Below are 144,179 nucleotides of genomic sequence, written 5' to 3' on the forward strand. Positions count from 1 at the left end.
TTGCAAAGTTAGCATTGCAACTATCCTCTGATGCATCTAATGCATCAGTGCCAACCAAAGTCCAGTGTGAACAGCTGTTGGCTGTCTTGGCTTTCCGGATCGCACTTCCCTAGTGCAATGGGCTTCTTGTGTACCGGCGCCAATGAGAATATCTACTTCTGCATCAGGTAACTTTGGAAAGTCCAATCCTCTCAGATGAGAATAATGCTTTACATCTTCCATTGTAGGTATACTGTTCTTCAGTGTTGGTAGAGCATCTACCGTCAGTACATGCTCGATATGGATTGAATCTGTTTCTTGGATCCCCTGCAGGGACAGTCCAACCTCATATCCTTGCAGATCCTTACTGCCACTTATGCCATTGAGTGTTCTGGAAACTTGTTTTCCTTCCAGCTTGAGTCTCTGTTTTAGATTTGTCGTGCAGAATGTTGTGTCAGATCCCTCATCCAGAAATGCATAAGTTTTCACTACATGATTGGGGTCCTTTCCCCACACATGCACTGGCACCACTTTTAGTCTAACCCTGTCCCTTTCTACAGGGGGTGTAGTAACAGTTACGGCATATGTCTGTGAGTTTTCCTCGGGGCTGTCAGCATTATTTTCTTCCTCAGTTGATGTACATGTTTTTCCTACCCTTCCCTGTTTATCATGTAGAAGAGTATGATGTGGTTTTCCACAAGACTTGCACTTTGTGGAGCAGACACACTCATTTGCCATGTGGTCCGGTGAAAAGCAATTAAAGCATAAGTTGTAATCCTGGACTGTTGTCCAACGGTCAAACTGTTTCTTTTGTTGGAACTCATCACATACCCATAATGGATGAGGTTTCCCAGCTAACAATTTTACGTTCACAAAACGTTATTGTTTGGGCATTTAAATGTTGGGTTGACGTTTTTTAGAAATGTTGTAAAAATGTGTAAAGTTGGACTCTTTTTTTCTCGATATTTACGTCCAAAAAAACGTTGTAAATTAGGTTTTATTTACTACGTATTAACGTTTTTCTCACGTCCTTGTAACTGATTTTTGCACCTCCTAATTCAACGATTTTGGAACGTTGTAGCATAATGTTATGTGCAGGTGTAAAGTTGGACTCTTTTTTTTCTCGATATTTACGTCCGAAAAAACGTTGTAAATTAGGTTTTTTTTACTACGTATTAACGTTTTTCTCACGTCCTTGTAACTGATTTTTGCACCTCCTAATTCAACGATTTTGGATAGTTGTAGCATAACGTTATGTGCAGGTGTAAAGTTGGACTCTTTTTTCTCTATATTTACGTCCAAAAAAACGTTGCAAATTAGTTTTTTTTACTACGAACACTTTTTAGCCTGTACAAAATCATCACAAATGCATTTTGTTTCACTAAAACTTAACGTTTTGCCTATGTTAAATCGATACGTAAGTATTCGCTAAAGATTGAACTATCAAGTATGACAAGACAAATGTCAGTTCAGTTTAATTAAAAACAACCTAAATGAAAAAAAAAACGAAATAATCACTCATAAGTAGTTAGGAGTCTTCACTCGAATCCGTGAAGAGATACATGGTATCTGTTGATGTATCACTGGATGAGGTCTAAAAAAAAGTTCGCATTAGTTAAGTGTTTAACTAGCAAAATTAGGATGCAATACACATAAACCAAAAGTTTACATTGCTAGGAGCTTATTTTATCCAGTTAAAACCATACCTCATTACACAAAAGTGTGCAGAAATTAATAAACAACTTTGGGCAATACTGGCCTAAACAAAAGTGTTCTATTTGTGGCATTTTAACAAACATGGATCACCTTGCACTTTGGTCCTCCTCGTTGGTATGGGGCATGTTTCAATACCTCACTTAATTCTTTTTCTATGTCTTTTGCAGTAGTGCTATGCATTTTTGTCACGGCACCTAAACAAAGATAATAAAAACAATGAGTTCATACTACCATGTATCGATTCTAACACAATTTTCCAGCAATAAACAAAATAGCACATATATTACCATGTAACAAGGCACACAGCCGAAGTTTGCAAAATGCTTTTTTGCCCTTCCTTCCCTTTAGGCAATATTCGGACCACAGAGACAGGGTACCAATGTGCCTCATAATTCTTCTTATTGAATCTCCAACATTCGACCCACCAATACATCGCATATATTTGATCTGCAAAGAGTTTATTAGTTTTGCAATTTTACCTCAGTCCCTATTCGATTCTTACCATTGACTTCTTTTCTCCGAAAAAAAAACTTTTTTCTCCACATTTAATGTCCAAGTTTTCCAGTTGTTGTTGGGAACTTAGAGGTGCTTCCAAAACAACATCCTCAACATCATCATTTGATCAGGGTAAGTGCAGAAGTGCCTTTTTATAAAGTTAATCATTTCTGTTTGCTCATCCCGCAAACGATTAACTTCAACTGAAAAACAAAACAGTATTTTTGAATATTTTTGGTACTCTAAATTAAAATTACACTAGTGACAAAAAATACCTAGGAGAAGCTTTCCAACATCTTGTGTTGGCCTTTGGAGAAAAGATGTAGGCGAGTTGTTTTCTGAAGCAACAACAAAATAAAATATGCATGACGTATTTACAATGGATTAATTTGTGGCCAAATATCACAACATTTTGGTGCAAGGTCTTCTGCAACTGTTCCTTTTGTTGGTGTTGGCATTGGATGTATTAGACCATGTTCTCCTGCATTACTTTAAAAATAAAAATAAGGTTGATGGACATGCTTTCATGAAAACTGGGTTTTGCTACATTAAGCTTTTAAAAACAAACCGTTGCTTCAATACTTCACTAAACACTGTGTGAGCCCCTGCAGACCAGAAAATACATATAACACTTTTGTTAAATTGGTAAACAACCATGTATTTCAACATAATATATTTAAACCCTTTCTACAAGTCGTTTTCCCTTTTAGTGCGACCAGTGCTTATATAAGTAATTATTGTTCCCATATTTTTGTACCTTCAAACTTTGATGTATCTGGTGTAGATTGTCTAAAGCACTGTTTTTTTGCTTCTGGTTGATCTAGCACAGTGGTTCTCAACCTTTTTTCTTTCGTGGCCCACTTCCATTGCAAAAAAATTCTGTGGCCCAGTAAATTTTTAAGATAGAAAGAAATCAACTATAAAATAGGTTCAGAACAAAAAACAAAACAAAAGCATTCCTTCTCAATTCCTCCCCAAGCCATTATTCTTGTAAAATTGGTGTTGTGACACAAATGAAAGTAAATTCTTAAAAAAAGCTTTCTATTTGGTTGGTCTGTGGCCCAATCAAAATGCTTCCATGGTCCACTGGTTGAGAACCACTGATCTAGCAAGTGATAATGTTTTTATTGCATAAATAATAGTTGTTTTGTTAGAGTACATAACAAATTAGTGAAAACATTTTAAAATTGAATTAAAATTTAAAACATTCAAGCATTACAAATGAAACAAATAAATAAACAAAAACATTTCATTACATAACTTTACCATTATCTGAGTTTGAAAAAGCATAACGCTGTGGTCTTTTTAGTTGGTGGGGACTTAATTCCTCACTAGACTCCAGACTGGAAGTTAGCTCTGCTCTTTTGCATTTTTTCATGGCATTTTCAAAATCGTCTAAAACAAAAACAATCATGACAAAATTTATTGTTATTAAATGCAATTATAGAAAAATATATGGTTGACCACTTACCCACATAAGTTAATATCCGTACTTTGAAAGTAGACCACTCATTTTGAACTGGATCCTCTTCCTTTCTGGCCCTTTTTCTTGCATTGGAGTCCGGCCAGTAACAACATATTTCCTTCAACAGACATAAATTTGATCAAAACCGACCACATCAAAGCATTTTTGATTGCTATGTTTGGTTGAATCACTATTTTATTATATTAATACTTATATATTTGTTGAACAATTGTATTTCTTAATATCAAGCCAAACACAGAGTGAAATTCACCACCCTCCAAAATATATGGGAATTTTTGCACTATAACCCAATTCCACAACTATTTATTTTCATACATCACTGGTTTTAGTGATCCATGTGTGAAATACCACCTCCACACTTCCTTCATCAATGAACTCTACAACAGCGTATTTCTGAAAAAATGTAAAAGATTGCAGTGTAAGTGCTAAATGTTTTTGAAGTTTTAAAAATGCCTACCTTTTGTTCCACTACTGCAGTGGGAATATTATTACTTGTCATACTTGTTATGTTATGATTAATCGAAAAACCTGTTAAACAGTACACAAAATGCAAAATATGTAGACATGTGACATGTAGAACACACCTTCTATCAAAGCAAGTGCAGTATTGATAGAAACACAACCGTAATTTTCAACTTTATTGCAATTGCCTTGGCTGTTAAACTTTCTGATGGAACAAGCTTAACACAATCATATTTTTTGCTTGTTTTGTAACAACCCAAAATAAGGAAACTACATGGATTATTAGAAATTGGGGACGTTTTCATACACTTTACATGGATTATTAAAAATTGGGGAAGTTTTCATACACTTTACAAACACAGTAGCCTAAATTTTCATTTTTCCCCTGCTCAATAACCTCCATACACTTTGCTGTTGAAGTATTACAGTTCATGACATATGTATTATCCGGAGAAGAACAGTAGATGATGTTTGTGTTAATTTTGGGACTGGGTTCAAAAGAAGTCATTTCTTGCAATCTCTTTGCCACTTGAGCGACTGGATGGTTTCCTGAACGCACAAAGGTTTTTAACTTTTGCATGTAATTTTCAAAGGGAAAGGCAGCACAATTGTCCAGGCAACCGAATTCCTCTGCTATGAATGAGACTGTGAACATTGTACACCAAGAACTCATCACCATAAACTTGCACACATTCTTTGACAAACTTAGCGAGCATATTATGTGCCAAACTGGTATTATCTTTTGTAAGTTTTGGACTAACAAGTATACCAACAGAAATATTCAACAATAAAAAACGATCATACAGTCTTTTAGGCAAGAATTTTTTCATTACAATTTTTCCAGTGTAAAGAAGAAACTGGCGTAATTCTGTAGCCTTCCAGTGGTCAATTTCATCCAAACCTCTTGGTTTACGAGCAAAGCATCTTGGGACAAACGGTTTTAAACCAATAAGCCTGGAGTTGATTTGGTCTATGTAACTTGCAGATAATCTGACACTTTTAGCGCCGCGCATCCAAGTTAATATGATTTTTTTCATAACCCCTAGGCAAACTTGGTGCATATAGTCCACTGGAAATCGTTTAACCATGTCTATATTTAAACCACCAAATGGAGATATACCACGGTGATGTTCAGAATTTACTTGCTGTCCAAAGTTACCATCTGTACGCAAGGTAGAACAAATTCAGGATATGTAAAGGCCGGTTCACACATCGTCCGGTTTGCGTGTAACGGTTGCGTGCACCGGCTGACCGCAAACGGTTGACATGTCACACATCTTGCGACGCTTGCGGCTGGCTTCAATAGCGGCAAATTTTCCTGCTTTTTGCGGCTGGCGACAAAGTTGAAAATATTCAACTTTTGTATTGCGGCTAACGGCTGTTTCGTGTGTGCAATTGATATTAACATGTTTGTTTTTTCGTATTATTTGCACAGGTTGGAATATATTCACATGAAACCATTTCAACCTTAATTTCAAAGTGTTTGATGTAATTTTGGACTCTGTGAGTGTAGTTGTTTCGAGAATTTTTACGTTATTTTTGCAACTGTAACAATATTTGATTAAATTTGTTTTCCAAAATGCAGGTGAGTAACATGGATTCGTTTAATGAAAAACTCATATATTGTGTTAGGGAACATCCAGTTTTGTATGATTCAAAACATCATCAATATAAAGACAACATAAAAAAAGAAAATGATTGGAAAACAATTGGAGCAGGGTTAGGACAATCAGGTAAGTTGTCACAAGTAAAATGCTTTTGTTTTCTATACAAAAATTTATACTGTGAAACAATATTTAGTGGAAGCCTGTACAAAAAGGTGGAGAAGTCTAAGAGATAAGTACACTAAAGAAAAAAAGGCGAAAGATCAAAGAAGTGGATCAGGTGCAGGCAGCAAACGTCCATGGGAATACTTTGAGAATATGGCATTTTTAGATGACCATCTTCAACATAGATTGTATGTGTGACCCTAATGTTAAGTACAGTTTACTAGCGACATTCAAAGTTTAACTGGCTTGAAGTTAAATTAGTTTAAGTCAAATGTAAAATGGGAGTCACAGAATGGTCTGCAATTTGTAGCAGTGTTTTCCATGTCCCAGGTGTACATACAAATTGATTTGTGTAGTTTTGAGAATAGGGTTACAAACACTTATACATACAAAAGTAAAGTAGTTTTTACCAGCTTACACTAGTATAGGCTTAGGTTGCAGTCACATTAGCTGATGACCTAAAAACAAGTTGAAATAAACCATTTGTTTTTAGAACTGTACACAACATGCCTACATCCATTCTGGATTTAACAAGCTCCAGCAGTGAAGATGCCCAATTAGACTCTTGTGGTGAGAAAAAGTTGTTTTGTATTTATTAGATAAACCTTGTTTAGTAAACCATTCAAATTTTGATGAAGGAACTGAAAAGCATATGCATTTACTTCCATATGTGATATTGTAGTTCTGTATTTGATATATTTCATCAGTGTATAAAATCCCTACAACAAGTCAAACCTAGTATGATTATAGATGCTGAATTTGTTGCATTAGATTGTGAAGATACAGCTGAACCTGTGCAGACTAAAAAACTGAAAAAAGAGCAACACTTTGAAGTAAGTTATTTTGTGGTGTGATAAACTAAAAGTGTAGTTTCTACAAATTGCAACAAGCACATTTCAAACTACTGGGCATCATATGGTTTATTTATCAAATGTAAATGTTTCAGAAACAACTGTTGACACTACTTAAAGAAAACAATGAGGCCATTTTCAAAGTGACCACCACTAGCAGTGAAGGTGAGAGCGAAGCAACTCAATTTGGAAAGTTGGTTGGAATCAAATTAGGTCAGCTACCTGAAGATAAAGCTGATCAAGCCATGGCCCAAATTTTTCAATATTTAATCGAAATAAAACAAGCATAAGCAACAAAGGTGTTTTTGTCATTTTTTATTATAAATAAGAAATACAACTGTATAAACATGTAAGTTCAGGTAGGGATAGCAAGTTATCTATTTACAACACTGTTTTGCCATTCAAGCTTTCCCTGGGATGACTGGAAGTAATCTTTAAATCTATCGCGTATTTGGGAGGCATATTGAGTGTAATTATTTGAACCAAGTTGACCCATCGGCAGCAAGCTGCTTCCCTCGTTATCATGGCGCCAACCTCCAGGTATCATATTACCGTCGACTTCACGATCCACGTAAGATGGTGAACAATAAGAAAGCTCAGTTTCATTCTCATTTTTGCGCTCTTGGAGATAATTGTGAAGACAACAAGCGGCCTTAGTTATCATTACGTTGGCAACAATCGGGCGTTTGAAAATCCTCCACCTTAATGTTAGAATTCCGAATGTATTTTCTATAACTCGCCTAGCCCGGGACAGTCGGTAGTTGAATACGCGTTTGTCATTCGGCAACAAGCGACCTGGGTAAGGCCGCATCATGTTATTTTTAAGTGGAAATGCAACGTCTGCAACAAAACAGTACGGAACCTTTGTTGTGGTATGAGATATACATTCTGGTGGCGGAAATGGAAGTGCGTTGTTTAAAAATTTTCTTCCAAATTTAGAGTTAGCAAACACTCCTCCATCACTGTGTCTGCCCGAATCCCCAATATCGATGACAGAAAATCTGTAATCTGCAGTGCAAATCGCCAACAACACAATGCCAAAGTATCCCTTATAATTGTAGAACTCCGACCCTGACATTGGAGGGGCTTGTATCATGACATGCTTGCCATCTATGGCACCTAAGCACATGGGAAAGTTCCATTGTTGATGAAATTTTTGTGTAATGCTGACCCAGTCGTCCTGTGTGTTGGGCATTTTTAAATACGTCGGCTCAAGTACTTTGCAAAGCACTTCGCACGTTTCTTTTACAATGGCGCACAAGGTTGACCGTCCAACGCGGTAATTAAAAGCAATGGTCTGCTGTGAATCCCCAGTAGCTAAAAATCTGCGTTACAAAAACTCTTAGTTTAATAATGAGAACAATCAACTGAAATTACCTGTGGGTCTAACTCTTACCTTAAGGTCATTGCTAATCTCGCATTTGCGGATATGGAACTTCGCCAACCCGTATTCTGTTTTGAAATTAACGGTTTTACCAACGAAAGTAAGTGGTCATACGTCCTGACGTCCATCCTGAAATAACGGTGAAAGCTTTCGGGGTCACTACGCATTTCCGCTACAAGGACTAGTTCTCCACGAATATCCCTGTGTCTATTAATTAGCCTTACCCACCACCTAAAAAACAACAAAGGGTTTATTATAAACATAAACTAGGTCCAATTATCAGCAATAAAATTGTAACCTACCTCCGTTTACGACGACGGCGTAACTTTATCAATGCAGACAGAATTAGGCGACGGTTTTGTAAAAGCAGGAGCAACTTTGTTTTACAATGGGACGACATTTTGCCTGTTGATGCTACAGATTGCCAGTTTAAGGCTGGTTTTTGCCATGGCAACTAAAAACCGCAAGCTGTAACCATAGTATACTAACATGGTAGTCCAGCTCCTCTTTTCCTCTCGTTTCTTTTGTTATCCTGCGCATTTCGGTTACGCATGACGAACACTGCACGTCGCCTGAAGTTTTGTATGAGGTACGTGGTAAATAGCTAGTTTTTAAAAGCCGCTGGCGACAAATCTGTGTCTGTTTTGAAGTTTTTTAGTTATCGGGTTTATTGTTTAATGTATGTAGAGGCATTAAAACGTTTTTAGCTTTCAATTGTGAGTACTCTTTGTAGTGTATTTTTAAAAACTTATCAACAGGCATTTTTTGTAGGAATTGCGGCAATGAACCGAAATGGCGAGGCAAGGTTTTTCAGTCTGTTACATAACTAGCCAACATGGCCTGTGTCTTGTCAGACCTTACAGGTTAAAACAGTGTGCAGTATTTGCAGCATATCTATCTATTGGCTTATTAATCATATTGCCATCACTTTGGTTCCCCAGCATTTGCTTGGACATTTAAAAGTCAGTTTTTTTCTGTGGTTTATCCCGTTTACACTATGCTTAGCGGCGCCTAACCAAACCTTACCTTGCGACCCCTTCCGTTTACACTGCGATTATCGGTGCGTACCTAAAGCGTACTAAATAATATACTATACGTCTTTTTAGCTCACACCAACTGTCGATGACCATTAACCAGCACATAAATTTATTGTTCCCTATTTTAGATCGAAAAAGCTTTGTTTCAATCTAAATTAAACCATGATTTGTTAGTAAACATGATTTTGCATCTTGGTAATCGTACAAGATTGTTCTGGATGTTGTTGCAAAGATCTATGGCATGTTTATCTCACTTCCATGTTTCTATAACATGTAGTCCGCTGTGCTAGGGTAAATGTACATTTTAAATGCAATTAATTACAATATTAAACATAATAAAACACCACATGCAATCATAACCATGTAATAAACACTTAAACTGAAGGCAAATAGCGTGCCATAATTTATTTCACAGTACCCTTTTGCATAGTCTCTCATCTAATCCGGTCTTTTATTAAAAATCTACCCTTTGTTAACGGTTTAAAATGATTAGGCTAACTTTGGAAAAATAGGGTCTTCGTTTAAGCTTGACTTTTCGTCTGTCCGGAAATCCTGGTCGGGGTCAATGTCGTTAAACATCTGTTCATTAAAAATGCAGTCAGAAAGTTCCATTTTCACCAGACTTTAATTAAATCAGTAATCCTTGAATGTGTTAAGTAAAACCACGCTGAAATCACTTCAACGCGTTGGAGAGAAGGACTGAAAAGGCAACAAAAACTCTCCAACAGCACAATTTCAACCAAACGTAGTAATATTACACATGGTAGATGCATAAAACCGACCACACACGCTTAGTTTTGTCATTTTCCTGCTCTTCAAGCACCCAACTCAATGCAAGTATCCGACAAGCGTGCAGTGTTAATCAAGCGTGACGGTAACAATAGCTGGACTACCATGTTAGTATACTATGCTGTAACACAGTGTGAACCGGACGCGGCTAACGGCATACGTTTTGCCGTTGCGTACAACTGAAACCGCTCAGCCGTTAACCGGCAACGCAAGACGGACGATGTGTGAACCGGCCTTAACTCTTCCCTTCCAAGCTCCTTTTTGACAACACTTGTCACATCCAAAGTAACCCGAGTATTGTTTGGTTACTTTAACCATAGCTCTAGCTGGTGCATCACAAACTATAGCTGTAAGTGTAACTGGTAGAATGGTTTCATTCCATGTAACACCCTGATCCAAAACCTGCTTAACGTCGGAAATAGTTTCCTTTAAAAAAATCCAGATTGGTGGGTTTTGAACAGCCAAATGAAATGCAGATTGGGAACACTACATTCAAATTGCCAATGTAACACAACACAGGCCAGAAACATGACTTTGATCTTTTGAATAGAGGTAGGCCATCTATAACGAAATGTCAAGAAAACTGGGACATAGTTCTCTTTTTATGTGCACATGCTTGTGCAATATTTCTGCAATTTGGCACCCTAAACCCATATAAACATAATCCATCCCAGAAAGTTTTGAAACAGCAATGTTTTTTTTGAGTAGAAAGCAATGTTCGGGCAGTAAAGGGTAAAGAGGGGATTTGAGACTGCAAAATTTTAAGTTAAGCTGTCCACAGCATTGTGCTTTACCTGAAATGTAGTCACCCAAACAGCTAATTTTTGGGCAACTGTGTCTAAATCTGGGTTGTTAGAACATTGAATATAGTCCACTAGTTTACCATTCAAGGTTTCATCAGCACATGGTACTTCAGGTTGAGAATTGTCACAACAAGTTTTACTGATATCAGAATTACTATTTTGTACAGCAAGATTTGCAGCTGGTGTCTTAACATGTCGATCAGTGCTATGCAACTCTTCAACTTCTTCTTCTTCAGAAGAGGAAGTGTCAATAAATCTAATTTCATTATGTTTCTGATTTTTCCTTGTTTTGCTAAATTTTGCTCAGTGACGCTTGTACAGCACCCGGTTTCTTTTCATAATATTTTTGAATAGAAATATCTATTAAAATACAGAACAATTGCTGTCTGCAAAGGGAAAAATCATGTAGTACAATTTTTGCTTCTCTGCTAGACTAACAAAACGTTGCACACAAAAACATATTCGAGGCCTGAAACTACACAACACATGTCTATTTTCTCTGTCACACGATATCAAACCGGCACCACAACACAAACCTAAATTGAACACTGCTTACATACCAGCATTGACTCCGTACGCAGAAACAACCTCCTTTAAACAGGTACTTACTGGTTTGTGGAAAACTAACTGAAAAACAGCACATTAGCAACAAAAATAAACACATATAAATTAATTAATTTTTATAACATTTTCAAAAACATATGCCAATAAAACAATGTTGGCAAAACTTATTTAAACGACTCACTACATTCGGAAAAGAATACATACATCATTGCTACACCTTTTTAAATGCCACGTGTTGTCAACTGATTCCAGCAGCGCACAATCTTTCATCAGCGTCATTCTGGCAGAATAGTTTCCCTCTACAAAACTCAACCACAATATTTTAGGTAGCATGTCAAATTTAAATCAACAGAAAACACGGCTGAAAGCGAAAATAGTATTTTGGTGATATCCCACGTAAAAATTAAAGCTATGTCAAATCCTGTGCAAAAACTTTGACACATATTAATAATTTTATGATTATTAGTAGAAAGTATACCTATCAGTAATAAAAAACGCCCATGATTTGTTAATTTGTTTACATGCGAAACCTCCAGCAGCAAAAAAACTCAATTTCTTTACACCAGAAGTGTACTGTGTTGTAACCCATAGCTTACTTTTTTATGTTTCGTTGACCTTACGACACATCCTTTGCGCGTTTTTACAACAAAATGTTTTTTTGCGAGACACCTTTTTTAATCTTTTTACTTAATTCTGCTGTTTGCAGTGTGTGTGCCACGCGCGACAAGTGTCTTTGACAAGCAACAACAATAGGCATTATTCTACAAAAAGTGAGTTTAAGGTTTGGCTTTTATAACACGTTATAAGGTTCGGCTTTTTGAAAGTAAGCTTTTAATGTCGACATTCAGGCCCAAATTAAACCAAAGTCCAACCAAAGCATACTTAATTGACTCGCGATGGAAAAGCACATCACTGTTACAAACATTCCACGATATTGATTTTTTTCAGATTTTTTTGCATATAAACACTCGACATTACTACACGATGACGTATATGACAGCGGTTTTTCTTATATTTTGCAACTGGTTGCAATTTCGAGATGGTCCGTAAAAAACTGACTATTATATATGTGTTATACCGCTTGTATTTCAAAGTCAGCAGGTCTTTCCCGTTGTGATGGTGCGAATTTATTATTATAGCGGGTCGTGCCTTCGATCGATGAAGATTATCATTTTCGATTGACTGATTGCAACAAAATATAAATTTGCACGTTAGTACTTGAGGCAATTTGAAGTTGGACTGCAAAACACCAATAAGTATGTGACTTCCACAGAATGAATTTCGGTTATAAAACACGAACAGTTTGACATAAATTCAAACGGTTTTCACTGGCCATCTCCAAATTTCACTCAGACACAGCATGCAAAGTTTCATGTCATTCCAATTTGCGAATCGAAAATGAGAAGCGCACATGGTCATTTTGGGCAGATCACGACCGTTAAAATTGGGGCGCGCTGACTTCCACAGAATGAATTTCGGTCACAAAACACGAACGGTTTGACATAAATTCAAACGGTTTTCACTGGCCATCTCCAAATTGCTGTCAGATACAGCATGCAAAGTTTCATGTGATTCCAATTTTCGAATCGGAAATGAGAAGCGCACATGGTCATTTTGGGCAGGTCACGACCGTTAAATTTAAGGCGCTCTGACATACAAACAGAGACCTTTCGGTTATAAAACACGAACGGTTTGACATAAATTCAAACGGTTTTCACTGGCCGTCTCCAAATTTCACTGAGATACAGCATGCAAAGTTTCAGGTCATTCCAATTTGTGAATCGGACAAGAGTAGCGCACATGGTCATTTTGGGCAGGTCACGACCGTTAAATTTAAGGCGCTCTGACATACAAACAGAGACCTTTCGGTTATAAAACACGAACGGTTTGACATAAATTCAAACGGTTTTCACTGGCCAACTCCAAATTGCTGTCAGATACAGCATGCAAAGTTTCATGTCATTCCCATCAGCAAATCGAAAATAAAAAGCGCACATCGTCATTATTCGCAGGACACGACCGTTAAAAATAAAAACGGTAGAACACACATATTATATTTCAGGTGTGAAGGACCAATTTGAATTTGCACCCAGTGTCTGGTTGCGAAATGTGAGAAAAGCCGCTATCATGTACGTTATCGTGTTGTAATGTCAAGTGTTTATATGCAAAAAAGTTCTAAAAACATATCGTGGAATGTTTGTAACAGTGATGTGCTTTTCCATCGCAAATCAATTAAGTATGCATTTGTTTGACTTTCGTTTAATTTAGCCCTGAATGATGAAAGGAAATTCTTACTCTAAGAAAGCAAATCTTCTCGTGTTATAAAATCACTTTCCGAAAGGATAATGTCTATTGTTGCTGGTACTTTTCTTAAAGGATAATGCCTATTGTTGCTAAGTCATTTTCGCGCGTGGCACACACACATTGCAAGCAGCAGATTAAAATATTTAACAAACTTGATGAAGGTGCCTCCTGCTGTAAAAGCCAATTTTTCCGCATGTAAACGAATTGACTGGGTGTGCTCTGACACTGCTACCATAAAATTATGTAATTGTCTTAAGGTTGTGGCACAAGATTTGGGATAGCTTTATTATTACTATTTTTTTTATAAGGCTAGGTATTAATAAAATACTATTTATATTGTTATTTGTGCAGTACGGTTTTTATTTTTAAACGTCTAGCACTAATTTTTATTTTGTCATGTTACCTTAAATATTGTGATAAATTTTTGTATTTGGAGGAAATTGTTTTTTCGCGCCATTTTCCTGACTAAGTGAAGCAATTGCACCATCCTTTCTTAACTATTGCATCATCTTTTTTCGTTGTTATGTTGTCTTGGCCAGCGTGGTGAGTGATCTCGTTGTTAAGACAGGTTGGAAATTTATACACTTTTTCCGAAGTAGGCCCTATGCTGTTTTTTCTCTGTTACCAATGCACATTTTTTCCTATTTTGGCGTTAATTGATTTTTTTGCTTTACAAAAATCAAAAAGCTTTTTCTGAACGAATATATGTTAGTCTATACAACGTATACAAGTATATGTACTAGCTACAGTAGGATTAGACTACGAAATAAACTTAACACCGTTTTAGTATGTTATTCGGCAATGTTAAAAAAACTTTAAATATGTACGTTGCTTAAATGACGCTTCTAAAACAAATTTAATGTTACAATATAAAAACATAAATCTACAGCGTTGTAGTTTATGATTCGATACGTTTTTGATTCGTTACTTAGGAGGGGTACTAAAACGTTTGATTTGATTCGTTACTTTATTACCTTGTTTGCATCAGTTCAATGTAATCAGGAAAAAACGTTGATTTGAAACGTTTTTAATTTGTTATTTCTAAGGTTGCTGAAACGTTTGATTTGATTCGTTACTTTATTAACGTTGTTCCAGCAGTTTGATGTAATCAGGGCAAAACGTTGATTCAAAACGTTTTTAATTTGTTACTTTCTAAGGTTGCTAAAACGTTTGTTTTAATCTGTTAATTTATTAACGTTTTTGCAACAGTTCAACGTAATCACAGAAAAACGTTAATGTAAAACGTTTTTGATTCGTTACTTAGTAAGGTTACGAAAACGTTCCCAGATAGCAAGACTTTGTTGGCAGACCGTTGGCCAACATATTTTTCGTTGGCGTTGGCTCTTGGTGTTTGGCCCATCATTGGCGCATTGATTTTTCAGTAAATACAGCCTGGTTTCTTTATATTTATTAGCAAGACGTTTGGTTAGACAAATGCATAATCGTTTTGTTTGTTTTGAATCTTAACCAATTATTTATATTTTCATCACCTATGTTGGCGTTCGGTCCGAAGCCCAACCGTTGTTTTAAAAAAGCAACGCCAACGTAGGCGCAAAGGGGCTGGTTCGCAGTTATAAGGAAGTGAGCTATATGGGACGTACGTTTGTTTACAATAATATCATTCGATTTATCCCATGTCAGTTTACAACAACTTACTTTGGCAACCTTACAACCCATACCTTTCCAATTACTCTGGCGTCTAGGTTTTGGCGGGAAAACCTTAAAATTGCCTGCCCGAATGTTTGTGATGACGTATCAGAGTCACATGACCAAAAGCCCGCCAAAAAAGACAGAGACTGGTAGTGTCGTCGGTGGCCTTCACGTAAAAATGTTTTTACAGATTCGCGTTTATTAGAACGCTGTAGTGTTAAAAATGCCGCGTAAGTTAAAAGTAAAATCACAGTGGACAATTCGACGTCAAGTAAAACGGAACGTCAGGAAGTTGGTGTCGGAACTTGACTCCCAGAAAGAGCAACCAGTTATCAAGGAACACAGCAGTTATGAGACGGTGAACATTGATGTTTTGGATTTAAATTGTGTTACAAGTAATGATGTAACTTTTTGTGAAACACAAGACAACTGTTTTAGTATTGACAGTAGTGATGATGAGGATGACAATTCTTCTGAAAGCTGTTTAAATATGAAAGCTGAATTAGCAACATGGGCTACTTCTAATAGAATTTCTCATGCTTCCTTGTCTTCTCTTTTGTGTATTTTAAGGGTTGCTCATCCATTTTTGCCAAAGGATCCCCGCACATTGCTTCAAACAGCCACAACTTGTGATGTGAAGGCAATTTGCGGTGGCGAGTACTATCATTTTGGTGTGGAGAATTGTATTTTAAAGGAATTGAGTAAGCTTTCAACTTTCCCAGAAAAAATATTTTTGATACAAATAAACATTGATGGCTTGCCTTTGTTCAAAAGCACAAACAGTCAATTTTGGCCAATTTTGGGAATGATTACTAATCTTTCATATGCAAGTCCTTTTCTAATAGGTCTTTTTTATGGACCTTGTAAGCCAAAGCCGGTTCAGCAATATCTGGAAGAATTTATTGCTGAAATGAAATCCATTGAAAAAAAGGGTTTGACTCATGACAAACAGAATTTTAGTGTCAAACTATCTTCTGTTATCTGTGATTCTCCTGCTCGATCTTTAATAAAGTGCATCAAGCAACACAATGGCTATGCAGGTTGTGACAAATGCACCCAACATGGACATTGGAATAATCATCGAATGACTTATCCTGATTTTAATGCTCCCTTGCGTACTGACAAGTCCTTTGCTGATATGGAAGATGATGAGCATCATTTATCTGTATCTCCTTTTTTATCACTTAATGTTGGACTAGTGTCTAACTTTCCTCTTGATTACATGCATTTAATATGCTTGGGTGTGACAAGACGCCTAATTGGCCTTTGGTGTCATGGACCTTTAACAACTCGCATTAGTTGTTCACAGGTAAAGGCCATCTCAGCTTCATTGCTTGGTTTGCGAAGTTTTATACCATCTGAGTTTGCTCGAAAACCTAGGGGTTTAAATGAATGTGACAGATGGAAAGCTACTGAGTTTCGCCAATTTCTGTTGTATACTGGACCAATTGTTTTAAAAAGTGTTTTGGATAATAATGTTTACAAAAATTTTATGCTTTTGCATGTAGCGATATTTATTTTGCGAAGTCCTGTTTTGTGTAAAAGTTGGTGTGATTATGCCAACAACTTGTTAAATTTATTTGTAAAACATTTTACTCAGTTATATGGATGTGAAAATTTGGTGTTTAATGTTCATGGTTTGTTGCATATTTGTAATGATGTTAAAACCTATGGTGCACTGGACAATTTTGCATCTTTTCCTTTTGAAAATTATTTGCAAAAATTGAAACGCATGGTGCGAAAGCCCAAGTATCCTTTGCAACAAGTGTTAAGAAGGTTGTCAGAAGATTTTATGTCTGTTTCTGACAGAAGTAAAAAATGGATTTCTTTTCATCACTTACATAAATCTGGGCCTTTGCCACAATCTTTTGGCAATGGATTTCTGCAGTACCGGAAGTTGCAATTGCCAATTCTTGCAATTTCTGTGAGTAATGGCAACAATTGCTTTAAACTTAAAGGGACAGATTATAAAAATATTCAACATTTTGGTTTCCTTGGATGCAATTTTGTTAGTATACAAAAAGTTTGAACATGATGTTGAGTTTTATTCCTATCCTACCAGCTCTAAAACATTTGGCACATATTTTGTATGTGATCTTCATGAAAAGCTATATGTGTGTATGTTGTCAGAAGTTGAAAGCAAATGTGTATTGTTGCCACATAAGCATGGCTTTGTTGTATTTGAAGAACATTGTTAAACTTATTTCATCTACAGGTTATTTATAGTCATGTATGCTGTAGTAGAGTTTTCTGGAGAAAATGATGAGAGTGGTTGTTCAATGATTGAAATAATACCTTTGGGGTGGCTGAGGGAAAATGAGAAGCTCTGTTACTGGCCGCCATATAGGAACAGTTTAAAAATTGCAAAGTGTGTCAAAAACCATGTAGATGCTGATTCAACTTGGACTTCATGCACTGTAAAAAGGGTAATGTACAAAACAGGTATTTCATTTGTGCTTGCATGCTTGTTGTTTTGTATGTATACTTACAAAACTGCAATGACTAGATTCATACTTGAAGGCCCGAGAAAAATTGCGCCAAGCAGAAGAAGTCTGAGATCTTCAAACATCAGATATTTCTGATTCTGAAGTGTCAAAGAAGCGGATCAAAAGGTTTGTTAGTTATCTTGAATGTTAACCTATGAAAAAATTGAAAAAGTATCACAGATCATTTTAATGAAAGTTTTTCATACAGTCCATGTTTATCATTAGTTTTATTTTTAGACCAGTGGCTCGTTATGCTGATTTTGACTCTGATAGTGATGACTCATCTCCCCCTTCTAAAAAAAGAACTCAATCTACACCTTTACCACCACCCTTGATACGTACCTCAAGTGCTCAGAATCCAGAAGAATTGAAGCGTAAACTTTTGGAAAGTGATCAGGTGTGTCATGTTTTCAAACATATTTACAAAATCTGGTGTGGTTAAAACTGAATTTCCATGTACAGTTATTGGGTAATATTATATGTTGCCAAAATAATTAATCTCCTTCCAAGTACAGTGAAAGAATGAATAATTAAAGGCTATAAATTTGTCACTGCAGGAAGTACCAGAGCAACATCATTTTTAAATATCAGGTTGCTTGTTAGAAATGCATTAATTTTGTTAAATGATAATATACAGCGACTGATTTAAAGGTCTTTCTATGGTACTTACTAAAGTTTGTATATATATATATATATATTTCTTGACACATTTTTGATTATTTTTGTTTTTTTAGCGAATTGATGATTCATTTGAATTTTTCAATGATGACTCCTTTTCTGAAAAAACTTGTGCGTCCCAAAATACTTCCACATGTATGTATTTTTGTTTATGCAGTTGTATTTTGTACTTAAAGTTTTTCCATTATTAGCTGTTCAAAAACAAATTCTATGTGGCATTGAACATGTGAAACTGCAACTGGCAAATGTGTTGGCTGTACTTCAAAACAACTCCCAGAACCCTTCTAACCCGATAAAGTTGCCATCAAATGTGTCGTTTCCACTAAATGACATGGAATCTTTGCAACACTTCGAAGATGTTTTAAAAGACAAAGACAAAACAGTTCAAAATAACCTGGTAAGAATAAATTTAATTCCAAAAGGCTTTAAACTTGTTAGGTTAATTTATGAAGTATAGGAGTGAGTCAGCTTTTTTGTGTGAAAAAGGTGGGTGTTGTGTACAATAATTTCTATAATGAAAATGGGTGATTGACTTTTTTTGGTAATGATTTCTTATTGTTGTATCTAACAGGTACAATATTTGGGCAGTATTGGTGGAAAGGACATCAGCACAACTGTAAGACATATCTTGGTGCATTGTATAAGCAAAAAACTTGCTTTGCAGTTCAACATGAAAGGCAAAGGAAAAAAACATGCATTTACCCTTCTTGGACTCAATGAAATAATTCAAAGTAAGTTTGACACTTACCTCACATATCAGTGGTTCCCACCCTAGGATTGGAAAACCTCCAAAAGTTAGGATTTCGTTTCTAGCACAGGGTAATTGTACAAGGGGGTCCACAGAAATGATTACATTACAGAAAGGGTAAATATGCTTTAGCTGGTAATATTTGTAGTGACTACAAAATGCCCTGGCTCATACTTTGCAAGGCCTGCTGCTAGAAGAGTGTAGTAAACCATTTCGAATATCTTTAAACTTTAATGCCACATATTCTATTGTCACAATAATACATTTATAGAACAAACTTCAGTGAAAAATTTTATTTTTTCGGGAGGTAACCCACCTGGAGGTTGCATAATAACATAAATATTTTTACAGGAGCGGTGCGTCGAAATCACATCACCGCCAGTGCAACGGATGCCGATATCAACGCAGTTACTGCAGACTGGCTACGTTTCGCAAAAGACCGCGACGGAGGCCGCAAAGAGAGGGAAAGAAAGAAATGGGAAGCCCAGTTACTCTCAAAATAACAATTTCCATCTTCCTACATTCGTTACTTCGTTTTAATACAGAAATTGTTATTGTGCGAAGTGTGTGGTGCTGTTTGTAAGCAGAAAACCGTGTGCAGAACAAACGTTGAACCATTGTAGAAAGGACGTTGGTGAAAGCATTGGGCCAACGATGGGTAAAAATTGGCCCGATGAGTAATACGGTTGGGGATTACGTAGGGGACTGGTTGGCCTGACAGTTTCGCCGTCCAGAAGCCAACGAGGAACCAACGAGCATTTAGACCAGGGGCGGGCAACTTCTCCAGTCGGCGGGCCTGATATGGGAAAATGAAGTACTTGGCGGGCCGGATTCCTGAATCGATATATTAATCGCGTATTTATCCAGTGATTTAAAACGGATTTTTGACCACCTAAACTAAATACAATCAAGAACGCAATTACAATACAGTCCAAACAATCTAACTGATATAACATAAAATTATTCACCACAGCAAATTTAATGCATACACCACAGACTTAGGTACTGCTGAAACACTAACTAGGCTACACGTGTGGAAAGAAAGAAAACCGAGAAATCAGGCCACCCACAAGGTTGGCAGTTATGTCGTAACAATGGACGTATGGTGCGATGGTTACAACGGCGGGAAAGTTTTTTGGTAGTGGGGAGCGTTACTGTCCGTTACAACTACAATTTGACGCAGTAAGCAAGTAGTAGGGGATTGCGGAAGACTGTGGCCGTGGGCCACATTATCATGCAAGACCAGAAACTGTCTGCGGGCCGCTCAAAATCCCGTCGCGGGCCGGATCCGGCCCGCGGGCCGTATGTTGCCCACCCCTGATTTAGACGTTTACCCAACGGTAACCCGACTAGTTGGCCCGATTAAAATTTGATGTTCACCCAACGTTTTGCCAACAAATATATGTTATCTGGGTTAGATTTAACTCTTTACTTTATTAACGTTTCTACAACAGTATAAAGTACACTCAGAAAAACATTCATTCAAAACGTTTTTGATTCGTTACCAAGTAAGGTTACTAAAACGTTAGATTTAATTCGTTACTTTATTAACGTTTTTGCAACAGTTTAATGTAATCACAGAAAAACGTTGATTTAAAACGTTTTTGATTCGTTACTTAGTAAGGTTACTAAAACGTTAGATTTAATTCGTTACTTTATTAACATTTTTTCAACAGTATAATGTAGCCTACAATCAGAAAAACATTCATTCAAAACGTTTTTGATTCGCTACTTAGTAAGGTTACTAAAACGTTAGATTTAATTCGTTACTTTATTAACGTTTTTGCAACAGTTCAACGTAATCACAGAAAAACGTCGATTTGAAACGTTTTTGATTCGCTACTTAGTAAGGTTACTAAAACGTTAGATTTAATTCGTTACTTTATTAACGTTTTTGCAACAGTTCACCGTAATCACAGAAAAACGTCGATTTAAAACGTTTTTGATTCGTTACTTAGTAAGGTTACTAAAACGTTAGATTTGATTCGTTACTTTATTAACGTTTTTGCAACAGTTCAACGTAATCACAGAAAAACGTCGATTTAAAACGTTTTTGATTCGTTACTTAGTAAGGTTACTAAAACGTTAGATTTAATTCGTTACTTTATTAACGTTTTTGCAACAGTATAATGTACAATCAGAAAAACATTCATTCAAAACGTTTTTGATTCGTTACTTAGTAAGGTTACTAAAACGTTAGATTTAATTCGTTACTTTATTAACGTTTTTGCAACAGTTCAACGTAATCACAGAAAAACGTTGATGTAAAACGTTTTTGATTCGTTACTTAGTAAGGTTACTAAAACGTTAGATTTAATTTGTTACTTTATTAACGTTTTTTCAACAGTATAATGTACAATCAGAAAAACATTCATTCAAAACGTTTTTGATTCGCTACTTAGTAAGGTTACTAAAACGTTAGATTTAATTCGTTACTTTATTAACGTTTTTGCAACAGTTCAACGTAATCACAGAAAAACGTCGATTTGAAACGTTTTTGATTCGGTACTTAGTAAGGTTACTAAAACGTTAGATTTAATTCGTTACTTTATTAACGTTTTTGCAACAGTTCAACGTAATCACAGAAAAACGTCGATTTAAAACGTTTTTGATTCGTTACTTAGTAAGGTTACTAAAACGTTAGATTTAATTCGTTACTTTATTAACGTTTTTTCAACAGTATAATGTACAATCAGAAAAACATTCATTCAAAACGTTTTTGATTCGTTACTTAGTAAGGTTACTAAAACGTTAGATTTAATTCGTTACTTTATTAACGTTTTTACAACAGTATAATGTACAATCAGAAAAACATTCATTCAAAACGTTTTTGAGTCGTTACTTAGTAAGGTTACTAAATCGTTAGATTTAATTCGTTACTTTATTAACGTTTTTGCAACAGTATAATGTACAATCAGAAAAACGTTGTTTCAAAACGTTTTTGATTCGGTACCTAGTAAGGTTACTAAAACGTTAGATTTGATTCGTTACTTTATTAACGTTTTTGCAACAGTTCAACGTAATCACAGAAAACCGTTGATGTAAATCGTTTTTGATTCGTTACTTAGTAAGGTTACTAAAACGTTAGATTTAATTCGTTACTTTATTAACGTTTTTGCAACAGTTTAATGTAATCACAGAAAAACGTTGATTTGAAACGTTTTTGATTCGTTACTTAGCAAGGTTACCAAAACGTTTGATTTGATTCGTTACTCTATTAACGTTTTTGCAACATAAAATATGACCACACACAAACGTTAATACACTACGTTTTAATTATGTCGTAAATGAATGTAAAAAAAAACGTTCAAACAGTACCGTATGTCCAATCACGTTATTAACACATTGTATAAACTCCACGCAAAATGGTTTTTAATAAGCGTTTATAATAAAACATCATATGAACGTTCAAATACCGATTAAGCATAACGTTTTACCATACAACCTCAATGTAACATTTACTCTAAAAATAAAAATGTTTCAAACCATTTGACAACCTTTAAACAACATTTTGAAAGTTGTCCTAACGTTTTGTGTTACCTGGGTTGTTACAAACCACACATGGTTGTGGCTTCTTCTTTTTTGTTTCATCTGGAGGTTTAGGTTTTTCAACATATTCATGTAATGAAGACCTCTGTGTTGTTTGTGCAGAAAACACAGCATGTTCTTTCTTCTTCTGAGGCTTGTCCTTCCTTGGTTCCCACTCCTTAACTGTATTCAATGCATCTGCAAACATGTTGTTGGAATCCATCACCTTCTGGTTAAGGTACGATGCCAGATTGCTGAATGTCACATTCCCATTCTTTTGGTATAGGGAACTCGCCTCAGTAACAAATCCATACAGAATGGACTTGGGTAGTCGTTGAAAGATGTTAACTAGGAATTGGGAGTAGTCCAGCTGGGACTCACAGCCCAAAGATTGAAAAACCATCAAAGCATTTGACATGCTTGTAGCAAGAGAACGAAGACCCTCATTGTCCCCAGTCCTAATTGGTGGACCCTTGGTTAACTCTTTTACATGTGCGTTTACTACCAAGACCATGCGCCCAAAGTTATCTCTTAGCAACTCTCGGGCAGTGGCAAGACCCAATTCAGGTGGGCTCTTGGCACAACACCCATGAACAACATCATAGGCTTTATCTTTACACATGTCTACAAGGTACTGAAGTTGTACAGCAGGATCAGGAAAATGCTTTGTGATCGTCTCATCAAATCTCTTCACAAAGTTGTGGTAATGCATTGGATTCCCATAGAACTTTGGGAGCTCCCTTTTGGGCAGTGTGAATCCATGCAGCATGATTTTAGTACTCTCCACCAAATCCATTATGGCCTTTCCATAATGAATGTCATCCTTGGTGAAACTCTCGTCTGAGTGACAAGGTTTGTAGTTGGAGACCGGCCCCATAGAAGGACTGTGAGCCTCATGCTTTATGTCAGTCTGTGGACATACAGGTAGGTATGGGCTGGCAGAAACATTTGGCCGTGCTGCTGGATGAGCGACAAAATATTCAGGCTGTGACAGCTTTGCTGTGGCTAGAGGGGTAAAACCAGAAATGGTCTGCATTTCACCAGGCATGGGACTGTCCATCGTAGCTAGGTCATTGGCAGTCTGCTGTAGATGAGCAGACCTTTCCATCCTGGTAGCATCTATCTGATTTAGTGGGGGCATATCCAACCTGTATTCATGACTAGAATCACAGGATCCCACTGGTTCAGCCTCGAGTACAACCAGGTCAACGTCATGCTTCTTGCGCTGCACTTTCAACTGTGCATTGTAAGATTTTTGTCGATGGTCCCTTTTTGCCTTGGCCAAGATTGCCTCAGCCCTTTCCTCTTCCCGTTTTCTTCGAGCTGCTGCCTGTTCCAATTTTCTTCGAATCGCCCTATTCTCCGCATCAGCTTGTTCCCTTCTTCTTTTGGCTATGACCTCTTCCTCTGCCCTTTTACGCTGGGCATTTGCCTCTTCTTCTGCCCTTTTACGCTGGGCATTTTCTTCCTTTTCATCTTCAAGCATCATCTTTAAGGCCTCCTCGTCTTCTCTGGCCTTACGTTTTATCTCCTCAGCTTTCATCAGTGCATCATTAACAGCATCAGCCGATGCTTGGAGAGTTAATTGTGCCTCTGACTCTGTCAGCTTGTTTTCTAGCTGAGCACGCCGCACCTCCCTTATTGAGTATGTAGCGCTTCTGCTTGATATTGAAGAAGTGCGGAATGATTTCAAACTAGGAGCCTTGGAATGGTGTGAGTGGTGTAAAGATCTTGAGCTTGTTCTACTAGAACGATGTGAACTGGATTTAGAAGACAATCTTGACCCAGTTGAGTGATGTGAGCTTTTTGAATGCCCACCAGTAGAACCCAACTCCACAGCAGCATTTTGTAGAAATGTTTGATACATAGAATTTATGTTGTCCCCTCTTTCCTCCAGGGACTTGATCTTATCCACTGCCTCTTGTTTCTGAGAGTACAGTGAATCTGAAATCACAGAATGGTATTCCTTGCAACAGTCCAAGCACTTTGTCAGTGCACTATCAAACGCTTCCTTTGCACTTGATACTTCCTTGACATTGGAAACATCTAGCATCAAGTTACAAATATTGTTTTCGGCTTTGGTAACAGCACCCAAATGCCCACTCCGAGATGATTTCAAGCAATGCAACTTTTCTTGAAGTACTCCGTCCACATCCTCATGAGAGGATGTGCTAGAATTTGATCCAGGCATTGTATTTGCAACACCACTAATGCCAGACAACATATTTCAGACACCTTTTCTTGCTGGAAAGGGGTCTGGCTTCTTCGGAAATGATGTGACGTCCAAAAAATTGAGGACTAGTCACGGCCTAAGCTCACTTTAGGCAAACCTAGGCTAATGTCTTCGTTGGTACGATCATCAGGTACAATGAGTCAGTAATTCACAATTGCCCTCTAGAGTCTAGACTGCACAAACTGTGGTTTTCAGTGTTATATTATGGCGATGAAGGTGCAAGAACAGTGCACGAATGACAACAAATACAGTTCGTATTCAAGGTCCAAAACAGTTCAATTGTGCCACAGTAGATGTCAAGACTGTACAGAATAGAAGAAACTGAGACAGTTGAAACAGTTAAGCAGTTGAGATTTCTGAAGTTCACAGTACCTAGGTGTTTGACATTATGGTGTTGGCTTTATCGTCTAAACATTCAAACAATAATAAGAAACGATAAGTTACTAGAAACACTTCACATGGCTAGTGTCACAACCAGTAAACCCAAGGTTGGGCAATGCTATATGACGTCATAAGTGTCAGCGTAACAATGCGTTTGTGTGGTATTGCAACATGTTTTGGGTGTGGTCGCCATTTTATTGAATACAGTTGAACTGGAAAGGCCTATTTTTTGGTTATCTCTAAACGCTGACCTTGAGAAAAGTTACGCACGTCGCACTTGTGTGTCTAACTGCATACTAGTACGCGACAATTCTGGGGGCTCGTCCGGGATCTACAAATTAAATAAAAGTTTAGTTTGGATCCAATTTATGTGCGTATCAGCAGACCTCTTGTAAGCAGCATGGAGAAACTATTAGAGATGGGAAAGCAAATGGAACTTTCTGGCGAAAGTTTGATGAAGTTCGTAGCTGATCAGCAGGCTCAAGAACGCGAAGAAAGGCGTTTGGTCAGAGAAGCTGAAACCGATAAGGAAGCAAAGGTTCTTGCACAGAAAGAATGTGAACTTGAATTAAAGAAACTCGAGGTGCAGCTTGCACAAGTAAACAGCGACAGACAGGAAGTAGCTGTTGGAAGCAGAGCAAAAGTGCCCAAGTTACCGGTATTTGTTGACGGTAAAGATGAGCTTGATAGCTATTTGTTACGGTTTGAAAGGTTCGCCACAAATAGCAGTTGGAAGCAAGAAGAGTGGGCTACAGCGTTAAGCGCGCTACTCACGGGGAGAGCTCTAGAAGTCTACTCACGACTTTCGGATACTGACGCGGTTGATTATCGCCGGTTAAAGCATGCCTTACTAAATCGGTACGATCTTACGGAAGAAGGCTACCGTATGAAATTCAGAATGGCAAAGCCCGAGGAACATGAGAGTCCGGAGCAATTTGCCGTGAGGATTCAGAGTTATCTAAACAAATGGGTAAAGCTTTCTGGCCATAACACAGATTGGAGCGAATTGAGTGATTTGTTTGTCAAGGAGCAATTCCTGAAATCTTGTCGGGAGGACTTGTCTGTGTACATTAGAGAACAAGCGCCTAAAACGCTAAACAATCTGACGACAGTCGCCGAACAATTTTTAACAGCGCACAACCGAAAGTTGGCTGGAGATAAGGAAAAGAAAGTTGTCGAGAGAGCGAGAAAGTGCTTTATTTGCGATAAAGTGGGGCACCTTGCGAAGGACTGCAGGTCACGTGCATACCCACCAAATCCGCCAAAAGTGTCTTGCGCAAAAGCACAAGGTAAAATGACGTTTGGTCGACGGAATACCACACGTTTGCCGCTTGTTGAAGGTCGAGTTGGTCGACATAAAGTAACGGCACTTAGAGACACTGGATGCACTGGAATCTTGGTCAACAAAAAGTTTGTGGATGACGATCAGATTCTGGATAAGCACGGGTCTATCGAGTTAGCCGACGGCAAGTTGGTCAAAGCCAAGGTGGCTAAAATTACAGTAAGTACTCCATATTACAGCGGTGAAGTGGAGGCATGGTGTCTGCCCAACACGGCACACGATTTGTGCATCGGAAATGTTGCTGGTGCAAGAGAAGCCGACGATCCAGATGTGGCGTGGGGAAAAGTATGTGCAGTTACTACGAGGGCCCAGAAGGAAAAGAGTAAAAGAAAGGACAAACCTCTCGTAGTACCGGTTTGCGAAGAGTGGCCGGTTACGGACAGTGATGGATTTAAAAGCGCACAGCGATGTGACAAGTCTCTTGACGATTTGCGGGGCCGTGATGAGGAAATGGTAAGAGGGCAGCAAATAACAAAGTTTGTGACCACAGACGGACTGCTTTATCGGGCGTATTTGCACCCCAACGTAAATGAAGGAAATTGGTTAAGACAGCTGGTTGTACCCGTTTCTCTGCGAAGTAGAATTATGCAAGTTGCTCATGACTCGATCATGGGGGGACATTTGGGAATAAAAAAGACATGTGACAAGATTATGCAGAGCTTTTACTGGCCGGGCATACGAGACGACGTCCGACGTTTTTGTCGGTCATGTGACATTTGCCAAAGGACAATTAGTAAAGGAAGCGTACACAAGGTGCCCCTACAGAGTCAACCTCTAATTGATGTTCCATTTAAGAGGGTGGCGGTGGACCTCGTCGGACCTATTTATCCAACGAGTGCGGAAGGACACCGTTACATTTTAACACTGGTCGATTACGCAACACGTTATCCGGAGGCAGTGGCGCTTAAGAAAATCACGGCAGAATCGGTTGCTGAGGCTTTGGTGGATATGTACAGCAGGCTAGGGATTCCGGATGAAATTTTGAGTGATTTGGGGACTCAATTTATATCGGAATGCATGAAAGAGACCGAACGGCTCCTCATGATCAAACACCTAACAACTACACCGTACCATCCCATGTGTAATGGCCTCGTTGAAAAATTCAATGGCACGCTAAAGCGAATGCTGAAGAGGTTGTGTAGCGACCAGCCTGAGCAATGGAATAGGTATATAAACGCGTTGTTGTTCGCATATCGCGAGGTCCCACAGGAGGCTACAGGTTTCTCGCCGTTTGAGCTTGTTTATGGAAGGACAATTCGTGGTCCAATGGCAATTTTGCGCGAGATGTGGACCAACTCAGCCACTATTCCTGAAGTGAAAACAAGTTATCAGTACGTCATTGATTTAAAGAAACGGATAGAGACGACAATAGTGCTGGCGAGGGAAGAGTTGGACAAGTCACATGTGAGATACAAAAGGCACTTCGACAAGAAAACAAAGCCGCGAAAGCTTACAGTAGGACAACAAGTGTTGTTACTTCTGCCAACCGATAACAACAAGCTCCTAATGCAGTGGAAAGGACCATTCACGGTGATTGACAAAGTCTCCGTTAATGATTACGTACTAGACGTCAATGGAAAGCGTAGGACCTTTCACATCAACATGTTGAAGGTGTATGTGTCTCGGAATGACACGCCTGTTGCACGTACAGAAGATGTCCCAATAGATACTCAACAGGGGCAAGTGGGTAGCTGCAAATGTCCTGAAGATCCTTCATTCAAATTTGGGGAAAGGCTGACAAGAGATCAAAAGACCGAGGTTAGGGACCTCGTGAGAAGCTACGAAGAGATATTTAGTGACGTTCCTGGTGAAATGGATTTTACCGAACACCGTATTCAGCTGACTGACAATAAGCCAATTCGTTCAAAACCATACGCAGTACCTTACAAACTGCGGGATGGTCTCCAAAAGGATATTGAAGATATGCTGGATAAGGGTATTATTCAGAGATCGCAATCAGCATACGCTTCACCCGTGGTCATCGTCAAAAAGAAAGATGGTTCAAATCGAATCTGCATCGACTACCGGAAGTTAAATAGGGTGACTGTGTTGGATAACGAACCAATGCCAACTGTGGATGAAGTGTTTCATGAGTTATCGACCAGCAGGTACTTTACAAAGATTGACCTGACAAAGGGTTATTGGCAAATCCCCGTTGCCGAACAGGATATCTACAAAACAGCATTCGTAACTCACTGTGGAACATACGAATTTCTAAAAATGCCATTTGGCATGGTAAATTCTGGTGCAACGTTTGTTCGCGCCATGCGAATCCTCTTGGACGGGTTGGACAATACGGAATGCTACATCGATGATGTGTTGGTTCATACAGAGACGTGGGGAGATCACGTGGCCGCGTTGAAAAGGCTGTTTGCTCGTTTAAAGTCAGGAAACGTTACAGTAAAACCTGAAAAGTGTATCGTTGGTGCAGACGGGGTCGACTTTCTGGGTCACTACGTGCACGCAGGGACCATTGGATTGAACGACGAGAATGTTGAGAAAATTCGAAATGCAAACCGTCCTACTACCAAGAAACAGGTCCGCTCATTCTTAGGTTTGGCTGGATATTATCGGGACTTTATCCCAGGTTTCTCGGAAATAGCTGCGCCTCTGACGGACCTTACAAGAAAAGGTTCACCTAACGATGTTATTCTGGGGCCACTGGAAAAGACGGCATTCGAGAAATTAAAGGAAAAGCTGGTCAACAAGCCCATCTTACACCTGGCAGATAAGAAGAAGATGTACATACTTCGCACCGACGCTTCAAATGTCGGCCTCGGATGCGTTTTGTTGCAACGGCATGGAAACGAAGTGTTCCCAGTGAGCTATGCCAGCAGGCGGCTGACTAAAGCCGAGGAGTCATATTCCACAATAGAGAGAGAATGTCTCGCTATAGTGTGGGCCATTAAGAAATTTAAAGTGTATATTTACGGAGGCGAATTTATTTTGCAAACTAATCACCAGCCTCTTGTGTATTTAACGTCGGCACGATATACAAATGACCGAGTAATGCGGTGGGCGATGTCGCTTCAAAATTATCGTATTACGTATGAAAGTATAAAAGGATGTGACAATGTTGGCGCCGACTATTTAAGTCGCATTTACTAAGTTGTGTTTTGTCGTTATATTTCGTTCTCTTGGCGTTGTGATTTCTTTGTTGCAAAAATCATAGATTTTGCTTAAATGGGGGGTAATGTCACAACCAGTAAACCCAAGGTTGGGCAATGCTATATGACGTCATAAGTGTCAGCGTAACAATGCGTTTGTGTGGTATTGCAACATGTTTTGGGTGTGGTCGCCATTTTATTGAATACAGTTGAACTGGAAAGGCCTATTTTTTGGTTATCTCTAAACGCTGACCTTGAGAAAAGTTACGCACGTCGCACTTGTGTGTCTAACTGCATACTAGTACGCGACAGCTAGACATTAACATGGTTGTAAACTTGCTGACATTTGGTTAACACACAAACATTTAAACTAAGCCGATTCTAACAGATTACTGCACTAACACATAGAAACTGCACTTTTAGAACAAGGTGTGGCTAAGTCCAAGCACATTTTAGTCACATGACACATTTAGAAGTTAGGATTGGCCCAAGACTAACAAAGACAATGCACTTGGGAATAGACGTAACGCATGTTTGCACTTGGGAAAGGAAGTATAGAAATCATATTTAAATATTGTGAATTTGTCCGTAACAATGACCATAATAATGACTGAATAGCAAGTGTGTTAGTTAGTGGTTATTGTTATAATCAGTTATTCTTAAATGTTGTCCAACTGAAATTTACCGTATTTACAACCGTTTTGTTTCGAGTCTGTGTCACGTGCGTTTTTGTGCCACATTATTACCGCATGTTATTGAGTTTGGCCCGTTGCTATGCAAGTAAACAAAATACACAAATGATACCCTCTGTTGTTTAGGCTACACTCGTGTACATAAATGCGTAACGAAAATTACATCACAATGGAATTGCTAATTAAGATTTGTATTAGTTGTTTTTTTACACAAAACAATAGCTGGGAATCTAGAAATGTTGCTTTTCTATATATTGCCAACTTAAATATGTTTAATAAAAGCCAACATTTTGAGCAGCACCCCCAGAAATTTTAGGCACGAGCCGCCGCTGATCATCTACTAAGCCAAATAATATTTAGTATTTGTGAAATTAACTAAACAACCTTTTGCACTTACACCAATGTTTGAATTTGTGACTTATGCTGCCGCCCCTGGCTTTCGTTGAAAATGCCGCCCTAAGTAGACTGCAGCAAATTTTGAAATAGTTTCATGTTCAAGCAATCTTTTCAATAAAAATAATTACAAATAATGTGCCGCGTCTCAGAAGTTCTATATTGCTCGAGAAAGAAGCCTCACTGTCTCAGCGTTAAGGCCAAAAATAAAAGACAAAAGTGGAGAACAAGTGTATTAGGCAAATAAAAGATCAATAGCCGCCTCAAAATTGAACTTTTCGAGCTTTTGCCGAAGCAAAATCAGCGATAATATCTTCGAAATCAAGTTATTGAACGTAGTCTCTTTTTGTAGAAAGAATCGATAGAGCTGCTAGCCGATTATCATTCATGGTAGAACGTAAATAGAACTAATTGGGAGTGGCTGCCAATTATGCAACAAAAACTAGCCAAAGCTCAGACATTGGATATGATGGCCTGCGGTTCACATCATGAGCTCTGCTGCCACCAATCCTCTTGCTAGTTTTCATCGATGTTTTCTTTCCGAACTTTGTGCGCATAAATGCAAGTGTTGAACATAAGCCATCATAATTTTGCTCGTCAATGACAGAGTAGAAACACAAAACATGCAAAGCTATTCATGTGCACAAGTGTCTAGGAATACTTGACTAGGTTATGGTTGATAAAATTGATCAGTGTGTAATTTAGTCCATACTAGCATATACTGATAATTTTCTTACCATTAACACACTTGTGAGCACTTTTCAAACTTTCGTTCAAGCACTCGAAATCTATCAAGCGGTATCCTTTTGACATTACAACTGGCATCATAACAGTTTCATCTTGCAACGAGTTGTACCGTACCAGTAGATTTCTTCTGCAGTTTAGCTAGTGGTTTTGTGAGGACATTTTCCTCTAAATGGACCCTTGTGGTACTAAGGCTAGTACTTGGGGATACAGCACTACATGTAGGAGTAACAGCACTGTCATCAGCTCTTTCTCTTTTCCAAGATGGAACTCCAAGAAAGTGCAAATCTTTTACTTTTTTGGCATTTTATTTTTGCAGTTATTCATAACAGTATTGGTAAGCTATGCTATAGTAATAGAGTCAAAAGTATCTGTTAATGAGCAATTATACTACTGGTTCACTAAGCCAAGTGTTTGCCTAGAAAAATATAATCATGAGTAAAGCTTTTTCTAGCTCGAAAAATTCTTACCACAAAGAGCAACACCTTCTTATACCACAACCTCACTGACACTGAGTTCACCAGAAAAACAAAGATCAGTTTCTCGCTCCAGCGAAAACCTGTTGGAAATGGTTGAATCTAGCTGTTTGAGTTATTTTTTTTCGTCAAGGGACTTGTGTTTGTAGGTAGAGCTACTAACACGATAACGAGGATCTACCCCCCAAAAGGACCTAATTTCCGGTAGGTGGCGCAATAGAGCATTTCGCGCCAAAAAGGCGTATTATTGAAAGTGTAATTACATTATTTGGTCGTGGTGTGTAGTTTAATTATGTTGTGTTTGTTTCATAAAATGGACATTAAATTTATTAATTTTCATGTAGAGCAATGGATATAAAGTTCATTAATTGCAAAAACTGTCACGTGGAGCTGCGGCAGGTTGCTGACAGCAAAGTGAGTTGTTTTAAATTGTCAAGTAGTCGTTCAAAATTTAGCAAGACAACTTAATTCATTCTGTTTATTATACAGACACAAAGGGAAAATCGGCAACGAAGGTAATACAGTTGATTGCTAATTAAGAAATCTGTGTGGCAGATGATTTAACATAAATAGAAATGCTGTATATATGTTCAATTTTACAGATTTATGCCTTACCGGCAATTCAGGGCCCTACAACAGTAAGTGACCTGTTTATAATCATTACCATACAATGTGTTACTATTATATGTCTTATATTTTACAGACAAAATAAAATATTCCCTAATGCAAAGTAAGCAAAGTGGTGTAACTGAAATTTGGTGTAATTAATCCATCTATTGCATTATTATTTACAGATGGCTTCCCAGAAACAAATTTAATCATAGAAGTAAGACCATTTTTTAAATATGCCTGTTTATAAAATAGATGACAACATTGTGTTTTTAGACCTAAGAAGAGTCCCATTTAAAAATAAAGTAAGTATGTGACATAACAGTGGATTTCAGTAAGGCGTTTGTGCCAATTGATTATGTCTATGATAGAGATAATGACATCACCATTTTTGTAGGCACCAAAACAGGACACCCCGGCAGAAAATGTAAGTATGTGGAATATTAATAACAGTGGGTTTCAGTAAGGTGTTTGTGCCAATTGATTATGTCTATGATAGAGATAATGACATCACCATTTTTGTAGGCACCAATACAGGACACCCCGGCGGAAGATGTAAGTATGTGGAATTATTAATAACAGTGGGTTACAGTAAGGTGTTTTTACCAATTGATTATGACTATGATAGAGATAATGACATCACCATTTTTGTAGGCACCAAAACAGGACACCCCGGCGGAAAATGTAAGTATGGTAAAAGCCCTTAAGTGTAAAGTTTTTTGAAACTGTTGCTGTGCTTTGCAGAAAGAAGAGAAATAAAATGAAAAAGTTGTTTATGGTGTCGTTTTTGAAAGTTTTAAAGTAAAGATAACAATGCACAGAGTCTGCATAATGCGTTCCATATACACAATTTCTTTGGCAGTTATGTTTATGATAAAAAGATAACAATATTTAGGATTGTATTTACTAATATGAGAACTTATGTAAACTATCATGAGAATTCCAACCACACCCATGGGGCTCTCATTTGTGGTCGTTGGCATTTTTGATAACCCAGACGCCTCGCCAGTAGCCCTATGAAACTGGGGGTTTGTAGTACAACCACACCTTTAAGCGTTCAAGACTGCAGGGTTTAAATCTGCAGACTTAAGGCTAACCACACCTGTTGAAGTGTTCAAAACTTCTTGCCGTAATAGTAAAATACTATTGCAGTGAGTCAATCACACTCAGGCGTTCAAGCTAAATACTTAAGGGTTAACCACACTCAGGCGTTCAAGCTAAAAAGCTTAGGGGTTGACCACAATAATGTGTTTCAGGAAAAATGCTTGTTAGGTAATAACACTTTTAAAGCATTTGTACTGATACTGATAAACTTTTCAAACAATGCCTTACAAAAAAGTGATATTTTGTCTATTTCATGCACAACTAGATATTGCAGCATTTAAGGGCATATAAACCTATTGTCCACAATGGAACATTGTGAAATTGTGTAAAGACAGCTGGTGTGAAAACCTTGTTTACATCTCACACACTTAACCCATTCCCCTTTCATAATGCTGGTATTGTCTAACATAGTGCCAGTTTGACATATTTTACACTGGTCTCTCTTCAGACTTCCTTGAAGACAGTTACCAGAAATACAGTGGAACATATTTTTTCGATATACAACTGTGAAAGCGGGTTGCATAAGGTTTGTGCCTGCTGCTAGCCATTTTGCGTACATGCAAATAAAAACACCACAACTAGAAGAATCGTTTTGTGGGGTTCGCATTGGAACTTCCACTGATTCTAGTTGGAAATGGAATTTTTCAGCCAACAGGTAGTTAGCCAACTCCTTCTTGAATCTTTGTACTTGTCCTAATACAAGGCATATCAATAGGATCCAAGTAAATAAGTTTTTTGTTTTCAATATCAATTGTCAAAAGAATCCAGTGGCTCTGCGATGGGTTCCATGGAATGAAAATAAGCTTTTTGTCTGTAAGGGACATGCCACGCCAAAGATTTTCAATGGGACCCTTTTTTTCAAGGTGTTGTGCCACCATAGAACAGACATACAAAGTATGGTTGTTAGCAGAAACTATCTGCCGCAAAAAACTGTTAATTACTTCGCCATAAAGCCATCCAGCTACAAAGTGTTCATCAACTCTTTTTAATAGTTGCTCTTCATGTTTTGGTAAAGTTGGTTCCAGTGACTTTAACTCCACAATTGAAAGGTAATGTGTTCCATTTACCAAAATTTGTTCATTAAGTTTGTAACCTCTAAGGCTTTCTACACTTGGTGTAAAACTGTTCAAAATTGGCTTGACAATGGGAGCTTTTGAAGTTACCTTGTGTGAAGGGGAAGGCATAGTAGTCACTTGGTACAATGGCTGCAGAGTATTTGCAGAAGCTCCCACTCTTGATGTAAATGGGTTCACCTTTGGTCGTTTACGGGGAAGCTCATCACCACTTTCAGACCAAAGCACCTTTCTTTTTGTTTTAACAGATTTGTGTTTTGGAATTTTTGAAATTCTAAGTCCATCATCATAACAACAGGCTTCCATCAGGTTGTCTTTGATAGATTGAAGGTCTTGGATACCTTGCTCCAAAGCTTTTTGGGATGTTACATCATAAGACATATTTTTTATGTCAACCAACAAATCGTTAAATTTCCGGATGGTTTGCTGTCTTGGAGTGTCTTCATTTGCAACAGTGGGTGAATTCACAGTTGTGTTTGAACACAATGAATAAGTTGAAATGATATTACTTGTATCAGCTTCTTCATTCGGTTTTGATGCACTTATAGCGTTCACAACATTTGGATCCAACACCATGTGAACAGAATTGTGGTACCATTCAGGTAAGCTGGACCAATCAACATCATCATACTTGTTAAACACAGCAAACATGTGCTTACATGGCAAGAAGTGTCGGGTAAAATCTGCACATGTGCCTTTGGGAAATTCATCCTTTGATCCCAATTGCACAGTGTACATTTGGCCAGTAGATTCACTTTTAACTGAGCATACATTTCCATTCCTTGCAATTGTGTTTGATTGCAAATTTGCAGACTCCCCAATTCTTTGAATACAATGTTTTACCAATTTTCTTGGTCTGTTTTGTAAAAAGTCAGGAACAGAACTGTTGTAACTTCTGTAGTTGCTTGAAGATCTTAAGTTTTCTTGCTCATACCTAGATTACATACTTTTTTTCATACACCGACAGTCAACTATAATTAAATAAAAAAGTATAAGACACATGTGAATATTCCTTAACAAGTTGAGTACTTTGACAAATGTTGTACAAACAGGGATCCAACAAATTATATTTTTGTTGCAGCTTACTTGGTTTTTCCTTCTGGGAGAAAATCTTTGTGTAAAATTGTAATCAGTCCAGATAAAGATTTATCTGTTCTGAAACGTGTATGGCATTCTTTTAAAACTCGATTTTGTCTTTCCACACCATTGTTGGTGCGAACAAGTACTTTTAATTGATCTGCTCGATACAGCCACAACCAACGCTAAAAACATACCTGTCATAAATACCTAGCTTGTATCTTTTATTTAACAACCTTCCTTACCTCTTTTTGTGATAGCCAAGTTTTAATAAAATAGTTTTGAAGTTTATCATTATCAATCCATTGAACACATGACTGAAAATCGTGTAATGCTGTTTGGTAAGTTTCCTCACTTTCAGCTCTGGCAATAGCTCTCATAAATGCTAATACTTCATCTTTGCTATCCCGAACACCGTTTTCAGACTTTTTCACCCAACGCTCCCATGCTTGCTCACGATGAAAGTCGCATATTAAAACATGGCAATCTGCAAAAGTATAGTTTATATATTAGTCTTTTCATTAAACATATACATAACTCAAAATTAAAAACAAGCTTACCTGAAAAAACAGTTTCAATGGCATGTATTTCAGCATCACATTTGTCTGTCATAAAAAAAGTTGGTTTCCAGCCAGGTGTCCATTTCTTCAAAAGCGAAAGAGCTTCTTCAATATCAATTTGCCTCTCATTTTGTGTGATAAAACTAGCCACAACCTGGTAGTTCATGTTTGTTTTAACACACACAAAAAAACAAAGGCAGGGCATATTTAGAAGTCTTATATGTAGCATCTAGTAGGCAAATGTCCTGCCCGTAACGAAGAAGAAGTTTTTGCTGCCAATGAAGTTGATGGACAAACAACATAGTTTGCTCTGATGCAATTACAGGAGGTGTTTTTTCATCTGTAAGGTCTAAATTAGTGGTGTTTACCACATTAGGAATATATGGTCTAAAAAAAATGTTGTCCTGTGGATCTCCAGACTTGACCCACTCGTCAACCAAACATTGGACATTTGTTTGATCTATTTTAGCCAGTTTACGTTTGGAAAATGCCCTGTAGAAGTGGCTCTCGACATCCTTTCTTGTCGGAAAAATCTTCTATTTGTGTTTGATGGCACATTATCATTTTTAAACAGTTCATGCACCACAAATAATTGTAGGCCTCTCATGATCTCCCCAATATTGCATATGCCTTCATTTACCATTTCATCAATTTTAGCAATGATCCGCTTATCAACCATTTGAAGAAATCCTGCCGCCTACAATACAAACAAACACTTATATGTATGTCAAATTATTATATTAGGTGAAACAATGATCACTTATGGAGATATTTGGTAGAAAGAATAAAAGGTAAAGATTTAAAAAATCAAAAAAAAATCATTTATATGTTCGAATCAATAATGGTGTTTATAACATACTTCTCCAATAACATGGCCAGAATGATCACCACTGCTTGGGAAAGAAACGCTACAAGCACATTCCTTTAACATAGACTCCCTTGAAGCTTCGTCTTTCAAAGCCTTGTGAATAAGCACAGCTGACTTATTCCTAGGATTTCGAGATCTTGCCATAACCTGATATTAACAACAGCAAACATCAGTAAATATGAAATTATTTTTTATTCGAGTATTAACATGAAAAAAATACTCACTTGAAATTGGGGAAACCTTAGTATTTCTTGTATTAGTATTTTTGCTTTGCAGTTGCACTTTTTTGAACCTTGAATACACATCTTTTTTTTGGCAGGATTTGGATGGTCAAGCAACTGCACATAACAACAAAATACAATTTTTGCCTTTAAGTCAATGTAATGAGTAACACACAACCATACCTGTTTGGGAATGCATGGTTTACGTTTTTCATTTCTTTTCTTATTTTGATCTTTGGCATGTTGGCACTCCAGCCACACACTTTTTACAATAACATATGGGATTAAATCTTTGTCCCATCGAATACCACCTTTTGAGATATCTTTGTCAACATAACATGATCAGCAATAAATATGCGACCGTTGATTTTACAAAATAGTATACAATAGAAATGTTTCACATACCATAACACTTTTTTTGGTACACAATAAATTTGGTTAAAGTGGTAATTTCAAACTCCTCAACTGCCCTTTCGGCTTGTTTAAACGTAGAAAACCACTGAAATGTATTAGAATGATAGTTTATTAAACCACATAAAAAAGTATAGGACAAACCACACCTTCAAATTTGTTTCATCTACTTGGTTGGGTTGCTTGCATATTTTTTCTGTAGGCAATGTCTCCGTTAACTGTTACAAATATAATAAAATGACTTTAGGGGAGCTGAAAAATATATAATGTAAGAAGGACACGTTTCTTTTATAACAACTATAGGTTCACAAAAGGAAAACTTAGTACATTTAGTTCTATACAAACCATGTCAATGGGAATTTTTAAAAAGTTTACATAAAATGCTGTTTGTTGAGACAGCTGCTTTCCAGTTGAAAGTGCTTCTTTGATGTGTTTGCCTACTACCCACCGTCTAAACTGTGACTTGTTCTACATATAAAGCAGAAAATTGTGTGACCAAGTATCTGAAATATTTGTTTATCACAACACAAAGAACATGTATAAAGGACAGGTTGTTAATAAACCTTATCTCTTTTTAAAATAAATTACATTTTTAAAATAATTAAACTTTCAACTTTGATACCTTAAAGCAGAGGTGGGCAACATACGGCCCGCGACGGGATTTTGAGCGGCCCGCGGACAGTTTCCGGTCTTACACGATAATGTGGCCCGCGGCCACAGTCTGCCGCAATCCCCCATTACTTGCTTACTACGTCAAATTACAGTTGTAACGCTCCCCAATAGCAAAAAAAATTCCCGCCGTTGTTACCATTGCACCATACGTCCATTGTTACGACATAACTACCAACCTTGTGTGTGTCCCACTTAACGGTTTCCTTTGTTTCCACACGTATAGCCTAGTTCAGGGATGGGGAACCTGCGGCCTAAAGGCCACATGCGGCATTTTAGGGCACTAAGTGCGGCTTTCGATGACAAAATACATTTTTAAGATGTTGATATAACCGACTGCACCAGGCGCTGAAAAAAAATAGACAGAAACGTATTTTTGACTTTATTGCAGATTATTTTTTGATTAGTTCCAGGCAGCGGTTTTCAAACAAGACCCGTGTGGTCCCATAGTGGTACATAAAGCGATTTCCATAGTTAGGACTACCAAAAACTCCAGGTTCAGCAATTTCTAGGTTAAATAAATCTTGAATGTTGTAGTGAAGATGAAAATGTAGTGAGGAATTTTAATTAGCTGGGACCGTAAGTCCTACAAACTACGAGGAAATAGCAAAACGACCATTCTGTAAGTCAAAAAGTTTGAACATCACTGCCCTTGGCCTGGAAAATAGTCTATGCGGCCTACACGAGTGTCGATAAATCGTTTGGTAGCCTTTATAAACAAAAAGGTTCCCCACCCCTGGCTTAGGTGGTCAAAAATCCGTTTTAAATCACTGGATAAATACGCGATTAATGTATCGATTCAGGAATCCGGCCCGCCAAGCACTGCATTTTCCCATATCAGGCCCGCCAACTGGAGAAGTTGCCCGCCCCTGCCTTAAAGGTTGGAAACATAGTAACTTCAAACATTGTTATCGTGTAAGCATGCTGGAAAACCATCTCCTCATTTTGCTGAAATGATTTCCAGCAATTACTTTGAACAGTAATGTATGGAGTGTCATTGTTCCAACACACTTTGGTTTTTTTAAGTTTATGTGTTTAAATATATGTGTACATATACAAATATGTTATTAAAATGTTACATATATGCAGATGAATAAATTTCTTTAAACTAAGGTTAAAATGTAGACCCACCATATGTCTTTGATTTATGCAAATGCAGCTTTAAATCCGTCACAGTTTGGAATTGCAGAAATGATTTCTCTGCATTTTCTTTACATTGAAACCACTGCAGCCAAAAAATATACTTTAAGACAAACCAAATTCGGAATTTTCACGCAATTACCAACCTTTTGAATTTGGTTTGATGTTGCAAAATCAAATTCATGCAAGGTTCTTGCATTTTCAACTCTGCAAAAAAATAACTATCCTTTTGTTCTCAATTTATTAACAAAACAACCTACGTGGCTTCTTTAGCATTGCATGGAGTCATATCTTGTGCATTTGAGTCCTCCACCGTGTTTGCTTGCGAAAATTAATTGTTTTAAATTTAGCTTAATTTCACTTAACGCTTAATTTCACTAAACTAAGCTACACTAAATTAAATTCAGCTTAATTTAATTAAACTGGTTGCAAACGTGGCGCAAAACTTAATTAAATGGCGCAAACGCCTTTTTGGCGCGGAATGCTCTATTGCGCCACCTACCGGAAATTAGGTCCTTTTGGGGGGTAGATCCTCGTTATCGTGTTAGTAGCTCTACCGTGTTTGTAAGGGACAACCACTGATCTCTATAAACCCTGGATTGCGCTACTCCGTTGAACGGTTGGGTGATTTTTGAAGCAAATTGAACCGTAATGGCGGCTGAAAAGGAAGCCCCAAAAATGCATTGCGGGCAATGGGGAGAGAGTGGAAAAATGTCGATAAATTTTGTTTTAGGCATTTTTGTGGCGATTTTTTCCGATATGTTCAGTAGTTTAATAGGACGCATGTATTCCAGTGTGTAATAACCTATAAATATGCGTAGATTGACTGTGAGGTGTAAGTATGTGTACTGGGAATTAAAACGTTTTTAAGTTAGTGTTGAAATAAATCTTTACTGAGTTGTAATAAATGTTTTTTGGTTCAATATGAGTAGTTTACATGCGTTCCTCTATATTTAAGACATAAATCCAGCAAGAATGGCTCTTTCCTTCACACATGATGATGTGATACTTCATTTAACATCATCTTGTGCTGATCCAAACTGCTGTTTTTGATCGTCACCAAAGTCTTGGAACTAAAATGTGACTTTAAAGTTTTTTAAAGTTTGTTGCAGTAGGTTTAACATTTTTACTTGTATGCTACAAACTGTAAACCTAGTATGCTCAATTTTTTTAGCTTATTTAATGTAACCTTTTCAGTTTGCAACCAACATGTGTAGAATAAATTTTTGGTAAAATGTTTCGAATTCTCAAACTTAACTAAACTCCAATATCTCAAAGAGATACATGTACATAAATGCATTTAAGACCTCACACCCAAATGAGATGCCTATTTATGTACTATTGTAGTCAGAATCATGACATATTGTTTTATTTCCATTTCATTTCCAAAAAAAAAAAAAAAAAAAAAAACATGCCTACACAACACTCCAACACTTAACTTCTTTCTTGCAAAACAGGAATGAAGGCAACGATTACAAATGCACTATATAGGCAAGTTCATACAGATATTCTGCATTTATTGTCAGATGCATCACTATTATTGGTGATCCCATTATAACAGACGGTGCATTCATCAGATAAAAAACCCTCAAAGTTGTTAATTAAGTTCAAAATGTGCAGCATATCATGTTACAGGAAAAACATAAACCCGATTGTGTCTGAAATGTTTAGAAACAACTTCATGAGAATTTTTAAATTTTATAATAACACCAATTTTATAATAGATAATAAACACCCAAATCAAATGCACTCAATCAAGAAAAAAAGTCAAATACTGTTAAAAATATTTTGAGCAAAATAGTTGAAATATTGTATTATTATTTTGTGTTTTTAATTAAAACGTTCAAACCACTTCCTCAAAATTTCCTGGATTGTGATGACAGTCAAAAACAGCAGTTTGGATAAGCAAGGTAATGTCACACAAAGTATCACATCACCTTGTGTGAAAAAAATTGCCATCTTGTTGGATTTAAGTCCTAAATACTAAAAAGGCACGGAAATTACTTATATTGCACAAAATACATTGATTACCAAAGATTTATTTCAACACTAACTTAAAAACGTTTTAATTTCCAGTACACATACATACACCTCACAGCATAGGCGCCCACTTGAAAAAATATGCGGGGAGGCTGAAGCAAAACTTTCTAACCTAACATAGTACAAAAAACGCCGGCTCCCAGCTTTTTACACGTAAACGCCCATACACGACTCGGTCAACATTAACTGATGACGTAATAATTTCCGCACGTGGTGGTAACGCAATTTAAAAGTACTTTGGCAAGTATTTTTAACTTGCAAAACTACTACTCACAAGTTAATGCTAAACGCTGGTAACGCACACGACATGACTTCTGGAACTGGAAGGTTAAACTTACTGTTACGTCGTTTTAACCAAGCGGCGTAAATTTAGTTTTATCAGTTAAACGTAACAATCGTCATGTGACGCAACAGTCCTTAAGACAATTAGTATTCTATTGGGTGACGTCAACTGCCTGCTTGCTGAATGCTTTGTATTATGTTGCAATTAGTTTATATCTTACGTCGTGCCGCGTGCGTGTAGTTTATTTACACACTGCTTTTTTCATATAGAAACTAGTAAATTGTGAAATGTTGATTTTATTTACAAGGAAAGAACAGATATGCCTTATTGCTCATTGACAAAATGTGTTTTGTCTAATTGGATTCTGTGCAGCAAACTCAGTGACAAGTTGATCCACATCAAGAGAGTCAACAATTTCCTTGTGGGTGCTTAAAATGCAGGTGCTGTTGAGACGTTCCTGTGACATGGTGGAACGCAAGTACGTTTTAATTCGACGTAGAGTGCTAAAAGATCTTTCTGCCTCGCAAGAAGTGGATGGCAAACACATATACAAACGAAGAAGAGTTGTCATGTTTGGATGGGCGTATTTAAAGGTCGGTTCTTTGCGAAATATTTCAATAATGTTTCCAATTGTTGGTTTCGAAATGTGGAGATGCTGAAGGTAATTTTGGAAATACTGGACTTCCAAGGAAAGGCGATTGCAGTTGACGTCGGGAAAGTTTTCAATTAACTGTGCCTGGTCAACTTGTTTGCAAAGAAGTGTGTCCTCCATCAACCGAACTTTTGCCAAATTTTCTCTAGAAAATGGGTTAACAAGTGCACAGTTTGCCAAGCGATACATTTCTGTGTAAATATTTTTGTAATAATGAAGGGGAGTCAAATTGATGCAACAACTGGTTCAGATATTTTAAGTTGACTCGCTGAATCCACTACAGATTGTACAAAGGCTTCCGCATTTTTGTCGGAAGCACTCTCCTCTGAAAACGTGTTTACCAGTCTCCAATCATTTCCTGAACTTCGGCCACAGTTGTATTTCTAAGTTGCATTTTAGTGTGAACTGGATGAACGGGAATCAAAAATCTTTCCACTAGACGCAGCATAAAGTAAGTCGAAAACTTTTCCAGGGAACCAAGATGAGAGCGCGCATTTGAACGTGTAACCACATCTATCGAAGTTTCGGATTGCAAACTTTCAAGCCAATCTAGAATTTTTTCATAAATCTGCAAAAATGATTCCAGAGCAGGCAGGCGAAGAACCCACCTGGTGGGGCACAATGGACGAAGACTCTTTGACAAACACTCATTTTCATTGCCAACGTTGAAATTGGAAAACATTGCCAATCTTTTAGGAGAAGACTTAATAAACTTAACCACACTGCTAAGAACAGATATCGCAGTAATTGCTTCTGTGTGCAAATTCAGAGCTTCTTGTACAACAAGATTCAACTGGTGACCGGCACAGTAAATAAATGTGGCTAGCGGGTTTATTCGCCGAATTCGTGCCTGCACGCCACTTATGTTCCCTCGCATGTTTGCTGCACCATCATATGACTGTCCACGGCAATTATTGATGTCAATATGATGTTCATTCGGAGCACCAATAATTACTGCAACTAGACTTTCAGCGCTGGTTGATGCTGTTGAATACAGCCCGAGCAAACTTTCTTTTATTTCAAGTTGCTCAGTCACGAAGCGTATGCACACAGAAACTTGTTCCTTGCATGAAATGTCCGTCGTCTCGTCGCTTATAATACTGAAAAACTTAGCATCGTTCACTTCAGAAACAATTTTTTTGGTAACAGCAAATGCACAAATTTGTATTATTTCATTTTGTATGTGATGACTCAGCCATCTGTATTTTTTATCGCCTTGCAACCAATCCTTCAACTCTGTGTTGTTGTTTTTCTAAAAATCTAATTAGTTGCATCATGTTGGAATTGACATCTGTATGGCCACGTAATGCTAGGCCTTGCCGTGTTAAAAAAATCACGCTATCAAAAATAGCATGCAGAGCTTTTCTGTTACTGGCAATACTTTTTTTCCTTCGATCCATCAGTGCCTCATCACCTGCATCGCCGGCTTGAACCGAGGCAAGGTCCTTGTGGTGCTTGCTTTCGTGATGTTTTAGCAGACCAGGCTTTCCTTTTTTCCAATTGTTAAATCCCTTAACCCAAACAATACCTTGGCCTTCCAAAAAATTTCGTGAAGCTGGTCCAACTCGGTTGTTTTCATAGGCCCATTTACAGACCTTGCACGTCAAACTGTCATTGACTGAATCATAATCAATCCAATGGAACTCTTCAATCCACGACTGTTGGAATTTGCGACCATGCTGTGAAGTTGCTGGCTCTGTCTCAACTACGATTTCTTGCGCGGCTACTACCACTCTGTCACTGCATACGGGCGCCACTGTAACATTTACCTCGGAAGTTTGACGGAAAAAGCTTTTTATTGTCGGCTGCTTACTCATGATTCTGTTGGCTTGATTTTAAAGAATAAACTTTGGAACATCAACGTCTGATCATTGACTTACCTTGCGTCTATGACGTAACACTATGCATTCGGGTAAATAATATATTGTAGAGAGGGCAGTAAAAGAACAAAATATATTTAATTTGCAAATCTTGCTTGTGACGTGGTTGGGGATGCAAATACGCGGGGAGGCGGCGCCTCCCCGCCTCCCCGTAAGTGGGCGCCAGTGCCTCACAGTCAATCTACGCATATTTATTGGTTATTACACACTGGAAGACATGCGTCCTATTAAACTACTGATCATATCTGAAAAAATCGCTATAAAAATGCCTAAAATAAAATTTATCGACATTTTTCCACTCTCTCCCCATTGCCCGCAATGCATTTTTGGGGCTTCCTTTTCAGCCGCCATTACGCTTCAATTTGCTTCAACCGTGACGGCCAGTAGCGCAATCCAGGGTTTATAGAGATCAGTGAGGACAACCATGTTCTGTGTGCTTTACAACTGGGGGTGCCCCTGAAGGTCTTAGGTGCCTCACTTTGAAGTAATTTTTGACAAATAAATAATTTGACTTATGAAAAAAGGCATACAGATTGAGAATCCTGATAAAAGTTCCTTTTTTATAAGAACAAAAAACGTTTTTTTGAAAAATATTGACTTTCATCCAGAAGTGTCCCCTTAAGTCATTTTGCCGCCCCTGGCGCAGAGCCAGAACCGCCAAGCTGCTACGCCACTGCAAACAACACATCCTAAGTTTTATATCACCTGGGCTCTTGGTCTTGAACCTAGTATAACCTCCAAAGGTTTTTCCACTTTTATCTTACCTGTTCACTGCACAACGAAAACTTACATAGGTAGTTATATATAAGTGTTATTCAATAAATTTATACACTAATAAACCCTTCACTAGACGCTAAAACTCTTTACTTGCATAAATCACATACATAGCAAATAAACCTTTTATTCTCCTCCACACCTGCACATGAGCAGTGTGCCCACTTGTTGCTGGAACAACAACATTTCCATTCCTCTGTTGAAGTGGAATACAATTCCTCGCAGAACAAACGTACTGTATCTTCATCTTGATTTGCTTTAAACTTGAAGGATATTTTGCAGGTCTTTTTAACACCTCGTTGCTGCCTGTTATTTGAGATTTTAATTTTAAGATGTATGGAGAACTACTCAAAATTTTAGTTGATCATCTTTTTCTCTTGGCTCGACTGATTTTTGTTAAACTTTTGGGATTGGCATTATATCTTGAATTGAATCAAAAGATGCAGCCAATACATCTGGCTCATTGTCACCCTCTGACAGAGGGCCTCTGTGTTGTGTGCGGTTTGACTGACATTTTGATTGAATGTCAATATCAGTAATTGCAGATGGGGCATAATCTTTGTCACTGAAGACACTTTCATTCACTGGATATATGCATTTAAAAAAAGTCATTTAATGCAGTACGCATTGTAGCTGCTTGCATGAAAGCTTCACTAATTAGCTTAGCTATCTGAAAAACAGATACCACTCTACCAGGGTTGGTGCGTAACCATTGCTCGACTTATTGTGCATAGTAAGTGCTCGATGGCTTCATGAAACTTACATCAAGCGGCTGTAGCCTATGTGTGCAGTGTGGAGGGAAACCGAGCATTATGATTTTTGTTTTGCCAGGTCAAGGACTTCTATATTCATGGTATGTGTTGCATGGACAACAAGCAGCAACAAAACTGTTGAGCTCAGGGATGCATGGTTGAAATCAACGAACTTTTTCATCCATGCAAGAACAATTTCCGACTGCATCCAACCTGATGGGTGGCATTCTGCCCAAGCACCATCTATTAGCTCAGGCTTCATGCGTTGGGAAATATATATGGGTGGCATATATTTCCCATCTGCACATACACATATTTCTAAAGAAATAGTTTGGCCTCTTTCTGCTGATGTGAGCGAACCTACTTGGCGTTTTCCCTTTAATCTTCGAAAAGTGACTTAGGCACTGTTGTTACTCCAGTCTCATCACAGTTGTAAATGGAACTAGCTGTTTATTATTTTTTGTCAATTACTTTAGTTAGCAAAGAGAACAACTTTGTTAAAACCAGCAGCAGATGTTGCTTCAGGTTTGCGAACAGATAAGGTCCTGTTTCTTCTAAGAAACCCTCTAAGAGTCTAAGCCAATCTTTTCCGGCTAAGCAAATATTCTTGTTGAAGTTATTTTCTATGCTATTTCTTAGGGCCCGACTCCTTTTCCTGATCGTCTTCCTCGCTGCTGCTGCATTGATGAAACCTGTCCGTCGTTGCCTTTATTCGGTTGTAATGTACTGTTTGCCGATTTCCATCTCTATCTTCTATCACAGGGGTGGGCAAACTTTTCAGTGCAAGGGCCGCATTCAAAAGTTATAAATCTTATCGGGCCGCATAGCGGCATAGTATTTCACCAACGGCCGCCAATTGCTTGCTTGTTTTTGTTTTAAAATAACTGGTGTAAAGAATTAGGTTTATATTATATATATATACCATTTGAAGCCACCTAAAATGCTTAGATTAATAGTTGCTAACATGGTGCATAAGTTTAGCTAAACGAAGCTGATTGTTTATGACATCATAATCTGTATTGTGACGATTGCTGTGCCTGTTTTTTTCGGATTCTTTGCACACAATAAGCGGATAAACAGGCACCGCATATAGTTAATAGGCTGGTAATCTTTTTTCCAGTCACACGAAATTTGTTTTTGGCAGTTTAAAATAGTTTTAGTTACGTCACGGCCTTCAGTGCATGTATTTTAATAAACATGGTCACAGCCGCACAAACCCGTCTCCGCGGCCGCATGTGGTCGTACGGCCGCAGGTTGTACGCGCCTGATTTAGCCCAAAATATCAACATAGCATATTTTCAGCTATAAGCATAAATTTGTTGTCACTTGATTGGACAAACATTGGTTGAAACGCTACAATTGTAATTGTTTCAAAATAAACAAGCACGTTGTTTTGTTAATAAATTCCTTGCGCCAACATTAAACAATGCGAGCCGCATTTAGTATCCATCTTTAGGTGTTGTGCGGGTCTGTGTTAACGATACTGAAGCTATTTTTTGTCTGTTTGCAAAGTACTGCAAAGACGTAAACTTGATCCAAAGTGACCAAAATTTTCGCGTCAACAGTGCAAAGTGGGCTGTATTTAAAAACGTGAATCGCTTTTACTTTTATCGAACGAAGAAATTATGTCAAGTGACGATTTGTGTAAGAACGTGGCAGAAGCAATAGGCTAAAGCACGAAAAAAATTGTCTGTGTTTAGTTCCAAAGTATGGTACGGTTACAGATACTGCACATGGTATAGGTATCGGCAAGTCGCACCCGCGGTATTTATTTTTATTTTTTAAAACTGTACGCCTGTGTTATAATACTATTCAGCGTTGCTCGGTAACTATCTTTTTAAAATTTACTAACATTTGGCGGGCCGCATGAACTCCTTTGCCGGGCCGCATGCGGCCCGCGGGCCGTAGTTTGCCCACCCCTGTTCTATCACATAATTTACCGGACCCTGGGTTTCTACTACGCGATATGGTCCCTTCTATGGGGGTTGCAACTTCTTACATTTGCCCTGTGGGATTGCTGGATTTGTAAGTAAAATATACTTTCCCACCTCATGCGGCCGGCCGTACTGTCGCTTGTTGTCTTTCTGCCATCCTTTGTCGCTGCACCGAAAGGGCCTCTCGGACAACTTCCTCAGCGAGCAATAGGCAATCCTTCACTCGGTCAACTTCTACTTCATAGGAGCACCGATCATCGGCATGGTCCGGCCCAGACAGATCAGCAGGAAGGCGAAGATGGCGTCCGGTAAGCAGGGTATGTGGTGCAAAGCCGGTGCTTTCATGTGCGCATGCGTTGTAAGCAGTAACGACTGCGGGGAGTGCCTCATCCCACCGACGATTGTCCTTTTGAATATAATTACGCAACATTGTAACGATTGTTTTGTTATTTCTTTCAACCCCGCCTTTACCTGATGGGTGGTACGACGTGGTTCTACCCTTTTTGCATCCCATTAACTTAAGTAACTCAGCGAAAAGTTTACTTTCAAAGTTTGTACCCCGGTCTGTGTGTAATGTCTCTGGGACTCCATGCACTGTAAACCAACAGCGAAATAGCAAACTGGCGGTCTCACTTGCTGTTTGATGCCGCATTGGCCACGCCCGTACGTACTTTGTGTACAGGTCGCAAGCAATTAAAATGAATTGAAATCCAGAACGCGTTAACGGTAAAGGGCCTAAAACATCCACTTCTACTCTCTGCATCGGGCGTTCCTCTCTTGAGGGTACAAGTGGGGCTTGAGGTTTTTGTTGTGGCTTTTTGTTATACTGACAACTTATGCATTGTCTACAAAAACGCTCCACTTCTTCACGCCATTGGTACCAGTAATATCGCTCTGATACTTTAGATAGGGTTTTGGCGATACCTAGGTGACCGCCTCGGTGAGCCATGCTGTGCACGTTCTCTAAAGCAGGGGTGTCAAACGTGCGGCCCTTAAACACTCAACAACAATTATAGTATTTTGCCAGATTTTTATTTGAAAATAATAATTTTTTCTCACTTTTTCAATTAAAAGCTGTTATTTAAACAGACATTTACAGAAATTTAATTTATAAATAAAAACTCATATGTTACGGATAAAAACGTTAAAAACCGTTCTTCTACTTAAAAATAAGCGTTAAATTTCATCCAGGGGTGCACAACCTTCGGCCGTACGGCCACAGGGACGGGTTTTGCGACCGTAAACATATTTATAAAAATATATGTACTGGCGGCCGTGATGTAATTAAAATCCATTGCCAAATATTTTGATTTTTATACTGCTCTAAACAGATTTTTGTGAAACAGAAAACAGTATTACCAGCCTAGTTGCCATATGCATCAGACTTTTTGCACCCTAATTGTGTACAGACAATGCGAAAAAACAGATACCATAAGCGTAACAATATAGATTATGACCTCATAAACAGTTGATCTTCATACTGTGCAGCTCAATCTGTGAATCAAGTTAGAAATTAATCTGGGCTTTTTGAGCGCTAATAGATGGTATATGCATATGATATAAACCAGTTTCTTTACATCGGTAATTTTAGAACAAAATCGAGCAGGTAATTGGCGGCTGTTGGTGAAATACGGATCTGTAATACGGCCGTCGAAGCGAAAAAGTTGTGCAGTCCTGGTTTAAGTGTATAAAACCAGATTAAAAATCACATGCGGCCCTTGGCATAACTTCCCAACTGCAATGTGGCCCTCGAACCCTCACGAGTTTGACACCCCTGCTCTAAAGCAGGGCTTCCCAAACTTTTTTGATTGCGACCCCTTTTAAATCTCTTTAAATTTTTCGCGACCCTTCACGGATAACATGACAAACAGCGCAAAAAATACGTTTGTTGTATTTATTAAAACGCCTAATTCGAGCGAAAACTAGAAACAACTTACCGGTACTCGGAGACTACTACTTTATACGTTCACTACTACTTTATACGGCAATTATAACAACGATTTTGGTTTTAGGTAATTTGTTAGGGCGGAAAAAAAGTAAAAGCAGTTCATGTTTCAAATCATGTTTCGTTGACGCCTAAACTGAGGTCACATTGGACCAACATTGGGTCGTTGCAGTGCTTTGCAAACGGATATTAAACGCTGCTTGGAAATCATAAATTTATTGATTATTATTTATTAGAGAAAGTTATTGCGCCAAACAACACTTAAACGTTAGTCTACAACTCTATCTTGCTGCATTAAAATGCCTGTGTATTTCAAAACAATTGCAATTGTTGCGTTCCAACCGACGTCTGTTCGATCAATGGCGTCACAACAACCGCGTTTGCGCTTGGCTGAAAACGTTATAAAACCGACGTAACTTGAACAAAGTTGCGATTTTGACGTTATACGAAGGTAAAGGCCGGGAGTGTGCGGCACCCCCACACCCCCGTACTCTGCGCCAGTGTAGTGAGTACTTTTTGCAAAAATTGGTACAGCTCTCTGCGACCCCTCAAGTTTGTTAAGCGACCCCCAGTTTGGGAAGCCCTGCTCTAAAGCATGGCACCTGAGACTAGCGGGTAAAACGACTTTTTCAGAGATCGGTGCCGCTGTTTCGTCTCGAATGCATAAGATGCCCCCTTTCAACAATAACCCAGGAAAACGAGACCCAAAATGTCGAATTGTGAGTGATTTTCGTTTGACGGATTTACATTTTGGCCGCATACCTCGTTTGAGCCATCACCTCCATCAAATCATAGTCTGTTGCTTGCTCCTCTTGCAGTTCGTCGCAGCTGTACCCGATTGACGCATGGAAATCGACGACGTTGATCTCTTCGGTTTTGTTATTCGAAGCACTTTGGACCAGCGTGTATGGAAAACCCTACCCTCTTCCTCGACGTTTAGTCGCGACAAAGCATCCGCATTGCGGTGCTTATCACCTGGTCGGTGACAAATGACAAAATCGTAAGACGACAAGTGCTCGACCCACCGGGCGCACTGACCATACAGTTCCCTGGACCTCCACAACCATCTTAGTGAAGCATGATCAGTACGAAGTAAAAATCTTTTGCCAAGCAGGTAGCAATGATACAGCTTGGTTGCAAACACTACAGCGAGTAATTCTTTACGAGTTGTCGAATAATTTCGTTCAGCGCGATTAAGGGTTCGGCTGCCATACGCCACTACAGACTCCATCCCGTCAGTCTCTTGTGAGAGCACACATCCCACAGCTGTATCCGAGGCGTGAGTGTCAATGATGAATGGTTTGCCGAAGTCAGGATATCGCAAGATTGGAGAAGTTGTCAGATGCTCCTTTAGAAGTGAAAAAGCCCGCTGGCACTTCTCGTCCCATCCGAAACGCTTTCCCTTTTCCGTCAGACGGTGGAGTGTGGTAGCGATCTGTGCATAGTTTTTAATAAACTTTCTATAATAGGAAGTTAATCCTAAAAATTGCCTGACCTCCTTAACGTCCCGTGGTACGGGCCACCGTGACACTACCTTGATTTTACTTGGATCGCAGCGAATTCCTTCTTTGGACACAACGTGACCTAGAAAGTCAACTTCTTATTTAAAGATTGAACACTTGGACGGCTTTAACGTCAGCCCGGCGGATTTAATGCGCCCAAAAACATCAGAAAGCCTATGTATATGTTCTTCAGATGTTCTGGAATGGACGATCATGTCGTCTAAATATGTCAGTGCACCACGCCATTCAATTCCATTAGGCACAAGGCGCCGAAACGTTGCAGCAGCATTGCACAAGCCTATGGGCATCACATTGAACTCGAATAACCCGACGTGGCTCGTAAAAGCAGTTTTTTCACGTGATTCTGCATCTACGGCAACTTGCTAATACCCGGATTTTAAATCTAGTGTGTGTGTGTGTGTGTGTGTGTGTGTGTGTGTGTGTGTGTGTGTGTGTGTGTGTGTGTGTGTGTGTGTGTGTGTGTGTGTGTGTGTGTGTGTGTGTGTGTGTGTGTGTGTGTGTGTGTGTGTGTGTGTGTGTGTGTGTGTGTGTGTGTGTGTGTGTGTGTGTGTGTGTGTGTGTGTGTGTGTGTGTGTGTGTGTGTGTGTGTGTGTGTGTGTGTGTGTGTGTGTGTGTGTGTGTGTGTGTGTGTGTGTGTGTGTGTGTGTGTGTGTGTGTGTGTGTGTGTGTGTGTGTGTGTGTGTGTGTGTGTGTGTGTGTGTGTGTGTGTGTGTGTGTGTGTGTGTGTGTGTGTGTGTGTGTGTGTGTGTGTGTGTGTGTGTGTGTGTGTGTGTGTGTGTGTGTGTGTGTGTGTGTGTGTGTGTGTGTGTGTGTGTGTGTGTGTGTGTGTGTGTGTGTGTGTGTGTGTGTGTGTGTGTGTGTGTGTGTGTGTGTGTGTGTGTGTGTGTGTGTGTGTGTGTGTGTGTGTGTGTGTGTGTGTGTGTGTGTGTGTGTGTAAAAATAACGGCTCACCACGAAAGCCGGATCTACCCAACACTGCTGGTTTTGCTAAAAGGGCGTCTCACAGTTTATTATATTATATATTATTTCAACACCTCGGAGACGTTACAACAACTCCACTACACAAAAACTCTCCACGTAAAACCGACCACGACACATAAAAGATGCATAAAACCAAGACACTAAAACAGTGGTTCTCAAACTTTTTGGAGCGCGACCCAAATCTGAGCTTTATGAGCATCTCACGACCCAAGTCTTAAACAACAAAAATTTTATTTTTTCCTTGTACATCCTTGAACGCTAACTGTTGCATCTCCAGGTTCAGTTTCACATGATTAACTTGTTCTATTATTACCCGTGCTATGACGTTACAATCGCCATGTGCGCAACAGTAAAATTGAAAGGTAATTGTCGGTATGCGGTAATGATTGGTTTGAGTGATGCTTAACTTGGCTATGGTTATACTGCGCCATCAAAACTCTCAGAAAAACCACTTATAATGCAATATTACTGAGATGAAGCCTCATAAAATGCTTATGATGCAATAATTCAGTCATGATGGAGAATAAAAATACTTTAAAAATGAAATGAAAAAGTTCGTTTGGGCAGAACTGAATCACCATAGCGCGACCCATTTTTGACCCTGCGCGACCCATGTTTGGGTCGCGACCCATACTTTGAGAACCACTGCACTAAAACAACCGTTCACGAGACGCCCAAGAGAAGACTGTCTCGTTCTTGTTCAACACGTGCAAAACGAAACCAGGTCTGCGGGCCGTTGACCAATCACAGGCTTGCACAATTTTACAAGGTTAACCGGCACACCTGGGAGCAACAATCATTGATGTGGAAAATGCGGCGAGGAAAAGACTGCGTGAATAAAGCGTGACACTAGAACAAAGAAACCTAAACCAAGGGATTAACAAAATGGGTGTATTGCAAACTTTGTATGATTCGGTAGACTTAATGAACGAACAATTTATCCGTTATATTCGAAGCGATATGACACACAGAGACAAGACGGAATCATGTAGTTAACCTAGAACAAGTCATTTTAAAAGCACTTACATTATTACCGTCACACGTTTTTGAGGAAGTTTTTTTATTGATTATTATCAACGTCACTCGTATCGACAATGACGTCCGGTAAAGGACTTCGAAACACGAATGCATAAAAAAACCCATAACGTTATCAACATCGATACTGCAGAATAAAGCACTGTGTGTAATAGCAAAGTGTTCCTTTTAGTTATACGAGTGGTCTATGCACTCTTTGACGACATTGGTCAAATTTGGTTTTACTAAAATGTAATGGATTAGAAACCTAACCAAAAAGACGTAAAAAGCAACATGCTTTACTAAAATGTAACACAATAAACGAATCTGTTTATAAGTTTAATGGTGAAAATAACGCTAATGATGCCATGAGCATTCGCCGGAACGTTTGAAATGTAAAGCATGTTGCTTTTTACGTATTTTTGGTTTGGTTTTTAATGGTTTAGGACCCTAGGTAAACAACGTAAGCACCGCTTTATCAAAAACGCGGTATGGATGACAGTATGCATAGTTTAATCAAAGTTACCAAAATGTTGATAAAAAATGAACAGCTTATGTTGGTCATCGTTTTGGTCCTGCCACAAAACAGCAAAGGATTCGAAGGTGCGTGAAATGGATTTGACAAACCGTTTGTTGCGTAATTTACCATCAAATAGAAAAATTCTGGCATTCATTGTAAAACAAAACACTACAAAAGTCTATTTTTAGCAGGGGCGGCTCGTGCGAGGAGGCTACGGAGCTGCAGCACCCCCAGTATTTTTACTTGACATTCCTATTCCAAGTTGTTATACAAAACATTCTTTACATATAGTTTTTATGTTTGATCATTGTATACTAAGAATAGTTTTTATGGCATTAATCGGCATTTTATTAAAATAAAAATAATAAAAATTTTGTAATATTTAAAAATGTAAAAAATAATAATAATAAGTTATCTATCGCGGAGCTGCAGCTCCAGTTTCGTGACGTTTCATGACGTTTTTAGTTGTGCGCATGCGCACTTGGAAAAGCTACATGCCAGGCGAAATAGGCGAGAGGGGCTGTGGCTCGCGCAGCCCCTCCCGTGACGTAGCGCTAGTTGAGTTGTCTGCTTCGCGTCAGTGAGCTCCAAAGCCAAACCCGTGTACTGTATTTTTGAGTTCGACAGTGAGTGCAGTTAAATAATTATTTTGCTATCATTAAAGTTATTGTTTGACTGTTAGTCGTGACTTTTTAAAAATGACTGTAATATTTCAGTTTTTACAGTTATCATTGAATTAAATAAGTGTATCTAACACCTTGAAAAAGAAAAAAAGGTCATCTAACACCTTGAAAAGTCACAATTAACCTTTATAATAAATAACTGAATTAAAAAGTTTTATGAAAGTATGGGACAAAACATCTGCTACTCCAATGTCATGCAGGAATAAGCAACAACAAAAAATACTCAGTTTTAGTTCTTAATGCTACCAAAGAAAAATTAAATTTGTGACTGTGAAGTTAAATGCCTCACTGAAATTCAGGCAATATCAAATGCAGAACAAACAACTGCAGAAGCAACAGGAATTTTAAAATACCTGATTGAAGACAATTTAAAGTGTGGATTTCTTAACACACCATGTGGACAGTATTTGCAACCAAGTGCAATCATGTGTATTGATGTAATGGACATGTACTGTTTGTCTAAACAGTAGCTGCTAAATTGCTTCACAGGAAGTGTTTCTTAAGAATGAACATTCTACAGACAAGATAGTAGTGACACCAAGCACATCCTATTGTTGACAAAGAAAAGCTAGTTACTCAAATGAAAATGTTTCTGTAGATCTGATGTTCATGATTACTTTGAAAATAATCTAGATCAGGGTTGTCCAAACTTTATGGGACGCGGGACGCATTCGGCAAGGAAATTAGATCGCGGGCCGCAGTTGACATTTTTCCTCTTATACACTGTCTCACCGTACTAGATGTAAAGTAAAACACGTATATGTGTAAATGAATCTTTATATTTATCATAAAAACATATTGGGGAATAGATTAAAGAAGCTAAGATGTGAATACTACGAATAAGAGAGTTTTGGAAATTTTGAGCAACGTCAGTAGACCAGGAAACCTTAAAAATAACTGACAAGTATGAATAAGAATAAACCATAAATTTATTCGTAAAAAATATTTAAGGAAGTACGTAAAACGGTACAGTTTACTTAAAATTCAGTGAGATGGGTGTGCCTGTATTTTGGAAGCCAGCTCCTTTGTGTCAATGTCAACTGAGGTTAAGGCTAAACGAAGGGAGGCTTCGAGAGATGTTTGTTTAAGTAGATTCCTCTCTTTGGATTTAATCGACTTCATTGCGGAAAATGCTGCTTCACAAAGGTAGGTACTGCCAAACATTGACAGCAAGTGCAATCCAAAACGGCGTAAATTAGGATAATGCTCTTCAGAAAGAAGAGGCCAAAATTGAGTGATTGGCAGTGTAGCTTTGCTTAATAAAAACTGGTCACTTTGCAAGTCACACAATTCAAGCTGCAAATCGTCATCGGCTTCTGATATAGTTATAGTCAGCGGAGCATTGACTACATTGAAGTTTTTCTCAAGGTGCCGGAAATCTTGAAATCGCTTGTTGAAGTCTTCAATCAGGGTATCAAGAGTTTCAACAAAGCAGCAGAAGTTATTGTCCTCTATTTCTTTAGAAATAACGTCACAACTTGGAAAGTGAATCAGAATGTTACTTTGCAGATTACTTTTGAAGAGACATAATTTTTTGCGGAAGCCATCTATGAAACCATACAGAGAAGCAATTGTTTGATTCCTACCCTGTAAACTTAAATTGAGCTTATTCAGATGCTGAGTAATATCCATGAAAAATGCTAGACCTTTCAGAAAGTTGACGTCTTGCAATAAACCTTTAAACCCCCCCCCAAAAAAAAAAAAAAAGTTTAGAATCTCATTACGCAGACTGAAGAACTGCTGCAAACATTTCCCAGCACTAAGCCAACGAACAGTAGAATGGAGTGAAACGTCAGAAAATTCTGTATCCAAATCTTTCAAGAAATCAACAAATAGACGATGTCTCAGCGCTTTATTACCGCCTCTAATGAAATTAATAATTTTCATTACATGCTGCATCACATCAGATAAACGTATACAGCGACTAGATAACGATTCTTGATGAATAATGCAATGAAGCATTGGGCAGTCGACTCCAGCATCTCTCAAGTACCCTATAACCCCTCTTTTAGCTCCAGTCATTGATTTGGCACCATCTGTAACGATGCAAGAGCATTTCTGAAATCCACCATACTTGCTCACTAAAGAATTCAGCGCTTCATAAATATCAGATCCTTTCGTAGTGGTAAAAAGTGGGAGTAAGCCGAGTAACTCCTCACTGACATTAAACTGTGAGTCAATACTTCTAATAAAGACAAGCAACTGGCTGACATCCCTTATATCTGTGCTTTCATCAAGAGCGAGAGAAAAATAAACACACTGCTGAATTTGATTCATGACCTTCTCCTGAACGAAATTGCTAAGCTCTTCAACACGTCTAGCAACAGTTTGATGCGAGAGTGGAATTTTTTCAAACCCACGAGCTGCATCGTTAAAGCCCATGGCCTTTCCCATAGCTATTGCACATCGCTTAATGAGATCACCGTCAGAGAATGCCTTTTTGGATTTAGCCATCAAAAGTGATACATCATAAGAAGCAATGGTTGTAGAAGACGAAGGCTTCACTAATTGAAACATGTGTTCTTGACGCTTATGCAGGTTTGATTTGAGATCATTGAGTAGGGCTCGCCGCGCCTCACCAGTGTATTTATCATAGCCAGTGACATGAAGAGTGCTGTAGTGTCGTTGTACATTGTACTCTTTCATAACAGATATCATTTCATTACAAATTAAACATAAAACTCGACCACTTTGTTCTTTCACCAGGAATCTCAATTCCCAACTATCCTTGAATTTACGTTTTTCATCAGAGATTTTTCTTTTCTGAGCCATCGTAAAAAATGTGGCACTAAGTCTGAAAAGAAAGAATAAAACAGAATGTAATGGAGGATTAAGTAAAACTGAAATTATAAAGAATATTCTCAGCATAAAGCACACAGCCAATATTGCAGAAAACATTTTATTTACAAATGCCTGACGTTTCGAGATAAACTTTTCTCATTTTCAAAGGCTACATTGTACCGGTTAGGGTTAGGCTAAACTGTTGAAAACTAGCATAAGACGTACGAGGCAGAAATTTAAGTTACGTAATAAACAATAACAATGCCTCTTTACCATTGTATTCATACTTGGTTGTTATGTCACTTATATGCGGATTTTTATAAATTTACCATTTTAAGGTTGTTTTTCTAGGGTCGGCTTATATGCGAAGATATACGGTAATTTTTAAAAGTTTTCTAGAAGAGGCGGCGGGCCGCATTGAAGGAGGTCGCGGGCCGCATGCGGCCCGCGGGCCAGGCTTTGGACAACCCTGATCTAGATGATGTTTTGACAAGTGAAACTACTAGGATGAAAAATCCTTTTTGCTGTTTCCATGATTTCTTCAAAGGCAAAGCAGTTCTTTTTAACACTGAAAAAGATGCAAATTTTTCTGAGGAACACCAATATTTCCAAAAGACTTGGACTTGCAGTGCTAGTACTAAATATAAAAACAGTTTCTTAGTTATCATTTGGGATTAAGGAAGAAGCTATCAATTATCACGCCCAAACTATAACTTCATGATTCATTTTGGTTGTAAAAAGGAAGCACAAGATTTAATAATATGGTGCATCAAATCACGTGTTCAAATCACGTGGTCTCTCCGGATTAATCAGCAAACATCTGTTCTTTTCTCGAGATTGCTTTTTGTAATTTATATTTTTTCCCTTTTTGGACGACCCTATTAACCTTGAGTTAATCAAGCGTAATGACTTTGGTACATTGATTTCTAATCCCCGTGTGTCCAATTTCTTATCTCTCGGGTTTCATCATCTGTTGTTCAATCAAGATCGCTATCGAATTTTTTGAGTATAAATATCGGACCACAAACATTGAGATTCATTCTAATTCTGTTTCCATTTCCATTCCAATTCTGATTCTATCTTTCAACCGTTAAAATTCTGGTCAAAGTGCGAATATTATATTCTGTCATTATTCGCTTAATGTACGAATCGCTCGTCAACTTGATGTTACGTTGAACTTGTAAAAGTAAGTTATCTGTGTTCGTCTGTTTGTTATGTTGCTTGTAATAAAACTCGTGAAGTAGATACTTAAGTCTGTGCTATGCTCAGTTATTAACCGGAGTCAGCTTTGCAAACGCTGCAAAATTGGTTCGCCCTCTCGTGATTTAACGTACACGCAACTTTTAAACCTTCTGAAAAAATAACTGCGCATAGTCTTTTTCAAAAGTAACCTTCTGAGAAATTAACTGTCAAATATGAAAGCTACTAAAACAATAGCGTATCAACTAAGCATAGTTCTAACTCTATTAATCATGTCAAGTAAGTTTTTCAGGAGTTTTAGCCAACAAGGCTGCATCTTATTCTATTCAAGATTGAAGGCCAAAGAAAAGTACAAAATTCAAAGGCTAATTCGGTAAGTTTAAGTTTTACTTTGTTGTGTACATTTTATGTTACTAAGTCACGCCTAACGATACGTTATGTTTTTACATTTAAGTTTAACGCCTGATCACTTATTTATGGGGTTATGTTATAGTATACATTTCACGCCACTTGCCTTGCACTTGCTAAGCTTACTGGTGAAAAACTACTGTACCGTGTCATTAACTATAACTTTTACTAAGAAGTATGTAAAGGGTACGTTTGATACGATTGTAGAATAATCTACGTGTCTGATTTAACGTAGAAATCCTCGACTCACTGAGGTATACAGCTTGCGGGCGCTGTATTTTAAACAAGGCAACCACGTATCTTATCATTTTCACAAACCCGCATAACGATACAAGGTCCTTGACAACATAGGGTGTAGATTGTTTTATAATTTGTTTTCATTCTTGCACGAGCATAATTTCTAGTTTGACCCGTTCTCTAATAATTGACAGGTCAGTCTGCTTCACTAACTATTAGCGCCGCAACGTCGTGGCAGCTTTAACGTTTTGAATTTCAGAATGAGAATCTTATTGGAGTTGAATTATAGTGATACGAAATGTCTAGTAGGCCTATGCTAGTACGGCTACGAAGGACGAAATACTAATAAAAGGTAAGAGATTCGATTTATTGATTTTGAAACCCCGCCGGACGCGGATAAGTTTACTGACATGAATTATAACTGACATGAAATATCCTAAACTGATATGAATTATATCGGATATGACCTGAATTATACGGATATGGCTGAAAAATTGACATGAAAATTTATCGGACATGGCAATGCACCTTTGATGTTATATGTCGTAATATTAAGGACAGACTATAAAAATGATTTTAGATTTGCTTATTGTCCACCGTCCCAAAACGATAATACACTTTTTATTGATTAATTGATCAACGTGTCGAACGGAAATAAAGCAGAAGTTTAAAAAACGGTAAAACAGGTGATAGCAGACGCTTTTGGGCACCGCATTTTATTGCGGACGCGTTCTAATAACGCAACCACGCTCCTTGAGCGGACGAGTTTTCATCTCGTGTTCCAACAAACAATAAGTCGCTAGGCGCTACGAACGCCTCAATGCAAAACAGTCCTATCGCAGGCTGTAAATAAAACACCTAGCATTTGAACGGTAGGCGCAAAATATCCCCAAAAAAACTTGTCAAGAGTTTACCTACCGAGTTCTTTTCGCATTGGTGACACACAACAAGCGACTTGACCGCGAAACGCATGCACAACCACTTATAATAGCGTCGCGTGTCCAAAGCAGTGGCCAAGCCATTTGCCAATTTTTACGAGCCAATCACAAGAGCCCACGCCTAAAAAAAACCCGTAAAAAAACCTTAAATCTGCAAAGTACTAAGACTCGGTTGATTTTCTCTTACAGAATTCGAAACTAGAGACACGTGACGAAATGCAAATAAATTAACATTGTTATATAAATCCTAGATGTTGTGTCATGTGGGATTAAAGGTTGTAAAGAAATGTCCAATATGTTTTTATGTCCCGCATATACTAAATGTCATCATATCCCTTATATGTTAGATGTTTTTGTTAGGGCTTAGTTAGGGCCTTCAACCAAGCGGTTTGTAAGATTTTTCAGACAAAACAAGGTGAACAACGGAGATTCGTCCGGGAGTTGAAACAGCGTAAAACACATCCGGCAAATTAACGGAAAACATTATTCGACGAGGGAAGTTCTGCATCAAATCACGTGTTCAAATCACGTGGTCTCTCCGGATTAATCAGCAAACATCTGTTCTTTTCTCGAGATTGCTTCTTGTAATTTATATTTTTTCCCTTTTTGGACGACCCTATTAACCTTGAGTTAATCAAGCGTAATGACTTTGGTACATTAATTTCTAATCCCCGTGTGTCCAATTTCTTATCTCTCGGGTTTCATCATCTGTTGTTCAATCAAGATCGCTATCGAATTTTTTGAGTATAAATATCGGACCACAAACATTGAGATTCATTCTAATTCTGTTTCCATTTCCATTCCAATTCTGATTCTATCTTTCAACCGTTAAAATTCTGGTCAAAGTGCGAATATTATATTCTGTCATTATTCGCTTAATGTACGAATCGCTCGTCAACTTGATGTTACGTTGAACTTGTAAAAGTAAGTTATCTGTGTTCGTCTGTTTGTTATGTTGCTTGTAATAAAACTCGTGAAGTAGATACTTAAGTCTGTGCTATGCTCAGTTATTAACCGGAGTCAGCTTTGCAAACGCTGCAATGGTTTAAATTTAAGTGAGAGCATTTAGCACTTAAAAAAGGAATTATAAGCTATTTGCCAGCAAGCAGCAATTATAGCAGTTAAGAAACTAAAATACAATTAATACTCTGTACACAAAAATTCAAGAAAGATGTTTAAATGAACAAGTTCTTCAAGAAAAGATGTTCAAATGAACAAGTTCTGAAACCAATGTAATGTGGTTGTTAAATTTGTTAGTTATGATACCAATAAAAAGCTGTATGGCTAGTTTTTTTGTGTGACAATAATCTGTGAAGTGTCATACAATATGTTGAAAACGCTGACTGTGACCAAATTTACTTAAATGAAACATGACAATCTTTGTTGTCGAACTGAAATACTTCGACCTTTTTCGACTCATCTATATCTATTATTTCTATCACTTTTTTTTCTATATTCCTGTTGTGTTTTACCGTATTTACAACTGCTTCGTTTCGAAGCTGTGCCACGTGTGTTTTTGTTTTTCACATTATTACTGCATGTTATTGTGTTTGGCCCGTCGCTGTGTAAACAAAATACACAGATGACGCCGTCTGCTGTTTACACTCGTGTACATTATTGCGTAACAAAAATTACGTCACAATGGAGTTGCTAATTAAGATTTGTATTACTTGTTTTTCTGCACAAAACAATGGCTAGGAAACTAGAAATGTAGCTTTTCAATATATTGCCAACTTATATATGTTCCGTAAAGGCTAAAATTTTTGGGGGCAGCACCCCCACAAATTTTAGGCACGAGCCGCCACTGATTTTTAGTGACTTGTGACACGCAGTTTTCCGATCTGGAACATTCCATCACCTATGTTATCTGCCCAGCCGACTGTTGGAGGCAATACTCAAACTTATGCGGGAACAGAATTTACTCCAGGGGTCCAATATGTCTAGCTACAATGCAGGACCAGTGGATTGATGGTGTAAAGTTTCAAAGTGAAAGCTTAGTTTTGCATAGAACAGCCAGTTAGTTTTTCATTAAGATGGAAATGGATTACGGTTTCATAGCAATGGGGTTGTTCATCCACTAGGTGCCGCCACGTTCCTCCTATAGAGGCTTCGCGCGTCGTGCTTAACAATGGAAACAGTCACATTTTCTTGACGTTTTTTTAGGTTTAATACCACATGTTTCCCACAACTTAAGTTATTATTGTGAAACATATTTCAACTATTTTAAGAACTTGCAAAAATAAACGGAAAAAATACTAAAGAAAAAGAGTAATTACTTGATAATTTCGCGCATGTCATGCCAGTTACACCTGTCCAGAAGGTAATTTGAAAAAATGTCTGGGTCATGTTTGTGAGAAAAATGGTTGTTAGTTTTGCTTTTAAAATATATTTATATTGTAAATACAGATGTTTGTTGATAATTTACATGATTTGTACCATGTTCTTTTGTGTTAATTCATGCCTTTTTAGTGACTAGCGATTAGCGAACAATCACTTGCTAGATCTGGTTCTTGAGGGTACTTGCTAGTATCTGATTCTTGAGTGTATTATTGCAGGAGTTGAGTTAAGCTATGTTATGATAATACAGTGAGTATCGTTCCAAACAACATGTAAATATACATCTATGACCCAAAGTCAACAAATGTTGACAATATATGGTATATCGCTGTGAAGAATTAAATGCTCGAGGTGTTGATTTATTTACTTATAAGTCAGTATACTGATACATTTGTGCAGATCATAATTCCACACCTTTCTGTTGTTGTAGAGATATATAGGTTGTATTAAACAAGGAAAATTGTTAATTTGAAAGAGAAATAGGCAAAACCCCAAAAGAGGAGCTGATTGCACATGTCCTGTTTGGCTTCAACTTATGATGCTATAGTGGGACTTTCTGAGCAACCCATGGGAGAAAGTGTCAAAATTGGAATGCAGCATTTCAAAGAATTTGCTACAATAATTTTCTTGCTATTCTACTGCCAAAAAGTCTAATTGTAACAACTATAAAAGCATTGCATGCTTTTTATTGCCTACATATTTGGTGACTTTTACATCAATATTTAAAACAGTATTTGTATATTGTTTTGTTTGGTGCATTGCCAATAATTGCAAAATTCTTTGCAACCTGAGCTACATTGCAAGCATTTAAATGTTTATCAACAACAAAGTGTTTGTTCATTCCAAGTTAATATATATCACGCAATTCGTTGACATATTGTGGGTGTGTGTTTACAAATACAATGAATCGAAAGATCTTGTGAAATCATTTTTTTACCATTTTAGAATCTTTTGGTTCACATAGGATAGCAGCCTCTGGTGATTTACTACTTTGGAAGATGGTTATTTATTCAGTTAATTTAGCTGTCAATAATATAAATCTGATCTAACCAGAAAAAAATCTTAATTCTTTCTTTAGATGTGCCAAATAAGATACACATATCTTGGTAATATTTATTTTGTCAAACCGAGTGACGGTAAAGATCAGTTGATATATCTTTGAACTTAAACTGAAACATTATATTCATAGTTAAATTTTCAATTAAAAACAGGTAAAGTACTTGAAACTCACATTCAGTGTCATTCTGTATTGTTGCCATTTTTGAAAAAAATACTGTCGAAAGTTACATCTTTAATTTGCTAGCTGTTTGTACAAGCAACAATGCATTTGGATGCAAGCAATGGAATCATTTGCAACTGATGTTACTTCGTTGTACTATTTACTGCCAATATGACATCTCTATTTGGTTGGTATAACACCCAGCCAGTACATTTCAAATTTCCTTCTTTTGCTTTCCCAAGTGGAAATATAGAAGGATATATAGTTTGTTTGTCAAATCTTGCTTGCTTGATGTTGCGAATGTTTCAGTAACTTCAAGTCTTCATATTAGATGATTAAAGAGCTTAAGTTTGGCCTCCAAAATGTATCTAATACAGTTTCTCTGTTAATTGCAATTTTACGTCATTTTTTTGTAAAAGCAACTTCTTGTCAGGAAAAAGTTGTACTGTGCTCCTACATTCACAACCTGTACATACAACTATAATGACATTCCAATAATACTGTTATAGTACAAGTTTCCATAAAGGAATTGTTTAAAATCACGCACATGCAACAGAAAATAATTACATGATGGGATGATGCTTCATCTACCCTGCAGCGGTTTGCGGGAAGAACTCACTGAATTTTAGCTGAAATATGCATATTGAACCTGCAGTTTATACAAACTTATCTTAGATAACAAGAATAATAGTCCATTTATTCGTAACATACATTTAGACCACAAAAATTCACCCCAAACACCTGCGAAGCTTGCCGATATATGTTTTTTGCTATTGTCTCCAGCATAAACCAACGCATTGTATGGCCGGAAGGTGCTGCCACCTAGCGGAATTTTTGATTCGGCTGAACAACCCCATTAGCAACACTAGCCAATACGCCCCATCTCCTGTCACCAGCTGCACTGATGAGACCTAATGGGTCGAAACCCTGTTGTTGCCTAACAATTATAAGTCAGTGCCTGTAGCGGTTTATCGCAAAACAGGGAGACAAACGCCTTGAGATGAGTGAGAGACAACTCTCAATTGATTTTAGGTTCTGAAAAACGGTTCGGTTCATTTAACGTCATACAAATATGCTTTATAAGGAACCCAGACAAGTATTGTATTTTGTTCACAGGCGGTGGTGGGCCAGTGGTTGTTTACCGAAGCCCGGGTAAACGCAATATTCGCTACAGGGGAGTAAAGAAACTGCCAACATGTTGCGTTTTGACCAGTATTTTGTCAAGACTAAATGAATAAACAAACGAACAGCACCTATTGATAATTGATTCCTTGCAGTGACATGCTCAACCCAGGGAGACTCGTCAACTCTGGTCACGCAGGTAAAGTGTCCAGCGTATTGCAGAGGAGTAACCATGCACGGCTCGGGAATCTACAGCGACAAGTCATCTGTGTGTAGAGCTGCTGTGCATGCTGGAGCGTTACCAGGTGTGTCGCAATCAATAATGGAAATGTTCATCTTACCAACCACACCCAAGCGATAAAGTATTGATAGTCATTTTTTTTCGACGAAATTATTTACTACACGAACTTTTGAGTTTTTGAAATGTGCATTTGTAGTCATTTATAACAGTAAAATGAAGTTTCAAGCGCGTCTTTTGCAAATGCTGACACATAAACACGATTTCTTTTAGATTTAGACAAAGGAGGAATGGTGATAATTTACACCACGTTGGGTCAAAGTTCCTACACAGGATTCACTTTAAACGTCGTTAAAAGCAAATCAGATTCAGCGTCAAAAGGCGCCTTTACTTTTACAAGTATGTTTTCTGACAAGGATATTTTGATCTTTCCATTCAGTCGGCTGCTTTATTATCCACTTCTAAGAAACACTTGTTGATTAAGCAATTACAAAAAGTTAAGATTTAAATTTAAGACTCCCAAATCAAAAGATTTTTAGGTCTAGTCCTTATGAAGGATTTGTGTATTTTCGTATGAGGTGGTTTGTTTTAATTCAGACATTAACGAATGTGTTAACAATGTTTGTAAATACGAAAGTACTTCTGTTGATGGGACAGCAGAATATTTCTGTGTGTGTTCAGCAGGATACTTTGGAAAGTACTGTGAGTAACTGTTTTAAGCATTGCTGCTTTATGGTATGAGACTTTATTTACGTTTGTTTTTACTAACTGATAATGAGTGACAGTACGTAAGGCTCATTTAAGACGTTTACTGAATCAGACCAAAGAGTATAGAAAACATGAGTGAAACCTCTGACGTAACAATGGACTTTTTTGGCTTTTCCTTCGTCCTGCGTCGCGGTTCAGTGCATAGAAGTTTGTTCAACATTTTGATTGTAGTTTGCTATAGTTAAGTGCACAAAACGAGCCATATGTGTTTGTAATTATCATCGCATGTTTCGAATTTAGTGCGAGAGGCAGAAAAAAAATTACCTATAGCAGTATGGTGGTACTAAATGTAGTTTAGTTTCGTTTATTCGCACTGTTTTACGGACGAGATGGCGAAAAACCTTGATTTCACTTTGTCAGCCACTGCTGATTTCAGTGCATACACGCTTGCTTACAAAGAAGCAAAAAGACTCAATACATATTACGAAACTATAAAAAAATTGCTTTGTGAACATCAAGCGAATTAGGTCTTTGCTTAAGTTTTGTGTTTACATGCTTAAGGTTTTTACGAAAAAAAGCAAAATTTCGTGGAAAAATATAACTTTCGTGCAAAATGACTTCCATAAATAATTTTCATAATCTTTCTGCAATTCTGCAACTCGCAAAGGTAAGTGTTTTTTTTTACTTTTCTTGAACTTTCATTGCCTTCCAGGCAGTCTGATGAGCTCTAACAGGGCAAAAAAGTTCAATTACTTTTATTTTTCATTAAACGTGTCTAACTCTGTTGTATGCCACATTGTGATAAAGGCCTATTTAATGTTACTTGCACAAGATAAAAATTTATCTCAGTTTCTAAACAAAAAAATATTGTACATACATATAGGTTGGACCAACAGATTTAAAGCTTCTCAAAAAAGAGTGGATTCGTGAATCTCATAGCTGTCAGACACTGAAGTTTGTATTTGTTTTTTTAACCATATATTGTTTGTTTTTTGCTTTATTTCTTGGAAGACAGCAACAAAACCCAAAGATTGGAAACCCATTAACAGTAAACAATGTAAAGAAAGTTTTAGACAACTACCAGCACAAAAGAAAGTGATTCAAACTTGCATTATAAAAGCGTTCAGGCTCTTTAACAGCCTTAAAGGAGTATAACAGTAGTTCAAAGTTAATTTGTACTTAAAAGATGACCAAGTTCAGCAAGTGTTTGTTTGTTGTTTATTCTGAACTTGGAGTGAGTGTCAGTTTAGAGGAAAAGACAGCCACATTGAGAAGTTGCATGCCAGGGATAACACCATGAGGCACTTAGTCCATGAAGCACAGTTTTCGGTAACTGAGTAAAAGCTTGATATTCTGTGTGGAAATGAGTGCAAACTGGTAAAGTTCAGTGTTCTGTTTTACATGAAACATTTTAAACATGCCTTGCTTATATTGTATGTTTCATACAGTTCATGGCTTTTAATTTCATTTTTGTGACAGGCTTCACACAATGTTCCAACTGTTCATATTTAGATCTGATTTGACAACAACAAGAGACAAAAGTATCTGTAAAATAATAATAAAAAAAAACATTATTACCATAGTATAAATTTGTTACAAAATGCTGAATAAAAAACAACCAGTTATCATGCAGTTTTGTCATATTTTTTTGTTTTCATGATCAAAACTGTTTGCTAATGGAATGTTTATAAGTCTTAAAAATATAACCCCTCATAATCTTACATGCCTGACAAACTATATATTTGTTGGTTATAAAAATAACTAAATATAAAAATTAACACAAGTTCTACAGTGGCAAAGTGCATGGCTTTGTCCGTACTGAACATGTGGTAAATCCATCTTTCTGTTAAATATCTTGTGAAACAAGCCACCCTAAAGGAAGTTAGTGAAGTTACCTTGCAAATGCATATACAAATGCATTGCAAGATAACTTCATTTTCTCAAATTTGAAACTACCACATGTGAATTTTGCCACATTCTTGTCACTTTATATGCGTAATAAACCACTCTAAATAAATGTCTCAACTGAAAAACTCGGCATAATACCTGAGATGCTTTATTGTAGAAAACCAACCCGGTGACTGTCTTGAAACTTTGTCTTCCTCGTTTCACATTATAGCCATCTTATATCGCAATTTTTATAAATTTTACAAAAAAAACTATAAGACAAATATAACATCATTCTTCGGCCAACAATTAATCCTAACGCCTGACGAATGATTATTGCATTTATTATTAACTTGCAGTCTGCTATCAAGGACATACAATTTCAGCGAAAAACGTGCAAAACTTTTATGCACTGAAGCTGAACGGCGTACGAAACTAAATTGGGCTTAACAATGCAAATAGTCACGTGACTTGCCGAAGTTTCATCTTATGTTTTTAATACTCTTTCATCAGTCGATCAACAAGCTTGCGCAGATGACAAGGTATAAGCTTATGCATCTAGCCTGCGGTGGGATTCGCAACCAAAACATAAGTTATTTTAGGACTCGCGCTCAGCCAACTGAGCTATGCAGGCTGGGCGGTGCCAGTCACGTTTGCCGCACATGTCAGCTTCGTAGTAAGGGATCGTCAAATTCAGGGCTGACATCATGAATATATTGGAGGTAATTTTCCTAAATGTTTTTGTCCTGTTTTGTAGGTTACATTGCTTTACTTGTAAATGACAACATAAATTGGATGCTTCCATCAAATCCAATAGACATACTGATTTTTATCTGTTAGTCAAGCCAAGTGACATACCGATTATACGTGAAACGTAAGAATGTTTCGAAACAATTTTTCTGCGGTTATCGTATAAAATATCATTACAAGAGTGTATTGGCTAGTATAATTCATCTATACATACATTCCCTACTTTATTTTGGTTTTCATTATCACGCAGCCCACAGTTGCATTTTGTTTTTATCACATTACACCCGTTTCACGCATGATTAGGCTTAGCCTCGATTGTTGCGTTACAGTTATGGTTGGAATTATTCCAATTATCAGCCAGAGCCTAAAAACAAACTTAACATTCAGCGACATATAAAAAAATGTAGCTATAGCAATTAAGCTTCTCGCCTGGACCAACGATCACACGTATTTCTGTTGTTCAGAGTTCACTTATTGTTGGGATGGACACTTGACTGGGATTTTGTGATGAAATCTGGAGATGAAGTTGTTTGTAACAAAGGGTGGTTGGTAGGAAAATCTTGCCCTGTTTTTTATATGGGTTAGTAGTAAGTTTGGACTGACAATTTTATTGTGTTACGGCCAGTTGATGTTACGAGACATAACATAGAAGCAAACATACGCAATGGACATTAATAGACAATGTCTTGGACATGGCGTTTTATGGCTGTTGGGCACGAATTCCAGTAACTAGCTGCTTAAATAGGGCCAATAAGAAACTTTCTTTTGATGTTTTACTAAAACTTTTTAGTTTTTCGAAATCAATTAAACTTTTATGTCGCATGTTCTGCAGATGTTTCAACGTCGGTTTGACGGCAGCGTGGATTTTCAAGTCTACTGGTCAGACTACAGAAACGGATTTGGAAGCTTAAATGAAGAGTTTTGGTGGGGTCAGTTCAAAATATGAAACAATTTATTGCGTCATTTTGGTTTGGCTAAGCATTAAGTAATGGAAAATTTTAACTTTGCAAACATGACTTTTCGTTCCATGGAAATTATATGCTGCTTTTGCGACATTAGGCATTGAGCGGTGTAACTTTACTGTTTCATGTGTTCTCATGATTCAGTAACTATTGGAAGTACGTATTTAGTGTCGTTGTTCCCATACTGCTACATGTTCCCGTCTTCCTGATATGTTCCAACAGCCTGACCACATGATAGGCTGTTGCGTAAACCGGGTGTTTCATACCTTAGCAAGAGTTTAACTTAAAACAAACTAATACTAATTTAACGCAAACTATAACAGATGTGAGTAAAATATGTTACTGTTTTGCCATGATCGCAAGAAAAACGAGTATCAGTTTGAAAGGCAATGCTTTATCGTTGATCTTTCTCCAGAATAAAAGACAAGAACTAAATTGGTCTTTTTTGGATCATGTCGACTCTATGCAGCAAGCGTTAAGAATTATAATGATGAACTTACTCGCTACTACAGACGTCCGAAGGGGCCTTGTGCATTGCCCCCGCAAATGTATGTACCACCAAAAAATTGCCACAATGAAATTAATGCGATAAAATGACTGCAATGAATCTGCTGCAATAAAGATGCAATTTCAAAATCTCATTTCTTGGCAATTAAACTATATACATGAAAACCTTTGTCATGTGTGGTCTGTTTTAAGCTTTTAAGTCTTTTTTAAGCTTCGTCAGCTTATAATTTTTGAAAAAATACGTATGTCTTGAATTTGATTTGAACTGATTAGTTACAGTTGTTAGTAATAAAACTTCGTTATAAATCACTTGTATGGTGCTGGATATTAAAATCGTTGGTATCCGTGACATGCTGTGCATGGCTTTTTTTTTTTTTTGCCCATTTACCAACTTGTTTTTTAAACCATGTCATACAAATCTTGCGGCGATGAGTTTTTTTGTTTTCTGATTGAAGGGGAGATAATCCATGTACCATTTCAAACACCTTACTTTGCCATTGTTTTTTTACAATCGGCCGGGGATATCCAGTGAAGATGTCGCATACTACAGATATTCCTGTGTTTCCCAGTGGGAAGTTTTGAAAACGAAGACGGAAGCTGCAGTATTCCTGAACCTCTGAATATTGCTGTGCTGCACCAACGAAGAATAATCAAAATCCAGATAATTCTTCTGGTAAATACTCTACAGTACAGGGGTGGGCAAACTTTTCAGTGCAAGGGCCGCATTCAAAAGTTTATAATCTTATCGGGCCGCATGGTATTTCACCAACGGCTGCCAATTGCTTGCTTGTTGTTTTGTTTTAAAATAACTGATGTAAAGAATAAGGTTTGTATCATATATATATACCATTTAAAGTCGCCTAAAATGCTCTGATTAACAATTTCTAACTTGTGCATAAGTTTAGCTGAACGGAGCTAACTGTTTATGACGTCATAAACTGTATTGTGACGATTGCAGTGCCCGTTTTTCGCATTGTTTGCACATAATAAGCGGATAAAAAGCCTGGCGCATATGGTTACTAGACTGGTAATCTTTTTTCCAGTCCCACGAAATCTGTTTTAGCAGTTTGAAAATCAAAATATTTTGCAAAATAGATAGCGGCCGCAGGTTGTGCACCCCTGCGCAAAATTATTACATAGTATATTTTCAGCTTTATGGAAATACGTTTGTTCATGATTGTACAAACATTGGTTGAAACGCTACAATTGCAATTGTTTCAAAAAAACAAGCGTTTGTTGCAACAAAGGCGAAAGCACGTTTTTTGTTAATAAAGTCCTTGTGTCAAAGTTTGTGCGTCAACAGTGCAAAGTGGGCTGTATTTGAAAACGTGAATCGCTTTTACTTTTATCGAACGAAGAAATTGTGTCAAGTGACGATTTGCATAATAACGTGGCAGGCTAAAGCACGTGAAAAGTATCTGTGTTTAGTTCCAAAGTATCGTAGGGGTACAGATACTGCACATGGTATTGGTATCGGCAAGTCGCACCCCCGGTATTTTTAATACTCTGCGCCTGTGCTCATAGTAGTATTCAGCGTTACTCGGAAACATTTGGCGGGCCGCATGAACTCCTTTGCCAGGCCGCATGCGGCCCGCGGGCCGTAGTTTGCCCACCCCTGCTCTACACCAATAGTTCTCAACGGGGGCGGCAGCATGATTTGAAAAACATCGTTTTATTACTTGTTTCTATCATTTACTGGTTATTGTGATAACATTATACAAATCCCGACCCCAATAGCTGTAACAATCAGCATTTTGACACGTTATATCAGTATTTTCTATTCAAAGTAGTTCTGCTTGAGGTTTCTCAAATTCGCCACTTTGGCTTATCCCGGGATTCCGGGACAAAAACAACCTTAATCCCGGGATCCTGGGAAATCCCAGGATTTTATTCGAGTTTTGTTTAATTTATAACATTTGTTTTTTGTTTCATTTTTATTTTTAGTGGGCCGGCAAAGCATAAATGCATTATGTTTGCGAGACCACCGTCGAGCTGCCTGTTATATTCCAAGTTAATTGAATCTGTTTTTGTTAAATCTTTTTTTTTTCAATTAAAAAAAAATTGAAATAATTGTTCGATTCAGGCGTAATTTGAAATAATTGTTCGCTAAATTCATTAATGTAACTTTAACGAAGCATACTGCAAAGAAATCATTTTTATAATAGGATTTTAGGAAACAAAGGTGGTCAATGCTTCTGTCATTTAGTCTCGTTCTCAACTTTGTAATAAACAGCCCAGCTGCAGAGAACGCCCTTTCTGACTCGATTGAAGTTGGTGGTAGTGTATTCAAAGCCTCAGTTAGAAAACAAATATTTTTTGTCCTTTCCCCAGTTACCTCAAACATTTCAAATTCATATTGAAGGTGCTTCACAGCAGAGCTAGAATCTAACGGTTCAGCCTTTTCAACCACAGCTGACTTAATTGCGGCGTCGAGTTTCTCAGCGAGGCTCATCGAATATGGATGGATTTGCTGCTCTTCTTCTGCACTTGAAGATAACTCTGTTTCATCGGAAAGTGTGCAAGACAGACGAGAAAGCATCTTTTTTGCCAACGTTATTAGTGTAGTCTTCTCGGGGAGAAGTGACAAGCTACTTTCATCCTGCCTTTTTGTACCTCTTTCCACTCTTTAGGTAATGCATCATTCCTACTAGATTGTCATTTCTTCTTTGCTGAATTCTTGCAATGATAGCCTCTCTAAGCTTTCTGGAGATGGCGTTATTCATTTGTTCAAGTTCGCCCAGAATAAACGAAAAAATACCTAAAGTAACGTGCATGTTCGATCGCCAAGCTTTTCTGCACCGAATTTGACAGGTTGCAATGACACAACTAGTTGACGAATTACATTAACTTCTTGATTGTCAAAATCAAATATTCCCAAATCTTGATTGCAGTCAATCAGAGCTTTCGATATTGAAAATTTTATTTCCAAAATTCTCTCCAACATTGACAAAAGACTATTCCATCTCGTTTTTGCATCCAACATTAACTGTAAATTTTTTCCATGCTCTTCCTGAACGTATCTCTGCAAAATTTGATTTTTTAAAGGAGATTTTCGAAAATATCTCGAAATATTTCTTGCTTTGGAAATTACCATAGACACATTAATTTCATTATCATGTAACTCTTCAGAAATATCAACTTCACATTGATTATTTTCTAATTCAACAGCAGTACTGAAATCTTCAATTTCAACCTCTTCTTGGTTTAGATCAGGAGATTCTTCTACACTTTGCAATTCTTGTGATGTAACAAAGTTCACTGTCGCATTCTTCCCATACAACACATCACATGCTGCCAAATGTATTCCATGTGCATAACACAGTTGGTGTTCACAAGGAATAATTTTTCCAAATTTGACCATTACAGCCGCACCATCAGTTACACAACCCACCACATGTTTTTTCAAAGACACATTAAAGTCTTCTAATTTTCTCTCAACTATTTCAGCAGCAGCTTCAGCGGGCAAAGAACCGGAAATTTTCACCATTCCTAAATTACAGAAAGATCCGCCAGCCATGTGTAAATTGATATTCAAATACCGCCGATTGGTAAGTGATGTATACTCATCCAGCGATAAGCTGAATCATGATCCTGAAGTTAGGTGCGAGTTAATTGAAAAGCAAATTGTCGACCAGCCTTTGCATTTTATTTTTGCACTGCATTCATTGCATATAGCCGACTCATCTGTCTCGCCTTTTTTGAAATATTGCCAAGTAAAAGATTCAGTCATCGTCTAAAGAGGGCTACCGAAGTTGCAATGAAGGAAACGAAATTTATTGACTACTGAATACAACAGCAGTGGCGGCTCGTGACTAAAATTTCTGGGGGCGCTGCTCCAACTTTTAACCTTTATTGGACAAATATAAGTTGCCAATATATAGAGGCCACATTTCTAGTTCTCTAGTCATTGTTTGTGTAGAAAAAACAAGTAATACAAATCTTAATTAGCAACTCCATTGTGACGTAATGGTTGTTACGCAATAATGTACATGGGTGTAAACAGCAGACGGTATCATTGGGGAATTTTGTTTACTTGCACAGCGACGGGCCAAACTCAATAACATGCAGTAATAATGTGGCACAAAAACACACCTGACACAGTCTCGAAACAAATCGGTTGTAAATTCGGTAAAACACAACAACAGAATAAAGAAAAAAATTATTAATAAATGAGTCGAAAAAGGTCGAGGTATTTCAATTGGACAACATTTCAGTAAAACTGGTTATAACAATGACTACTAACTAAAACACTTGCTATTCAGTCATTAATATGGTCATGTATCATTTAAGTAACTTATAGTCACAGTCAGCATTTTCAACATATTCCATTACACGTCACAGATTATAATTGCCACACAAGAAAAAAGCCATAAAGCCTTTTATTTGTATCATAACTGACAAATTCAACAACCACATTACATTTGTGTCAGAACTTGTTTATTCAACATCTTTTCTTAATTTTTGTGTACAACTATTAATTGTTTGTAAGTTTCTTAACTGCTAAACTTGCTGCTTTATTTGGTGGCAAATAGCTTATAATTCCTTTTTTGAAGTACAAAACTCTGCAAGCTTTGAAAATTACAACACTCTCACTTAAACTTAAAACATATTATTAAACCTTGTGCTTTTATTTTACAACCAAAATGAATCATAAAGCTATAGTTTAAGCAAAATAATTGATAGTTTCTTCCTTGATTTCCAAATGACAACCAAGAAACTGTTTTTTTTCTATTTAGTGCTATCACTACAAATCAGGGGCGGCTCGTTCTGGGGTGCTGCGGAGCTGCAGCACCCCCTAGATATTTTTACTTAAAATTCCCACCACAACATTACAGATAACTTTCATGATACTTATTTTTTTATTCTAAAGCATAATTTTTATGAGTAAAATTTCCGCCTTGATCGGCATTTTTTTCATTTTTTGAAAAAAATTATGGCATTAATATGTTATCTATGGTGGAACTGCAGCTCCAGTTTCATGACTAATCGTGACGTTTCATGACGTTTTGCACTTGTGCGCATGCGCACTTGGGAAAGCTACATGCCGGGCGAAATAGGCGACTGGGTGCTGCGGCTCGCGCAGCTCCACCAATCACGCAGCGTGTGAACCGGCGTGTAGTTCAGTGTTGTCTGTTCCGGGTTTACAGGGCTACAAAACCAAACCCGTTTGCTATATTCTTAAGTTCGACTGTGAGTACAGTTAAATAATTGTTTTGTCATCTTTTAATTTATTCTTTGAAGGTTAGTCGTGGCTTTTTTAAGATGACTGTAAGTGGGCTTTAGTTTTTGCAGTGATCATTGAATTAAAAAGGGTGAAAAAAAGTGTATCTACCCAAAAAAGTGTATCTACTTAAAAAGTGTATCTACCACCTTGAAAAAGAAAAAAAAAGGTCATCTAACCGTTTGAAAAGTCGCGATTAACCTTTATAATAAAAACCTGAATAAAAAGTTAAGAAAACTGGGATAAAACATCCGCTATTCCTAATATGTCATGCAGGAATAAGCAACCACAAGAACTACTCAGTTTTAGTTTTGAATGCTAACAAAGAAAAAATAGCTTTGTGACTGTGAAGTTAAATGCCTTACTGAAATTTAGGCAATATTAAATGCAGAAAAAAAAATTGCACAAGCAACAGGAATTTTGAAATATCTTAGTGATGACAATTTCAAGTTTTGGTTTCTTAACACACCATGTGGACAGTATTTGCAGCCAAGTGCAATCTTGTGTATTGATATAATGGACATGTACTGTTTCTCTAAACAGTAGCTGCTAAATTGCTTCACAGGAAATGTTTCTCAAGAATGAACATTCTACAGGGGAGATAGTAGTTACCACCAAGCATATCCTGTTGTTAGAAAAGTTACTGAAACTTTTAAAAAGAAAAGCCAGTTAGCCAGCAATTTCCATGAGTCTCTCAAAGGCAAAACGGTTCTTGTCAACACTAAAAAGGATGCAAACTTTTCTAAGAAACACCATTATTTCCAAAGACTTGCACTTGCAGTGATAGCACTAAATAGAAGAAAAAAAAACAGTTTCTTAGTTGTCATTTGGAAATCAAGGAAGAAGCTATCCATTATTTTGCTCAAACTATAACTTTATGATTCATTTAAGTTGTAAAATAGAAGCACAAGGTTCAATACTATGTTTTAAATTTAAGTGAGAGTGTTGTAATTTTCAAAGCTTGGAGAGTTTTGCACTTCAAAAAAAGGAATTATAAGCTACTTGCCACCAAATAAAGCAGCAAGTATAGCAGTTAAGAGCCTTAAAAACAATTAATAGTTGTACACAAAAGTTAAGTAAAGATGTTAAATAAAATAAACAAGTTCTGACACAAATGTAATGTGGTCGTTAAATTTATCAGTTATGATACAAATTAAAAGCTTTATGGCTAGTTTTTTTGTGGCAATTATAATCTGTGAAGTGTCATAGAATATGTTGAAGATGCTGACTGTGGCTATAAGTTACCTAAATGATACATGACCATATTAATGACTGAATAGCAAGTGTGTTAGTTAGTAGTCATTGTTATAACCAGTTTTACTTTAATGTTGTCCAACTGAAATACTTCGATCTTTTTCGACTCATTTATTAATATTTTTTTACATGTACTGTTGTTGTGTTTTACCGTATTTATAACCGCCTCGTTTCGAGTCTGTGTCACGTGTGTTTTTGTGCCACTTTTTTCGTGCATGTTATTAAGTTTGGTCCGTCGCTGTGCAAGTAAACAAAATTCCCCCATGATACCGCCTGCGGTTTACACTCGTGTACATTATTGCGTAACAACCATTACGTCACAATGGAGTTGCCGATTAAGATTTGTATTACTTGTTTTTGTGCACAAAACAATGGCTAGAAAATTAGAAATGTGGCTTTTCTATATATTGCCAACTAATATTTGTTCAACAAAGGCTAAAATTTGGAGCAGCACCCCCAGAAATTTTAGGCACGAGCCGCCACTGCTACAAATGCAAGTCTTTTTGGAAATAATGGTGTTCCTTAGAAAAGTTTGCATCCTTTTCAAGAACCGTTTTGCCTTTGAGAGACTCATGGAAATTGCTGGCTAACTGGCTTTTCCTTTAAAAGTTTCAGTAACTTTTTTAACAACAGGATATGTTTGGTGGTCACTACTATCTCCCCTGTAGAATGTTCATTCTTAAGAAACATTTCCTGTGAAGCAATTTAGCAGCTACTGTTTAAAGAAACATAACATGTCCATTATATCAATACACAAGATTGCAGTTGGTTGCAAATACTGTCCACATGGTGTGTCAAGAAACCAAAACTTGAAATTTTCATCACTAAGGTATTTCAAAATTCCTGTTGCTTGTGTTGTCATCACTAAGGTATTTCAAAATTCCTGTTGCTTGTGCAATTGTTTGTTCTGCATTTAATATTGCCTGAATTTCAGTGAGGCATTTAACTTCACAGTGTGAGTAGTTCTTGTGGTTGCTTATTCCTGCATGACATATTTGGAATAGAAGATGTTTTATCCCAGTTTTCTTAACTTTTTATTCAGGTTTTTATTATAAATGTTAATGGTCACTTTTCAAAGTGTTAGATGACCTTTCTCTTTTTTAAGGTGGTAAATACACTTTCCAATTCAATGATAACTGCAAAAACTGAAGCCCACTTACAGTGATCTTAAAAATTCACGACTAACCTTCAAACAAATAAATTAAAACACGGCAAAAAAATGTTTAACTGTACTCACTGTCGAACTTAGAATATAGCAAAACGGGTTTGGTTTTGGAGCACAATATTGACCCGGAACAGACAACACAACTACAGCGGCCGGTTCACATGCTGCGTGATTGGTGGAGCTGCGCGAGCCGCAGCACCCAGTCGCCTATTTCGCCCGGCATGTGGCTTTTCCAAGTGCGCACAAGTGCAAAACGTCACGATTCGTCATGAAACTGGAGCTGCAGTTCCACCATAGACAACATATTAATGCCATAATTTTTTTTAACTGAAAAAAATGCCGGTCAAGGCGGAAATTATACTGATAAAATTATACTTAGGAATAAAAAAAATCTGTATTGTTGTGGTAGGAATATTAGGTGAAAATATCTAGGGGGTGCTGCAGCTCCGCAGCACCCTAGCACGAGCCGCCCCTGTACAACAGTAAATCAACCTCACTGTCACTGATCAATAGCAAAGTGTGAATACACATAAGTTGTCCGACCCATTGTTACACTTTATAGAGCCTTTGTTGGCTTTATTACGTCATTTTGTGTCCAAAAATAAACAGCAGGTGTCGGGTAAAACACATAAATTGCCACATTTTTACATATTGGACAGCTATAAACACTGTTATACTGTTCGCAACAACAGAACTATTTAGCATTCCTGTTTAAATCGTTACAAGGAACCTCGGGGAACCTTTTAATTCACGGAAACCCTGTGGATGTCGCACCTCAGGTTGAAGAGTGCAACTTATAAAGCAACCGAAAGAGAAAATCCCGGGATATAATTTTTTGCTGAAATTGTCCGGGATTCCCGGGATCCCGGGATCACTCTAGTTCTGCTGCAACATGTTTTGTTATGGTAACTGCATCGAAAGATTGTCAATGCATCTCAACTCAACAAACTGTGTTATTAACATCGTAACTGCAAACAGCATCGTTTTCCGAGGTCAGTAATATAGAGAACGAATACTAACACACCAGGCGAAGCGGTTTAGCCACTACTTAATGGCACACATTAAGTAAACATTCTTGGGCGATTTTGTTTGACAAGAGTTGCGCGACCTACATTACCACAGTGGTAAAGTTATGTATCTTTTGCGCCACATGCTGACTTACAGTTGGTTTTTTAACTTTTTGTGTGAAGGGCTACGATGAAGGTAATCCTAGCTGGACTGTCTAAAACTGGCACAAAAACGATGTGTGCCGCCTTGTCTATTCTTGGATACGATGTGTACGATTGGATGGAGAACTTTTACTATCTTGGTGATAATTGGGCTAAGCAATTTCGTGAAGGATTTCGAGTTCAGGATATGAAACGAATGTATAAAAACGTTAATGCTGTTACAGATGCACCTTGTGATGTTTACTGGGAGGAAATTTTCGAAGCATTTCCTGATGCGAAGGTTTAGAACATTTTTCGTAAGATTTGTAGTTTTCAGGTGTCTTTGTCTGTAGTAGTTTAATAATGCGCATCTTAAATGATGTAAAATTAGAACCTATAGTTACCGAACGTTTGTTTCTTGTGATAAATCTGCAAGACCTTAAATTTTATCATTTTTGCAGGTAATCTTGACTGAACGCGATGAGAAAGGGTGGATAAAGAGTTTTCAATCCCAAATGGACGAGTTAAATAACAACTTCAATTTTCGTTTGATTCGTACCATAACATATACAGGAATAAAGGCACAGTTTCACATGTCTAGAGTTGGTAAGCCCTATATACACTGAAAATCCAATGCGCTATGTCAAGTACTTTTGTTTACAATTGCAACAAATAACCAAAATATTTGTGTTAAGCTCGTCATGTTGGAGTTGCAAGAACATGGCCTTTTTCTGATTTTGTATTGTACCATGATGAAACGCTGATTCGATTCAAAAGAAAACACGAACAACGCGTCAAACAGGTATAAACTTCAATCTTTCTCGTGCTTCTTAAGTGTGAAAACTACCACTAATAGGGTTTTATCAACTTACTCTCGGTCATGCTGAAGCGGCTGCAATTGTCGCTAAAATTGATCATTCCGATAATGAAGCCTTTGGCAAATCAAGCTAACTGGACAAACAAACGGAGATGCTCGGCGATGAAATCAAATGTTTGTTTTAGGGCAGTGGTTCTTAACCTTTTTTCCTTGCTGCACCCCTTTCAACTCACCAACCAATTTTCGCACCCCCTTTTAAATCACCAACCAATTTTCGCTCCCCCTTCTGTAATTGCTTAAAAAGAATAGACCTTACCAACCTTAATGATTCAGCACCCCCGCACCCCCGCACCCCCTAGGAACAGTTCTCGCAACCCTTGGGGGTGCGTGCACCCCTGGTTAAGAACCCCTGTTTTAGGGTATTTTGTGTAGTAAGCTACTAGCTACGACAGCAGAGCACTTTTGTAGTAGTATCGTGCATAAGCAGGAACATCCTAACTGGATAGTGACAAGCGTCTTATCAAGAATTAAAGCATGGTAATACACTCAAAACCTACAATAAACTTCCTGCAGGTTGTACCGGAAAGTCAGCTTTTGATTTACCGAGTGAAAGATGGATGGAAACCTCTTTGTGACTTTCTGGGCATTGAGGTACCAAGCATACCTTTTCCGCACAAGAACAAAGGTGGAACTGTTTTGGACCAGTATAGAAAAGAGAACCCTGTAATGGGGCGAATGCAAAACGAACTGCGACTTTCTATCCGTTGTTTGTTTGTTGTGTTTGCCTTGCTTGTTTTCCAATTGTTTCGGAGTTTTGTCGTTTGATTCCAGATTTTACCACCGCAAAATGGGTAACGGTAGACAATTTTATAATAGAGAAGTATCATAACAAAAAATTGTCCCAGAACCACAACGAATGAGGTTTGTTTGCACAACAATACGCAAACATAGCATCGTCGTAGCTGGCTGATAAACTAGGTTGTAACTAAACAGTGCGACGTCACTGGATAAGTTCTGGTCAGTTTGCAGTGAACTTTACAAACCTCGTTCTTACGATAGCTAGGTTGTAGTTAAGTGCACAAAATAAATGTGCAGTTTTTGACGATAGACACGTTTATAATTTGGCTATGAAAATCATAGTCGCTGGCTTGCCGAAGACGGGCACCAAAACAATGAACGCAGCCTTAACATTACTGGGTTTTGAGGTGTACGATTGGCTGGAAAACTTTTGGTATTTTGGTGATGAATGGAAAAAACAGATTCGCCAAGGTTGTAAAATTTACGATTTGAGGCAAATGTACGAGAATGTAGACGTGGTAATGGATACTCCCTGTGATGAATATTGGCAAGAAATTTGGGAAGCATTTCCTGACGTCAAGGTTAGTTCTGTTTGTTTGTTTTTGTATAGAGGGTCAAAAGAACAATAAATGACATCAAAGTGTTCATTAGTTAGGCAGATCTGCTAACAGAGGAAATAAAAGTACCGGTTTGTAGTACGAACTTTTCCGAAAGAGAAATTTGTAAATACCGATGGTTAAGACTATTGGGTTTAGGGTTAGGTTTTTGTAATAAAAATACATCAAATATGACTTTGAAAACTTTAAAAGTTCGCCCTGTCCCTGTCTATCTGTTCACTCGCCATCTTATGGAATTTACCAAACTTTGTCTGTTCGTTCCCATATCGGTAAATTCCCCTTACCTTTTAGTAAGCATGCAAAAGCACAAAAAGTGTTATTTTTGCACAAACAAACTGTTACTGTGAAAAGAAAGCCAACGCGGAATTTTCATTTTCTCGACATGTTACTTTCGTTTTTCTAGGTAATCTTGACCACCCGAGATGATAAAAGTTGGTTCCGCAGTTTATGGCAACATTTTGACCAAGCAAGAAGTGATTTTGTGAATCGACTAATTTCTGCTTTAACGTACTCTGGACTAAAAGCCCAACAACATTTCATCATGACCCGTAATGCTTTTGTTTTATTTATGTTCATGCTTTTATTTATTTCTACGATTATTGAATTATCTAACGCACGTTATTTAGGCAGGAAATTGACGACTAAGTTTTAATGCATATATTTTTTGTCAAATTCATACGTTGAATTTTTTCAAACCTAACAATTTTTTTTGCTTTAAAGATGGGCGTTTTGTCAGCGTTGGGTCTTGGCCGCTTTTTAGAATCAAAACTCACAATGAAGAATCGCTTTGCCGCATGAAGAGTAAACACGAGCGACAAGTTAAGAAGGTGAGTTATTGTATACATGAACTGTCAAATAAACACTGCATCTTTTCTCGACTTAGTATAAGGAAAGGAAAACATTTTAGTACTTGCAAAACCTAGTCAGGAGAAGGAAAAACAAATTTCTGTTTTGCTGTCTGTAATTTATTGTTTTCTTTCTATATTTACGTTTGTGCAAACTTAAATTAAAGTTTACAAGTAGGTATTTGTTAAAATTATGGTCGTATAGAAGCAAACAGAAAACTATGTCAAAAATGTTGTAATATAGGCTACTTTATTTCTTCCAAAGGTGGTACCAAAAAAGCAACTGCTGGTTTATCATGTAAAAGACGGCTGGGGGCCTTTGTGTGATTTTCTTAACGTAGCAGTACCCATCACACCTTTCCCTCACAAAAACAAGGGCGCGTCGTTGATGGTCGAATGGAGGAAGGAAAATCCCATCATGCAACGACTGCAAAAAGAGCTCATAGTTACCCTTGTATGTTTATTTGCATTTCTAACTTTCGGAATTTTCCTTGCATTTATGTAATAACTTTGGATATATTTTTTATTTGCTGAAATTTTACTGTGTTTTCCGAATCGAGTTGTTTTTTTGTTTTTTTCTGACACATTACAGCAAGAAATCAAAATACTTTTATCTTACTAAAAGGAAAAGGAGCACAAATCAGTTGCACTTTGCTTGTTTCTTTTGTTCTCAATCACACCCCAACCTAAATAGTTTTCCCTATAGGAGTTGGTTCTTTTGGCGCCATTGCGCCACTTATCGTTACTCATCATTTTTTGTTTAATGTGAGTTATAGTGTTAGTATACCATACTTTTCTCTCATCGCGAAACCTGTCGTCCACACCAGCAAAAAACGCGATGCATCGTCGCGAAAACCGTCTAGTGTGAACGACGTTTTTTGCTCAGTGTGAACGCGCGGAGTATGAACATCTGGTACGAAACCACGTGGCGGTGCCTCTGTGTGAACGCAGCCTTAGAGGTATTGTAAAATACTTTAATTTTAAGTTAAACTGGAATTAGTACACAAAGATCCATAAGCGTATTTTAGTTAGTGACGTCCGACACATAGTTTTTGCAAACGGATTTCGAAAATAAATTCGTTTGGTTTATGGTTGTTAGATGAGTCGTTAGGTTTATGATTGAAGTATAGTTTTATCACAAGTACACGTTGCATAGGCATGATGGCAATGTTTGACGGACTATTTGTTATGTTTTTTTAACTTTTTAATATTGAGTTGTTTGTAAAGTTGAATATTTTTATGCTATCAAAAATTTAAATTTACCAGCATTTTCTTTTTTGCAACAAACATTATCCAAAATGAAGTCAAGATCGCCGTCAATTAAACAATGTATTTTTCTAATAGTGAATAGAACGTTTCAGAATGAAAATAATTATTGCTGGACTGCCGAAAACCGGCACAAAAACAATGCATGAAGCAGTAAAAACTTTGGGTTACGAAGTGTACGATTGGCTTGAGAACTTTTGGTATCTCGCTGACGATTGGACCAAACAAATTCAGGGAGGATTTAGGGTCGAAGATACTAGACGGATGTTTGAAGATGTTGATGCGGTTGCTGACTGTCCTTGTGATGTTTATTGGGAGGAAATTTTTGATGCTTATCCGAACGCAAAGGTTGTAATGTTTTTTTCTCTAGTCCAATGGTCCATTTTTTTTTTCTAATCGTGTAAAATTCAGAAGTTGTTTATGATGCTGTTGTGGCACTTGATTGTCTAAACCAGGGGCGGGCAACTTCTCCAGTCGGCGGGCCTGATATGGGAAAATGAAGTACTTGGCGGGCCGGATTCGTGAATCGATACATTAATCGCGCATTTATCCAGTGATTTAAAACGGATTTTTGACCACCTAAACTAAATACAATCAAGAACGTCGCAATTACAATACAGTCCAAACAATCTAACTGATATAACATAAAATTATTCACCACAGCAAATTTAATACATACACCACAGACTTAGATACTGCTGAAACACACTGCACGTGTGGAAACAAAGGAAACCGTGAAAGATAGGCCACACGCAAGTTGGCAGTTATGTCGTAACAATGGATGTATGGTGCAATGGTAACAACGGCGGGAAAGTTTTTTTGTTATTGGGGAGCGTTACTGTCCGTTACAACTATAATTTGACGTAGTAAGCAAGTAGTGGGGGATTTGGCAGACCGTGGACGCGGGCCACGTTATCATGTAAGACCAGAAACTGTCTGCGGGCCGCTCAAAATCCCGTCGCGGGCCGGATCCGGCCCGCGGGCCGTATGTTGCCCGCCCCTGGTCTAAACGTTTCCGCAAGTTATGTTGTTACTTTTATCCGCCTATACACACTTGCATTACACGTATAGGGGTTTTGCGTCACAATTCGGGACCATTGTGGTGGTAGTCAGTTGGGCTTTTATCATATAGAAGTTTTTAATTTTTCAAATAATCAAATGATCATTTTCCTTTCAAATCAAATAATTCAAATAATTTAGAACACCTGATACATAAGGCCCAGAGTTATTAATGAATAAAGATTAAAAATCCTAGTTGAAATTACTAAACGAATTTTGTAAGCTCTTAGTCATTAAATCGAGGCTACATCTTCTTTTTCTGTTTAAAAAAATAAATTAGTACAGAAATAGACATTTTTCAGTTACTCTCTGTAATTTGGCAAAACCATATGTATTCTTGGGTGTGTGTTTTCTCTTTATTACAACAGCTTTTCTTCGATACTTGCTTTATTGAGTTGTGATCTAAGTTTTATAACATTTTATTCACTTGGTTAAATAACTTCAATATTCCGGGGTGTAACTGACACCGAAATAAACAGTAAATTGACATGCTTTTTTGTCCAACATTTTTTGAGAATGGGTTACTGAACATTAATATAAGGCTGGAAACATATGTTGCAGTGCCTCTGAGTAACCTTTATTTCATAAAAATGTCACCGATGTGTTCAAGTAAATTGATTTTGCACATATATTGATTTTTTGGCATTAGAAAAAATATTTGATTATTTGAAATTGTGTAAAAAATTATTTGATAATTTTTCAAATAAATAAAAAAGCTTCAAATAATCAAATAATTATTTGTTTGATAACAGCCCTAGTATTCAGTATCGCTGATTTTAGTATTTGTCTAACCAAAGACTTTAAACCAGGGGTTCCCAACCTTTTTACGATCTCGGTCCACTCTAATCTAATCGAATCATGTTATATTCAGAATAATAATATTGGCCTACTAATGCGCCTATACAGTGGTTAAACAGTTTTTTTTCATTGCTAGGTGATTTTGACCACTCGTGATGAACAAAACTGATATAATAGTTTTGTCAAACATGCAAAATATACCCACGAAGATATTATGTTTAAACTTATTCGCACTTTCACTTACTCGGGAATTCGTTTTCATCACTACTTTGGACTTACCAGTAAGTGAAAAATACGTTTAATTTACGTTTAAATACTTACTGACAGTTGAAACTGTTTAAGCCCGACATCTTCGGAAAAGTAATGGACAGTCTTGCATTATAGTAAGTAGTTTTATTTTTTTGGCTGGGGGGGGACTTAATTATATTAAATATTTTAGGATGTTTTTAGGATTTTTTATGGATGACGTCCCCATGCTCAAACAAATATTCGGAAATAACCAATTGTGGATCTTGGACCAATAAATATAGTTGTAGATTCCCTTTACGGTTGAATACAATCATTGCTACGAACAAACCACAGGCGGGAAAACTTTTTTTTTAAATGCTCTGGTTTAGTCCTTTGGTTTTTAACTTTATCAAAACAACTCCATGGTGCATGTGTAACGTTAAATGGTGTTCAGGGAGTTTCGTTATTCACTTTTAAGTTCGCACATTTGTTCTCGCCCTTATTTAATTCCTAATTATTGCACCTGATTTCCACAGTAACCATATTTATCCTATAGCACGGTCCAAAACGAAAAAAAATTTGAAAACAAAATTTTTGTTCCGAAATTTTGTTTCGAATTTTTTTTATTTGCGCATGGTGACGCTAGAGGACTGTGGAGAGTTGCATTATTATTTGTACTGACTGGGCCTCAATTATACGATCGTAAATCATTTTTATTAGATAAAAAGTTACTTTTCATTATTATTGCCAATCATTCACCGTTAAAGGAAATTACGAACAGAAGTTAAGATTTCAAAATTAAATTTCGTTTCGAATAACGTTTGCAAAACGAAATTTTGTTTTCATGTTGGGTTTAAAAACGGAAATACAAGTTAGTTTGGGTTCCGCCGAGAAATTAGTTAAATTTTGCAATAATAGTGGAAACAAATGAAATTGTAACATTTATCTGACAATTACGATATTCTAGAGTTGTTTAGTGCGACTCTAAAGTGTGATGATTTTATTCGTGAAGAAACCAGTTCATTTCAGTGATAACATTCTCACCACACGTTAAGTTAGAGAAGCATTGTCGACATAAAGTGAATCTTCCACTATTACACCAAATGATGATAAAAGATCTTGTTTAGAAACAAATTTGACCGTGTGTTGAAAAAACAAATTAGAAAGGAAAATTAGAAAGAATTTGTTTTCAAAATAAAGTTTCGTTTCGAATAACGTTTACAAAACGAAATTTCGTTTTCGTGTTAGGTTGGTAAACGGAAAACGCGTTGGTTTTGCTTACACCAATAAATTAATTGAACATTACGACACTTGTGGGAATAAATGAAACTGTGATGTAATTTTGTTCTAAATTATGTATACTTAAGTTGTTTGATGCAACTGTACAGTGTAATGGTGTTTTTTGTGTAGAAAACAGTTCATTTCAACTATGGAATTCTCACTTTCACAGGCCAATTTAAAATTTTTGTCAATGTTTCTTTTTGAACAAATCTTGGTTATAACCTGCAAAGTTTCAGGTTGTTCTAATGAGCGAAGCAGAAAAGAGAAACTACCGCTAACGCGATAGATGTAGGTCGCTGTTTGTAAACCTTAATGGCTCTAAAACACGAACGAAATGAGTTAAAATTAAACGGTTTTCACGAGCCAACTTGTATTTGCAACCAGAAACAGCATGCAAAGTTTCAGTTTGTTCAGTTAAGCAAAATCGAAATGACAGGCGAACATGATAGTTATTTTCGTTGGCACGACCACTAACGCGATAGAAGTAGGTCGCTCTTACTATGCTTTAATGGCTCTAAAACACGAACGAACAAGTTTAAAATCAAACGGTTTTCACGAGCCAAATTGGATTTGCAACCAGAAACAGCATGCAAAGTTTCAGTTTGTTCAGATAAGAGATCCTGAAATGACAAGCGAACATGATACTTATTTGCGTGGGGACGACAGCTAACGCCATAGATGTAGGTCGCTGTTAGTATACCTTAATGGCTCTAAAACACGAACAAAATGAGTTAAAATTAAACGGTTTTCACGAGTCAACTTGTATTTGCAACCAGAAACAGCATGCAAAGTTTCAGTTTGTTCAAATAAGAGATCCTGAAATGACAAGCGAACATGATACTTATTTGCATTGGCAAGACCGCTAACGCGATAGATGTAGGGTCGCTCTTACTATGCTTTAATGGCTCTAAAACACGAACGAACAAGTTTAAAGTTAAACGGTTTTCACGAGCAAACTTGGAATCGCAACCAGAAACAGCATGCAAAGTTTCAGTTTGTTCAAATAAGAGATCCTGAAATGACAAGCGAACATGATACTTATTTGCGTGGGGACGACCGCTAACGCGATAGAAGAAGGTCGCTCTTACTATGCTTTAATGGCTCTAAAACACGAACGAACAAGTTTAAAATTAAACGGTTTTCACGAGCCAAATTGGATTTGCAACCAGAAACAGCATGCAAAGTTTCAGTTTGTTCAGATAAGAGATCCTGAAATGACAAGCGAACATGATACTTATTTGCGTGGGGACGACAGCTAACGCGATAGATGTAGGTCGCTGTTAGTATACCTTAATGGCTCTAAAACACGAACGAAATGAGTTAAAATTAAACGGTTTTCACGAGCCAACTTGTATTTGCAACCAAAAACAGCATGCAAAGTTCCAGTTTGTTTAGTTGAGCAAAACCGAAATGACAAGCGAACATGATAGTTATTTTCGTGGGCACGACCACTAACGCGATGGAAGTAGGTCGCTCTTACTATACCTTAATGGCTCTAAAACACGAACAAAATGAGTTAAAATTAAACGGTTTTCACGAGCCAAATTGTATTTGCGACCAGAAACAGTATGCAAAGTTTCAGTTTGTTCAGTTAAGCAAAATCGAAATGACAGGCGAACATGATAGTTATTTTCGTTGGCACGACCACTAACGCGATAGAAGTAGGTCGCTCTTACTATGCTTTAATGGCTCTAAAACACGAACGAACAAGTTTAAAATCAAACGGTTTTCACGAGCCAAATTGGATTTGCAACCAGAAACAGCATGCAAAGTTTCAGTTTGTTCAGATAAGAGATCCTGAAATGACAAGCGAACAGGATACTTATTTGCGTGGGGACGACAGCTAACGCCATAGATGTAGGTCGCTGTTAGTATACCTTAATGGCTCTAAAACACGAACAAAATGAGTTAAAATTAAACGGTTTTCACGAGTCAACTTGTATTTGCAACCAGAAACAGCATGCAAAGTTTCAGTTTGTTCAAATAAGAGATCCTGAAATGACAAGCGAACATGATACTTATTTGCATTGGCAAGACCGCTAACGCGATAGATGTAGGGTCGCTGTTAGTATACTTTAATGGCTCTAAAACACGAACGAACAAGTTTAAAGTTAAACGGTTTTCACGAGCCAAATTGGAATCGCAACCAGAAACAGCATGCAAAGTTTCAGTTTGTTCAAATAAGAGATCCTGAAATGACAAGCGAACATGATACTTATTTGCGTGGGGACGACAGCTAACGCCATAGATGTAGGTCGCTGTTAGTATACCTTAATGGCTCTAAAACACGAACAAAATTAGTTAAAATTAAACGGTTTTCACAAGTCAACTTGTATTTGCAACCAGAAACAGCATGCAAAGTTTCAGTTTGTTCAAATAAGAGATCCTGAAATGACAAGCGAACATGATACTTATTTGCATTGGCAAGACCGCTAACGCGATAGATGTAGGGTCGCTGTTAGTATACTTTAATGGCTCTAAAACACGAACGAACAAGTTTAAAGTTAAACGGTTTTCACGAGCCAACTTGGAATCGCAACCAGAAACAGCATGCAAAGTTTCAGTTTGTTCAAATAAGAGATCCTGAAATGACAAGCGAACATGATACTTATTTGCGTGGGGACGACCGCTAACGCGATAGAAGAAGGTCGCTCTTACTATGCTTTAATGGCTCTAAAACACGAACGAACAAGTTTAAAATTAAACGGTTTTCACGAGCCAAATTGGATTTGCGACCAGAAACAGCATGCAAAGTTTCAGTTTGTTCAGATAAGAGATCCTGAAATGACAAGCGAACATGATACTTATTTGCGTGGGGACGACAGCTAACGCGATAGATGTAGGTCGCTGTTAGTATACCTTAATGGCTCTAAAACACGAACGAAATGAGTTAAAATTAAACGGTTTTCACGAGCCAACTTGTATTTGCAACCAAAAACAGCATGCAAAATTCCAGTTTGTTTAGTTGGGCAAAACCGAAATGACAAGCGAACATGATAGTTATTTTCGTGGGCACGACCACTAACGCGATGGAAGTAGGACGCTCTTACTATACCTTAATGGCTCTAAAACACGAACAAAATGAGTTAAAATTAAACGGTTTTTACGAGTCAAATTGGATTTGCAATCAGAAACAGCATGCAAAGTTTCAGTTTGTTCAGATAAGAAATCTTGAAATGACAAGCGAACATGATACTTATTTGCGTGGGGACGACAGCTAACGCGATAGATGTAGGTCGCTGTTAGTATACCTTAATGGCTCTAAAACACGAATGAACAAGTTTAAAATTAAACGGTTTTCACGAGCCAAATTTGATTTGCAACCAGAAAGAGCATGCAAAGTTTCAGTTTGTTCAGATAAGAGATCCTGAAATGACAAGCGAACATGATACTTATTTGCGTGGGGACGACAGCTAACGCGATAGATGTAGGTCGCTGTTAGTATACCTTAATGGCTCTAAAACACGAACGAAATGAGTTAAAATTAAACGGTTTTCACGAGCCAAATTGGATTTGCAACCAGAAACCGCATTCAAAGTTTCAGTTTGTTCAAATAAGAGATCCTGAAACGAAAAGCGAACATGATACTTATTTGCGTGGGGACGACAGCTAACGCGATAGATGTTGGTCGCTCTTACTATGCTTTAATGGCTCTGAAACACGAACGAACAGAGTTAAAATTAAACGGTTTTCACGAGTCAAATTGGATTTGCAACCAGAAACAGCATGCAAAGTTTCAGTTTGTTCAGATAAGAGATCCTGAAATGACAAGCGAACATGATACTTATTTTCGTGGGGACGACAGCTAACGCGATAGATGTAGGTCGCTGTTAGTATACCTTAATGGCTCTAAAACACGAACAAAATGAGTTAAAATTAAACGGTTTTCACGAGTCAACTTGTATTTGCAACCAGAAACAGCATGCAAAGTTTCAGTTTGTTCAAATAAGAGATCCTGAAATGACAAGCGAACATGATACTTATTTGCATTGGCAAGACCGCTAACGCGATAGATGTAGGGTCGCTCTTACTATGCTTTAATGGCTCTAAAACACGAACGAACAAGTTTAAAGTTAAACGGTTTTCACGAGCAAACTTGGAATCGCAACCAGAAACAGCATGCAAAGTTTCAGTTTGTTCAAATAAGAGATCCTGAAATGACAAGCGAACATGATACTTATTTGCGTGGGGACGACCGCTAACGCGATAGAAGAAGGTCGCTCTTACTATGCTTTAATGGCTCTAAAACACGAACGAACAAGTTTAAAATTAAACGGTTTTCACGAGCCAAATTGGATTTGCAACCAGAAACAGCATGCAAAGTTACAGTTTGTTCAGATAAGAGATCCTGAAATGACAAGCGAACATGATACTTATTTGCGTGGGGACGACAGCTAACGCGATAGATGTAGGTCGCTGTTAGTATACCTTAATGGCTCTAAAACACGAACGAAATGAGTTAAAATTAAACGGTTTTCACGAGCCAACTTGTATTTGCAACCAAAAACAGCATGCAAAGTTCCAGTTTGTTTAGTTGAGCAAAACCGAAATGACAAGCGAACATGATAGTTATTTTCGTGGGCACGACCACTAACGCGATGGAAGTAGGTCGCTCTTACTATACCTTAATGGCTCTAAAACACGAACAAAATGAGTTAAAATTAAACGGTTTTCACGAGCCAAATTGTATTTGCGACCAGAAACAGTATGCAAAGTTTCAGTTTGTTCAGTTAAGCAAAATCGAAATGACAGGCGAACATGATAGTTATTTTCGTTGGCACGACCACTAACGCGATAGAAGTAGGTCGCTCTTACTATGCTTTAATGGCTCTAAAACACGAACGAACAAGTTTAAAATCAAACGGTTTTCACGAGCCAAATTGGATTTGCAACCAGAAACAGCATGCAAAGTTTCAGTTTGTTCAGATAAGAGATCCTGAAATGACAAGCGAACAGGATACTTATTTGCGTGGGGACGACAGCTAACGCCATAGATGTAGGTCGCTGTTAGTATACCTTAATGGCTCTAAAACACGAACAAAATGAGTTAAAATTAAACGGTTTTCACGAGTCAACTTGTATTTGCAACCAGAAACAGCATGCAAAGTTTCAGTTTGTTCAAATAAGAGATCCTGAAATGACAAGCGAACATGATACTTATTTGCATTGGCAAGACCGCTAACGCGATAGATGTAGGGTCGCTGTTAGTATACTTTAATGGCTCTAAAACACGAACGAACAAGTTTAAAGTTAAACGGTTTTCACGAGCCAACTTGGAATCGCAACCAGAAACAGCATGCAAAGTTTCAGTTTGTTCAAATAAGAGATCCTGAAATGACAAGCGAACATGATACTTATTTGCGTGGGGACGACAGCTAACGCCATAGATGTAGGTCGCTGTTAGTATACCTTAATGGCTCTAAAACACGAACAAAATTAGTTAAAATTAAACGGTTTTCACAAGTCAACTTGTATTTGCAACCAGAAACAGCATGCAAAGTTTCAGTTTGTTCAAATAAGAGATCCTGAAATGACAAGCGAACATGATACTTATTTGCATTGGCAAGACCGCTAACGCGATAGATGTAGGGTCGCTGTTAGTATACTTTAATGGCTCTAAAACACGAACGAACAAGTTTAAAGTTAAACGGTTTTCACGAGCCAACTTGGAATCGCAACCAGAAACAGCATGCAAAGTTTCAGTTTGTTCAAATAAGAGATCCTGAAATGACAAGCGAACATGATACTTATTTGCGTGGGGACGACCGCTAACGCGATAGAAGAAGGTCGCTCTTACTATGCTTTAATGGCTCTAAAACACGAACGAACAAGTTTAAAATTAAACGGTTTTCACGAGCCAAATTGGATTTGCAACCAGAAACAGCATGCAAAGTTTCAGTTTGTTCAGATAAGAGATCCTGAAATGACAAGCGAACATGATACTTATTTGCGTGGGGACGACAGCTAACGCGATAGATGTAGGTCGCTGTTAGTATACCTTAATGGCTCTAAAACACGAACGAAATGAGTTAAAATTAAACGGTTTTCACGAGCCAACTTGTATTTGCAACCAAAAACAGCATGCAAAGTTCCAGTTTGTTTAGTTGGGCAAAACCGAAATGACAAGCGAACACGATAGTTATTTTCGTGGGCACGACCACTAACGCGATGGAAGTAGGACGCTCTTACTATACCTTAATGGCTCTAAAACACGAACAAAATGAGTTAAAATTAAACGGTTTTTACGAGTCAAATTGGATTTGCAATCAGAAACAGCATGCAAAGTTTCAGTTTGTTCAGATAAGAAATCTTGAAATGACAAGCGAACATGATACTTATTTGCATGGGGACGACAGCTAACGCGATAGATGTAGGTCGCTGTTAGTATACCTTAATGGCTCTAAAACACGAATGAACAAGTTTAAAATTAAACGGTTTTCACGAGCCAAATTTGATTTGCAACCAGAAAGAGCATGCAAAGTTTCAGTTTGTTCAGATAAGAGATCCTGAAATGACAAGCGAACATGATACTTATTTGCGTGGGGACGACAGCTAACGCGATAGATGTAGGTCGCTGTTAGTATACCTTAATGGCTCTAAAACACGAACGAAATGAGTTAAAATTAAACGGTTTTCACGAGCCAAATTGGATTTGCAACCAGAAACCGCATTCAAAGTTTCAGTTTGTTCAAATAAGAGATCCTGAAACGAAAAGCGAACATGATACTTATTTGCGTGGGGACGACAGCTAACGCGATAGATGTAGGTCGCTCTTACTATGCTTTAATGGCTCTGAAACACGAACGAACAGAGTTAAAATTAAACGGTTTTCACGAGTCAAATTGGATTTGCAACCAGAAACAGCATGCAAAGTTTCAGTTTGTTCAGATAAGAGATCCTGAAATGACAAGCGAACATGATACTTATTTTCGTGGGGACGACAGCTAACGCGATAGATGTAGGTCGCTGTTAGTATACCTTAATGGCTCTAAAACACGAACAAAATGAGTTAAAATTAAACGGTTTTCACGAGCCAAATTGGATTTGCAACCAGAAACAGCATGCAAAGTTTCAGTTTGTTCAGATAAGAGATCCTGAAATGACAAGCGAACATGATACTTATTTGCGTGGGGACGACAGCTAACGCGATAGATGTAGGTCGCTGTTAGTATACCTTAATGGCTCTAAAACACGAACGAAATGAATTAAAATTAAACGGTTTTCACGAGCCAAATTGGATTTGCAACCAGAAACCGCATTCAAAGTTTCAGTTTGTTCAAATAAGAGATCCTGAAACGAAAAGCGAACATGATACTTATTTGCATGGGGACGACAGCTAACGCGATAGATGTAGGTCGCTGTTAGTATACCTTAATGGCTCTGAAACACGAACGAACAGAGTTAAAATTAAACGGTTTTCACGAGTCAAATTGGATTTGCAACCAGAAACAGCATGCAAAGTTTCAGTTTGTTCAGATAAGAGATCCTGAAATGACAAGCGAACATGATACTTATTTGCGTGGGGACGACAGCTAACGCGATAGATGTAGGTCGCTGTTAGTATACCTTAATGGCTCTAAAACACGAACAAAATGAGTTAAAATTAAACGGTTTTCACGAGCCAAATTGGATTTGCAACCAGAAACAGCATGCAAAGTTTCAGTTTGTTCAAATAAGAGATCCTGAAATGACAAGCGAACATGATACTTATTTGCGTGGGGATGACCGCTAACGCGATAGAAGTAGGTCGCTCCTACTATGCTTTAATGGCTCTAAAACACGAACGAACAAGTTTAAAATTAAACGGTTTTCACGAGTCAAATTGGATTTGCAACCAAAAACAGCATGCAAAGTTTCAGTTCGTTCAGATAAGAGATCCTGAAATGACAAGCGAACATGATACTTATTTGCGTGGGGACGACCGCTAACCCAATAGATGTAGGTCGCTGTTAGTATACTTTAATGGCTCTAAAACACGAACAAAATGAGTTAACATTAAACGGTTTCCACGAGCCAACTTGTATTTGCGACCAGAAACAGCATGCAAAGTTTCAGTTTGTTCAGTTAAGCAAAACCGAAATGACAAGCGAACATGTTAGTTATTTTCGTGGGCAGGACCACTAACGCGATAGAAGTAGGTCGCTCTTACTATGCTTTAATGGCTCTAAAACACGAACGAACAAGTTTAAAATTAAACGGTTTTCACGAGCCAACTTGGAATTGCAACCAGAAACAGCATGCAAAGTTTCAGTTTGTTCAAATGAGAGATCCTGAAATGACAAGCGAACATGATACTTATTTGCGTGGGGACGACAGCTAACGCGATAGATGCAGGGTCGCTGTTAGTATACCGTAATTTTCCATGTATAATGCGCAAAATTTACTTAATTTATTGTCCTAAAATCTAGGGTGCGCATTATGCATGGGTACAACAAATTTTGAAGAAAATCTGCCTCGAAATAAAACTTTAAATCACACCTTTCTTCTTGTTTGTTGTCAATCGCGCATCACATTTAGCCATCCTGCCCAACACACTTAGTCAGTAAAATTCATAATTGACGACACATCGTTTGATGCGATGGTGCAATCCTTGATGGTGTGTTATTGTCAAATACTGCACACTGCCCATTTAGCGACAACGTAAATGGGGTGATATCATTGCCGATATGCAACGGATCGAACGAAAATTTTGTGTATAAGTTTGAATTTAATTATTCTGATTTTTAGGTATTTTAATCTGATACATATTAAACTTCATTTGTGTTTTAAAAATAAAAATGTTCTCTGCAAGTATTAAGATCGGTTCCGCTTGAACGCGACCAGTAAGATCTCGTTTGCTGTCACGATGTACCCTACACAATTCCTAAACATTTTTCGCTATCGAGTTTGCGAGCACATGCGCAGTGATACTGACCGGCAGAATAACATCCGGTTGTTTCAAAAGATGATCTTTTTTCTGAAATAATTTTTTGTTTACGGATTTAAGAGTAAAAATTTGGGTGCGTATTATACATGGGTACAGGCTTTTTTCCAGCATCGACATGCCATTTTTAGGGTGCGTATTATACACGGGGGCGCACTATACTTGGAAAATTACGGTACTTTAATGGCTCTAAAACACGAACGAACAAGTTTAAAATTAAACGGTTTTCACGAGCCAAATTTGATTTGCAACCAGAAACAGCATGCAAAGTTTCAGTTTGTTCAGATAAGAGATCCTGAAATGACAAGCGAACATGATACTTATTTGCGTGGGGACGACCGCTAACGCGATAGATGTAGGTCGCTGTTAGTATACCTTAATGGCTCTAAAACACGAACGAAATGAGTTAAAATTAAACGGTTTTCACGGGCCAACTTGTATTTGCGACCAGAAACAGCATGCAAAGTTTCAATTTGTTCAAATAAGGGTCCTGAAATGACAAGCGAACATGATGCTTATTTGCATTGGCAAGACCGCTAACGCGATAGATGTAGGTCGCTGTTAGTATACCTTAATGGCTCTAAAACACGAACGAAATGAGTTAAAATTAAACGGTTTTCACGAGCCAGCTTGTATTTGCAACCAGAAACAGCATGCATAGTTTCAGTTTGTTCAGTTAAGCCTGGGGTCACCAAACTACGGCCCGCGGGCCGGATCCGGCCCTCGAGGTCATTTCATCCGGCCCGCGACCACACTTTTGGGTTCGCCAAATCGTATTGATAACTTTGTAACATTCAAAAATTAATCTACTCCTTACGAAAGTTTTCTTGTCGCGATATGTAGAATTGATATTACCTAGTTTCATAGGATTACAACGCTCAAGATTAATCCAATGCCGGTTTGTTACGTCACAAACAGGACTACAAGTGTTAATTGTGTGCAAACAATTGCCTTATTTTGTTACTTGTGACGTAATATACAAGCATTGCTCGTATGATGAGACCAACTGTACAGTTTAACAGTCGCATTACCAGATTTTGAATGGGATTGTGGAAAGACCATCTCTTGGCGCCCCGATAAGAATCGCCTCGAGGGCTAAGATTAGAAAGACGGCGGTGGGGCATGTAAACTATGGGGCCCGCGCGAATCATCATTAAACTTATCCGGCCCGCAGTGAAAAAAGTTTGGTGACCCCTGAGTTAAGCAAAACCGAAATGACAAGCGAACATGATAGTTATTTTCGTGGGCACGACCACTAACGCGATAGAAGTAGGTCGCTCTTACTATGCTTTAATGGCTCTAAAACACGAACGAACAAGTTTAAAATTAAACGGTTTTCACGAGCCAAATTGGATTTGCAACCAGAAACAGCATGCAAAGTTTCAGTTTGTTCAGATAAGAGATCCTGAAATGACAAGCGAACATGATAGTTATTTTCGTGGGCACGACCACTAACGCGATAGAAGTAGGTCGCTCTTACTATGCTTTAATGGCTCTAAAACACGAACGAACAAGTTTAAAATTAAACGGTTTTCACGAGCCAAATTGGAATCGCGACCAGAAACAGCATGCAAAGTTTCAGTTTGTTTAGTTGAGCAAAACCGAAATGACAAGCGAACATGATAGTTATTTTCGTGGGCACGACCACTAACGCGATGGAAGTAGGTCGCTCTTACTATACCTTAATGGCTCTAAAACACGAACAAAATGAGTTAAAATTAAACGGTTTTCACGAGCCAACTTGTATTTGCGACCAGAAACAGCATGCAAAGTTTCAGTTTGTTCAGTTAAGCAAAACCGAAATGACAAGCGAACATGTTAGTTATTTTCGTGGGCACGACCACTAACGCGATAGAAGTAGGTCGCTCTTACTATGCTTTAATGGCTCTAAAACACGAACGAACAAGTTTAAAATTAAACGGTTTTCACGAGCCAACTTGGAATCGCAACCAGAAACAGCATGCAAAGTTTCAGTTTGTTCAAATGAGAGATCCTGAAATGACAAGCGAACATGATACTTATTTGCGTGGGGACGACCGCTAACGCGATAGATGCAGGGTCGCTGTTAGTATACTTTAATGGCTCTAAAACACGAACGAACAAGTTTAAAATTAAACGGTTTTCACGAGCCAAATTTGATTTGCAACCAGAAACAGCATGCAAAGTTTCAGTTTGTTCAGATAAGAGATCCTGAAATGACAAGCGAACATGATACTTATTTGCGTGGGGACGACCGCTAACGCGATAGATGTAGGTCGCTGTTAGTATACCTTAATGGCTCTAAAACACGAACGAAATGAGTTAAAATTAAACGGTTTTCACGGGCCAACTTGTATTTGCGACCAGAAACAGCATGCAAAGTTTCAATTTGTTCAAATAAGGGTCCTGAAATGACAAGCGAACATGATGCTTATTTGCATTGGCAAGACCGCTAACGCGATAGATGTAGGTCGCTGTTAGTATACCTTAATGGCTCTAAAACACGAACGAAATGAGTTAAAATTAAACGGTTTTCACGAGCCAGCTTGTATTTGCAACCAGAAACAGCATGCATAGTTTCAGTTTGTTCAGTTAAGCCTGGGGTCACCAAACTACGGCCCGCGGGCCGGATCCGGCCCTCGAGGTCATTTCATCCGGCCCGCGACCACACTTTTGGGTTCGCCAAATCGTATTGATAACTTTGTAACATTCAAAAATTAATCTACTCCTTACGAAAGTTTTCTTGTCGCGATATGTAGAATTGATATTACCTAGTTTCATAGGATTACAACGCTCAAGATTAATCCAATGCCGGTTTGTTACGTCACAAACAGGACTACAAGTGTTAATTGTGTGCAAACAATTGCCTTATTTTGTTACTTGTGACGTAATATACAAGCATTGCTCGTATGATGAGACCAACTGTACAGTTTAACAGTCGCATTACCAGATTTTGAATGGGATTGTGGAAAGACCATCTCTTGGCGCCCCGATAAGAATCGCCTCGAGGGCTAAGATTAGAAAGACGGCGGTGGGGCATGTAAACTATGGGGCCCGCGCGAATCATCATTAAACTTATCCGGCCCGCAGTGAAAAAAGTTTGGTGACCCCTGAGTTAAGCAAAACCGAAATGACAAGCGAACATGATAGTTATTTTCGTGGGCACGACCACTAACGCGATAGAAGTAGGTCGCTCTTACTATGCTTTAATGGCTCTAAAACACGAACGAACAAGTTTAAAATTAAACGGTTTTCACGAGCCAAATTGGATTTGCAACCAGAAACAGCATGCAAAGTTTCAGTTTGTTCAGATAAGAGATCCTGAAATGACAAGCGGACATGATAGTTATTTTCGTGGGCACGACCACTAACGCGATAGAAGTAGGTCGCTCTTACTATGCTTTAATGGCTCTAAAACACGAACGAACAAGTTTAAAATTAAACGGTTTTCACGAGCCAAATTGGAATCGCGACCAGAAACAGCATGCAAAGTTTCAGTTTGTTTAGTTGAGCAAAACCGAAATGACAAGCGAACATGATAGTTATTTTCGTGGGCACGACCACTAACGCGATGGAAGTAGGTCGCTCTTACTATACCTTAATGGCTCTAAAACACGAACAAAATGAGTTAAAATTAAACGGTTTTCACGAGCCAACTTGTATTTGCGACCAGAAACAGCATGCAAAGTTTCAGTTTGTTCAGTTAAGCAAAACCGAAATGACAAGCGAACATGATGGTTATTTTCGTGGGCACGACCACTAACGCGATGGCAGTAGGTCGCTGTTAGTATACTTTAATGGCTCTAAAACACGAACGAAATGAGTTAAAATTAAACAGTTTTCACGAGCCAAATTGGATTTGCGACCAGAAACAGCATGCAAAGTTTCAGTTTGTTCAGTTAAGCAAAACCGAAATGACAAGCGAACATGATACTTATTTGCGTGGGCACGACCACTAACGCGATAGATGTAGGTCGCTGTTAGTATACCTTAATGGCTCTAAAACACGAACGAACAAGTTTAAAATTAAACGGTTTTCACCAGCCAAATTGGATTTGCAACCAGAAACAGCATGCAAAGTTTCAGTTTGTTCAAATAAGAGATCCTGAAATGACAAGCGAACATGATACTTATTTGCGTGGGGATGACCGCTAACGCGATAGAAGTAGGTCGCTCCTACTATGCTTTAATGGCTCTAAAACACGAACGAATAAGTTTAAAATTAAACGGTTTTCACGAGCCAAATTGGATTTGCAACCAAAAACAGCATGCAAAGTTTCAGTTTGTTCAGATAAGAGATCCTGAAATGACAAGCGAACATGATACTTATTTGCGTGGGGACGACAGCTAACGCGATAGATGTAGGTCGCTGTTAGTATACTTTAATGGCTCTAAAACACGAACAAAATGAGTTAACATTAAACGGTTTTCACGAGCCAACTTGTATTTGCGACCAGAAACAGCATGCAAAGTTTCAGTTTGTTCAGTTAAGCAAAACCGAAATGACAAGCGAACATGTTAGTTATTTTCGTGGGCACGACCACTAACGCGATAGAAGTAGGTCGCTCTTACTATGCTTTAATGGCTCTAAAACACGAACGAACAAGTTTAAAATTAAACGGTTTTCACGAGCCAAATTGGATTTGCAACCAGAAACAGCATGCAAAGTTTCAGTTTGTTCAGTTAAGAGATCCTGAAATGACAAGCGAACAGGATACTTATTTGCGTGGGGACGACAGCTAACGCCATAGATGTAGGTCGCTGTTAGTATACCTTAATGGCTCTAAAACACGAACAAAATGAGTTAAAATTAAACGGTTTGCACGAGCCAACTTGGAATCGCACCAAGAAACAGCATGCAAAGTTTCAGTTTGTTCAAATAAGAGATCCTGAAATGACAAGCGAACATGATACTTATTTGCGTGGGGACGACAGCTAACGCGATAGATGTAGGTCGCTGTTAGTATACTTTAATGGCTCTAAAACACGAACAAAATGAGTTAACATTAAACGGTTTTCACGAGACAACTTGTATTTGCGACCAGAAACAGCATGCAAAGTTTCAGTTTGTTCAGTTAAGCAAAACCGAAATGACAAGCGAACATGATAGTTATTTTTGTGGGCACGACCACTAACGCGATGGAAGTAGGTTGCTCTTACTATACCTTAATGGCTCTAAAACACGAACAAAATGAGTTAAAATTAAACGGTTTTCACGAGCCAACTTGGAATCGCAACCAGAAACAGCATGCAAAGTTTCAGTTTGTTCAAATGAGAGATCCTGAAATGACAAGCGAACATGATACTTATTTGCGTGGGGACGACCGCTAACGCGATAGATGCAGGGTCGCTGTTAGTATACTTTAATGGCTCTAAAACACGAACGAACAAGTTTAAAATTAAACGGTTTTCACGAGCCAAATTTGATTTGCAACCAGAAACAGCATGCAAAGTTTCAGTTTGTTCAGATAAGAGATCCTGAAATGACAAGCGAACATGATACTTATTTGCGTGGGGACGACCGCTAACGCGATAGATGTAGGTCGCTGTTAGTATACCTTAATGGCTCTAAAACACGAACGAAATGAGTTAAAATTAAACGGTTTTCACGGGCCAACTTGTATTTGCGACCAGAAACAGCATGCAAAGTTTCAATTTGTTCAAATAAGGGTCCTGAAATGACAAGCGAACATGATGCTTATTTGCATTGGCAAGACCGCTAACGCGATAGATGTAGGTCGCTGTTAGTATACCTTAATGGCTCTAAAACACGAACGAAATGAGTTAAAATTAAACGGTTTTCACGAGCCAGCTTGTATTTGCAACCAGAAACAGCATGCATAGTTTCAGTTTGTTCAGTTAAGCCTGGGGTCACCAAACTACGGCCCGCGGGCCGGATCCGGCCCTCGAGGTCATTTCATCCGGCCCGCGACCACACTTTTGGGTTCGCCAAATCGTATTGATAACTTTGTAACATTCAAAAATTAATCTACTCCTTACGAAAGTTTTCTTGTCGCGATATGTAGAATTGATATTACCTAGTTTCATAGGATTACAACGCTCAAGATTAATCCAATGCCGGTTTGTTACGTCACAAACAGGACTACAAGTGTTAATTGTGTGCAAACAATTGCCTTATTTTGTTACTTGTGACGTAATATACAAGCATTGCTCGTATGATGAGACCAACTGTACAGTTTAACAGTCGCATTACCAGATTTTGAATGGGATTGTGGAAAGACCATCTCTTGGCGCCCCGATAAGAATCGCCTCGAGGGCTAAGATTAGAAAGACGGCGGTGGGGCATGTAAACTATGGGGCCCGCGCGAATCATCATTAAACTTATCCGGCCCGCAGTGAAAAAAGTTTGGTGACCCCTGAGTTAAGCAAAACCGAAATGACAAGCGAACATGATAGTTATTTTCGTGGGCACGACCACTAACGCGATAGAAGTAGGTCGCTCTTACTATGCTTTAATGGCTCTAAAACACGAACGAACAAGTTTAAAATTAAACGGTTTTCACGAGCCAAATTGGATTTGCAACCAGAAACAGCATGCAAAGTTTCAGTTTGTTCAGATAAGAGATCCTGAAATGACAAGCGAACATGATAGTTATTTTCGTGGGCACGACCACTAACGCGATAGAAGTAGGTCGCTCTTACTATGCTTTAATGGCTCTAAAACACGAACGAACAAGTTTAAAATTAAACGGTTTTCACGAGCCAAATTGGAATCGCGACCAGAAACAGCATGCAAAGTTTCAGTTTGTTTAGTTGAGCAAAACCGAAATGACAAGCGAACATGATAGTTATTTTCGTGGGCACGACCACTAACGCGATGGAAGTAGGTCGCTCTTACTATACCTTAATGGCTCTAAAACACGAACAAAATGAGTTAAAATTAAACGGTTTTCACGAGCCAACTTGTATTTGCGACCAGAAACAGCATGCAAAGTTTCAGTTTGTTCAGTTAAGCAAAACCGAAATGACAAGCGAACATGATGGTTATTTTCGTGGGCACGACCACTAACGCGATGGCAGTAGGTCGCTGTTAGTATACTTTAATGGCTCTAAAACACGAACGAAATGAGTTAAAATTAAACAGTTTTCACGAGCCAAATTGGATTTGCGACCAGAAACAGCATGCAAAGTTTCAGTTTGTTCAGTTAAGCAAAACCGAAATGACAAGCGAACATGATACTTATTTGCGTGGGCACGACCACTAACGCGATAGATGTAGGTCGCTGTTAGTATACCTTAATGGCTCTAAAACACGAACGAACAAGTTTAAAATTAAACGGTTTTCACCAGCCAAATTGGATTTGCAACCAGAAACAGCATGCAAAGTTTCAGTTTGTTCAAATAAGAGATCCTGAAATGACAAGCGAACATGATACTTATTTGCGTGGGGATGACCGCTAACGCGATAGAAGTAGGTCGCTCCTACTATGCTTTAATGGCTCTAAAACACGAACGAATAAGTTTAAAATTAAACGGTTTTCACGAGCCAAATTGGATTTGCAACCAAAAACAGCATGCAAAGTTTCAGTTTGTTCAGATAAGAGATCCTGAAATGACAAGCGAACATGATACTTATTTGCGTGGGGACGACAGCTAACGCGATAGATGTAGGTCGCTGTTAGTATACTTTAATGGCTCTAAAACACGAACAAAATGAGTTAACATTAAACGGTTTTCACGAGCCAACTTGTATTTGCGACCAGAAACAGCATGCAAAGTTTCAGTTTGTTCAGTTAAGCAAAACCGAAATGACAAGCGAACATGTTAGTTATTTTCGTGGGCACGACCACTAACGCGATAGAAGTAGGTCGCTCTTACTATGCTTTAATGGCTCTAAAACACGAACGAACAAGTTTAAAATTAAACGGTTTTCACGAGCCAAATTGGATTTGCAACCAGAAACAGCATGCAAAGTTTCAGTTTGTTCAGTTAAGAGATCCTGAAATGACAAGCGAACAGGATACTTATTTGCGTGGGGACGACAGCTAACGCCATAGATGTAGGTCGCTGTTAGTATACCTTAATGGCTCTAAAACACGAACAAAATGAGTTAAAATTAAACGGTTTGCACGAGCCAACTTGGAATCGCACCAAGAAACAGCATGCAAAGTTTCAGTTTGTTCAAATAAGAGATCCTGAAATGACAAGCGAACATGATACTTATTTGCGTGGGGACGACAGCTAACGCGATAGATGTAGGTCGCTGTTAGTATACTTTAATGGCTCTAAAACACGAACAAAATGAGTTAACATTAAACGGTTTTCACGAGACAACTTGTATTTGCGACCAGAAACAGCATGCAAAGTTTCAGTTTGTTCAGTTAAGCAAAACCGAAATGACAAGCGAACATGATAGTTATTTTTGTGGGCACGACCACTAACGCGATGGAAGTAGGTTGCTCTTACTATACCTTAATGGCTCTAAAACACGAACAAAATGAGTTAAAATTAAACGGTTTTCACGAGCCAAATTGGATTTGCAACCAGAAACAGCATGCAAAGTTTCAGTTTGTTCAAATAAGAGATCCTGAAACGAAAAGAGAACATGATACATATTTGCGTGGGTACGACAGCTAACGCGATAAATGTAGGTCGCTGTTAGTATACTTTAATGGCTCTGAAACACGAACGAAATGAGTTAAAATTAAACGGTTTTCACGGGCCAACTTGTATTTGCGACCAGAAACAGCATGCAAAGTTTCAATTTGTTCAAATAAGGGTCCTGAAATGACAAGCGAACATGATGCTTATTTGCATTGGCAAGACCGCTAACGCGATAGATGTAGGGTCGCTGTTAGTATACTTTAATGGCTCTAAAACACGAACGAACAAGTTTAAAGTTAAACGGTTTTCACGAGCCAACTTGGAATCGCAACCAGAAACAGCATGCAAAGTTTCAGTTTGTTCAAATAAGAGATCCTGAAATGACAAGCGAACATGATACTTATTTGCGTGGGGACGACCGCTAACGCGATAGAAGAAGGTCGCTCTTACTATGCTTTAATGGCTCTAAAACACGAACGAACAAGTTTAAAATTAAACGGTTTTCACGAGCCAAATTGGATTTGCAACCAGAAACAGCATGCAAAGTTTCAGTTTGTTCAGATAAGAGATCCTGAAATGACAAGCGAACATGATACTTATTTGCGTGGGGACGACAGCTAACGCGATAGATGTAGGTCGCTGTTAGTATACCTTAATGGCTCTAAAACACGAACGAAATGAGTTAAAATTAAACGGTTTTCACGAGCCAACTTGTATTTGCAACCAAAAACAGCATGCAAAGTTCCAGTTTGTTTAGTTGAGCAAAACCGAAATGACAAGCGAACATGATAGTTATTTTCGTGGGCACGACCACTAACGCGATGGAAGTAGGTCGCTCTTACTATACCTTAATGGCTCTAAAACACGAACAAAATGAGTTAAAATTAAACGGTTTTTACGAGTCAAATTGGATTTGCAATCAGAAACAGCATGCAAAGTTTCAGTTTGTTCAGATAAGAAATCTTGAAATGACAAGCGAACATGATACTTATTTGCGTGGGGACGACAGCTAACGCGATAGATGTAGGTCGCTGTTAGTATACCTTAATGGCTCTAAAACACGAATGAACAAGTTTAAAATTAAACGGTTTTCACGAGCCAAATTTGATTTGCAACCAGAAAGAGCATGCAAAGTTTCAGTTTGTTCAGATAAGAGATCCTGAAATGACAAGCGAACATGATACTTATTTGCGTGGGGACGACAGCTAACGCGATAGATGTAGGTCGCTGTTAGTATACCTTAATGGCTCTAAAACACGAACGAAATGAGTTAAAATTAAACGGTTTTCACGAGCCAAATTGGATTTGCAACCAGAAACCGCATTCAAAGTTTCAGTTTGTTCAAATAAGAGATCCTGAAACGAAAAGCGAACATGATACTTATTTGCGTGGGGACGACAGCTAACGCGATAGATGTAGGTCGCTGTTAGTATACCTTAATGGCTCTGAAACACGAACGAACAGAGTTAAAATTAAACGGTTTTCACGAGTCAAATTGGATTTGCAACCAGAAACAGCATGCAAAGTTTCAGTTTGTTCAGATAAGAGATCCTGAAATGACAAGCGAACATGATACTTATTTTCGTGGGGACGACAGCTAACGCGATAGATGTAGGTCGCTGTTAGTATACCTTAATGGCTCTAAAACACGAACAAAATGAGTTAAAATTAAACGGTTTTCACGAGCCAAATTGGATTTGCAACCAGAAACAGCATGCAAAGTTTCAGTTTGTTCAGATAAGAGATCCTGAAATGACAAGCGAACATGATACTTATTTGCGTGGGGACGACAGCTAACGCGATAGATGTAGGTCGCTGTTAGTATACCTTAATGGCTCTAAAACACGAACGAAATGAATTAAAATTAAACGGTTTTCACGAGCCAAATTGGATTTGCAACCAGAAACCGCATTCAAAGTTTCAGTTTGTTCAAATAAGAGATCCTGAAACGAAAAGCGAACATGATACTTATTTGCATGGGGACGACAGCTAACGCGATAGATGTAGGTCGCTGTTAGTATACCTTAATGGCTCTGAAACACGAACGAACAGAGTTAAAATTAAACGGTTTTCACGAGTCAAATTGGATTTGCAACCAGAAACAGCATGCAAAGTTTCAGTTTGTTCAGATAAGAGATCCTGAAATGACAAGCGAACATGATACTTATTTGCGTGGGGACGACAGCTAACGCGATAGATGTAGGTCGCTGTTAGTATACCTTAATGGCTCTAAAACACGAACAAAATGAGTTAAAATTAAACGGTTTTCACGAGCCAAATTGGATTTGCAACCAGAAACAGCATGCAAAGTTTCAGTTTGTTCAAATAAGAGATCCTGAAATGACAAGCGAACATGATACTTATTTGCGTGGGGATGACCGCTAACGCGATAGAAGTAGGTCGCTCCTACTATGCTTTAATGGCTCTAAAACACGAACGAACAAGTTTAAAATTAAACGGTTTTCACGAGTCAAATTGGATTTGCAACCAAAAACAGCATGCAAAGTTTCAGTTCGTTCAGATAAGAGATCCTGAAATGACAAGCGAACATGATACTTATTTGCGTGGGGACGACAGCTAACCCAATAGATGTAGGTCGCTGTTAGTATACTTTAATGGCTCTAAAACACGAACAAAATGAGTTAACATTAAACGGTTTCCACGAGCCAACTTGTATTTGCGACCAGAAACAGCATGCAAAGTTTCAGTTTGTTCAGTTAAGCAAAACCGAAATGACAAGCGAACATGTTAGTTATTTTCGTGGGCACGACCACTAACGCGATAGAAGTAGGTCGCTCTTACTATGCTTTAATGGCTCTAAAACACGAACGAACAAGTTTAAAATTAAACGGTTTTCACGAGCCAACTTGGAATCGCAACCAGAAACAGCATGCAAAGTTTCAGTTTGTTCAAATGAGAGATCCTGAAATGACAAGCGAACATGATACTTATTTGCGTGGGGACGACCGCTAACGCGATAGATGCAGGGTCGCTGTTAGTATACTTTAATGGCTCTAAAACACGAACGAACAAGTTTAAAATTAAACGGTTTTCACGAGCCAAATTTGATTTGCAACCAGAAACAGCATGCAAAGTTTCAGTTTGTTCAGATAAGAGATCCTGAAATGACAAGCGAACATGATACTTATTTGCGTGGGGACGACCGCTAACGCGATAGATGTAGGTCGCTGTTAGTATACCTTAATGGCTCTAAAACACGAACGAAATGAGTTAAAATTAAACGGTTTTCACGGGCCAACTTGTATTTGCGACCAGAAACAGCATGCAAAGTTTCAATTTGTTCAAATAAGGGTCCTGAAATGACAAGCGAACATGATGCTTATTTGCATTGGCAAGACCGCTAACGCGATAGATGTAGGTCGCTGTTAGTATACCTTAATGGCTCTAAAACACGAACGAAATGAGTTAAAATTAAACGGTTTTCACGAGCCAGCTTGTATTTGCAACCAGAAACAGCATGCATAGTTTCAGTTTGTTCAGTTAAGCCTGGGGTCACCAAACTACGGCCCGCGGGCCGGATCCGGCCCTCGAGGTCATTTCATCCGGCCCGCGACCACACTTTTGGGTTCGCCAAATCGTATTGATAACTTTGTAACATTCAAAAATTAATCTACTCCTTACGAAAGTTTTCTTGTCGCGATATGTAGAATTGATATTACCTAGTTTCATAGGATTACAACGCTCAAGATTAATCCAATGCCGGTTTGTTACGTCACAAACAGGACTACAAGTGTTAATTGTGTGCAAACAATTGCCTTATTTTGTTACTTGTGACGTAATATACAAGCATTGCTCGTATGATGAGACCAACTGTACAGTTTAACAGTCGCATTACCAGATTTTGAATGGGATTGTGGAAAGACCATCTCTTGGCGCCCCGATAAGAATTGCCTCGAGGGCTAAGATTAGAAAGACGGCGGTGGGGCATGTAAACTATGGGGCCCGCGCGAATCATCATTAAACTTATCCGGCCCGCAGTGAAAAAAGTTTGGTGACCCCTGAGTTAAGCAAAACCGAAATGACAAGCGAACATGATAGTTATTTTCGTGGGCACGACCACTAACGCGATAGAAGTAGGTCGCTCTTACTATGCTTTAATGGCTCTAAAACACGAACGAACAAGTTTAAAATTAAACGGTTTTCACGAGCCAACTTGGAATCGCAACCAGAAACAGCATGCAAAGTTTCAGTTTGTTCAAATGAGAGATCCTGAAATGACAAGCGAACATGATACTTATTTGCGTGGGGACGACCGCTAACGCGATAGATGCAGGGTCGCTGTTAGTATACTTTAATGGCTCTAAAACACGAACGAACAAGTTTAAAATTAAACGGTTTTCACGAGCCAAATTTGATTTGCAACCAGAAACAGCATGCAAAGTTTCAGTTTGTTCAGTTAAGCAAAACCGAAATGACAAGCGAACATGTTAGTTATTTTCGTGGGCACGACCACTAACGCGATAGAAGTAGGTCGCTCTTACTATGCTTTAATGGCTCTAAAACACGAACGAACAAGTTTAAAATTAAACGGTTTTCACGAGCCAAATTGGATTTGCAACCAGAAACAGCATGCAAAGTTTCAGTTTGTTCAGTTAAGAGATCCTGAAATGACAAGCGAACAGGATACTTATTTGCGTGGGGACGACAGCTAACGCCATAGATGTAGGTCGCTGTTAGTATACCTTAATGGCTCTAAAACACGAACAAAATGAGTTAAAATTAAACGGTTTGCACGAGCCAACTTGGAATCGCACCAAGAAACAGCATGCAAAGTTTCAGTTTGTTCAAATAAGAGATCCTGAAATGACAAGCGAACATGATACTTATTTGCATGGGGACGACAGCTAACGCGATAGATGTAGGTCGCTGTTAGTATACTTTAATGGCTCTAAAACACGAACAAAATGAGTTAACATTAAACGGTTTTCACGAGACAACTTGTATTTGCGACCAGAAACAGCATGCAAAGTTTCAGTTTGTTCAGTTAAGCAAAACCGAAATGACAAGCGAACATGATAGTTATTTTTGTGGGCACGACCACTAACGCGATGGAAGTAGGTTGCTCTTACTATACCTTAATGGCTCTAAAACACGAACAAAATGAGTTAAAATTAAACGGTTTTCACGAGCCAAATTGGATTTGCAACCAGAAACAGCATGCAAAGTTTCAGTTTGTTCAAATAAGAGATCCTGAAACGAAAAGAGAACATGATACATATTTGCGTGGGTACGACAGCTAACGCGATAAATGTAGGTCGCTGTTAGTATACTTTAATGGCTCTGAAACACGAACGAAATGAGTTAAAATTAAACGGTTTTCACGGGCCAACTTGTATTTGCGACCAGAAACAGCATGCAAAGTTTCAATTTGTTCAAATAAGGGTCCTGAAATGACAAGCGAACATGATGCTTATTTGCATTGGCAAGACCGCTAACGCGATAGATGTAGGGTCGCTGTTAGTATACTTTAATGGCTCTAAAACACGAACGAACAAGTTTAAAGTTAAACGGTTTTCACGAGCCAACTTGGAATCGCAACCAGAAACAGCATGCAAAGTTTCAGTTTGTTCAAATGAGAGATCCTGAAATGACAAGCGAACATGATACTTATTTGCGTGGGGACGACCGCTAACGCGATAGAAGAAGGTCGCTCTTACTATGCTTTAATGGCTCTAAAACACGAACGAACAAGTTTAAAATTAAACGGTTTTCACGAGCCAAATTGGATTTGCAACCAGAAACAGCATGCAAAGTTTCAGTTTGTTCAGATAAGAGATCCTGAAATGACAAGCGAACATGATACTTATTTGCGTGGGGACGACAGCTAACGCGATAGATGTAGGTCGCTGTTAGTATACCTTAATGGCTCTAAAACACGAACGAAATGAGTTAAAATTAAACGGTTTTCACGAGCCAACTTGTATTTGCAACCAAAAACAGCATGCAAAGTTCCAGTTTGTTTAGTTGAGCAAAACCGAAATGACAAGCGAACATGATAGTTATTTTCGTGGGCACGACCACTAACGCGATGGAAGTAGGTCGCTCTTACTATACCTTAATGGCTCTAAAACACGAACAAAATGAGTTAAAATTAAACGGTTTTTACGAGTCAAATTGGATTTGCAATCAGAAACAGCATGCAAAGTTTCAGTTTGTTCAGATAAGAAATCTTGAAATGACAAGCGAACATGATACTTATTTGCGTGGGGACGACAGCTAACGCGATAGATGTAGGTCGCTGTTAGTATACCTTAATGGCTCTAAAACACGAATGAACAAGTTTAAAATTAAACGGTTTTCACGAGCCAAATTTGATTTGCAACCAGAAAGAGCATGCAAAGTTTCAGTTTGTTCAGATAAGAGATCCTGAAATGACAAGCGAACATGATACTTATTTGCGTGGGGACGACAGCTAACGCGATAGATGCAGGTCGCTGTTAGTATACCTTAATGGCTCTAAAACACGAACGAAATGAGTTAAAATTAAACGGTTTTCACGAGCCAAATTGGATTTGCAACCAGAAACCGCATTCAAAGTTTCAGTTTGTTCAAATAAGAGATCCTGAAACGAAAAGCGAACATGATACTTATTTGCGTGGGGACGACAGCTAACGCGATAGATGTAGGTCGCTGTTAGTATACCTTAATGGCTCTGAAACACGAACGAACAGAGTTAAAATTAAACGGTTTTCACGAGTCAAATTGGATTTGCAACCAGAAACAGCATGCAAAGTTTCAGTTTGTTCAGATAAGAGATCCTGAAATGACAAGCGAACATGATACTTATTTTCGTGGGGACGACAGCTAACGCGATAGATGTAGGTCGCTGTTAGTATACCTTAATGGCTCTAAAACACGAACAAAATGAGTTAAAATTAAACGGTTTTCACGAGCCAAATTGGATTTGCAACCAGAAACAGCATGCAAAGTTTCAGTTTGTTCAGATAAGAGATCCTGAAATGACAAGCGAACATGATACTTATTTGCGTGGGGACGACAGCTAACGCGATAGATGTAGGTCGCTGTTAGTATACCTTAATGGCTCTAAAACACGAACGAAATGAATTAAAATTAAACGGTTTTCACGAGCCAAATTGGATTTGCAACCAGAAACCGCATTCAAAGTTTCAGTTTGTTCAAATAAGAGATCCTGAAACGAAAAGCGAACATGATACTTATTTGCATGGGGACGACAGCTAACGCGATAGATGTAGGTCGCTGTTAGTATACCTTAATGGCTCTGAAACACGAACGAACAGAGTTAAAATTAAACGGTTTTCACGAGTCAAATTGGATTTGCAACCAGAAACAGCATGCAAAGTTTCAGTTTGTTCAGATAAGAGATCCTGAAATGACAAGCGAACATGATACTTATTTGCGTGGGGACGACAGCTAACGCGATAGATGTAGGTCGCTGTTAGTATACCTTAATGGCTCTAAAACACGAACAAAATGAGTTAAAATTAAACGGTTTTCACGAGCCAAATTGGATTTGCAACCAGAAACAGCATGCAAAGTTTCAGTTTGTTCAAATAAGAGATCCTGAAATGACAAGCGAACATGATACTTATTTGCGTGGGGATGACCGCTAACGCGATAGAAGTAGGTCGCTCCTACTATGCTTTAATGGCTCTAAAACACGAACGAACAAGTTTAAAATTAAACGGTTTTCACGAGTCAAATTGGATTTGCAACCAAAAACAGCATGCAAAGTTTCAGTTCGTTCAGATAAGAGATCCTGAAATGACAAGCGAACATGATACTTATTTGCGTGGGGACGACAGCTAACCCAATAGATGTAGGTCGCTGTTAGTATACTTTAATGGCTCTAAAACACGAACAAAATGAGTTAACATTAAACGGTTTCCACGAGCCAACTTGTATTTGCGACCAGAAACAACATGCAAAGTTTCAGTTTGTTCAGTTAAGCAAAACCGAAATGACAAGCGAACATGTTAGTTATTTTCGTGGGCACGACCACTAACGCGATAGAAGTAGCTCGCTCTTACTATGCTTTAATGGCTCTAAAACACGAACGAACAAGTTTAAAATTAAACGGTTTTCACGAGCCAACTTGGAATCGCAACCAGAAACAGCATGCAAAGTTTCAGTTTGTTCAAATGAGAGATCCTGAAATGACAAGCGAACATGATACTTATTTGCGTGGGGACGACCGCTAACGCGATAGATGCAGGGTCGCTGTTAGTATACTTTAATGGCTCTAAAACACGAACGAACAAGTTTAAAATTAAACGGTTTTCACGAGCCAAATTGGATTTGCAACCAGAAACAGCATGCAAAGTTTCAGTTTGTTCAGATAAGAAATCTTGAAATGACAAGCGAACATGATACTTATTTGCGTGGGGACGACAGCTAACGCGATAGATGTAGGTCGCTGTTAGTATACCTTAATGGCTCTAAAACACGAATGAACAAGTTTAAAATTAAACGGTTTTCACGAGCCAAATTTGATTTGCAACCAGAAAGAGCATGCAAAGTTTCAGTTTGTTCAGATAAGAGATCCTGAAATGACAAGCGAACATGATACTTATTTGCGTGGGGACGACAGCTAACGCGATAGATGCAGGTCGCTGTTAGTATACCTTAATGGCTCTAAAACACGAACGAAATGAGTTAAAATTAAACGGTTTTCACGAGCCAAATTGGATTTGCAACCAGAAACCGCATTCAAAGTTTCAGTTTGTTCAAATAAGAGATCCTGAAACGAAAAGCGAACATGATACTTATTTGCGTGGGGACGACAGCTAACGCGATAGATGTAGGTCGCTGTTAGTATACCTTAATGGCTCTGAAACACGAACGAACAGAGTTAAAATTAAACGGTTTTCACGAGCCAAATTGGATTTGCAACCAGAAACAGCATGCAAAGTTTCAGTTTGTTCAGATAAGAGATCCTGAAATGACAAGCGAACATGATACTTATTTTCGTGGGGACGACAGCTAACGCGATAGATGTAGGTCGCTGTTAGTATACCTTAATGGCTCTAAAACACGAACAAAATGAGTTAAAATTAAACGGTTTTCACGAGCCAAATTGGATTTGCAACCAGAAACAGCATGCAAAGTTTCAGTTTGTTCAGATAAGAGATCCTGAAATGACAAGCGAACATGATACTTATTTGCGTGGGGACGACAGCTAACGCGATAGATGTAGGTCGCTGTTAGTATACCTTAATGGCTCTAAAACACGAACGAAATGAATTAAAATTAAACGGTTTTCACGAGCCAAATTGGATTTGCAACCAGAAACCGCATTCAAAGTTTCAGTTTGTTCAAATAAGAGATCCTGAAACGAAAAGCGAACATGATACTTATTTGCATGGGGACGACAGCTAACGCGATAGATGTAGGTCGCTGTTAGTATACCTTAATGGCTCTGAAACACGAACGAACAGAGTTAAAATTAAACGGTTTTCACGAGTCAAATTGGATTTGCAACCAGAAACAGCATGCAAAGTTTCAGTTTGTTCAGATAAGAGATCCTGAAATGACAAGCGAACATGATACTTATTTGCGTGGGGACGACAGCTAACGCGATAGATGTAGGTCGCTGTTAGTATACCTTAATGGCTCTAAAACACGAACAAAATGAGTTAAAATTAAACGGTTTTCACGAGCCAAATTGGATTTGCAACCAGAAACAGCATGCAAAGTTTCAGTTTGTTCAAATAAGAGATCCTGAAATGACAAGCGAACATGATACTTATTTGCGTGGGGATGACCGCTAACGCGATAGAAGTAGGTCGCTCCTACTATGCTTTAATGGCTCTAAAACACGAACGAACAAGTTTAAAATTAAACGGTTTTCACGAGTCAAATTGGATTTGCAACCAAAAACAGCATGCAAAGTTTCAGTTCGTTCAGATAAGAGATCCTGAAATGACAAGCGAACATGATACTTATTTGCGTGGGGACGACAGCTAACCCAATAGATGTAGGTCGCTGTTAGTATACTTTAATGGCTCTAAAACACGAACAAAATGAGTTAACATTAAACGGTTTCCACGAGCCAACTTGTATTTGCGACCAGAAACAGCATGCAAAGTTTCAGTTTGTTCAGTTAAGCAAAACCGAAATGACAAGCGAACATGTTAGTTATTTTCGTGGGCACGACCACTAACGCGATAGAAGTAGGTCGCTCTTACTATGCTTTAATGGCTCTAAAACACGAACGAACAAGTTTAAAATTAAACGGTTTTCACGAGCCAACTTGGAATCGCAACCAGAAACAGCATGCAAAGTTTCAGTTTGTTCAAATGAGAGATCCTGAAATGACAAGCGAACATGATACTTATTTGCGTGGGGACGACCGCTAACGCGATAGATGCAGGGTCGCTGTTAGTATACTTTAATGGCTCTAAAACACGAACGAACAAGTTTAAAATTAAACGGTTTTCACGAGCCAAATTTGATTTGCAACCAGAAACAGCATGCAAAGTTTCAGTTTGTTCAGATAAGAGATCCTGAAATGACAAGCGAACATGATACTTATTTGCGTGGGGACGACCGCTAACGCGATAGATGTAGGTCGCTGTTAGTATACCTTAATGGCTCTAAAACACGAACGAAATGAGTTAAAATTAAACGGTTTTCACGGGCCAACTTGTATTTGCGACCAGAAACAGCATGCAAAGTTTCAATTTGTTCAAATAAGGGTCCTGAAATGACAAGCGAACATGATGCTTATTTGCATTGGCAAGACCGCTAACGCGATAGATGTAGGTCGCTGTTAGTATACCTTAATGGCTCTAAAACACGAACGAAATGAGTTAAAATTAAACGGTTTTCACGAGCCAGCTTGTATTTGCAACCAGAAACAGCATGCATAGTTTCAGTTTGTTCAGTTAAGCCTGGGGTCACCAAACTACGGCCCGCGGGCCGGATCCGGCCCTCGAGGTCATTTCATCCGGCCCGCGACCACACTTTTGGGTTCGCCAAATCGTATTGATAACTTTGTAACATTCAAAAATTAATCTACTCCTTACGAAAGTTTTCTTGTCGCGATATGTAGAATTGATATTACCTAGTTTCATAGGATTACAACGCTCAAGATTAATCCAATGCCGGTTTGTTACGTCACAAACAGGACTACAAGTGTTAATTGTGTGCAAACAATTGCCTTATTTTGTTACTTGTGACGTAATATACAAGCATTGCTCGTATGATGAGACCAACTGTACAGTTTAACAGTCGCATTACCAGATTTTGAATGGGATTGTGGAAAGACCATCTCTTGGCGCCCCGATAAGAATTGCCTCGAGGGCTAAGATTAGAAAGACGGCGGTGGGGCATGTAAACTATGGGGCCCGCGCGAATCATCATTAAACTTATCCGGCCCGCAGTGAAAAAAGTTTGGTGACCCCTGAGTTAAGCAAAACCGAAATGACAAGCGAACATGATAGTTATTTTCGTGGGCACGACCACTAACGCGATAGAAGTAGGTCGCTCTTACTATGCTTTAATGGCTCTAAAACACGAACGAACAAGTTTAAAATTAAACGGTTTTCACGAGCCAACTTGGAATCGCAACCAGAAACAGCATGCAAAGTTTCAGTTTGTTCAAATGAGAGATCCTGAAATGACAAGCGAACATGATACTTATTTGCGTGGGGACGACCGCTAACGCGATAGATGCAGGGTCGCTGTTAGTATACTTTAATGGCTCTAAAACACGAACGAACAAGTTTAAAATTAAACGGTTTTCACGAGCCAAATTTGATTTGCAACCAGAAACAGCATGCAAAGTTTCAGTTTGTTCAGATAAGAGATCCTGAAATGACAAGCGAACATGATACTTATTTGCGTGGGGACGACCGCTAACGCGATAGATGTAGGTCGCTGTTAGTATACCTTAATGGCTCTAAAACACGAACGAAATGAGTTAAAATTAAACGGTTTTCACGGGCCAACTTGTATTTGCGACCAGAAACAGCATGCAAAGTTTCAATTTGTTCAAATAAGGGTCCTGAAATGACAAGCGAACATGATGCTTATTTGCATTGGCAAGACCGCTAACGCGATAGATGTAGGTCGCTGTTAGTATACCTTAATGGCTCTAAAACACGAACGAAATGAGTTAAAATTAAACGGTTTTCACGAGCCAGCTTGTATTTGCAACCAGAAACAGCATGCATAGTTTCAGTTTGTTCAGTTAAGCCTGGGGTCACCAAACTACGGCCCGCGGGCCGGATCCGGCCCTCGAGGTCATTTCATCCGGCCCGCGACCACACTTTTGGGTTCGCCAAATCGTATTGATAACTTTGTAACATTCAAAAATTAATCTACTCCTTACGAAAGTTTTCTTGTCGCGATATGTAGAATTGATATTACCTAGTTTCATAGGATTACAACGCTCAAGATTAATCCAATGCCGGTTTGTTACGTCACAAACAGGACTACAAGTGTTAATTGTGTGCAAACAATTGCCTTATTTTGTTACTTGTGACGTAATATACAAGCATTGCTCGTATGATGAGACCAACTGTACAGTTTAACAGTCGCATTACCAGATTTTGAATGGGATTGTGGAAAGACCATCTCTTGGCGCCCCGATAAGAATCGCCTCGAGGGCTAAGATTAGAAAGACGGCGGTGGGGCATGTAAACTATGGGGCCCGCGCGAATCATCATTAAACTTATCCGGCCCGCAGTGAAAAAAGTTTGGTGACCCCTGAGTTAAGCAAAACCGAAATGACAAGCGAACATGATAGTTATTTTCGTGGGCACGACCACTAACGCGATAGAAGTAGGTCGCTCTTACTATGCTTTAATGGCTCTAAAACACGAACGAACAAGTTTAAAATTAAACGGTTTTCACGAGCCAAATTGGATTTGCAACCAGAAACAGCATGCAAAGTTTCAGTTTGTTCAGATAAGAGATCCTGAAATGACAAGCGAACATGATAGTTATTTTCGTGGGCACGACCACTAACGCGATAGAAGTAGGTCGCTCTTACTATGCTTTAATGGCTCTAAAACACGAACGAACAAGTTTAAAATTAAACGGTTTTCACGAGCCAAATTGGAATCGCGACCAGAAACAGCATGCAAAGTTTCAGTTTGTTTAGTTGAGCAAAACCGAAATGACAAGCGAACATGATAGTTATTTTCGTGGGCACGACCACTAACGCGATGGAAGTAGGTCGCTCTTACTATACCTTAATGGCTCTAAAACACGAACAAAATGAGTTAAAATTAAACGGTTTTCACGAGCCAACTTGTATTTGCGACCAGAAACAGCATGCAAAGTTTCAGTTTGTTCAGTTAAGCAAAACCGAAATGACAAGCGAACATGATGGTTATTTTCGTGGGCACGACCACTAACGCGATGGCAGTAGGTCGCTGTTAGTATACTTTAATGGCTCTAAAACACGAACGAAATGAGTTAAAATTAAACAGTTTTCACGAGCCAAATTGGATTTGCGACCAGAAACAGCATGCAAAGTTTCAGTTTGTTCAGTTAAGCAAAACCGAAATGACAAGCGAACATGATACTTATTTGCGTGGGCACGACCACTAACGCGATAGATGTAGGTCGCTGTTAGTATACCTTAATGGCTCTAAAACACGAACGAACAAGTTTAAAATTAAACGGTTTTCACCAGCCAAATTGGATTTGCAACCAGAAACAGCATGCAAAGTTTCAGTTTGTTCAAATAAGAGATCCTGAAATGACAAGCGAACATGATACTTATTTGCGTGGGGATGACCGCTAACGCGATAGAAGTAGGTCGCTCCTACTATGCTTTAATGGCTCTAAAACACGAACGAATAAGTTTAAAATTAAACGGTTTTCACGAGCCAAATTGGATTTGCAACCAAAAACAGCATGCAAAGTTTCAGTTTGTTCAGATAAGAGATCCTGAAATGACAAGCGAACATGATACTTATTTGCGTGGGGACGACAGCTAACGCGATAGATGTAGGTCGCTGTTAGTATACTTTAATGGCTCTAAAACACGAACAAAATGAGTTAACATTAAACGGTTTTCACGAGCCAACTTGTATTTGCGACCAGAAACAGCATGCAAAGTTTCAGTTTGTTCAGTTAAGCAAAACCGAAATGACAAGCGAACATGTTAGTTATTTTCGTGGGCACGACCACTAACGCGATAGAAGTAGGTCGCTCTTACTATGCTTTAATGGCTCTAAAACACGAACGAACAAGTTTAAAATTAAACGGTTTTCACGAGCCAAATTGGATTTGCAACCAGAAACAGCATGCAAAGTTTCAGTTTGTTCAGTTAAGAGATCCTGAAATGACAAGCGAACAGGATACTTATTTGCGTGGGGACGACAGCTAACGCCATAGATGTAGGTCGCTGTTAGTATACCTTAATGGCTCTAAAACACGAACAAAATGAGTTAAAATTAAACGGTTCGCACGAGCCAACTTGGAATCGCACCAAGAAACAGCATGCAAAGTTTCAGTTTGTTCAAATAAGAGATCCTGAAATGACAAGCGAACATGATACTTATTTGCGTGGGGACGACAGCTAACGCGATAGATGTAGGTCGCTGTTAGTATACTTTAATGGCTCTAAAACACGAACAAAATGAGTTAACATTAAACGGTTTTCACGAGACAACTTGTATTTGCGACCAGAAACAGCATGCAAAGTTTCAGTTTGTTCAGTTAAGCAAAACCGAAATGACAAGCGAACATGATAGTTATTTTTGTGGGCACGACCACTAACGCGATGGAAGTAGGTTGCTCTTACTATACCTTAATGGCTCTAAAACACGAACGAAATGAGTTAAAATTAAACGGTTTTCACGAGCCAGCTTGTATTTGCAACCAGAAACAGCATGCATAGTTTCAGTTTGTTCAGTTAAGCCTGGGGTCACCAAACTACGGCCCGCGGGCCGGATCCGGCCCTCGAGGTCATTTCATCCGGCCCGCGACCACACTTTTGGGTTCGCCAAATCGTATTGATAACTTTGTAACATTCAAAAATTAATCTACTCCTTACGAAAGTTTTCTTGTCGCGATATGTAGAATTGATATTACCTAGTTTCACAGGATTACAACGCTCAAGATTAATCCAATGCCGGTTTGTTACGTCACAAACAGGACTACAAGTGTTAATTGTGTGCAAACAATTGCCTTATTTTGTTACTTGTGACGTAATATACAAGCATTGCTCGTATGATGAGACCAACTGTACAGTTTAACAGTCGCATTACCAGATTTTGAATGGGATTGTGGAAAGACCATCTCTTGGCGCCCCGATAAGAATCGCCTCGAGGGCTAAGATTAGAAAGACGGCGGTGGGGCATGTAAACTATGGGGCCCGCGCGAATCATCATTAAACTTATCCGGCCCGCAGTGAAAAAAGTTTGGTGACCCCTGAGTTAAGCAAAACCGAAATGACAAGCGAACATGATAGTTATTTTCGTGGGCACGACCACTAACGCGATAGAAGTAGGTCGCTCTTACTATGCTTTAATGGCTCTAAAACACGAACGAACAAGTTTAAAATTAAACGGTTTTCACGAGCCAAATTGGATTTGCAACCAGAAACAGCATGCAAAGTTTCAGTTTGTTCAGATAAGAGATCCTGAAATGACAAGCGAACATGATACTTATTTGCGTGGGGACGACCGCTAACGCGATAGATGTAGGTCGCTGTTAGTATACCTTAATGGCTCTAAAACACGAACGAAATGAGTTAAAATTAAACGGTTTTCACGGGCCAACTTGTATTTGCGACCAGAAACAGCATGCAAAGTTTCAATTTGTTCAAATAAGGGTCCTGAAATGACAAGCGAACATGATGCTTATTTGCATTGGCAAGACCGCTAACGCGATAGATGTAGGTCGCTGTTAGTATACCTTAATGGCTCTAAAACACGAACGAAATGAGTTAAAATTAAACGGTTTTCACGAGCCAGCTTGTATTTGCAACCAGAAACAGCATGCATAGTTTCAGTTTGTTCAGTTAAGCCTGGGGTCACCAAACTACGGCCCGCGGGCCGGATCCGGCCCTCGAGGTCATTTCATCCGGCCCGCGACCACACTTTTGGGTTCGCCAAATCGTATTGATAACTTTGTAACATTCAAAAATTAATCTACTCCTTACGAAAGTTTTCTTGTCGCGATATGTAGAATTGATATTACCTAGTTTCATAGGATTACAACGCTCAAGATTAATCCAATGCCGGTTTGTTACGTCACAAACAGGACTACAAGTGTTAATTGTGTGCAAACAATTGCCTTATTTTGTTACTTGTGACGTAATATACAAGCATTGCTCGTATGATGAGACCAACTGTACAGTTTAACAGTCGCATTACCAGATTTTGAATGGGATTGTGGAAAGACCATCTCTTGGCGCCCCGATAAGAATTGCCTCGAGGGCTAAGATTAGAAAGACGGCGGTGGGGCATGTAAACTATGGGGCCCGCGCGAATCATCATTAAACTTATCCGGCCCGCAGTGAAAAAAGTTTGGTGACCCCTGAGTTAAGCAAAACCGAAATGACAAGCGAACATGATAGTTATTTTCGTGGGCACGACCACTAACGCGATAGAAGTAGGTCGCTCTTACTATGCTTTAATGGCTCTAAAACACGAACGAACAAGTTTAAAATTAAACGGTTTTCACGAGCCAACTTGGAATCGCAACCAGAAACAGCATGCAAAGTTTCAGTTTGTTCAAATGAGAGATCCTGAAATGACAAGCGAACATGATACTTATTTGCGTGGGGACGACCGCTAACGCGATAGATGCAGGGTCGCTGTTAGTATACTTTAATGGCTCTAAAACACGAACGAACAAGTTTAAAATTAAACGGTTTTCACGAGCCAAATTTGATTTGCAACCAGAAACAGCATGCAAAGTTTCAGTTTGTTCAGATAAGAGATCCTGAAATGACAAGCGAACATGATACTTATTTGCGTGGGGACGACCGCTAACGCGATAGATGTAGGTCGCTGTTAGTATACCTTAATGGCTCTAAAACACGAACGAAATGAGTTAAAATTAAACGGTTTTCACGGGCCAACTTGTATTTGCGACCAGAAACAGCATGCAAAGTTTCAATTTGTTCAAATAAGGGTCCTGAAATGACAAGCGAACATGATGCTTATTTGCATTGGCAAGACCGCTAACGCGATAGATGTAGGTCGCTGTTAGTATACCTTAATGGCTCTAAAACACGAACGAAATGAGTTAAAATTAAACGGTTTTCACGAGCCAGCTTGTATTTGCAACCAGAAACAGCATGCATAGTTTCAGTTTGTTCAGTTAAGCCTGGGGTCACCAAACTACGGCCCGCGGGCCGGATCCGGCCCTCGAGGTCATTTCATCCGGCCCGCGACCACACTTTTGGGTTCGCCAAATCGTATTGATAACTTTGTAACATTCAAAAATTAATCTACTCCTTACGAAAGTTTTCTTGTCGCGATATGTAGAATTGATATTACCTAGTTTCATAGGATTACAACGCTCAAGATTAATCCAATGCCGGTTTGTTACGTCACAAACAGGACTACAAGTGTTAATTGTGTGCAAACAATTGCCTTATTTTGTTACTTGTGACGTAATATACAAGCATTGCTCGTATGATGAGACCAACTGTACAGTTTAACAGTCGCATTACCAGATTTTGAATGGGATTGTGGAAAGACCATCTCTTGGCGCCCCGATAAGAATCGCCTCGAGGGCTAAGATTAGAAAGACGGCGGTGGGGCATGTAAACTATGGGGCCCGCGCGAATCATCATTAAACTTATCCGGCCCGCAGTGAAAAAAGTTTGGTGACCCCTGAGTTAAGCAAAACCGAAATGACAAGCGAACATGATAGTTATTTTCGTGGGCACGACCACTAACGCGATAGAAGTAGGTCGCTCTTACTATGCTTTAATGGCTCTAAAACACGAACGAACAAGTTTAAAATTAAACGGTTTTCACGAGCCAAATTGGATTTGCAACCAGAAACAGCATGCAAAGTTTCAGTTTGTTCAGATAAGAGATCCTGAAATGACAAGCGAACATGATAGTTATTTTCGTGGGCACGACCACTAACGCGATAGAAGTAGGTCGCTCTTACTATGCTTTAATGGCTCTAAAACACGAACGAACAAGTTTAAAATTAAACGGTTTTCACGAGCCAAATTGGAATCGCGACCAGAAACAGCATGCAAAGTTTCAGTTTGTTTAGTTGAGCAAAACCGAAATGACAAGCGAACATGATAGTTATTTTCGTGGGCACGACCACTAACGCGATGGAAGTAGGTCGCTCTTACTATACCTTAATGGCTCTAAAACACGAACAAAATGAGTTAAAATTAAACGGTTTTCACGAGCCAACTTGTATTTGCGACCAGAAACAGCATGCAAAGTTTCAGTTTGTTCAGTTAAGCAAAACCGAAATGACAAGCGAACATGATGGTTATTTTCGTGGGCACGACCACTAACGCGATGGCAGTAGGTCGCTGTTAGTATACTTTAATGGCTCTAAAACACGAACGAAATGAGTTAAAATTAAACAGTTTTCACGAGCCAAATTGGATTTGCGACCAGAAACAGCATGCAAAGTTTCAGTTTGTTCAGTTAAGCAAAACCGAAATGACAAGCGAACATGATACTTATTTGCGTGGGCACGACCACTAACGCGATAGATGTAGGTCGCTGTTAGTATACCTTAATGGCTCTAAAACACGAACGAACAAGTTTAAAATTAAACGGTTTTCACCAGCCAAATTGGATTTGCAACCAGAAACAGCATGCAAAGTTTCAGTTTGTTCAAATAAGAGATCCTGAAATGACAAGCGAACATGATACTTATTTGCGTGGGGATGACCGCTAACGCGATAGAAGTAGGTCGCTCCTACTATGCTTTAATGGCTCTAAAACACGAACGAATAAGTTTAAAATTAAACGGTTTTCACGAGCCAAATTGGATTTGCAACCAAAAACAGCATGCAAAGTTTCAGTTTGTTCAGATAAGAGATCCTGAAATGACAAGCGAACATGATACTTATTTGCGTGGGGACGACAGCTAACGCGATAGATGTAGGTCGCTGTTAGTATACTTTAATGGCTCTAAAACACGAACAAAATGAGTTAACATTAAACGGTTTTCACGAGCCAACTTGTATTTGCGACCAGAAACAGCATGCAAAGTTTCAGTTTGTTCAGTTAAGCAAAACCGAAATGACAAGCGAACATGTTAGTTATTTTCGTGGGCACGACCACTAACGCGATAGAAGTAGGTCGCTCTTACTATGCTTTAATGGCTCTAAAACACGAACGAACAAGTTTAAAATTAAACGGTTTTCACGAGCCAAATTGGATTTGCAACCAGAAACAGCATGCAAAGTTTCAGTTTGTTCAGTTAAGAGATCCTGAAATGACAAGCGAACAGGATACTTATTTGCGTGGGGACGACAGCTAACGCCATAGATGTAGGTCGCTGTTAGTATACCTTAATGGCTCTAAAACACGAACAAAATGAGTTAAAATTAAACGGTTCGCACGAGCCAACTTGGAATCGCACCAAGAAACAGCATGCAAAGTTTCAGTTTGTTCAAATAAGAGATCCTGAAATGACAAGCGAACATGATACTTATTTGCGTGGGGACGACAGCTAACGCGATAGATGTAGGTCGCTGTTAGTATACTTTAATGGCTCTAAAACACGAACAAAATGAGTTAACATTAAACGGTTTTCACGAGACAACTTGTATTTGCGACCAGAAACAGCATGCAAAGTTTCAGTTTGTTCAGTTAAGCAAAACCGAAATGACAAGCGAACATGATAGTTATTTTTGTGGGCACGACCACTAACGCGATGGAAGTAGGTTGCTCTTACTATACCTTAATGGCTCTAAAACACGAACGAAATGAGTTAAAATTAAACGGTTTTCACGAGCCAGCTTGTATTTGCAACCAGAAACAGCATGCATAGTTTCAGTTTGTTCAGTTAAGCCTGGGGTCACCAAACTACGGCCCGCGGGCCGGATCCGGCCCTCGAGGTCATTTCATCCGGCCCGCGACCACACTTTTGGGTTCGCCAAATCGTATTGATAACTTTGTAACATTCAAAAATTAATCTACTCCTTACGAAAGTTTTCTTGTCGCGATATGTAGAATTGATATTACCTAGTTTCATAGGATTACAACGCTCAAGATTAATCCAATGCCGGTTTGTTACGTCACAAACAGGACTACAAGTGTTAATTGTGTGCAAACAATTGCCTTATTTTGTTACTTGTGACGTAATATACAAGCATTGCTCGTATGATGAGACCAACTGTACAGTTTAACAGTCGCATTACCAGATTTTGAATGGGATTGTGGAAAGACCATCTCTTGGCGCCCCGATAAGAATCGCCTCGAGGGCTAAGATTAGAAAGACGGCGGTGGGGCATGTAAACTATGGGGCCCGCGCGAATCATCATTAAACTTATCCGGCCCGCAGTGAAAAAAGTTTGGTGACCCCTGAGTTAAGCAAAACCGAAATGACAAGCGAACATGATAGTTATTTTCGTGGGCACGACCACTAACGCGATAGAAGTAGGTCGCTCTTACTATGCTTTAATGGCTCTAAAACACGAACGAACAAGTTTAAAATTAAACGGTTTTCACGAGCCAAATTGGATTTGCAACCAGAAACAGCATGCAAAGTTTCAGTTTGTTCAGATAAGAGATCCTGAAATGACAAGCGAACATGATAGTTATTTTCGTGGGCACGACCACTAACGCGATAGAAGTAGGTCGCTCTTACTATGCTTTAATGGCTCTAAAACACGAACGAACAAGTTTAAAATTAAACGGTTTTCACGAGCCAAATTGGAATCGCGACCAGAAACAGCATGCAAAGTTTCAGTTTGTTTAGTTGAGCAAAACCGAAATGACAAGCGAACATGATAGTTATTTTCGTGGGCACGACCACTAACGCGATGGAAGTAGGTCGCTCTTACTATACCTTAATGGCTCTAAAACACGAACAAAATGAGTTAAAATTAAACGGTTTTCACGAGCCAACTTGTATTTGCGACCAGAAACAGCATGCAAAGTTTCAGTTTGTTCAGTTAAGCAAAACCGAAATGACAAGCGAACATGTTAGTTATTTTCGTGGGCACGACCACTAACGCGATAGAAGTAGGTCGCTCTTACTATGCTTTAATGGCTCTAAAACACGAACGAACAAGTTTAAAATTAAACGGTTTTCACGAGCCAACTTGGAATCGCAACCAGAAACAGCATGCAAAGTTTCAGTTTGTTCAAATGAGAGATCCTGAAATGACAAGCGAACATGATACTTATTTGCGTGGGGACGACCGCTAACGCGATAGATGCAGGGTCGCTGTTAGTATACTTTAATGGCTCTAAAACACGAACGAACAAGTTTAAAATTAAACGGTTTTCACGAGCCAAATTTGATTTGCAACCAGAAACAGCATGCAAAGTTTCAGTTTGTTCAGATAAGAGATCCTGAAATGACAAGCGAACATGATACTTATTTGCGTGGGGACGACCGCTAACGCGATAGATGTAGGTCGCTGTTAGTATACCTTAATGGCTCTAAAACACGAACGAAATGAGTTAAAATTAAACGGTTTTCACGGGCCAACTTGTATTTGCGACCAGAAACAGCATGCAAAGTTTCAATTTGTTCAAATAAGGGTCCTGAAATGACAAGCGAACATGATGCTTATTTGCATTGGCAAGACCGCTAACGCGATAGATGTAGGTCGCTGTTAGTATACCTTAATGGCTCTAAAACACGAACGAAATGAGTTAAAATTAAACGTTTTTCACGAGCCAGCTTGTATTTGCAACCAGAAACAGCATGCATAGTTTCAGTTTGTTCAGTTAAGCCTGGGGTCACCAAACTACGGCCCGCGGGCCGGATCCGGCCCTCGAGGTCATTTCATCCGGCCCGCGACCACACTTTTGGGTTCGCCAAATCGTATTGATAACTTTGTAACATTCAAAAATTAATCTACTCCTTACGAAAGTTTTCTTGTCGCGATATGTAGAATTGATATTACCTAGTTTCATAGGATTACAACGCTCAAGATTAATCCAATGCCGGTTTGTTACGTCACAAACAGGACTACAAGTGTTAATTGTGTGCAAACAATTGCCTTATTTTGTTACTTGTGACGTAATATACAAGCATTGCTCGTATGATGAGACCAACTGTACAGTTTAACAGTCGCATTACCAGATTTTGAATGGGATTGTGGAAAGACCATCTCTTGGCGCCCCGATAAGAATCGCCTCGAGGGCTAAGATTAGAAAGACGGCGGTGGGGCATGTAAACTATGGGGCCCGCGCGAATCATCATTAAACTTATCCGGCCCGCAGTGAAAAAAGTTTGGTGACCCCTGAGTTAAGCAAAACCGAAATGACAAGCGAACATGATAGTTATTTTCGTGGGCACGACCACTAACGCGATAGAAGTAGGTCGCTCTTACTATGCTTTAATGGCTCTAAAACACGAACGAACAAGTTTAAAATTAAACGGTTTTCACGAGCCAAATTGGATTTGCAACCAGAAACAGCATGCAAAGTTTCAGTTTGTTCAGATAAGAGATCCTGAAATGACAAGCGAACATGATAGTTATTTTCGTGGGCACGACCACTAACGCGATAGAAGTAGGTCGCTCTTACTATGCTTTAATGGCTCTAAAACACGAACGAACAAGTTTAAAATTAAACGGTTTTCACGAGCCAAATTGGAATCGCGACCAGAAACAGCATGCAAAGTTTCAGTTTGTTTAGTTGAGCAAAACCGAAATGACAAGCGAACATGATAGTTATTTTCGTGGGCACGACCACTAACGCGATGGAAGTAGGTCGCTCTTACTATACCTTAATGGCTCTAAAACACGAACAAAATGAGTTAAAATTAAACGGTTTTCACGAGCCAACTTGTATTTGCGACCAGAAACAGCATGCAAAGTTTCAGTTTGTTCAGTTAAGCAAAACCGAAATGACAAGCGAACATGATGGTTATTTTCGTGGGCACGACCACTAACGCGATGGCAGTAGGTCGCTGTTAGTATACTTTAATGGCTCTAAAACACGAACGAAATGAGTTAAAATTAAACAGTTTTCACGAGCCAAATTGGATTTGCGACCAGAAACAGCATGCAAAGTTTCAGTTTGTTCAGTTAAGCAAAACCGAAATGACAAGCGAACATGATACTTATTTGCGTGGGCACGACCACTAACGCGATAGATGTAGGTCGCTGTTAGTATACCTTAATGGCTCTAAAACACGAACGAACAAGTTTAAAATTAAACGGTTTTCACGAGCCAAATTGGATTTGCAACCAGAAACAGCATGCAAAGTTTCAGTTTGTTCAAATAAGAGATCCTGAAATGACAAGCGAACATGATACTTATTTGCGTGGGGATGACCGCTAACGCGATAGAAGTAGGTCGCTCCTACTATGCTTTAATGGCTCTAAAACACGAACGAATAAGTTTAAAATTAAACGGTTTTCACGAGCCAAATTGGATTTGCAACCAAAAACAGCATGCAAAGTTTCAGTTTGTTCAGATAAGAGATCCTGAAATGACAAGCGAACATGATACTTATTTGCGTGGGGACGACAGCTAACGCGATAGATGTAGGTCGCTGTTAGTATACTTTAATGGCTCCAAAACACGAACAAAATGAGTTAACATTAAACGGTTTTCACGAGCCAACTTGTATTTGCGACCAGAAACAGCATGCAAAGTTTCAGTTTGTTCAGTTAAGCAAAACCGAAATGACAAGCGAACATGTTAGTTATTTTCGTGGGCACGACCACTAACGCGATAGAAGTAGGTCGCTCTTACTATGCTTTAATGGCTCTAAAACACGAACGAACAAGTTTAAAATTAAACGGTTTTCACGAGCCAAATTGGATTTGCAACCAGAAACAGCATGCAAAGTTTCAGTTTGTTCAGTTAAGAGATCCTGAAATGACAAGCGAACAGGATACTTATTTGCGTGGGGACGACAGCTAACGCCATAGATGTAGGTCGCTGTTAGTATACCTTAATGGCTCTAAAACACGAACAAAATGAGTTAAAATTAAACGGTTTGCACGAGCCAACTTGGAATCGCACCAAGAAACAGCATGCAAAGTTTCAGTTTGTTCAAATAAGAGATCCTGAAATGACAAGCGAACATGATACTTATTTGCGTGGGGACGACAGCTAACGCGATAGATGTAGGTCGCTGTTAGTATACTTTAATGGCTCTAAAACACGAACAAAATGAGTTAACATTAAACGGTTTTCACGAGACAACTTGTATTTGCGACCAGAAACAGCATGCAAAGTTTCAGTTTGTTCAGTTAAGCAAAACCGAAATGACAAGCGAACATGATAGTTATTTTTGTGGGCACGACCACTAACGCGATGGAAGTAGGTTGCTCTTACTATACCTTAATGGCTCTAAAACACGAACAAAATGAGTTAAAATTAAACGGTTTTCACGAGCCAAATTGGATTTGCAACCAGAAACAGCATGCAAAGTTTCAGTTTGTTCAAATAAGAGATCCTGAAACGAAAAGAGAACATGATACATATTTGCGTGGGTACGACAGCTAACGCGATAAATGTAGGTCGCTGTTAGTATACTTTAATGGCTCTGAAACACGAACGAAATGAGTTAAAATTAAACGGTTTTCACGGGCCAACTTGTATTTGCGACCAGAAACAGCATGCAAAGTTTCAATTTGTTCAAATAAGGGTCCTGAAATGACAAGCGAACATGATGCTTATTTGCATTGGCAAGACCGCTAACGCGATAGATGTAGGTCGCTGTTAGTATACCTTAATGGCTCTAAAACACGAACAAAATGAGTTAAAATTAAACGGTTTTCACGAGCCAAATTGGATTTGCAACCAGAAACAGCATGCAAAGTTTCAGTTTGTTCAAATAAGAGATCCTGAAACGAAAAGAGAACATGATACATATTTGCGTGGGTACGACAGCTAACGCGATAAATGTAGGTCGCTGTTAGTATACTTTAATGGCTCTGAAACACGAACGAAATGAGTTAAAATTAAACGGTTTTCACGAGCCAGCTTGTATTTGCAACCAGAAACAGCATGCATAGTTTCAGTTTGTTCAGTTAAGCCTGGGGTCACCAAACTACGGCCCGCGGGCCGGATCCGGCCCTCGAGGTCATTTCATCCGGCCCGCGACCACACTTTTGGGTTCGCCAAATCGTATTGATAACTTTGTAACATTCAAAAATTAATCTACTCCTTACGAAAGTGTTCTTGTCGCGATATGTAGAATTGATATTACCTAGTTTCATAGGATTACAACGCTCAAGATTAATCCAATGCCGGTTTGTTACGTCACAAACAGGACTACAAGTGTTAATTGTGTGCAAACAATTGCCTTATTTTGTTACTTGTGACGTAATATACAAGCATTGCTCGTATGATGAGACCAACTGTACAGTTTAACAGTCGCATTACCAGATTTTGAATGGGATTGTGGAAAGACCATCTCTTGGCGCCCCGATAAGAATCGCCTCGAGGGCTAAGATTAGAAAGACGGCGGTGGGGCATGTAAACTATGGGGCCCGCGCGAATCATCATTAAACTTATCCGGCCCGCAGTGAAAAAAGTTTGGTGACCCCTGAGTTAAGCAAAACCGAAATGACAAGCGAACATGATAGTTATTTTCGTGGGCACGACCACTAACGCGATAGAAGTAGGTCGCTCTTACTATGCTTTAATGGCTCTAAAACACGAACGAACAAGTTTAAAATTAAACGGTTTTCACGAGCCAAATTGGATTTGCAACCAGAAACAGCATGCAAAGTTTCAGTTTGTTCAGATAAGAGATCCTGAAATGACAAGCGAACATGATAGTTATTTTCGTGGGCACGACCACTAACGCGATAGAAGTAGGTCGCTCTTACTATGCTTTAATGGCTCTAAAACACGAACGAACAAGTTTAAAATTAAACGGTTTTCACGAGCCAAATTGGAATCGCGACCAGAAACAGCATGCAAAGTTTCAGTTTGTTTAGTTGAGCAAAACCGAAATGACAAGCGAACATGATAGTTATTTTCGTGGGCACGACCACTAACGCGATGGAAGTAGGTCGCTCTTACTATACCTTAATGGCTCTAAAACACGAACAAAATGAGTTAAAATTAAACGGTTTTCACGAGCCAACTTGTATTTGCGTTCAGAAACAGCATGCAAAGTTTCAGTTTGTTTAGTTGAGCAAAACCGAAATGACAAGCGAACATGATGGTTATTTTCGTGGGCACGACCACTAACGCGATGGCAGTAGGTCGCTGTTAGTATACTTTAATGGCTCTAAAACACGAACGAAATGAGTTAAAATTAAACGGTTTTCACGAGCCAAATTGGATTTGCAACGAGAAACAGCATTCAAAGTTTCAGTTTGTTCAGATAAGAGATCCTGAAATGACGAGCGAACATGATGCAAATTTGCGTGGGGACGACAGCTAACGCGATAGATGTAGGCCGCTGTTAGTATACTTTAATGGCTCTAAAACACGAACAAAATCAGTTAAAATTAAACGGTTTTCACGATCCAACTTGTATTTGCGACCAGAAACAGCATGCAAAGTTTCAGTTTGTTCAGTTAAGCAAAACCGAAATGACAAGCGAACATGTTGGTTATTTGCGTGGGGACGACAGCTAACGCGATAGATGTAGGTCGCTGTTAGTAAACTTATACCTTAATGGCTCTAAAACACGAACAAAATGAGTTAAAATTAAACGTTTTTCACGAGCCAACTTGGAATCGCAACCAGAAACAGCATGCAAAGTTTCAGTTTGTTCAAATAAAAGATCCTGAAATGACAAGCGAACATGATACTTATTTGCATTGGCAAGACCGCTAACGCGATAGATGTAGGGTCGCTGTTAGTATACTTTAATGGATCTAAAACACGAACGAAATGAGTTAAAATTAAACGGTTTTCACGAGCCAACTTGTATTTGCGACCAGAAACAGCATGCAAAGTTTCAGTTTGTTCAGTTAAGCAAAACCGAAATGACAAGCGAACATGATAGTTATTTTCGTGGGCACGACCACTAACGCGATAGTAGGTCGCTCTTACTATGCTTTAATGGCTCTAAAACACGAACGAACAAGTTTAAAGTTAAACGGTTTTCACGAGGCAACTTGGAATCGCAACCAGAAACAGCATGCAAAGTTTCAGTTTGTTCAAATAAGAGATCCTGAAATGACAAGTGAACATGATACTTATTTGCGTGGGGACGACCGCTAACGCCATAGATGTAGGTCGCTGTTAGTATACCTTAATGGCTCTAAAACACGAACGAAATGAGTTAAAATTAAACGGTTTTCACGAATCAAATTGGATTTGCAACCAGAAAGAGCATGCAAAGTTTCAGTTTGTTCAGATAAGAGATCTTGAAATGACAAGCGAACATGATACTTATTTGCGTGGGGACGACAGCTAACGCGATAGATGTAGGTCGCTGTTAGTATTCCTTAATGGCTCTAAAACACGAAGGAACAAGTTTAAAATTAAACGGTTTTCACGACTCAAATTGGATTTGCAACCAGAAACAGCATGCAAAGTTTCAGTTTGTTCAGATAAGAGATCCTGAAATGACAAGCGAACATGATACTTATTTGCGTGGGGACGACAGCTAACGCGATAGATGCAGGTCGCTGTTAGTATACCTTAATGGCTCTAAAACACGAACGAAATGAGTTAAAATTAAACGGTTTTCACGAGCCAAATTGGATTTGCAACCAGAAACCGCATTCAAAGTTTCAGTTTGTTCAAATAAGAGATCCTGAAACGAAAAGCGAACATGATACTTATTTGCGTGGGGATGACCGCTAACGCGATAGAAGTAGGTCGCTGTTAGTATACCTTAATGGCTCTGAAACACGAACGAACAGAGTTAAAATTAAACGGTTTTCACGAGTCAAATTGGATTTGCAACCAGAAACAGCATGCAAAGTTTCAGTTTGTTCAGATAAGAGATCCTGAAATGACAAGCGAACATGATACTTATTTGCGTGGGGACGACCGCTAACGCGATAGATGTAGGTCGCTGTTAGTATACCTTAATGGCTCTAAAACACGAACGAAATGAGTTAAAATTAAACGGTTTTCACGGGCCAACTTGTATTTGCGACCAGAAACAGCATGCAAAGTTTCAATTTGTTCAAATAAGGGTCCTGAAATGACAAGCGAACATGATGCTTATTTGCATTGGCAAGACCGCTAACGCGATAGATGTAGGTCGCTGTTAGTATACCTTAATGGCTCTAAAACACGAACGAAATGAGTTAAAATTAAACGGTTTTCACGAGCCAGCTTGTATTTGCAACCAGAAACAGCATGCATAGTTTCAGTTTGTTCAGTTAAGCCTGGGGTCACCAAACTACGGCCCGCGGGCCGGATCCGGCCCTCGAGGTCATTTCATCCGGCCCGCGACCACACTTTTGGGTTCGCCAAATCGTATTGATAACTTTGTAACATTCAAAAATTAATCTACTCCTTACGAAAGTTTTCTTGTCGCGATATGTAGAATTGATATTACCTAGTTTCATAGGATTACAACGCTCAAGATTAATCCAATGCCGGTTTGTTACGTCACAAACAGGACTACAAGTGTTAATTGTGTGCAAACAATTGCCTTATTTTGTTACTTGTGACGTAATATACAAGCATTGCTCGTATGATGAGACCAACTGTACAGTTTAACAGTCGCATTACCAGATTTTGAATGGGATTGTGGAAAGACCATCTCTTGGCGCCCCGATAAGAATCGCCTCGAGGGCTAAGATTAGAAAGACGGCGGTGGGGCATGTAAACTATGGGGCCCGCGCGAATCATCATTAAACTTATCCGGCCCGCAGTGAAAAAAGTTTGGTGACCCCTGAGTTAAGCAAAACCGAAATGACAAGCGAACATGATAGTTATTTTCGTGGGCACGACCACAAACGCGATAGAAGTAGGTCGCTCTTACTATGCTTTAATGGCTCTAAAACACGAACGAACAAGTTTAAAATTAAACGGTTTTCACGAGCCAAATTGGATTTGCAACCAGAAACAGCATGCAAAGTTTCAGTTTGTTCAGATAAGAGATCCTGAAATGACAAGCGAACATGATAGTTATTTGCGTGGGGACGACCGCTAACGCGATAGATGTAGGTCGCTGTTAGTATACCTTAATGGCTCTAAAACACGAACGAAATGAGTTAAAATTAAACGATTTTCACGAGCCAACTTGTATTTGCGTTCAGAAACAGCATGCAAAGTTTCAGTTTGTTTAGTTGAGCAAAACCGGAATGACAAGCGAACATGATAGTTATTTTCGTGGGCACGACCACTAACGCGATGGAAGTAATTCGCTCTTACTATACCTTAATGGCTCTAAAACACGAACAAAATGAGTTAAAATTAAACGGTTTTCACGAGCCAACTTGTATTTGCGACCAGAAACAGTATGCAAAGTTTCAGTTTGTTCAGTTAAGCAAAACCGAAATGACAAGCGAACATGTTGGTTATTTGCGTGGGGACGACAGCTAACGCGATAGATGTAGGTCGCTGTTAGTAAACTTATACCTTAATGGCTCTAAAACACGAACAAAATGAGTTAAAATTAAACGTTTTTCACGAGCCAACTTGGAATCGCAACCAGAAACAGCATGCAAAGTTTCAGTTTGTTCAAATAAAAGATCCTGAAATGACAAGCGAACATGATACTTATTTGCATTGGCAAGACCGCTAACGCGATAGATGTAGGGTCGCTGTTAGTATACTTTAATGGATCTAAAACACGAACGAAATGAGTTAAAATTAAACGGTTTTCACGAGCCAACTTGTATTTGCGACCAGAAACAGCATGCAAAGTTTCAGTTTGTTCAGTTAAGCAAAACCGAAATGACAAGCGAACATGATAGTTATTTTCGTGGGCACGACCACTAACGCGATAGTAGGTCGCTCTTACTATGCTTTAATGGCTCTAAAACACGAACGAACAAGTTTAAAGTTAAACGGTTTTCACGAGGCAACTTGGAATCGCAACCAGAAACAGCATGCAAAGTTTCAGTTTGTTCAAATAAGAGATCCTGAAATGACAAGTGAACATGATACTTATTTGCGTGGGGACGACAGCTAACGCCATAGATGTAGGTCGCTGTTAGTATACCTTAATGGCTCTAAAACACGAACGAAATGAGTTAAAATTAAACGGTTTTCACGAGCCAACTTGGAATCGCACCAAGAAACAGCATGCAAAGTTTCAGTTTGTTCAGATAAGAGATCCTGAAATGACAAGCGAACATGATACTTATTTGCGTGGGGACGACAGCTAACGCGATAGATGTAGGTCGCTGTTAGTATACCTTAATGGCTCTAAAACACGAACGAAATGAGTTAAAATTAAACGATTTTCACGAGCCAACTTGTATTTGCGTTCAGAAACAGCATGCAAAGTTTCAGTTTGTTTAGTTGAGCAAAACCGAAATGACAAGCGAACATGATAGTTATTTTCGTGGGCACGACCACTAACGCGATGGAAGTAGGTCGCTCTTACTATACCTTAATGGCTCTAAAACACGAACAAAATGAGTTAAAATTAAACGGTTTTCACGAGCCAACTTGTATTTGCAACGAGAAACAGCATTCAAAGTTTCAGTTTGTTCAGATAAGAGATCCTGAAATGACGAGCGAACATGATGCAAATTTGCGTGGGGACGACAGCTAACGCGATAGATGTAGGCCGCTGTTAGTATACTTTAATGGCTCTAAAACACGAACAAAATCAGTTAAAATTAAACGGTTTTCACGATCCAACTTGTATTTGCGACCAGAAACAGCATGCAAAGTTTCAGTTTGTTCAGTTAAGCAAAACCGAAATGACAAGCGAACATGTTGGTTATTTGCGTGGGGACGACAGCTAACGCGATAGATGTAGGTCGCTGTTAGTAAACTTATACCTTAATGGCTCTAAAACACGAACAAAATGAGTTAAAATTAAACGTTTTTCACGAGCCAACTTGGAATCGCAACCAGAAACAGCATGCAAAGTTTCAGTTTGTTCAAATAAAAGATCCTGAAATGACAAGCGAACATGATACTTATTTGCATTGGCAAGACCGCTAACGCGATAGATGTAGGGTCGCTGTTAGTATACTTTAATGGATCTAAAACACGAACGAAATGAGTTAAAATTAAACGGTTTTCACGATCCAACTTGTATTTGCGACCAGAAACAGCATGCAAAGTTTCAGTTTGTTCAGTTAAGCAAAACCGAAATGACAAGCGAACATGATAGTTATTTTCGTGGGCACGACCACTAACGCGATAGTAGGTCGCTCTTACTATGCTTTAATGGCTCTAAAACACGAACGAACAAGTTTAAAGTTAAACGGTTTTCACGAGGCAACTTGGAATCGCAACCAGAAACAGCATGCAAAGTTTCAGTTTGTTCAAATAAGAGATCCTGAAATGACAAGTGAACATGATACTTATTTGCGTGGGGACGACCGCTAACGCCATAGATGTAGGTCGCTGTTAGTATACCTTAATGGCTCTAAAACACGAACGAAATGAGTTAAAATTAAACGGTTTTCACGAGCCAACTTGGAATCGCACCAAGAAACAGCATGCAAAGTTTCAGTTTGTTCAGATAAGAGATCCTGAAATGACAAGCGAACATGATAGTTATTTTCGTGGGGACGACAGCTAACGCGATAGATGTAGGTCGCTGTTAGTATACTTTAATGGCTCTAAAACACGAACGAAATGAGTTAACATTAAACGGTTTTCACGAGACAACTTGTATTTGCGACCAGAAACAGCATGCAAAGTTTCAGTTTGTTCAGTTAAGCAAAACCGAAATGACAAGCGAACATGATAATTATTTTCGTGGGGACGACCACTAACGCGATGGAAGTAGGTTGCTCTTACTATACCTTAATGGCTCTAAAACACGAACAAAATGAGTTAAAATTAAACGGTTTTCACGAGCCAAATTGGATTTGCAACCAGAAACAGCATGCAAAGTTTCAGTTTGTTCAAATAAGAGATCCTGAAACGAAAAGAGAACATGATACATATTTGCGTGGGGACGACAGCTAACGCGATAAATGTAGGTCGCTGTTAGTATACTTTAATGGCTCTGAAACACGAACGAAATGAGTTAAAATTAAACGGTTTTCACGGGCCAACTTGTATTTGCGACCAGAAACAGCATGCAAAGTTTCAATTTGTTCAAATAAGGGTCCTGAAATGACAAGCGAACATGATGCTTATTTGCATTGGCAAGACCGCTAACGCGATAGATGTAGGTCGCTGTTAGTATACCTTAATGGCTCTAAAACACGAACGAAATGAGTTAAAATTAAACGGTTTTCACGAGCCAACTTGTATTTGCAACCAGAAACGGCATGCATAGTTTCAGTTTGTTCAGTTAAGCCTGGGGTCACCAAACTACGGCCCGCGGGCCGGATCCGGCCCTCGAGGTCATTTCATCCGGCCCGCGACCACACTTTTGGGTTCGCCAAATCGTATTGATAACTTTGTAACATTCAAAAATTAATCTACTCCTTACGAAAGTTTTCCTGTCGCGATATGTAGAATTGATATTACCTAGTTTCATAGGATTACAACGCTCAAGATTAATCCAATGCCGGTTTGTTACGTCACAAACAGGACTACAAGTGTTAATTGTGTGCAAACAATTGCCTTATTTTGTTACTTGTGACGTAATATACAAGCATTGCTCGTATGATGAGACCAACTGTACAGTTTAACAGTCGCATTACCAGATTTTGAATGGGATTGTGGAAAGACCATCTCTTGGCGCCCCGATAAGAATCGCCTCGAGGGCTAAGATTAGAAAGACGGTGGTGGGGCATGTAAACTATGGGGCCCGCGCGAATCATCATTAAACTTATCCGGCCCGCAGTGAAAAAAGTTTGGTGACCCCTGAGTTAAGCAAAACCGAAATGACAAGCGAACATGATAGTTATTTTCGTGGGCACGACCACAAACGCGATAGAAGTAGGTCGCTCTTACTATGCTTTAATGGCTCTAAAACACGAACGAACAAGTTTAAAATTAAACGGTTTTCACGAGCCAAATTGGATTTGCAACCAGAAACAGCATGCAAAGTTTCAGTTTGTTCAGATAAGAGATCCTGAAATGACAAGCGAACATGATAGTTATTTGCGTGGGGACGACCGCTAACGCGATAGATGTAGGTCGCTGTTAGTATACCTTAATGGCTCTAAAACACGAACGAAATGAGTTAAAATTAAACGATTTTCACGAGCCAACTTGTATTTGCGTTCAGAAACAGCATGCAAAGTTTCAGTTTGTTTAGTTGAGCAAAACCGGAATGACAAGCGAACATGATAGTTATTTTCGTGGGCACGACCACTAACGCGATGGAAGTAATTCGCTCTTACTATACCTTAATGGCTCTAAAACACGAACAAAATGAGTTAAAATTAAACGGTTTTCACGAGCCAACTTGTATTTGCGACCAGAAACAGTATGCAAAGTTTCAGTTTGTTCAGTTAAGCAAAACCGAAATGACAAGCGAACATGTTGGTTATTTGCGTGGGGACGACAGCTAACGCGATAGATGTAGGTCGCTGTTAGTAAACTTATACCTTAATGGCTCTAAAACACGAACAAAATGAGTTAAAATTAAACGTTTTTCACGAGCCAACTTGGAATCGCAACCAGAAACAGCATGCAAAGTTTCAGTTTGTTCAAATAAAAGATCCTGAAATGACAAGCGAACATGATACTTATTTGCATTGGCAAGACCGCTAACGCGATAGATGTAGGGTCGCTGTTAGTATACTTTAATGGATCTAAAACACGAACGAAATGAGTTAAAATTAAACGGTTTTCACGAGCCAACTTGTATTTGCGACCAGAAACAGCATGCAAAGTTTCAGTTTGTTCAGTTAAGCAAAACCGAAATGACAAGCGAACATGATAGTTATTTTCGTGGGCACGACCACTAACGCGATAGTAGGTCGCTCTTACTATGCTTTAATGGCTCTAAAACACGAACGAACAAGTTTAAAGTTAAACGGTTTTCACGAGGCAACTTGGAATCGCAACCAGAAACAGCATGCAAAGTTTCAGTTTGTTCAAATAAGAGATCCTGAAATGACAAGTGAACATGATACTTATTTGCGTGGGGACGACCGCTAACGCCATAGATGTAGGTCGCTGTTAGTATACCTTAATGGCTCTAAAACACGAACGAAATGAGTTAAAATTAAACGGTTTTCACGAGCCAACTTGGAATCGCACCAAGAAACAGCATGCAAAGTTTCAGTTTGTTCAGATAAGAGATCCTGAAATGACAAGCGAACATGATACTTATTTGCGTGGGGACGACAGCTAACGCGATAGATGTAGGTCGCTGTTAGTATACCTTAATGGCTCTAAAACACGAACGAAATGAGTTAAAATTAAACGATTTTCACGAGCCAACTTGTATTTGCGTTCAGAAACAGCATGCAAAGTTTCAGTTTGTTTAGTTGAGCAAAACCGAAATGACAAGCGAACATGATAGTTATTTTCGTGGGCACGACCACTAACGCGATGGAAGTAGGTCGCTCTTACTATACCTTAATGGCTCTAAAACACGAACAAAATGAGTTAAAATTAAACGGTTTTCACGAGCCAACTTGTATTTGCAACGAGAAACAGCATTCAAAGTTTCAGTTTGTTCAGATAAGAGATCCTGAAATGACGAGCGAACATGATGCAAATTTGCGTGGGGACGACAGCTAACGCGATAGATGTAGGCCGCTGTTAGTATACTTTAATGGCTCTAAAACACGAACAAAATCAGTTAAAATTAAACGGTTTTCACGATCCAACTTGTATTTGCGACCAGAAACAGCATGCAAAGTTTCAGTTTGTTCAGTTAAGCAAAACCGAAATGACAAGCGAACATGTTGGTTATTTGCGTGGGGACGACAGCTAACGCGATAGATGTAGGTCGCTGTTAGTAAACTTATACCTTAATGGCTCTAAAACACGAACAAAATGAGTTAAAATTAAACGTTTTTCACGAGCCAACTTGGAATCGCAACCAGAAACAGCATGCAAAGTTTCAGTTTGTTCAAATAAAAGATCCTGAAATGACAAGCGAACATGATACTTATTTGCATTGGCAAGACCGCTAACGCGATAGATGTAGGGTCGCTGTTAGTATACTTTAATGGATCTAAAACACGAACGAAATGAGTTAAAATTAAACGGTTTTCACGATCCAACTTGTATTTGCGACCAGAAACAGCATGCAAAGTTTCAGTTTGTTCAGTTAAGCAAAACCGAAATGACAAGCGAACATGATAGTTATTTTCGTGGGCACGACCACTAACGCGATAGTAGGTCGCTCTTACTATGCTTTAATGGCTCTAAAACACGAACGAACAAGTTTAAAGTTAAACGGTTTTCACGAGGCAACTTGGAATCGCAACCAGAAACAGCATGCAAAGTTTCAGTTTGTTCAAATAAGAGATCCTGAAATGACAAGTGAACATGATACTTATTTGCGTGGGGACGACCGCTAACGCCATAGATGTAGGTCGCTGTTAGTATACCTTAATGGCTCTAAAACACGAACGAAATGAGTTAAAATTAAACGGTTTTCACGAGCCAACTTGGAATCGCACCAAGAAACAGCATGCAAAGTTTCAGTTTGTTCAGATAAGAGATCCTGAAATGACAAGCGAACATGATAGTTATTTTCGTGGGGACGACAGCTAACGCGATAGATGTAGGTCGCTGTTAGTATACTTTAATGGCTCTAAAACACGAACGAAATGAGTTAACATTAAACGGTTTTCACGAGACAACTTGTATTTGCGACCAGAAACAGCATGCAAAGTTTCAGTTTGTTCAGTTAAGCAAAACCGAAATGACAAGCGAACATGATAATTATTTTCGTGGGGACGACCACTAACGCGATGGAAGTAGGTTGCTCTTACTATACCTTAATGGCTCTAAAACACGAACAAAATGAGTTAAAATTAAACGGTTTTCACGAGCCAAATTGGATTTGCAACCAGAAACAGCATGCAAAGTTTCAGTTTGTTCAAATAAGAGATCCTGAAACGAAAAGAGAACATGATACATATTTGCGTGGGGACGACAGCTAACGCGATAAATGTAGGTCGCTGTTAGTATACTTTAATGGCTCTGAAACACGAACGAAATGAGTTAAAATTAAACGGTTTTCACGGGCCAACTTGTATTTGCGACCAGAAACAGCATGCAAAGTTTCAATTTGTTCAAATAAGGGTCCTGAAATGACAAGCGAACATGATGCTTATTTGCATTGGCAAGACCGCTAACGCGATAGATGTAGGTCGCTGTTAGTATACCTTAATGGCTCTAAAACACGAACGAAATGAGTTAAAATTAAACGGTTTTCACGAGCCAACTTGTATTTGCAACCAGAAACGGCATGCATAGTTTCAGTTTGTTCAGTTAAGCCTGGGGTCACCAAACTACGGCCCGCGGGCCGGATCCGGCTCTCGAGGTCATTTCATCCGGCCCGCGACCACACTTTTGGGTTCGCCAAATCGTATTGATAACTTTGTAACATTCAAAAATTAATCTACTCCTTACGAAAGTTTTCCTGTCGCGATATGTAGAATTGATATTACCTAGTTTCATAGGATTACAACGCTCAAGATTAATCCAATGCCGGTTTGTTACGTCACAAACAGGACTACAAGTGTTAATTGTGTGCAAACAATTGCCTTATTTTGTTACTTGTGACGTAATATACAAGCATTGCTCGTATGATGAGACCAACTGTACAGTTTAACAGTCGCATTACCAGATTTTGAATGGGATTGTGGAAAGACCATCTCTTGGCGCCCCGATAAGAATCGCCTCGAGGGCTAAGATTAGAAAGACGGTGGTGGGGCATGTAAACTATGGGGCCCGCGCGAATCATCATTAAACTTATCCGGCCCGCAGTGAAAAAAGTTTGGTGACCCCTGAGTTAAGCAAAACCGAAATGACAAGCGAACATGATAGTTATTTTCGTGGGCACGACCACAAACGCGATAGAAGTAGGTCGCTCTTACTATGCTTTAATGGCTCTAAAACACGAACGAACAAGTTTAAAATTAAACGGTTTTCACGAGCCAAATTGGATTTGCAACCAGAAACAGCATGCAAAGTTTCAGTTTGTTCAGATAAGAGATCCTGAAATGACAAGCGAACATGATAGTTATTTGCGTGGGGACGACCGCTAACGCGATAGATGTAGGTCGCTGTTAGTATACCTTAATGGCTCTAAAACACGAACGAAATGAGTTAAAATTAAACGATTTTCACGAGCCAACTTGTATTTGCGTTCAGAAACAGCATGCAAAGTTTCAGTTTGTTTAGTTGAGCAAAACCGGAATGACAAGCGAACATGATAGTTATTTTCGTGGGCACGACCACTAACGCGATGGAAGTAATTCGCTCTTACTATACCTTAATGGCTCTAAAACACGAACAAAATGAGTTAAAATTAAACGGTTTTCACGAGCCAACTTGTATTTGCGACCAGAAACAGTATGCAAAGTTTCAGTTTGTTCAGTTAAGCAAAACCGAAATGACAAGCGAACATGATGGTTATTTTCGTGGGCACGACCACTAACGCGATGGCAGTAGGTCGCTGTTAGTATACTTTAATGGCTCTAAAACACGAACGAAATGAGTTAAAATTAAACGGTTTTCACGAGCCAAATTGGATTTGCAACCAGAAACAGCATTCAAAGTTTCAGTTTGTTCAGATAAGAGATCCTGAAATGACGAGCGAACATGATACTTATTTGCGTGGGGACGACAGCTAACGCGATAGATGTAGGCCGCTGTTAGTATACTTTAATGGCTCTAAAACACGAACAAAATCAGTTAAAATTAAACGGTTTTCACGATCCAACTTGTATTTGCGACCAGAAACAGCATGCAAAGTTTCAGTTTGTTCAGTTAAGCAAAACCGAAATGACAAGCGAACATGTTGGTTATTTGCGTGGGGACGACAGCTAACGCAATAGATGTAGTTCGCTGTTAGTATACCTTAATGGCTCTAAAACACGAACAAAATGAGTTAAAATTAAACGTTTTTCACGAGCCAACTTGGAATCGCAACCAGAAACAGCATGCAAAGTTTCAGTTTGTTCAAATAAGAGATCCTGAAATGACAAGCGAACATGATACTTATTTGCATTGGCAAGACCGCTAACGCAATAGATGTAGTTCGCTGTTAGTATACCTTAATGGCTCTAAAACACGAACAAAATGAGTTAAAATTAAACGGTTTTCACGAGCCAAATTGGATTTGCAACCAGAAACAGCATGCAAAGTTTCAGTTTGTTCAAATAAGAGATCCTGAAACGAAAAGAGAACATGATACATATTTGCGTGGGGACGACAGCTAACGCGATAAATGTAGGTCGCTGTTAGTATACTTTAATGGCTCTGAAACACGAACGAAATGAGTTAAAATTAAACGGTTTTCACGGGCCAACTTGTATTTGCGACCAGAAACAGCATGCAAAGTTTCAATTTGTTCAAATAAGGGTCCTGAAATGACAAGCGAACATGATGCTTATTTGCATTGGCAAGACCGCTAACGCGATAGATGTAGGTCGCTGTTAGTATACCTTAATGGCTCTAAAACACGAACGAAATGAGTTAAAATTAAACGGTTTTCACGAGCCAACTTGTATTTGCAACCAGAAACGGCATGCATAGTTTCAGTTTGTTCAGTTAAGCCTGGGGTCACCAAACTACGGCCCGCGGGCCGGATCCGGCTCTCGAGGTCATTTCATCCGGCCCGCGACCACACTTTTGGGTTCGCCAAATCGTATTGATAACTTTGTAACATTCAAAAATTAATCTACTCCTTACGAAAGTTTTCCTGTCGCGATATGTAGAATTGATATTACCTAGTTTCATAGGATTACAACGCTCAAGATTAATCCAATGCCGGTTTGTTACGTCACAAACAGGACTACAAGTGTTAATTGTGTGCAAACAATTGCCTTATTTTGTTACTTGTGACGTAATATACAAGCATTGCTCGTATGATGAGACCAACTGTACAGTTTAACAGTCGCATTACCAGATTTTGAATGGGATTGTGGAAAGACCATCTCTTGGCGCCCCGATAAGAATCGCCTCGAGGGCTAAGATTAGAAAGACGGTGGTGGGGCATGTAAACTATGGGGCCCGCGCGAATCATCATTAAACTTATCCGGCCCGCAGTGAAAAAAGTTTGGTGACCCCTGAGTTAAGCAAAACCGAAATGACAAGCGAACATGATAGTTATTTTCGTGGGCACGACCACAAACGCGATAGAAGTAGGTCGCTCTTACTATGCTTTAATGGCTCTAAAACACGAACGAACAAGTTTAAAATTAAACGGTTTTCACGAGCCAAATTGGATTTGCAACCAGAAACAGCATGCAAAGTTTCAGTTTGTTCAGATAAGAGATCCTGAAATGACAAGCGAACATGATAGTTATTTGCGTGGGGACGACCGCTAACGCGATAGATGTAGGTCGCTGTTAGTATACCTTAATGGCTCTAAAACACGAACGAAATGAGTTAAAATTAAACGATTTTCACGAGCCAACTTGTATTTGCGTTCAGAAACAGCATGCAAAGTTTCAGTTTGTTTAGTTGAGCAAAACCGGAATGACAAGCGAACATGATAGTTATTTTCGTGGGCACGACCACTAACGCGATGGAAGTAATTCGCTCTTACTATACCTTAATGGCTCTAAAACACGAACAAAATGAGTTAAAATTAAACGGTTTTCACGAGCCAACTTGTATTTGCGACCAGAAACAGTATGCAAAGTTTCAGTTTGTTCAGTTAAGCAAAACCGAAATGACAAGCGAACATGATGGTTATTTTCGTGGGCACGACCACTAACGCGATGGCAGTAGGTCGCTGTTAGTATACTTTAATGGCTCTAAAACACGAACGAAATGAGTTAAAATTAAACGGTTTTCACGAGCCAAATTGGATTTGCAACCAGAAACAGCATTCAAAGTTTCAGTTTGTTCAGATA

General features: G+C 38.6%; 4 protein-coding genes and 5 pseudogenes across 7 annotated transcripts; 5 read left to right on the forward strand and 4 right to left on the reverse strand.

Annotated features, from left to right (window-relative positions):
- Nucleotides 1–1,507: 1,507 nt before the first annotated feature.
- LOC145234155 (uncharacterized) lies at nt 1,508–10,637 on the reverse strand (annotated as a pseudogene).
- LOC145233497 (uncharacterized) lies at nt 6,144–7,049 on the forward strand. Of its 2 annotated transcripts, none has more exons than XM_080098228.1 (3): nt 6,144–6,477; nt 6,658–6,740; nt 6,854–7,049. In XM_080098228.1, exons 1-3 carry the CDS (start codon nt 6,414–6,416, stop codon nt 7,046–7,048), a joined length of 342 nt encoding a protein of 113 aa, XP_079954354.1. In that variant the 5' UTR covers nt 6,144–6,413; the 3' UTR covers nt 7,049. The 2 variants fall into 2 exon arrangements, with proteins under 2 accessions (XP_079954354.1, XP_079954355.1); XM_080098229.1 differs by having other exon boundaries at nt 6,879–7,049.
- A 6,693-nt stretch (nt 10,638–17,330) lies between the features above and the next one.
- Nucleotides 17,331–19,760, forward strand: LOC145233741 (uncharacterized; annotated as a pseudogene). The gene is made up of 7 exons (XR_013861175.1): nt 17,331–17,731; nt 17,796–17,901; nt 18,013–18,172; nt 18,510–18,588; nt 18,645–18,850; nt 19,025–19,184; nt 19,553–19,760. The product of XR_013861175.1 is annotated as an uncharacterized LOC145233741 (transcript).
- Nucleotides 19,761–25,549: 5,789 nt separating this feature from the next.
- On the forward strand, nt 25,550–29,980 carry LOC145234156 (uncharacterized). Its single transcript, XM_080098923.1, has one exon. It carries the CDS (start codon nt 25,744–25,746, stop codon nt 29,791–29,793), a length of 4,050 nt encoding a protein of 1,349 aa, XP_079955049.1. The 5' UTR covers nt 25,550–25,743; the 3' UTR covers nt 29,794–29,980.
- A 5,951-nt stretch (nt 29,981–35,931) lies between these two features.
- Nucleotides 35,932–37,532, reverse strand: LOC145234158 (uncharacterized; annotated as a pseudogene). Its single transcript, XR_013861276.1, has 3 exons — nt 37,380–37,532; nt 36,521–37,217; nt 35,932–36,447 (listed from the first exon to the last, which is right to left on the reverse strand). The product of XR_013861276.1 is annotated as an uncharacterized LOC145234158 (transcript).
- A 4,851-nt stretch (nt 37,533–42,383) lies between these two features.
- Nucleotides 42,384–44,423, reverse strand: LOC145234159 (zinc finger MYM-type protein 1-like; annotated as a pseudogene).
- Nucleotides 44,424–45,547: 1,124 nt separating this feature from the next.
- Nucleotides 45,548–46,954, reverse strand: LOC145234160 (uncharacterized; annotated as a pseudogene).
- A 31,987-nt stretch (nt 46,955–78,941) lies between these two features.
- Nucleotides 78,942–80,540, forward strand: LOC145232992 (uncharacterized). The gene is made up of 4 exons (XM_080097656.1): nt 78,942–79,193; nt 79,354–79,498; nt 79,588–79,694; nt 80,283–80,540. The coding sequence occupies exons 1-4, from the start codon at nt 78,942–78,944 to the stop codon at nt 80,532–80,534; spliced, it is 756 nt and encodes a 251-aa protein (XP_079953782.1). The 3' UTR covers nt 80,535–80,540.
- A 23-nt stretch (nt 80,541–80,563) lies between these two features.
- LOC145232993 (uncharacterized) lies at nt 80,564–82,574 on the forward strand. Its single transcript, XM_080097657.1, has 4 exons — nt 80,564–81,088; nt 81,528–81,672; nt 81,845–81,951; nt 82,235–82,574. Exons 1-4 carry the CDS (start codon nt 80,837–80,839, stop codon nt 82,472–82,474), a joined length of 744 nt encoding a protein of 247 aa, XP_079953783.1. The 5' UTR covers nt 80,564–80,836; the 3' UTR covers nt 82,475–82,574.
- The last annotated feature ends 61,605 nt before the right edge of the window (nt 82,575–144,179 follow it).

Source organism: Phallusia mammillata, chromosome 6 (genome assembly GCF_965637545.1).
Source record: "Phallusia mammillata chromosome 6, kaPhaMamm4.hap1.1, whole genome shotgun sequence".
Classification (NCBI taxonomy): Eukaryota; Metazoa; Chordata; class Ascidiacea; order Phlebobranchia; family Ascidiidae; genus Phallusia; species Phallusia mammillata.

Bases quoted from the DNA above. Each gene is read 5' to 3' on its own strand.
- LOC145233497 (XM_080098228.1), top strand. From the start codon at position 6,414: ATGCCTACATCCATTCTGGATTTAACAAGCTCCAGCAGTGAAGATGCC. The intron at 6,478-6,657 runs GTGAGAAAAAGT...GTATGATTATAG, and splicing joins TGCCCAATTAGACTCTTGTG to ATGCTGAATTTGTTGCATTA. The intron at 6,741-6,853 runs GTAAGTTATTTT...TAAATGTTTCAG, and splicing joins AAAAAGAGCAACACTTTGAA to AAACAACTGTTGACACTACT.
- LOC145234156 (XM_080098923.1), top strand. From the start codon at position 25,744: ATGGAGAAACTATTAGAGATGGGAAAGCAAATGGAACTTTCTGGCGAA.
- LOC145232992 (XM_080097656.1), top strand. From the start codon at position 78,942: ATGAAGGTAATCCTAGCTGGACTGTCTAAAACTGGCACAAAAACGATG. The intron at 79,499-79,587 runs GTAAGCCCTATA...ATTTGTGTTAAG, and splicing joins GTTTCACATGTCTAGAGTTG to CTCGTCATGTTGGAGTTGCA. The intron at 79,695-80,282 runs GTATAAACTTCA...AACTTCCTGCAG, and splicing joins ACGAACAACGCGTCAAACAG to GTTGTACCGGAAAGTCAGCT.
- LOC145232993 (XM_080097657.1), top strand. From the start codon at position 80,837: ATGAAAATCATAGTCGCTGGCTTGCCGAAGACGGGCACCAAAACAATG. The intron at 81,089-81,527 runs GTTAGTTCTGTT...TCGTTTTTCTAG, and splicing joins AAGCATTTCCTGACGTCAAG to GTAATCTTGACCACCCGAGA. The intron at 81,673-81,844 runs GTAATGCTTTTG...TTTGCTTTAAAG, and splicing joins ACAACATTTCATCATGACCC to ATGGGCGTTTTGTCAGCGTT.